This window comes from Rutilus rutilus (genome assembly GCF_951802725.1).
Source record: "Rutilus rutilus genome assembly, chromosome: 21".
NCBI classification, from domain to species: domain Eukaryota; kingdom Metazoa; phylum Chordata; class Actinopteri; order Cypriniformes; family Leuciscidae; genus Rutilus; species Rutilus rutilus.
The window spans coordinates 13284044-13428222 of record NC_140226.1 but is presented as its reverse complement, the minus strand read 5'-3'; the positions used below and the strand labels follow the sequence as shown (position 1 = coordinate 13428222).

At 38.7% G+C, this 144179-nt stretch overlaps 2 protein-coding genes across 2 annotated transcripts; one reads left to right on the top strand and one right to left on the bottom strand.

Annotated features, from left to right (window-relative positions):
- Positions 1-26092: 26092 nt before the first annotated feature.
- Positions 26093-90514, bottom strand: lrfn5a (leucine rich repeat and fibronectin type III domain containing 5a). The gene is made up of 3 exons (XM_084394131.1): positions 89746-90514; positions 36106-37513; positions 26093-27553 (listed from the first exon to the last, which is right to left on the bottom strand). The coding sequence occupies exons 2-3, from the start codon at positions 37491-37493 to the stop codon at positions 26578-26580; spliced, it is 2364 nt and encodes a 787-aa protein (XP_084250257.1). The 5' UTR covers positions 37494-37513; positions 89746-90514; the 3' UTR covers positions 26093-26577.
- A 35768-nt stretch (positions 90515-126282) lies between these two features.
- On the top strand, positions 126283-127836 carry LOC311281326 (protein FAM200B-like; the record flags this gene model as incomplete). The annotated part of the gene is made up of 1 exon (XM_084394169.1): positions 126283-127836. The coding sequence occupies one exon, from the start codon at positions 126283-126285 to the stop codon at positions 127834-127836; it is 1554 nt and encodes a 517-aa protein (XP_084250295.1).
- Positions 127837-144179: the final 16343 nt, after the last annotated feature.

The following is a 144179-nucleotide window of genomic DNA, read 5'->3' as shown; positions in this document are numbered from 1 at the left end:
TGAGAAGATTCAATTGGCAGCTAAGAGGCCTTTGACGGAAGTCATTGATTGATTGACTGTAGCCTTTCCTGGCCTTGCGATCACATATCTGACCATGGTTGTGGTACTATGGCTTTAAGTGAGCAGAAATACGACACTGTTGGAAACACGACTCTTCAATGGCACAACACGGACAAACTGAACACAATACCTCTGCGTCTAACATGGCCCAGATTACAGCAGGATCTTTAGAGATTAAATCATGTCTGCTAAAGGGCTGTGAGCGGAATGCACTAGATAAATCACAGAGAATATGATCGTGCAAAGGCACACTCAAGGACAGTGGCCACTTTATTCTGTGCATATCATTTTGTTTTAATGGTAGGCAGAAAAGTGTTTAAACTGTTTGCGTTTTAATTGCGTCTGTGTTGGAAGGGAAGATGAGCTGGAATGAATATTAGAGTGGTCTATTTTACAGCCCGCTCCTCGGGGGATATCCTCAGCCCAGCGTTATTTGTCACGCTCCGTATGGGAGTTAGGGACTTTAAAATATGGAGCCAACTTAATATGGGAGGGTTTATCCGTCGGCTGAAATGTAATCATAGCTGCGCATGTCGCATCATGTAATTCACAGGTGCAAGCAGTATCATCCCAAACCTCAACAAACAAACAACTTTGTAATATTGATCATTAAAAAAATTCTATACAACTATTATAATGCTGCTACCTGTGCATTAAATGGTTTTATTACTTTCCAGCCAAGAATCGAGTATTCAGACAGACCATGGTATATTATAAACAACTGTTTAAAAAAAAAAAAGAAGAAAAAAAAGGTAAAGAATAATATATATTAGGCTATGTATTCATAAACATTAAGATGAAGTGAAATTTATGATCAGACATTGGAGACTTCAAAGATACATTTGTTTACATGTGGGCCACGGTGAAAGCATGATTAGACTGAGTGCAAATGTGCAAACTTTATGCATTAAACATACAGTGCCTTTCTTAAAAAGCTTTTAAAGCATTTCCAGATTATGCTGTGTAAAGAGCAATTACGTAACACTTACCATTAGAGACACCATACTGATATACAAACTGCAATATGAATACTGCAAGGAGATTATTGCAAAAGTCATTTTAATGGAACCCATAATTTCATTCAAATACAATACAGCTTCTTCTAATTCATTGTTATATGTGCCCAGTTATGAATAATGACCTTGAAAGCAGACAAAGATGATAGTGTAGCAAACCTAAGTGCAGTTAATTTACAGTGAAAAAAACCCAATAAACTATAAGCAAGAACTTGGCGTTAATCAGACCTTGCACATAGAACAGCAACTTACTTCAATACAGGAAAACTAGACAAGGCAAACATGAAGGCTTAACTCCATGATTCAGGTGAACACATGACTATGACAACCAATAAGAACACGACACATGAAACACATGACCAGATCACATGAGGGGAAATGGGAATCACATGACATGAATGAACCAAAATAGTATACAAATAATATAAATTAAATTCTATAAAGAGTTAAGATAATGGACTATATAGCATAATTATTTACTGTCATTATTATAGATATCATAATTTTTTCAAAGTTGTAATATTTTGATGCTTTAATTAGTGAGACAGTCAAAAGGAGTTTTCTACTTTTTTCAGCAGTTGTACATCTAATGTTTGAGAAAATAAAGGTCATTATTCATACAGTGGGTACGGAAAGTATTCAGACCCCCTTAAATTTTTCACTCTTTGTTATATTGCAGCCATTTGCTAAAATCATTTAAGTTATTTTTTTTTTCCTCATTATTGTACACACAGCAATATTGTGTCAATACATATTGACAGAAAAACACAGAATTGTTGACATTTTTGCACATTTATTAAAAAAGAAAAACTGAAATATCACATGGTCCTAAGTATTCAGACCCTTTGCTCAGTATTTAGTAGAAGCACCCTTTTGATCTAATACAGCCATGAGTCTTTTTGGGAAAGATGCAACAAGTTTTTCACACCTGGATTTGGGTATCCTCTGCCATTCCTCCTTGCAGATCCTCTCCAGTTCTGTCAGGTTGGATGGTAAACATTGGTGGACAGTCATTTTCAGGTCTCTCCAGAGATGCTCAATTGGGTTTAAGTCAGGGCTCTGGCTGGGCCATTCAAGAACAGTCACGGAGTTGTTGTGAAGCCACTCCTTCGTTATTTTAGCTGTGTGCTTAGGGTCATTGTCTTGTTGGAAGGTGAACCTTCGGCCCAGTCTGAGGTCCAGAGCACTCTGGAGAAGGTTTTCGTCCAGGAAATCCCTGTACTTGGCCGCATTCATCTTTCCCTCGATTGCAACCAGTCGTCCTGTCCCTGCAGCTGAAAAACACCCCCACAGCATGATGCTGTCACCACCATGCTTCACTGTTGAGACTGTATTGGACAGGTGATGAGCAGTGCCTGGTTTTCTCCACACATACCGCTTAATATTAAGGCCAAAAAGTTCTATCTTGGTCTCATCAGACCAGAGAATCTTATTTATCACCATCTTGGAGTCCTTCAGGTGTGCTTTCATGTGTCTTGCACTGAGGAGAGGCTTCCGTCGGGCCACTCTGCCATAAAGCCCCGACTGGTGGATGGCTGCAGTGATGGTTGACTTACTACAACTTTCTCCCATCTCCCGACTGCATCTCTGGAGCTCAGCCACAGTGATCTTTGGGTTCTTCTTTACCTCTCTCACCAAGGCTCTTCTCCCCCGATAGCTCAGTTTGGCCGGACGGCCAGCTCTAGGAAGGGTTCTGGTCGTCCCAAACGTCTTCCATTTAAGGATTATGGAGGCCACTGTGCTCTTAGGAACCTTAAGTGCAGCAGAATTTTTTTGTAACCTTGGCCAGATCTGTGCCTTGCCACAATTCTGTCTCTGAGCTCTTCAGGCAGTTCCTTTGACCTCATGATTCTCATTTGCTCTGACATGCACTGTGAGCTGTAAGGTCTTATATAGACAGGTGTGTGGCTTTCCTAATCAAGTCCAATCAGTATAATCAAACACAGCTGGACTCAAATGAAGGTGTAGAACCATCTCAAGGATGATCAGAAGAAATGGACAGCACCTGAGTTAAATATATGAGTGTCACAGCAAAGGGTCTGAATACTTAGGACCATGTGATATTTCAGTTTTTCTTTTTTAATAAATGTGCAAAAATGTCAACAATTCTGTGTTTTTCTGTCAATATGGGGTGCTGTGTGTACAATAATGAGGAAAAATTTTTACTTAAATGATTTTAGCAAATGGCTGCAATATAACAAAGAGTGAAAAATGTAAGGCGGTCTGAATACTTTCCGTACCCACTGTAACTGGGCACATATGTAACAGTGAATTGAAAGAGGCTGTATTCTATTTGAATGGCCAGTTGGTGATTATTTGCTTACATTTGAGAGAATCTGTGACTCAAACTCAAACTTATCAATTATAAAATGTGATGTCTTGTTGATTGACAATGTATATACAGAAATATGCTTTTTTCTTTTTAATGTTAAATTCTGAATGATTGGTGTTCATTTGTCATGTTGTTGAGATGTGTTGCTTGGTTGCCACAAACAGCCTACAGTCTGGATAAAGAACTATATTGCTTGGCAAATGAAATGTTTATTCGTTTATTTACTAGAAGCTGGTAATATGCCTGTCACGGTATAGAGAGAAGCAGACTGGTGAGTTATACAAAAACAGAACAGAGGCACGGAGTGGAACAGCAGAGATGACTGGTGAGTATTGATGTAGAAGAATTGGTACTGGATGCAGAACTTAGCTGGCTGCTAATCTTGGTTTCTTGTTTGTAGAAGAGGACCGTGGATATAGCGGGCAGATGGCTGGAGACAGATGATGGAAGACAAGATGTGGGTGATCGGTGATGAAGTACAAGGAGGTATCTTCGAGGTTAGTAGCACAGGCAAGTAGTTGAGTAGAGTCTGTGTATTCACGTAAAGACGAGATCAGACAAAGAAGTGAAGGGGAAGTGTCTCTTTATAGTGAGCGTGGTTGATGATGTGCAGGTGCGGTGAATTAGAACTCCAGGGAGAGTGAACGAGTGGGCGGAGCATGCTGATCTGGTGACTCTGTGACAGTACCCCCTCCTCCACAGGCGGCTCCTGGCGGCTGGATGGGACGACGAAGACGAGGTCTACCTCGACCTTTGGGAGCTGGTCGATCTGGGTGTTCTGAGTGATATTGTGTGAGGAGTGTAGGGTCAAGGATATCATGACGTGTGACCCAGGAGCGTTCCTCGGTACCGCAATCCAGTCGATGAGGTATTCCAGTCTGGGGCCCCGTTGTCATGAGTCCAGGATAGCTCGAACCCGGTAGATAGACTCCTCTTCGGTGATGTTGGGAGGAGGAAGTACTTCGTCGTCACCAGATTCTGTGGGAGGAGAGAATACAGGTTCAGAGTGAGGTTTGAGAAGTGATACGTGGAAGGATGGTGAAATTCTGTAGTGTGGTGGAAGGTTTAGCCTGTAGGTGACTTCGTTGAGCTGCCTCTGCACTGTGAATGGACCTATGTACCGGGGACTCAGCTTACGGAAGGGCAGGCGGAGACGGATGTCCCGCGTCAAGAGCCATACTTTCTGGCCTGGTTGGTAGCGAGGGGTAGGTGTTCTACGGTTATCCACCTGTCTCTTGTGTCTCCACACTGCCTGTTGGAGATGCACATGAGCTGAGTCCCATACCCTCTCGCTCTGCTCGAACCAGTGGTTGACAGCTGGAACCTCTGAGGACTCACCCGACCAGGGGAATAGAGGAGGCTGGTACCCCAGGATGCATTGGAACGGGGTGAGCCTTGTGGTGGATTGACGAAGGGAGTTTTGGGCATACTCGGCCCACAGGAGGAATTGGCTCCAGCTGTCCTGGTTCTGGTGGCAGTAGGACCTCAGGTATCTCCCAATCTCCTGGATCTTCCGCTCAGTCTGACCATTAGTTTGAGGATGGTAACCGGAGGAGAGGCTTACGGATACTCCGAGGAGTTTGAAGAATGCTTGCCAGACTCTTGAGATGAATTGGGGACCTCTGTCCGATACGATGTCTTCGGGGATGCCGAAGTGACGGAAGACATTCTAGAAATAATGCCTCGGTCGCTTTGAAGGCTGTTGGCAATCCTTTTAGGGGAATCAGCTTGCAGGCCTTTGAGAAGCGATCCACGATGACGAAGACACAAGTGTGGTTGTTTGAAGCTGGTAGATCTGTCATGAAGTCAATACCCAGATGCGACCATGGCCGACGAGGAATGGGAAGAGGGACCAGTTTACCTTCTGGGAGTCTTCGAGGAGTGTTGGTAACGGCACAGACAGAGCAACCCTTGACGTACCGGGAGATATCCTGAGGCATGGTGGGCCACCAGTAGCGTTGACGTAGGAGCGAGAGGGTACGTCGGCTACCTGGGTGTCCAGAGCATGGAGAGTCCAGAATGGGTGGAACGTAGAGGAGCCCTTCTGGACCTCCCGGCGGAGCAGGGTTGGAGCGATTGGCTTGGTAGATTTGTTCATCGATGGCCCATCTTATGGGGCTGACGATCATGGCTGGAGGGAGAATGGGTTCAGGAGTAGAGTCATCAGGAACAGGTTGGTGAAGACGTGATAAGGCATCTGCCTTACAGTTTGTATCCCCAGGTCGATACGAGACGTTGAAGCTGAACCTGGTAAAGAATAAAGCCCACCGGACTTGGCGTGGGTTCAATCTTTTAGCTTCTCATAGGTATTCAAGGTTACGATGGTATGTGATTACTTCAAACTTGTGATGCGCTCCCTCCAGCCAATGTCTCCACTCTTCAAGAGCCAGCTTGATGGCGAGCAACTCTCGATTATTTTAATGTTGTAGTTCTGCTCCGCCGGAGAAAGCTTCTTAGAGTAGAAGGCACATGGATGGAGTCTAGGAGGATCACCCTGCCGCTGGGAGAGGACCGCTCCAACCCCGGTGGATGAGGCATCCACTTCGACGATGAACGGAAGATCTGGGTTAGGGTGGACCAGGATCGGAGCAGTTTGGAAGGCTTGTTTGAGCTGTTGGAAGGATTCAGATGCTGCAGGGGTTAAGGACAGAGACTTGGGCTGGCCTTTTAGAGCAGAGGTCAGAGGAGAACTGAGGAGGCTGTAGTTGTGGATGAATCGTCGGTAGAAGTTGGCAAACCCGAGAAAATTCTTCATTTTCATTCGAGTTCATTTATGGTAGTGGGTTGTGACCAGTTCTGGATGGTATCCACTTTCCTCTGGTCCATCTGGATGCCATGTTGGTCGATGATGTACCCTAGGAAGTGGACGGAGGTTGTGTGGAACTCGCATTTCTCAAGCTTGAGGTAGAGGTGATGATGGCAGAGCTTTTCAAGGACCTGCGTCACGTGGAGGTGATGTTCGGCCCGGTTCCGGGAGTAGATGAGGATGTCATCTATGTAAACCATGACGGATCTGTGAAGGAACTCCCGGAACACCTCATTCATATACCCTTGGAACACTGCAGGTGAGTTGGACAGGCCGTACGGCATGACTCGGTATTCATAGTGACCTGAAGGGGTAACGAAGGCAATCTTCCACTCGTCTCCACGGCGTATATGGATGAGATTGTATGCGCTCCGCAGGTCCAGCTTAGAGAAAAAATGTGAGCTCCCCTTAGCTGTTCCAGAGCTGCAGGGACCAGAGGAAGTGGATAGCTGAACTTGACGGTTTGGGAGTTGAGGTGACGGTAGTCGATGCATGGCCTCAAGCCTCCGTCCTTTTTGGAAACAAAAAAGAAGCTTGAAGCGGCAGGGGACGTAGAAGGACGAATTAATTGTTGTTGGAGTGCCTCCTGGATGTACCCCTCCATGGCCTTCTGTTCCGGGATGGACAGGGGATACACTCTGCCCTTGGTAGTAGGTCGATTGCACAGTCCCATGGCCGATGTGGTGGAAGTTGGGTTGCCAACCGCTTACTGAAGACATCCTGGAACGCCCGGTATTCTGGAGGGATCTCTATCTTGTGATCTACCTCCGGACTCCGGAGTTGATGGAAAGTATAGAACATTCAGGAGTCATGGAAGAGAGAGAACGAGACTTTGAGGGTTTCTGGACGGATGAGAGACAGGATTGGAAGCAGGCGTCACTCCATTGCAGGATTTCTCCGGTGTTCCAGTTGATGCGAGGTTGGTGTTGTGACATCCACGGGCGTCCCAGGATAAGATCAGCGGTGGATCCTTCCAGCACCATGAACATGATTTCTTCAGTATGCAGGCATCCGATGCGGAGCGTCAGAGTGGGATAGAAGTGTCGGATTCGACCCCGGACCAGCGGTTTTCCATGGATGGTGTGGATTGTCAAATCCTGAGAGCAGCGTTTCTTGTGAACGTTCAGCTTTTGGAGAAGTTGGGTGGAGATGAAGTTCCCCATGGAACCTGAGTCGATGAGGGCTTGTGCTGAGACACAAACGTGGGGGGTTAGGATATGCACCGTAGTACGGGACAGAGAATTTATTTGAGGTGGGAGTTTAATAGTACTCACCACCGGGCGTGGTGGTCGAACGGGACAGGCTGTGATGATGTGACCTTCTCTCCCACAGTACAAGCACAGTTGGTTCAGAATTCTTCGTTGATGCTCCGCATGGGTTAGATGATAGGAGTCCACTTGCATGGGTTCAGGTGCTGGAAGGGCGACTGATGGTGCCGAGGGCGGAGGATATGCAGCAAAATTTGGAAGAGAGAAGGCGGTAAGACGTTGAGAAACTCGGATGGTCCTTTGGATGAAGTTTTCAATTCCCATGCTGTCGTCATACATGACCATTAGCTGACGGATATCTGCGTTGAGTCCTTGACGGAAGGCAGTGAGAAATGCAATTTCATTCCAGCCGCTAACGGCCGCAAGAGTGCGAAACTGGAGAGCGTAAGTGCTGACAGAATTTTTGGCTTGATGAAGGTTGAATAACTGGTCATGAACTGATAAATCTGATGCGGTTTGACCAAAAACTTCCTTGAAGTGGCTGAGGAAGTCTGACAGTGAGGAGACGACTAGAGCGTTGGATTGCCACAGTGACTGAGCCCACTGTAGCATGCCTCCGGATAACAGTGAGATGACAAAGGCCACTGTGGCACGATCGTTGGTGAACTGGTGAGACTGCATCTCAAAATATAGAGAACACTGTAGCAGGAATCCGCTGCAGTCCTCCGCCTCACCGGTGAATGTCGCAGGTCGGGCCATGGGACTAACAGAGGCAGCGGATGAAGTAGTGTGAGAAGAGTGTAGGAGTGACTGGCGTGCAGCATGAACGACATCAGCGGGAATGGAAAGTGGGTTATCCGATGTAGATGGTTGCAGGGATAAACGGACTGCATGAACCAGATCTGCAAACGGATCGGCCGGGCGATTCGTTGCAGTCTCCGTGGGACTCTGCATGTGGTCTGGTCTTCTGTCACGGTATAGAGAGGCAGACTGGTGAGTTATACAAAAACAGGGTTTTATTGAACAGAGGCACGGAGTGGAACAGTAGAGATGACTGGTGAGTACTGATGTAGAAGAGGGCCGTTGGATATAGCGGGCAGATGGCTGGAGACAGAAGACAGATGACGGAAGACAGGATGCGGGTGATCGGCGATGAAGTACAAGGAGGTATCTTCGAGGTAAGTAGCACAGGTAAGTAGTTGAGTAGAGTCTGTGTATTCACGTAAAGACGAGACCAGACAAAGAAGTGAAGGGGAAGTGTCTCTTTATAGTGAGCATGGTTGATGATGTGCAGGTGCGGTGAATTAGAACTCCAGGGAGAGTGAATGAGTGGGCGGAGCGTGCTGATCTGGTGACTCCGTGACAATGCCATACCTGAGCAGAGATACCAGTGTGTGGTGACCTTCACCTATGTCCTGCTTTTAAGCATTACATATTTTAGGCCATTATGATAAAAAAAGGAGGGGTGATATTATAAAGAATATCTTGAACGTGGGATAAATGACACTAAGATCCACCAGGAAAGCAGCAGAAGTGTTACTGATACTATACTGCAGACTATCATGTAAATGACAAATTGCTAATAATTTGCATAAACAACCTGTGCTGCGGAGCAAGAAGCTGCTTATACGACAACTAAACTGCAGTCACCTATAATTAGGCAATGGCAGCTCCCTTTTTGTGTCACTTAGTTTTTTTGTTTTTTTTTACAGCTAATAAAATAATAATTGGGCATTGTATAATGAGTGTGTTGTGAAGTGAGTCTGTTAGTAGGTGTATGAGAGTGGATGTGCAGGGCTTTTGGCTTCCTCTGTTAAAATCTGATTATTTAAATAAAAACAACACGGGATCGTTAGAATGAAGACTGGAGATTATATTCAGATTTTAATTGACTCAAATGAGCTGTGTGACAAAGAATTTCAGGGCTCATTGATGTGTAGACTGTTTTCACTGTGTGCAATGATCACAACAAACTGTTTTTTACAGTTTAAAATGTATTCAAATACAGTTCACTCTGGTGTCCAGTGAATTTTTTTGTAAAACACTAGAGGCACAAGTCCATTTTTGTCATGTGATCTTTTAGATATGATAGAACTATTATCCAACTCAACATTAACCTAAAGGGCCTTTCACACTGAGCTTGATTAATGCCGAGTTCACATTGCACAAATTTCAGAGGACTGCTGTATATGTGCCAATCACTGACCATTGACCTCCCACACACACACACACACACACACACACCACTCACTTACTCTGGCCATGTGCTTAAGTTACCGACAATGATAATTAGACATTCAGAATATCTACTTGCCAATAAAACAATAGCAATAAAACTGTTATAAACCCCACCAAAAAAGCTGCTGTTTGCATTCATCATAAAACACTTCTGCATAGGGCAGAATGACAAATTCTGAGTGATGATCATTGCTACATTAGTGTTGTTAATAAATCATCTACATACTGACTGTATTTTCAGACTGAATGTGATGGATTATGCCTCAAGACACAAACAAGATTATATATCACAGATCAATGTTATTATATAAAAAAAACAATTCATTAAAGCCTGTGTACTGTACATTGAGCCAACAAGGTGCAACTTACAAGAAAAGAAACTTAGCAATGCTATGAGCAATATTTGCTTCGCAATAGTGCTTATTTTTAAAGTTTTAATATGCACACTGACATATTCCCCGAGACTCCTCTTGGAAGCATTAATCACAGAGGTGCTCTGTAAAATGTCATTGCAGTACTGAGAAGCAACGCTGGATATCAATGAGATGTTTCATCTAAAGGCCAACCATTACAGTATACAAGTTCCTTTAACGTTTCTATTGTTAGAGATGCTTTGGAAGATGCAGAGGCCTGCTGAGGCACCAAAGATACTCTACCGACTCAAGGGTCACTAACCACATTTAGTCTAGCAGGAGATATAATCTCCTGTAATATAGAGCATTTATATTCATAAGCTCCATTAATACTAATATATGCAAACTCAGGTTGATATTTTTAGAGCAAGACCCTACAATTCAAACCCGGGTTATTGCAGTGGCGAAAGACACCTGCCAGCATGGCATAATAAGGAAGAGTTTCAATAATTAATGGTGAAAGGTAAAATATACTCACCCTTCACTGATGTGCCATATTAATGAGTGATGAGCTCCTTTCTTGCCTGTCCTTTCCTGTAGGACAATGATATACACATCAATTCATAAACTGGCCTTAATAGCATAATTTTGATAAATATTGCCTTTTAATTCTGTTTTACAGGTATCTCTCGTTTTCATGCATTCATTTAAGATTTTTGAAACAGCTTGGATAAAGATAATTGCAATTCATTTCAGCTCTTTGCCATGTATTTTTTCGCCATCTCAAAAAAAGAAAGAAGGTGCAGACCATCATTAGTTAATAAATGTCGGTTTTGAATTTTTGATCGAGGTGATATTATACATTATATTGGTTATCACATGAATAATTCATCATGCCCTATTAAGATTATATATAGATGTACATACTGTACATGTTTTACAGTAAAACACAAGAAATTAAATAAAGCTGGTCATTAATTAGAAGTCTAAAACGAGAAGTTTTAAAGAAAAATGTCAGAGGATTTCGATATAAGAGAAGAGGAGCTATGAGTTCACCCTTCCGCCGCAACTCGACTCTCTCTAGAAATCATATACGTCCATTGCCAGAAGTCAGTGATTATAGTTTAGAAAATTTTAATATGGATAGTTTTCTTACAAAAACCCATCGATTTGCTTCAGAGGGCATTTATTAACCCACTGGAGTCGTATGGATTACTTTTATGATTGAACATCTTGACATAATGAACACAATGACACACACTTGAAGAGAGTAATTAATCAAATTAACAACCATGAGGACAAACTAACTAAGGGGCTGCTTACACAACACCGTTTTCAACTAAAAACGTAAATCTTTTTAATGCGTTTTGGCCGTTCATTTACACGACAACAGCGTTTTGGGTGCCTGAAACCTGAACGTTTAAAAAAAAAACGAAAATCTCTGAAGACGATGATGTCACGCACATGCATATTATACGTTCAATCTATAGTGTTTCATCGCCATCTAATGACCTGGCACCAGAATACAGCATTTTTAATCTTTTTTGCAGATCCGTGTGAATGGGGATCGTTTTGACAATGGTGTACGTGGAAAACTCGAAGGAGAAACTTCTCAGTTTTAAGCATATCATTGTCGTGTAAACATACCCTAAGGTGAAAACACAAACAGAGTCGATGTGGTGAGAACTGAAATAAACATAACCAGCTAACCCTGACACACATTCCATTTAGATGACAAACTTATGTTTACAACTTGGGGTGACATGATTTCTTATGCCGTATTGCTGTGCATTCCAGCACCACAGATACTTGAAAATGTGTAGGCCTACTGGTTATCAAATTTCTCTGTTTATTTCACTCACCAATACCGTGTGGTGTTATTTTCTGTGTGCAATTTTGAAGAATATTTATGCTCTTTTTCCATAGTACAACAGTTTATAGATCACATTTGTGAAGCTCCAAAAAAGGCCAAACCACCAGAAAAGCACCAATATGACTTAGGCTATCACAGGTGTTTTTATTACACCTCAAATTCTGAGGTCAACATATAGGCTAGCTATTGTCAGCTTTTAATCTACTGTATCTCACCATTTCCATCATGTCCATCAATTAATTAATAGGCAGCATATAAACGTGTTCCATAGGGAAGATTGAAGGTTGTCTAGCATTTCACCATTTTTATGACATCGTTTTTTTTTTATAAAAAAAGTCTAGGTTGAATTTGTATCCTGAAAAGAATCTATCATTTAAATTGAAAGCTTTGGATGGTAAGAGCAGAGCATTACAATTCACTGCACGTTTATTCTGTATTCTAGGATAGCTATTAAATGAATTGTCGGATTCTTCATTTTCGCTCCTCTCGAAAAGTGAATGGGCCCTCATTGTTGAGTTTTGTTTGGTGTCAGAACAGAAACCATCAAATATTAGCTTGCCAACACTTCGCTTCAGGTGCTTTTATCACAAGCAGTAGCATTTAATGAGAGAGGAAAATTTGTTTCAATGGTGTGGCAAACATGAGTGATTTAATTTCAGATACTACACAGCTGGGATACTGCTGTAATCCACACCAAATGCAAACATGGCCATGGAGCTCTGCGGTTTTCCTAAATGGTGTTCCGTTAGGGTCCCTATGCTATGTTCGCTGCTCTTTATATGGTATCTGTAGAAGTTCACTTCACTTGACAAAATTTGTTCAACTGGTCACCAAACACAGACTTTGAGTAATGCAGAGTAGGAGGGATGTTTGTGTATTTTTTTAAATAAAATTATGTTTACATTAATATAATTATTTATATTTAAATGATTTGGCCAAATGTAAATTATTTAAATTTATTATACTTAAACCCATGAATTAAAAGTGCAGTAAGAGATTTCTGAGAAACACTGTTGATACTTGAAATCGACATCCAAACAAACACACCCCTCGATTTCTCCGACCCCAAAATAGCAAACACTCTATGCAACAGACAGCTCGCGCAAGTTGTGATTCCAAAACAGCACCATACAACAAAATATCTTGGTTCAGTGAAACAGCAAAAACCAATGTTACTCATGTAGTGAGCAGGAACAGGAACGTCAGCATCCGCCTTCAGGCCTTCCCGCTCTTTAACGTCTCTCCAGCGATGGAAAGCTTTTCCAATATTAACGCGGGTCCAAGCTTTTTGTCTGATTGTAAACCTTCTTCATCCGTTATATATTCCTCTGCTCTGACCTTTTTGTCTTTGGTAATGTTTCAGCCACCTCTCTGCCGCATTGCTCACCCCCTTTCTCCGTGCCCATCATGAGTGAATACACCCCCTATTGCTAATTGGCTACAACTGTGTTTTGGTGCTCCGTGGATCGGTCCGATCCACTTAGTTTTTTCTTCAGCCAGCCATTTACACAGCCAGGACTGTGTACACCGGACGCAACAGTTGCGCCGCGGCATACAGTATCTAGACAGCACTGATTATAATGGGTTCAATCTGCTTTTGTCGCATCGGTGTTACCCCTAATTTCCACCAACTGCAGAACGGCTGCGGATCCGCTCCGGGACGGCGGCGGAGTCAATAGGTTTCCATTAAAGTCAATGTGTGTATTTTCACTGATCCGCAGCCCTCCGGAGCAGATACGCAGAGCTTCTATTTTTGCCGGATGCCGGAGAGCTCCGCAGCAATTCAGCAATTATATCGCGCGATCATACGTGAATTCGCGAGATCTCGTGGGTCCTCGTGCCTTCAGCTGTTAGTCATGGCCGCAGCCGTTCCGCAACAAATCCGGACCTGGTGGGTATTGAAGGACAGCGGAGCACGGAGCCGACACGCAGCGGAGCCGATCCGCAGCCGTTCCGCAGTTGGTGGAAATCCGGGGTTATGCTAACCAAGGCTGTATTTATTTGATAAAAAAATGCAGAACAAACAGTCATATTGTGAATTACAATACCATTTTACAAAACAATGTTTTTCTATTCTATAATATTTTAAAAAGTAATTTATTCCTATGCTGAATTTTCAGCAGCCATTGCAATCTTCAGAGTCACATGATCCTTCTGGAATTATTCTAAAATGCTGATTTGCTGCATGAAACAATTCTTATCAGAGTTATATTTTTGTGGAAACCATAAGTGTTAGGATACATATGTTTACATCTCCTTTTCTGTCTATCTAATAATTTCTTGTACACCCTGTATAGTCACACGCTCGTAAGACATGTGCTAGTTATTATCCATAAGGAGCAACGTTGCATATGGTATAATTATGAATGGAGTTGTTTGTCTCTCTATGGACACTTTCAGCAAAGCTGACAGTCTCCTTTCTTTTCTATATGGACTTGTTAATCTATTTGTTGGTTTCAGCCTGCAATATAAACTATGGCACGCGCACTATAATGCGCAATATAATACTAGGCTGCATGTTTATTTCAGCCAAACGTTGTGTTTAAATGGTGTTCAACTAATGGGCGAATTTCACTGTCTATATCTTCTGTGAAGCGTAAAATGCCACAATGAGCACATTTGGGTGAGATTTGGGTGCATGTGCTACAACTAAAACACCCATGTAGTGATATTCTCATTTAATTGGATGCTTATACGAAATAGGCAAATGCCCAACTACAGAGTAAAATAAAAAAAACAATGTTTGTGAATCAAAACCAGCCTTTATGCTTTTATTTCAACATTTCCACTTATTTACAGCCTATTAAAGCAACTGACCGTTCGCAAAGATCCGCCTCCTTTAGTTACTGTTGCTGTGTCATATGTCCGACCAGCCACGCCGCTCTAACGCCACACCATGTTCTCACTATGTGTTCTCACGCAGTGAAAATGACATTGCGGAGCAGAGAGAACACAACGTGCTGACAGACAGGAGTGGACAGACCAGGTTACTTTTTATTAGTCTCACCTTTCAAATGTGGTCATTTTTTAAAGAAATTACCATTTTGTGGCTCTTTAATGTGTTTGACAGATCGCTGTAGAGCCTCAGTTAAAGCTGCTCGTGAACCGATAATCTCTTCCTTCTAGTTAAAGGCAGGGAAGGCAGATTTTTTTCCCAAATTTGTTTAAACTGTCTTTATATACCAATACATAATTCAAATGTAAGTACTCTGAAAAAGAGAGTATAAAAATCGAGTGTCTGTAGTCCTCTCAGGGCTGCAATAAACACAGCTACTTATTCCATTCACTCCCACCCCCTCCCTTCTTGGCTCCTTCCAAAGCCACGCCCCCAAAACACATGAACGCGCGATGCCAGCGGCCAAGTGGAGAGGAGCGCAGTGCATGTAGTGACATCATGTCAGAATCACATGTAATGAAATACCTAACTTTATCATTATGAATATAAACAACTAACATGGCTGACTCACTATCAAGCTAGCATATCGAAACTGGTAAAGTTTAAAATATATTGAGTTTGATTCGGTAACGAGCTAGTAACATAAGGCAAAGCTAAAAACAGGTTGCATTGATACACGTTTTCCCATTACCATCAGTTACACTTTGATGAAGGTGAATTTCGTGTAAGATTCAAAACATATACGGTGTTTTGCATGTTAGAGCTTCCACGATGAAAGCACTGTTGGCCGATATTGACTCTCGTCTGACTTCTTGCTTTATCCAAAGACTTTTTGGTCATAGCCTTTTCGAATACTGTCTTCCTTTTTTTGCCTTGTTTGCCTTCGCTGACTGTATATGCAGGTACTGGGAATTTTGACTGCTCTTTCTCTGCCATAATTCGTGCCTCTTCGCCTCCTCGAGTCAAACGGGTGCGCGCATGTGGGCAGCTCCTGTAGCAGCAGGGGTGGTAGCCATGGTAGCGAGGGAGAGTGACAGTCGCCCAGCCAATCATTTCATTCATTCCGAATGGAAATAAGTAGCTGTGTTTATTGCAGCCCTGAGAGGACTACAGACACTCGATTTTTATACTCTCCTTTTCAGAGTACTTACATTTTAATTATGTATTGTATAAAGACAGTTGAAACAAATTTGGGAAAAAGTTTTTTAGAAAAAAACCTACCTACCCTGCCTTTAATTTATAGCATCAAATAAACATGAATGAACACAGAAGGAATGTTGTTTTAACCGCGGAAAGACGTCAATACACACCGTTTCAAAGTTCAAGTTCAAATCCTCCAACGTTAATCGACTAAACTCTAACTCTTACACTAACTCTCCTGACTGCTCTGTCGGACAAAAATGGCGGATGGCGGATTATGATTGGTCAGATCGCCTGTCAATCACTTTTGATGGCAAAAAGTCACATTTAGGTTGGTTTTAAAGCAGGAAGAATGGACTATTATATTCTGTACAATGGACCTCTGGGCTTCCTTTGAAAGCCATTTCACTGGCTGAAACAGCATAGAGCTTCGAAAGCTTAAGAGAAAGAGTCATTTGCATAATGCACACCTGCAGATCTTTTTTAATGTGTTTCAAAGTGCTTACTACCCCAAAAAACTCAACTTTAAATGAAAAGGGGCTTTCCAGATAACTTTACATGAAAGTTTTTTTCTCAAAGCTATGTGATTGCACCCAATTATTTATTAATAAGGCTCTTTCACAGCAACGCTCTAACTGTGAATGGGAGTTTTGGGTTCCTGTCACATCACATGATGATGGTGTTCACTACACAGACACTCCACTCTCCTTGAAGTTCTGAGAAACACAGAATAAATGATTTTCAGGCCACTCTGAAAAGGATTGTATCTCAAAGAGTGTGAGAGAAAGAGACAGATCTATCATAATGAGATGTCCCTCCATACAGCCGATTAAAGGCAACAATAGCATTCTTACTCATTCTTACTTTTTCTTTCTTTTTAAAAGCTCTTTCAGAAATATGATGGATACTTGCTAGTAGAAGCTTAATGAAATAAGCCAATTCAATTTATTTTTACGTCACTGAATCATGTTATTGCTTAGCGAGTTACGTGTTATTTGTCCAGTGTGATCTTGCTTCTTGCCATGCTTCTTGATTAGTGATGAAGTCCAATTCATTTACGTGAATTGTTAATTTGTTCAAAGTACTGGATCAAATTAAAGATTCATTCTTTTGTCATCACTATATTACACCAACACATGGTGTGGCATATTTTGCTAAGTTGTTTTTTTTATTAATATGTTTATTGTTTACTGTTTTATCGGAACCTTCATCGATGTTTATGGACAGCACTATGGACTGTAAAAAACTCTTTATCTGTTTTATCGGAACCTTCATCACTGTTTCTAGACAGCACAGACACCATATGAACAATGGATTGTTACCTTCGACCCTGTCAAATCTCCATTTGCCTCCATCACCACCCTGCTCAGCCAGTCCTCCAGCTCCACCTCTGCTGGAGGTTTGCAGCGCTTCACCATCTGTAATGCCAAGCAGTCACGTTGAGCCTCAGGTCCTTCAACCACCATCAGCGCCTGAGCGGATAGTTCCAGTGGCTCCGCCTCCGGCCTCAGATCATCTCGGCTGCGCCTTGACTCCTCCCACCTTCGACTCCACCAGACACCCTTGGCCTTTCGACTCAACCGGATTCCCTCGTCCCACCGGCTCCCTCTTGGTCAGTCATCACACCACCTCCGCCACGGACTTGTGGATCTTCCACTACGCTCTGTTCCTCCACCCCTGCGGCTGCAGCGGGCTCCTCCTTCCCTTCGTGTATGCCTCGGTCCTCCATCACACCGGCATCGCCTCAGTCCTCGGGCAGTCTGGCTACACCTCAGACGCTCGTAGCCGTGGCATCGCCTTGGCCACCTGCGCCCTGGGATCCATCGGCTTCGCCTCCGTCGGTCGTCTCCCAGTTGAAGTCAGCCATCATTCCAACTTGGCTCCTCCCTCCCTCGACTCCGCTGTGGGCTGTCGTCTCTGGGCTCTAGGTTTGTGCCATCATTGTAGCCTATCTATGCCTTTCAAGCTTTGGCACACAAATTAGAGATGCTAAAATGTGCATATTAATCAAAGACTCTGCATTGGAAACCCAACTTTACAACTTTTTGTAAAGTCAAATTTTTGTCCAGACAAATTATATATGATAAACAATCAATAGGCTGAAATGCGATGTAATTTTTTTTTGTCAAAATGTATTATTTGAAAGTTAAAGTTGTTTAAATCATTATTTTTAATAGTCATTTTACAGTTTAGGATGTCACCATAGAGATTGTTGTTGTTTCAAAGAACGTTGCTACCTAAACAACAGTATTATATTTTAATATCAGAGTTTTCCAAAACGATTTCAACTGCTTTTTCTGCGTTTTGGAGTTTGCTGGTATGACTGTATGCATTTGCATGCTTTTTCTTTTTCTTTTGGCAGGACTTTTCAAAATAATCATTCTTGAAAACCAGCATCATGGTGTCATGACACAGCAGGCGATATAAAGAGAATAGTCATCAGGAAATGTCTGTCCACCCAAGTCATCCTTTTTAAAGTGAGACTGTAACAGAAGAGCTATGGAAAGGGCATAAAAAAAGTGTTGATCTTTCTTATAACATTGCACTGATTTGTTATTTTCGCACAAGTCAACCAAACCTTGTTTTTGCAGTGGTGGGTATTAATTCAAAGTATCGAAGCGAGGTTGAACCCTTGAGCAGATTAAAGAGGTGGAATGGCCTGCCAGAGAGTTGTCTGTCCTCTCTGAGCTGCTTGCGCTTGGGACGGATTGTGCTGAGACTAACCCAAAGTCCTGCCCAAACCTCAAGCCTCAGCACTTAATCTCCACAATTGGAAACACAGCTGGCAGTGTTCAGGTCCTCATCCGGTCCAGCACATCATTGGGCTTGATCTCTTGTGATATAAAATGATACAGTCATGCTCAAAACTTTACATATACCTTGCAGAATCTGCAAAATGTTAATTTTAACAAAATAAGAGAGATCATACAAAATGCATGTTTTTTTTTTTTTTTTTGTACTGTCCTGAATAAGATATTTTACATAAATATAGTCCACAAAAAAAAAAAAAAAAAAAAAAAAAAAAATCAAAAGTTTATGTACCCTTGATTCTTAATACTGTGTGTTGTTTCCTGGATGATCCACGACTGTTTTTTTGTTTTGTTTTTTGTGATGGTTGTTCTTGAGTCCCTTGTTTGTCCTGAGCAGCTAAACTGCCCAATGTTCTTCAGAAAAATCCTTCACATCCTGCAAATTCTTCAGTTGTCCAGCATCTTTTGCATATTTGAAACCTTTCTAGCAGTGACTGTATGGTTTTGAGCATCTTTTCACACTGAGGACGATTGAGGGACTCAAACACAACTATTGAAAAAGGTTCAAACATTCACTGATGCTCCAGAAGTATTAAGAGCTGTGGGGTGAAAACTTTTGCACAGGATGAAGATGTCCTTTTTTTTTCTTATTTTGTTTAAATATCTTTTTTTATTATTATTATTATTTAGTACTGCCCTTCGGAAGCAACCGAAGATACGGGAAGACAAATTAAGTACAATTTACCTTGATCTTCAAAAAGTTTTCACCCCCCGGCTCTTAATGCATCGTTTCCTTCTGCAACCTTTTTTTTTTTATCTTTTTTTTTTATGAGTTTGATTTCTGGTGAGCACACACAAAAAAACAACAAAAAAACAAAGCATCTGCCAAATGTGTGTAAATGCTGCTGGCTAAATAATCTCAGAAAATACTACATTATGCTTTTATTGATTTTCTGCAGAGGGCCTGGGTTTTCATTTGGCTGACTTGACTAACATATGTAAGTACAAAGGAACATCTTTCTTAAGAGTAATGGTCTTGAACTGATCTCTGTATTTTAATAGATTTAGCATCTTTTGCTTTTCTCTTGAGATGGCATGTTCCTAAAAGACGTAGCGTGTCCACGATGGCCTGTTCCTCTTCATCAAAGTTCACAGATAACCCTGACCCTCAATAAATGCATCTCTCCCCCGTTGAGTGTCAATTGTCTGACTAGAAAAAGGCAGGTGGATTGTGATCGATAGCAGAAGTGGGAAATCAGCGCTGCCTGGCTGCGTGTTTGAGCTGCATCTGGGGAAGTTGCAGTGACATTGATGGAGAGCATTTGCTTTTTTAGCCACTCTAATGACTTGCATTGCTTTTCTTCGGCTCTAGCTGGTGGTTCATATCTGGCGCTGAGGTAATGTGGAGAAATCTTCTGCAAGCGAGCTTTGATCCACTGTGAGGGTTGAAAGAGAGCTTGACATTCATTCATGTTGTATGTGAGGGCAGGGATGAATCCCTTTCAGTCATGGCCTCTTTGTCTTTCTACAGCAGTTCAGAACATTCATGCCAATACAATATTTTATTCTGGGTGAGCAAACTGCTGTGAAATGAACAAAGAAATTTGATCTACTGTATGTCTAATACTTTTATTTTATTTAGTTTGAGTTATTTTTATTGTTTTATTTTATTTTGTTTTATTATTGTATTCTATTTTTTATTTAATTTAATTTTTTTAAAACCTACATAACCAGCTACAACATGAAACTGACCAGGGATAATGCTGTCCTAACTGTCCATCTGTGACATTCATATATATATTTTTTAATAATATATTATATATTTTTTTAAATATATATATATTTTTTATTATTTAATTTTATTAATTGCTGAAGTTTAAAAACTTGACTTCATCCCAACCAGGAACAACATAAAATCTAACCATCTTTGAAAGTGATTGCATACATAATAATTTGCTTGTTTATATTTCTACACTGTCACTGACAGAAAATCCGCATTGCTTGAGGCTAAATCTGTCTCTTCAGTATCTTTACTGGGAACATCCTTGTAACTTGATTGATCACTTCGTGGAAAGGCATCTTAAAGTCATGTTAAGATAACAAGTTCTCAGTGGTGCTCAGTGGTGGATTCTAATCTGCACACTATTAATCGCAAATTTAGTTCCCATATAGATAACAGACTCCTATAGTAGTCATAAATTAATAACAGGAACAGAACAGCTGCAGCACTATACGGCCTTTACGGCCTCAGCTGTATGTGTGTCAGGAGATTTAGCATCCAGATTCCTCACCACTATTGTTAATGCCAATCACTGAGCGTCAGGTTTATGTCAGGATTACTGACGATGTCATTCAAGATTGACAGTAATCCAGATGCACTGAAACGCTTCCCTTCTGTGAGACGTGCACATGCATTGTGTATAAAGGGCAACGGCATGCTGATATAGTCCGCTCACCATTGATATGATGCACATGTGATAATGTCACGTGCAGGAATATTAGTTTGCTGCATCTAAAAACCATTTCAAGCTGGAGTGGCTCTATGGCTCGTGGCTCTTCAAGTGAAAGACCTCTGCTCCCTACACCTCAATAAAACTGACATCTCACTAATATTACAACATAAAAATACAGGGATATCAATATCATTGTTCTCATTTATCCAAATCCATTACCATTAGGGCTTACCATTTCTTTCATTTCAGCATTAGTTTTACCGTTAGTCCAGGGCCACAGCAAGGACATTTTTACAAGCGCTTTTGCCATTTTCTGAGTCACCAGACCCTTTGTAAGGAATCGTAACCTTTCATATGAACATATAGGTTTCATTTGAACACTGACATTGGAATGTTTTAAGGGGTCTTCCTGCAAACACGTCATCTATGCCTTTCAGATTTTTGAAATGCTGAATTTATCATGGAAAGATGTTTGGAAAGATTTTGAAAAGCTACATTTAAAACATTTACCCAAAGATGTAAATTATCATCATTGACCGCATTCTTTTTTTATGAACATTTTTTATTTATTTTTTAGAAAGTTCTCACTCCAAGCTGAACTCAAAATTTTGGCCAATCTATAGGCTATAAATGGCCTATATAATGCAGAAATAGATTTCACATCTGGAAGAGAGGCATACACACGTTTTTTTTTTTTTGTGTGTGCATACGTTTGTCTTCTCTGAATCACACATATACGCACATTTGAGAAATGATCTTAGATCAAATCAACGGTTTCTATGCAACATTTTATAAATGAGACCCCAGAAACATAATTAAGCAAGCAAAGTCACATTTGATGTTGATGCACTGAGAACAGAAACTTTGCCTCTGCCTTGATTTGACAATTCTAATATTTCCCTTTACTTTTTGAACTCACAAACTTTTTGGCCACGACTGCATTCCTGCGTTGAGTTACTGACAGCGCAACACCTTAGATGTCTCGCAGACTTAACGTGGATCCTGTGTGTTCACGCTGAAGGCCTCTTTGAAGCACAGAGCTCTCACGGCTTTGATCCTTCCTTTATATTTGCATCCCTCATTCCTTCCATGCAAGAGAGACTATTGTGGAGAAGAATGTGGTTAAATTACACTCTCCTTAAAGTGCAAATCAATGCTAATTGAGAGGAATCAGACCGCCTACTTGCGTCTTTTCTCATTAGTCTCCCCAGTTCTCTGGACATGACACACCAGGCAGAAACTAAACTACTTTCCTGAAGTGTGCAAGTGGGAGCTTTTAGAACTCTCAGCCAAGGCTTTGGGGGAAATCATCAAATAGCAGCTTCTGGGGTTCAGCTACACTAACTGAATGATGGCTAAATGGAAAACATTTGTGCTTTGTCAAAAAAAAAAAAAAAACTTTGATTTCCAAAAATAAGTTTGTATTTAATCAGAGATTAAGATCTATTGTTCAGACATGTAAATATCCTTGGTAGATTTGATAAGTTGCACTGGGAGTTTGGTTTGGGCTTTACAAAAAATCATTAATACATCTTTTACCCAATAATTTAAGTCAGAAAAATGTCTTTTTAACACAAATTCTGCTGTGTTTGTTTCCAGTGCATATGCATAAGTGAAAAAAAAAAGGAAAAACACCTTATTTGAAAGATTGTGTTTTTGTGATTTTTTTTTCTTTTAAAGTTAGAAATGCATTCATCCAAATCTAATAGAAATGGCATTAAGAACACTAAATCGGCTCAGAAATTAATTTATTAAGAATATTAATATTTATTTTGCTTGATATTACAATTAAAAGATTTTGTCATTTTATTTTTTGCCACTTTGGCTGACCTTCACACATCTTTATTCTGTATGGGCGAATCTCATGAAAACAGGTCACATTTCACCCCAAAATCATTTAAAGAGAACCTTTTTGTGTCTTCGTTGTCACGAAAAGGATGTCAATGCAACTTGTAATGTTGCTAAAACACAAAAGACAAATGCATGAAGGGAAAATATGTACCTTACAATACCCATATTAATGTGTGTATGTACACTTGCGTGCATACATTTCATTATTCTCCTGTGCACAGTTGTACAAAGCTCAGAGATAATATATATATGTGGGTTTTAAGCCAACAGGCACGTGGGTGCATATTGAACGTATTTCTTTTAAACAGAGGTTCCAGATGGCAGGCAAGCGGTTTTCATCTTCTGTCCAGCAATATAGGACAGATAGATTTAGATGATTTCAATGTCACGCATTTGTCAATAATTTATCATAAGCCAAATCTATCTCTTGTCCCTCCCTGGATAAATTAAAAGTTAATAAAAGGATGCTACATTATTTAAGAAACAAAGAAAACTGGCATCTTCCTCGACATGTAATTAAACAATTATTTCAGCTTGGCATGAAATATATGTGCCTTCATGCATATATCTGCCTATTTGTCATTTTCTTGTTTTAGGTATATTAGAAGGCAGAGGGAGATGGAAAGGGCTGATTTCTTTAGGTTTTGATCCAGTGACTATCTAATTTGAGTGAATTTTTCACCACCAGCTAGCAGAGATTATTGGGTGTTAGTGTAGTTGTGATAAAAATAAATTGCAGTCAAGGTTGGCTCATGTCAGATATACTGTGTAAAATGCATCTGGCACAAACCTTGACAGAATCTCCAACCTAACGTCAGTGATTGAACCAAAATACATATTTTTGTTATTATGTTGTCGAGAGTATATATTTTGACGTGGGCTGAAAGGCTATGTGATGTGCTCTGTTTACTTCTTTTATTTATTTATTTTCTGCTTCTTGCTTTTCAAAAATGTGTTTTATTCTGATGTCAAATTTATACAAAAAGGGATCAGGTTTTACTAGCATGAATCTTCTTTATGAAAAAAATATATATATTTATGCCACACTTTGCACAAACAGAGTATACGGAAGCTTAGAATCATAATAACAATATATTATGTATTAGTTCAAACAATTTAACTACATTGTATATCTCAACCATTTAATCTTGTTAATTTAATATATTCTATTTATAGTTTATTGCTAAAAATAATACAAATCTTTAATTTACAAACAGAAAATGATATCTTGTGGTGTCCCACATGGCTCGATTCTGGGCCCATTATGTATTTTTCTTATTTAATTTGCTGCTTTGTAAGAGAATGTATGCAAGGGTTTAGCCATAGCAGAGGAAAACTGAGTAAGATAAATGATTGAAAAGAAAGGTTACGACAAAACCAACGCAACGACATCATTAACCTATGTGTGTGCAAACTGCGCTAAAGCCTGCCACTCACAAATCAGACAATTTAACCACAGTGGTCGCTGCTGTAAATGATGACTATCCCCGGTCACATCCATTGTCGTCTTTGACAGACAGAGCTGAAGAAAGAAGGCTTTCACTTGACAGTGTAATTAACTGACATGCCATTTGTCATTGGTATGCAGATGATGTGCTACTCTACTTTTCTTTTTTCACTTGCATTTATGTGCATACAGTATATAGCGATTTATAAACAATTTGCAATGTATAAGAGTATGTAAATTATGTTTTTATATCCCAAAAGTGTATCATTATTATGAGTAGTTGAAAAGGTCATGTATTTACATTTTATTCCATTTTAAAATTTCTCATTGTACCAAGGTTTAGTAGACATCTCTGTAAATAACGATTACGCTTTAATTTCCCACTAAAGAGTTGCAGTTCTCTGTGTGTGTTCACCCTTCCTCTCCCCTCTAATGAGCTGACACATTCCGATTAAAGACTTGTGACAGAAAAATTGGAGTGAGGGTTGTTAAAATGTCAGTGCCTTCGGCTAAATCTTTATGGTAGATTCACATGGGTACTTTGACTTGTGAGTCTCTCTATGAGACAATAAAGCTGAAGAGGGACGTAAGGCCTTTGAATCCCGCCAACCGGAAACCATATGTGGTCAAAGAGATCCTCCTAAAGCTACTTACCATTAAGAGGGCTTAAAGGGGTCATTTTTATGCGAGCTTCTGCCACTCTGAGTCACCTGACCCTTTGCGAGGAACTGTAACCATTCACATGTTGGTGTAGGTTTCGTTTGAACATTGATGGGGACATTTTTAAAGGGTCTTACTGCAAACAAATCTACCAGGACATATGCCTATCATATTTTTCTATAACAGCTCAGGAAGTCTTGAATCAGATACAGCTGTCAGTCCACTTTGGCAATCCTCAGCTTAAGAGGATTGCCTGTGAAAAGACTGTTAACTTGTGAAAAAGAGTCCCTATACACATTTATAATGTTATGTCATATATATATATATATATATATATAAGTATGACAAATTGCACTGGACATAACAGAAAATACTTTTTTACATTTAACATGCACATTTTAATACAACTCTTTAAAAAAACAAACATATATTTTTAGATAATAAGTGTACTTTTACAGTAAAATATTGAAATGATTATGATTGTCCCGGAATATGATGTTTATCTTTTATTTAAATAATGTTTTATGTCACTGTATATTTCTTTAGTTAATGTTTATTGAATTATTTTACTTTGTTGATTTGTGGTTCATGGAAAGGCCAATTTTATGAACTGGTTTACCATTTGTCAAAGCATTTTAAAGATTTTTGTAGTTCAAGTAGATTATATATTAATAATGAATATGGCTATGAAATGTACAAATATACAGCTCCTACGATGCCATCCCATAAAACCTAAAACATATCTATTTTTTGTGTATTACATGAATTGAATCAGTATCATGAACATTTGTTTTGCGTTCAGAACGACACAAACGGAATGGTTTAATTTTTTTATTTTATTTTACACAACATAAGAACACAGCTGATGTTGTCTTTCTGTACATGGATTTTTTTTGTGCCTTCAAACAAAGGCAAAATGTCACTGAAAAGAAAAGGCTTTGATTTCTTAAAAAATATCAATTTAATAACAGGTCCCAGTATCAAGTCCTTATATCGTTTTTTTTTTTTTTTTTCTTATAAGAGTTTCTCTATAATATGCAGGAAATGTCATTTCCTTGAATAGAAAGGCTTTTTTGTGAAATCTCTTATGTTTCCTTCTATCTGTGTAACTGACACAAAGCTTGTATCCAGTAGGAGCCCTCTGGTAAGAGGACACAGGAAGGCACCGATGCTTTCCTCTTACCGTGAAGCTCACCGTGTTCAGTGAAGATGGAGGCGTGTCTCTCTTGGGTAATGGATCCGGCTATGAGCGGCTAGCACCTCCCTCAAAGCAAATATCCACAGTAATCCATGGGTTTCCAGAAAACATTAATAAAAAGACGGCAGAAAATATGATTTGCAGATGGAAACTAAAGAAATGGTGCAAAACGTGCACATTCATACGATCACACACATTTATATACTATGAGAGCCTATACACACACACACACACACACACACACGCGTACACAAATGAGATGCAGGCACTCCATCTATTCTCCAGCAGTCGTACATTCACACGGTGCTCTCTAAAATCCACTCTGAACTGGAAAACGCAGTTTTCTCGCTGTCTAGATTCGAGTTTGCCATTTGGACTAGCATCCCGTTTACAGACATACTCCGCTTGCAAAACACGTTCCCCAGCTTCTGAGAGCCAATGTAGCAGTGGTGTTTCGACAGGTTCTCGTTCAAAGAGTACCTGCGTTTAGCCCGCACTCCTTCAACGGGCAGTGTCATATACTTGGACGAAGTCGGACGAGCCCTCCTTAAAATCGGAGTGTCATTAAAGCGGGATGGGGGCGGAGGGGTTGGGACCGTTTGCTGAAGGGCAGTGGAGTTGTTTCGGTTGGTGTTTTGCGTCTCTGCGTTGGGTAGCGCCTCCACTTTGGGCTCGGCGGCGCCGGCCGCGGGGACGGGCTTTGGCGCTGGTTTGCGCTTTGGCTTTAGTGACCCTGAAGAGCCGGGTGTTGTCCAGCTTTGGCAAGTGGAGGTGGAGCAGTCTGGAATGGAGGTCTCTGAGGTTTGGGTTTGGGAATCTGGAGGTGGAGGAAGAGGCGCGGCGGAGCTCTTTTGGCATCCCTCGCCTGCCTCCATGCTCAATGCACCTTGTTTGGACGCAGACGGCGTGACGGTACAGCCCTGGGACTGCGCCCCGTTGGTTTGAGAGTGCACGTCGGTGACCGAGGTCCCCTTGGCGGAGTTGCCGCTGTTGCACACTTTGTAGCGGATCATGAGGATGATGATGAAGACGAGGACGGAGGCCACGATTAGGCCCCCGATGATGATGATCATTGTGCCACCCAAGAACTGGGACTGCATGAAGTGGCAGCGTAGATATTCAGACTCGGTGGTGAACTGCACGCAGCCTACAACCCGCGTGGCCGTCAGAGAGGTCATGCCGTCGTCATAAATTGCAAGGACGCACAGGTCATACTGCGTCCCGGCAGCCAGGTTATTCACCAGGAAGTTTTTGCTCGTTGGGGGAATCATTCTGTTGGGTGAAGAAAAGAAGAGTGTTGGAATAAAACATTATAGGTTTCATTCATCAATCATTTATTAAACTGCTTTACACCTTCTGAACAACCTCAAGAGTGGTATCAGTTCATGCAAAATTTTAATTTACATAATTTTTCAGCGCAGCAGTAGCCCTGAGAGAGTAATCTCATATATGGATAAGGAAAAAAGAAAGTTTTATGTACTATGACTTTTTCAACATTTTTACATCATTTGGCTTTTTTGCAGCAGAACTTCTTATTTTGCAGACCTGCATAGACAAATGCTTATTCAACTGATAAAAAGTTTCATAAAAACAGCATGCATTTATACTTTCTTTTTATCGATCATGGCATTTTATTGCTTGTCCATTACCCATAATTACATTCTGTATGTTGAGTCCCTTTTGTTGTAATATTATACGCATTCACTATCATTCAAAGTGTGAGGTCAGATTTTTTTTTTAAGTCCACAGACTACAATTTTTTAATAAAAAAATACCGTAAAAAACAGTAATATTGTGAAACATTGTTACAACATTTGAAATAGAAATCCTTTTTTAACATTTTAAATGCATTTACTGTCACTTTTGATCAATTTAAAGGGGTCATGAATTGAGAAATAAAATTTTCCTTCATACTATTTCAGAACAGTTTCAGAACTGAAAACTTCCTTGTTAGTCCAAAAACAGCTTTTACTGAAACCAAGCCCAGAGAACAACTCGGTTTGGAATGTGCCTATATGAAAGGTGAAAGATTACGCCTACTTCTACATCATTACCACAGTAGCCCCGCCCACTGATTGGCACGTGACAAGTAATAGGTAAATAACATGTGTGACGCTAACACTGGATGCATAACCTTCCTTCTGACGCTGGATTTGCACAATCAGTATTTTTTTACTGTGTCACTATTGCTTTGTTACAGATTGTTTGATTTGTACTGATTATGTGTGCATGTCTAACCAACATCGCAGTGACCAGTGATTTTTGATATGTAATGATTAATGTACAGTCAGATGTTCTTTTTCTCAAAATTGGTTATTGCCGTTTGTGTCAGTTAATCAAACCAGTGACTAAAAGGTCAACTTTACATTGTTTTGCTTAATAAGATGGAAATAATCTGTTATTTAAATAGTAATTAAAATTCCTCTCACCAAAAACTCCCGTTATAATCAATAAATATCTTATTTACATCGTGTTTGCACTGTTAGTTATGATGAAAGTATTCGTTAGAGTGCAGAAATCAAGTTACAATGACAAGATCACTGCATTCATGCGCTCAACATCGGCTACAATGCTCATCACCTTTCATGTCACGATCTAAATATAATGCTATAATCAAAATTTTTCATGATTAGTTAACCTTGAGAGCTGTAATAGTAAAAACGTGCTAAAATAATTTTTTGAGAGAGTTCCACATGTAATACTTATTTCATATGCAAAGATGTTAGCCGAACACAGCAGTGGGCGTTTACACTGAAGTCTCACAGCAGACACGCCCCTTTAAACAGAGCATTAAAAACAGATTAGGAAAAATGCCTTTTATTTCTAAATTATGACAATTGTTGATGTAAAAATCATACTAACATTATAAGTGCACCCAGGAAACATAATGCATGCTTGCTGAATTTATCTATAGTATGAATTTTTTTTTAAATAAAAAAATAAAAACCCTGAAAGGCTGATCAGGATCCCGATGCAATGCAAAATCCTCTAAATGGGTTACATTTTCTAAAAAAATATTGTCTGAAATAAAATAAAATAAAATAAAATAAAATAAAATAAAATAAAATAAAATAATGAATCACATAATAAAAATATTACAATTGAAGCAATACGTAATTTGAAAAAAAAATATATATATATATGGCATTACTTCAAGGGGTCAATTGTTATGATTCTTTTCATGTCCATGATTTTTTTTTTTTTTTTTTTTTTTTGTTCTGAATCAAAACCCACATGAATATACAATTTTCATAAGCTGAAAAGAACAGCACGATAGAGAAGTGGATTTCACATCGGAGGGCTCTGCACAGGAACACACTAGTCTAAGCTATTGATAAATATGGAAATGCTCAAGTTGCATTTTCATTTGTGCAGCAGATTTAAGCAAGACACATGTGGAGAACCTATTATACTATTCTGAGAATGTTACAATAAACACGTAAAGCAAACTGTGATATCAGGACTTTATCTCTTATCTGTCCCGTGTTTACTCTGCTGCAGACATGTTTAATCACATAATCTAGAGAGCATAAGTCTGAAGCAACGGTAAATCTGCTTCGGTGCTGTATCTACAGGAAGTCCTGCTGTACTTGCAGGAGCCTGGGGTCTGCTATCACTCTCTGAACCGTTCACTTCAGACCTGAACAATGGCATCTCTTATCATCCTTCCCCACACGCCCCACCTGTCTCCTCTGCAGCCTGGCAAACATTCAGCTCATTCAGCCCGCTGAAAGAAGCGCTCTGTGATTTCCCATGCAAACCGACTGGATTTGGAGCACAAAGGTTCTCAGTAGAAGCGGCCTCGCGCCCCAGCCGGTCAGAGCGTTTCAGTATGCTGGGTGAGAGCGTGCGCCGTCATACATACAAATGAATTTTAATTGCAGGGTTGTTCTAAGTAACTCAGTGTGTGTTTAATGGTGTCAAGAAACTAGCTGCTAGGGTCATGTTTCACAAAATAGCTAAAAATATTTGCATCGTTCTACAGTACCATTGAGTACTAGTTTTATGCAGTGACACTGGAATATATCCTCCCATTTGTAGATGCTTTATTGTTAAATGTAACATCTAATTAGCACACTGCCTAGACTCTGTTAGTGTCACTAAATCTGGGTAGCATACGTTTTCTCTTTGTGGAGGAGTTTCTTGATACTAGCAGGCAGTTGGCGCTGTTAATGTGAAGACGTTTGCATTCCTTGGCAATGAAAAAAAAAAAAAAGCGATTTAAGTGAAAGTATGGATACTATGTCAAAATTATACCAGTTAAAAGTCAAAGTATTCAGCTAAATGCATAGGCTACTTTGGGTGAAAGATTTGCCTTCGATTAGGGTTATAACAAGAACTATTTTAGATAAACTCCTCTCTCAAGGATGAATGACCATAGTGGCCAATCACATTTCACACAGAATTTTTTTTTTTTTTTTTAGGTTAAAGTTGAATAAAATTCAAGGACATGAGACTTGCTAGCTCAGTAAGACAGACAAAAATATAGCTTTTTTTTTTTTAACAGGATATATATGTCATGATGAATGGTAAAATATGTACTTTGAAGGTCTAAATAAAATTACAAGGAATAAAAAGTGTTATTTTCTTCTCTACTTAAATGTAATTGAGTATTTAGTTTCAACAGCACTTGAGTACAGTAAAAATTCCCCAAAATATTTAAGCACAATTACTCAAGAATCTTACACTTCTGAACAATGAATACAGACTAAATAATAATAATAATATATATATATATATATATATATATTAGGGATGGGACTTTTTCTCGACAAAACGACCGACATTCGACACATGCTCCACTCGACAAAAAAAATAGAGTGTCGACATGTCGAGGGGGCGGGGCTTGTGGGATTTCCAAATTGCATTTTTTTTTTTTTTGCCTTTTAATTTATTACATTTCCTCGGTTACTTTAACCTCGGTTCCCTGAAGGTTTGCGTTGCAAACGCTATGAGAAAACTCCTTTTCTCGAGAAAAGAACGACCATGGTGTGTAAACAGAAGCAGCAGCGGAAATGGGCGGCGACAGCTTCTTACAGTTGCGGGAGCTTTTTCCTCAGCGCCGTCAACAGAAAGAGCGTTAACTGTAGGTACGTACACACCGCCGCCGACTTGAGCTGCAAAGAAGCTCTGGCCGCCCTGTCAAGGACGCTTGTCAAAAAGTACGGGGAAGCTTGACCGCTCTGAATGGTGAGTGCGCGCGCGCGCGGCCGGGACTCGCTCTCTCTCTCTCTGCTCGTGCGTGCGCGCTTAAAATTTCATATTTTGTTATGAACATTCACCCGCCAGTGTGGCGGATAGCCTTTTGAGATTTACTCGCCAAACAGAAAATCTACCCGCATTTGGCGCTTGGCGGGTGTTAATTTCGGACCCTGATGTAGAATATTTTCCACCCTCCACATTGCTGCTGCTCTTTAAAAAAGAAAAAGAAAAAAAAAAGGCCGACAATCCGACAAAAAGTCGACACATGGGCCTCGACAGTCGATTTCCCAAATCCCGTGTCGTTCCCATCCCTAATATATATATATATATATATATATATATATATATATATATATATATATATATATATATATATATATAATGCTTTTCTTTCTTTCTTACAAATATGGGTGGTGAAAGTTAACTATTTATTTCCTTAACACATATTCCTGGTGTTAGTGTGCATGATTCATCGTCATTGCACCTTATTCCAAAGAAAAAAACTATTAATCTTTTATATAAATATTTCACCTCTGAAATGACGTTCATTTTCGACAGACATCACAAACCACCAGAATACTTAATGCCTGCATTGCAAGATCCAATCAATTTCTTATTGAATATTCTGTATAACTCAGAAATACATTGAATGATAGATTGAATGATGAATGACATTTTATGTTGACTTGAAGCGTAGGAGTGATAGTCGGAAGGTTTCAGAATGGCAAGAATCAAGATAGCAGACATCATCATTGTGAGCAGACACTTAACCCCAGGTTTGACAGGGGATTGTCTGTGTTATAAGTTCATGGCCAGATCTCTAGTAAAAAGAAAAATAGGTTGAAATGTATCTGTTGTCTTTCTGTGGGCTTCATTCTCCTCGTTTGTGAAAAAGAGCTTCCCACACAATGTGCTCTGTACACAAATGACGAGGTAATGGCTTTGCTTCTGCAGTGTGTCTCACTGAACAGTGAACGCTCATGGCCAGTGTGTGTTATTGTAATTAGCCGACTGTGGCTCATTTACAGCAGCCCATTGAGATAAAGTAAGCCAAAAATGAATCTCTTTTTGATTCCCCCAAGCGAGTCTGCAAAGAACGTAATTACGAGAACGTATTAATGAGTACAGCATACGTGAAAGGAAATACTGTTCGAGATAGCGCTAAAACAGATTGGCTAACACACACAATGGTTTCTGAATATTATCAGTCATAAATTACAATGATTATTCAGTTTTACACTTTAATATGCTCTAGGTAGACACGCTTGCTAATCCTAATCAAAGAGGTCCATAGATTGTATTCTGTGACCAGTCTCCCAAGTGCCCACAACCTCTTTAAACCATAAAAAGAAGGGAAGTCGTGGCCTAATGGTTAGAGATTCAGACTGGAAACCAAAAGGTTGCAGGTTTGATTCTCAATACCAGCAGGAATGGACTTAGCACTAACCTGGATGGGTTAAATGCAGAGGACAAATTACAACAGCAGTATAACCTTCTGATGATTGTTTCTTAAATCTCTGGGAGGTCTAAATGTGATTTACAAAACGCTTATTCGTATCTTTATAGGACAGTACCCACTTTATTTGGACCAACTTGCTCCTCAGAATCACAACCTGCATGTATGATTGATTATTGATGTATATTTAGTGATTTTTTCTGTGTTTTAAATTGTGCAGGCGCTATTACTGTCTTACTGAAATAGTTCTGCCAATCAGCTGTGGGCCACTATTACCTAAAACTGTCAGTTAATGCAGCTTGTCTATTGTTGTTACTTCTATGAGTAATGATACAGGATTTACAAACTTTAAAATTACATCAGTCATTTACATTAGTGCTCAGCTAACATATGCGCTGTTATTGATACAGTTAATGGTAAAGTTAACATGCACACTACAATAAATTATAAATATACACATTGGTTTGTTGATGGACATAGTCTTGTTAATGCGGAATTACAATTGCAACATCTCATTATCTACCTCAAACTGAGTAGCTTATCACTGAGAAACATCTTGCTAAAGTCGTCCTTGCGATGGAAGTTCGGGTTGAATAACTAGTTCTTCAAATGTTTCATAATCGGACTCGAGCTCGGATTGATATTGATATTGATAAAATCAATGCCATCGTTACTGTCTTTACAGTGTTTACAATAGCTGAGTTTTAGGAAGCCTCCGGAGTTGAAATTCAGTTATGGTAATGGCCATTTGACATGCGCTGTAACAATAGGGTTGCCAACCGTTCCGTATAATACGGAATCGTTCCGTATTTGACACATAAAAGTCTTGTTCCGTATTGAACTGATACGGAACGCACTTTGTTCCGTATTTTTGAGAATCAATTCAGTGCAGTAGCGGTAGATAGGCTACTAATTTCTCCCCCGGATTGTCTATGATCAGCGTAGCGTTTTTAACATCTTGGAACATCATCAGAGAATGCCCTTTTAATTGGTCGTTTCAGTCATTGTGAGTCACGTATCGTAGCAACGATGACGACAAGTGACAACAGCGGGAAATGTAAAAATGACTTCCTCCGAGCAGCCGGCGAAAAAGAAAAGAGCACAAAAATATAGAATTGAATGGGAAAATGACTACCCGTGGCTGGAATGCGTGAGGGACAATGAATACACCGGGCCGAGCGATGTCACGGTTCCTTGTCCGTCAGACGTCTCCAGCTGATATGGTAGGCTATGCAATTTTAAAACTCAAATTAGTTCATAAGAAAGTGATTATATTAAAAGAGATAGTACAGGTTTAGCCTAACATTGTAAAGAAATCAAAAAAGTACACATGGAAAAAATAGCTGCACAATGTGCTTAGTCTGGAGGTTTAATTATTTCTGTGAGATTTTCCATGTGCATACAGGTGTTGTATTGCTTGAATGCAGTATTTGAGTGCAATATTTTAGATTTTCTTTATTAGCTTTTTTATTTATGTTTTTATATTATTGTTTTGCACTGGAAAGAAAGTTAACTATAATGGAAGTATAATTATATAAATATATTTGCACTACACCTCCTTAAAATGTTGTCTAATTAAATTAAAAATATATTTTTTTGCACTGGAAAGAACATTCTAGAAGTCTTATTCTATTGAATAAGTTTGCACAAGGCTACAGAAATTTTGAATGTTAGATGTTGTATTTGTTTAAGTTAAAAATAAAATGTATTATAAACTAAACAAATCCATGGTTCATTGTTGGCAAAATGATCATGATAGGCTTTATATTTCACATCTAACTTATGTGGTTCAGTCTTGTATATTGATTAGGCCTACTTTGCTATTCTATAGGCCTATAAGTTGTATTATAATATGCTACAATGTATTAAATATATTTATCTAAATATATCAATTAGTTTCCACAATATTCACCAGAAGTCATCATTTCAGGAGTTATTTTTTTTTTAATTATTCCTTGGGGGGCGTGTCCGGGGGCGTGTCACGGGGGCGTGTCCCCCCGTTCCTTATTTTCATTTCAGAGAGTTGGCAACCCTATGTAACAACCAATCACAACAGAGAGAGTGAACTCAACTCAGAGAGACTGAATCATCGGACAGTCGTTTGAGAATCATTGAAAAATGTTGTGATGTTTTTTTATTTTTTACCTTTGATGCATGTAAACCTGTTGTAGGAGACCTCCAAAACAAAATCTTCAAAATAGCATAATAGGGGCACTTAAACCATTTAAAAGGACAAAGTTTAAAATAAAGTAATAGAAACTAAAGGCTAGGGTACACTATGACAGATCACAACCACAAAAGACAAAAACACGGCACAGTCTAACAGCCAGCAAACAAAAACAAATCACACACATACACCAGTATTTTAAGAGAAAATTAGAGAAATGGATTTCTGTTCTAGCATTTCACGTGAACAAAAAGCATCGATCCATCCATCCATTAGAACAACACAAACTGGTGATGGATTTTTGTGCTAATGTACTGAATATTAGATTCCTTTTCACAACTGGCCTCTTTAACACATTGCTGCTGTCTCAAAGGGCCAAAGTCATTTTGTTCCTCTCCTTGCTGGCTTATTGTTGTGTCTAATGTCCAGTGTAGCCTATATTAAATTGGCTTCCTAAATTTCAACCTACAAACTCATTATTTCAAATCACATTCTAATGTATCTGGCTAATTTCCAAATGTTTGTGCTTTATTATTCACATGATAAAAATGATGATGTCCAAAATTTTACACATTTAGAGAAATACTGAAGGTATTTTCATGTTTACTTCTCATTGCTATTCTATTATCTACTAAAGTGCAAATCTGAAATGATGGCATTCAAGAAGGTGGTCCATAAGTTTGAATAGTTGAGGCCATTTTGTTTATAGATCTAAAACAATGCAAAACTAAATTCACTGTGTAGTAAGCACAATTCTAATTCAACTTCAGTTTTACTTCTTGGTTGTTTCACAATGGAAATACGTTGTCTTAGTTAATCTAATTGTCCCTATTGGCTTTTTTCTAAAAGATGATGGTTGTGGAGTTTCAGTCTGTGAAGTCAAACAAGCAAAAACAATGACTAACAATTACTGTTTGAAATCCACTTCAAGAAATGGATAAACATTTAATGTGGATTCACCCAACAAGCAAAAATGACAGAATGAAAAGTATTTCTCACCTGTAAACAAGAGAGTCATCATAGGTTCCATTATACTGAATCTGAAACATGCGTATTCCAGGTATATTCCTCTGGAAGTTAAATTTGATGAGTGCAGTAGATGAGGTGGCTTCTGCCATAACCACCCTCTTATCTGGATTGGTCTTGGCGTCGCCGGTGTGGTTGCTGCCGTTTGCTCCCGCCCTTGTTGAAGTGGAGATGTCAGAAGAGCCTGGGTCAGGCTCCTGGATGTTATTGGTGCTGTTGCTAATATGCGGAAGCTTGATGATAACCAGCTCCACGGTCTGGTGGGCCTCCCCAGCAGGATTCGAGGAAATGCACGTGAAAGAGCCCGTGTCCTTTACTGTGCTTATCAGGATGTCCAGCGTGCCGTTGTTGTAAACCAGCGTGCGTGACGTGTTTGAGACTAACTTCCCATCGGGAGATATCCAGTGGATGGCAGGTTCGGGATCTCCCCTGGCTTTGCACTTCAATGCTACCCGCTGGCCCTCCAGGACCCTCATCTCGTGAGAGTGGCGGGTGATGAGGGGCGGCTCGCAGAGGAACTCCTCCTCCGGGATGGACCAGAAATAGCGTCCAGAGAGATGCAAGGGTGTTGCGCAGGTCTCCAAGTCGTCCTCGCGATTGAGCCGCCTAAGCCACAGCAGCTCGCAGTTGCAGTGTAAAGGATTTCCTCCAAAGCTCAGAGCAAAAGAGAAGGAATTGAGAATGCCGGATGTGGCCAGAACCTGCGCCCGCTGGAAAAGCGGGTCTGGTGGAAGCTTCTGGAGCTTGTTGGAGGTCACGTCCAAGCGATTGAGCTTCTGTAGGAGGGAGAACGTCCCCTCAGGAATGTATTCGATCATGTTGTGGTCCAGACTAAGTGTGTGTAGGCTGATCATCTTTTGAATGGCCTCCCAGGGGATGGTCTCCAGGTTGTTGTAGGATAAGTCCAGTTCTTCGAGGGCTAGTAGGTCATTAAAGGCTCCCATGTGGATGAGGGTCAGTTGGTTGTTGTTCAGAATCAGGTGATGAAGCTTAGACATGCCACTGAAGGTCTCGTTCGTTATCCGCGTCAAGCGGTTGTGGTCTAAATGCAAGGCTCGTAGGTTCTCCAGGTCTGAGAACGCATGTGGAGTGATGTAGCTTATTGTATTCCTTGACAAAGTAAGATCCACCAGCTTGGTCATGTTGGCCAAGTCTTTCCGTTTTACGCTTGTGACAAAGTTATCAGCTAGCCGGAGCTCCACGGTATGCCTGTCGATGTTGGGCGGAACAAAGAGTAGCCCTTTTTTGGCACAGAGTGTTGCGAGGTTGGGGGATAGAACTTGACAGACGCAGCGCTTCGGACAGATCTGGGCCTTCACTGCCATTCCGATAACCAACAAGCAGACAAGCAGTTTTTCCATTGTAAATCAGGTTTTTACACCTAGGGGAAAAAGAGAAAAAAAGAGAAAGGGTGTGAATAATATGCTACTGTGCCTTTGAACTACAATTTCAAGCAAAGCAGGCCTTTATTCACTTGGAGCATAATTGCATTTGTAGATGTTTATCAAACACCAGTGCTTAGCGCAGTCATAATGCATGAGATAACAGCAGGCCATTGGTTATCCTGCAGTTATTTCAGGAAGTGTGATAAATAGTTCATCTTGCACAAACAAAACCCCATGTCAGATGTAAGAAACCAGCAGTTTTGTAACACAGTATTAACATTCCCAACCTCAAAATCAGTGTTGCCAGATCAAAAAAAAAAAGTAACCTGCTCTGATAAAAAAATCCAAAATAAGGGAAAATATACACATAATATAAAATAAGCAAGCCTAAATATACATTCTTGATATTCAGACAGTGTAGCTAGCATTTTTAGTTGGATTTAAAAGCAACTAGGCCTAAACATTTTCAAGTATAAAGAACCATTCATACTGTGTGATATTAGAAAGGCTAATATGTGGTTACCAAAAATGTAATTATGGGCTTATATGTGTAACCGCACTGGGTAGTACATTAACATTAGGTCAAATGATCTACAGGGAATTTTAATAATCAATCATGAATATGATTAATATATTGCATATTACAGTTACATTAAATTGATCGATTGTATACAAATAATCAATTATAATTCCTCATTCATATATCAATTGTCTTATTTCAGATCGAGTGTATGAGATAATTAACCCTTAATGGAAATTAATGTAATTATCAAACAGTTGTTTGTCCAGCAAACGCCGTAAGATTAACCTATCAACTTCTTAATAAAGTTATCACTTATTATAATTTCAGGAAAAATTGTTTCTGGCCGTGAAACTATTCTCCTGTACTTAGAAAATTTAGGTTACTGAAAAGTAACAAATCGTAAAGCTTGTAGCTAGGATCAACAAATCATTGACTTTGTAATATGAGCATTTTAGACAGAAGCAATCAGGAATATATATTGGATTTTAATAATTGAACTAATAATACATCGAACTACAATTCACACAGAGTAAATACATGTATTTACAACAGAAAACAAACAGACGAAACATTACCAAACGAAACGAATTAAAAGAGGATGAGAGAGGAAGAGAAAATGAGAGAAAGAGTGAGAAAGGATGAGCGAGCGAAAGGGAAAGCAAAATGTGCGATCAGAGATCGCAGTATGGCAAAAATCACAGACCAAAGTAACCTAGGAGAGACAACAAGAAATCACATCAATCAAATCAAAATCAAAACTTGCGTATGGTTCTCTTTGTATTTGCTGAGGAAAATTAGACGCGTGTGTCGTTCTTTTTAGAGCTGGGCGTGTTCCATCGTGTCTTTGGGGGAAGATTTAAAGGTTCACTGAACGTGAAGTTACCAACGAAACAATTCAGAGTTCATCTCCCTCGTGGAGGGAGAGGCGAATATGAAAATAAAACTTAGTAAAGAAAAGAAAAACGGAGATGAGCTCCCGAAGGAGCCATGGAACCGGAAGTTCTCTCAGACGGAGTGCTCGTGCGTGCGTCCTTAAGGAAGAGGAGCTGAGCCGCGGGAATTTCAACAGAGTTCTTTTCTTTGAGTTGAAGTTACCGGCTGCGTTCGCTTCACGGAACGTAGGGAGAGTCCGAAGACGAAAATAAAGAAAAGACTTAAAGAAAAATAAAAGAGAAACGGAGAAAAGCTCCCGAAGGAGCCATGGATCTTGAAAACCTCTCACAGGAAAAAGTGCTCACCGAGAAACTTCGGTGTCAGTCTCTTATGGAGAAGATGGGTTCACGCCTACTCTGCGTACGCGGACCAATCATCTTAGTGGATCTCAGGCGGGAAGATTTTTTCTTTGTCTTGTCCATAGACTGTAATCTATAAAGGAACACTTTATGTGTTGTATCCTAGGACACAAACACAAACTATTCTTGAACAAATGCACATGCAAGTCTTTTATTTAGAAAACTACTGTATATGTATATTTGCTTGCAGCTTTCAGCTCTCAGATATAAAGTGCAGTATTTTGAACAGCAGGTGTGGAGATTTGATTAGTAGTCAATTTTTATTGTGATATGGCAGCTAATTGCTAGCTAGTCCAAATACATGACTGTAAATAAGCCCCAAAACAATAAAACACAGCCACCAGCCCATATTTATGAGCGACTTTATGAAAAAAAATAGCTAATAGCTAATAATAAGTGCTCATGGCAACACTGCTGAAAATAGATCGATGTAGTCTCTAAAGGAGTGTGGGTTTATTTCAGGCAAAACACATGGCTAATAAACGTCATGCACACTACAGGAACTATTTCAACACTTCAGTTTATTAGCTACATTAATTCATTCTAAACCAATATGTTATTTTCATCTTTGATTTCAAGCGTTTTAACAATATCTTCCTGTCTTACTTTTTCACACTTCTCTCAAAGGTGTGACTCATTCTTTCCAACTGTAGTGTCCTTCACTCTCCATTAGAATTGTGTGGGTGTGCAGAAGAGCTGTTTCATAATGACCGTGTGTGAGATCAGGGAACACTTTTGCAAGACCCTGACCCAGTGGGGGCAACTGTATTATATTTAATTATATAATTACGCTAAGTTGAGTATGTAATGACACAATACGGGGTCTAACAACTATGCACTCATAGAGAGTACTGCATTAAAAACAGCTATCATCAAATGGCTACAGCAGCTGACATCAGACTATGAAATTATGAGGACACTGTCTGAGCATTAGACCTGAAATTACCCGAAAAAGCATGATTGCAGACTGATTATGTCATCTTGTTGATGATAATGCTCTCTCAGATATGACAAGTTGTTATCATTTATTTACCCTTATGTCATTTCAAACCTGATATTGTCCTCTGCAGAACTCAACTGAAGGAGGTTAATTGTTACGATGCGGTTGAGACAAGGAGGAAGCAGGATCCAAATGCAGCACACTTTATTCAATAGACTCCAGACTTTACAACACAGATTAGGGAACAGACCAACCAACATCAGCACTAAACAAAACCAAGAACTCACAATGACTGAACTAAACCACAGGGCTTAAATACAAGGGCAAACAAGCTAAACAAGATAACAAGGGGGCGTGGTTAATCTGAAACACCTGGGGAGAGACTAATAGACATAACAGGGAACTGCTGAACATGAAAAGATGGGAACACAGACTGACATCACAACATTAATAGAATATTCACGCTGCTGGTTTCCATACAATGAATGTAAATAGTGATGAGGGGCTGGTAAACTCCAAACATGACAAAACAACAACAGTTCTCTTTCATTATATGGGGGAAAAGCACAGTGTCAACAAGTTTTTAGTATTATTTATACACTATTATAGTATTTATGTTGAATTAGCTTTTATTTTTTTATATTCAGTTGTCATTTTCATTTAAAGTTATAGTGATTTATATACACTGTGAAGAGTTCAGATGCAAAAGCCTCTAAGTGCCATCTGAAATTTTCTTCTAGAATGATCATTTTTATCAAGCTTGTATAAGTTTAGTAAATTCACTTAAATGGCAATGAAAATGACCTATTAATTGTCATTAAAGTGAAATTACTGAACTTAAATATACAAGCTTGATAAAAATGATCATTCTAGAAGAAAATTTTAGATGGCACTTAGAGGCTTTTGCATCTGAACTCTTCATATAAAATCTTTAACTTGTTTTTATTTCAGTTTCAGCAATTTTATTACTTCAACTTATTTTATTTCAGTTAGTTACCAAGGAAACATTTCTTATTTTTAAGTTGAAGTTTTCATCAATTGTAAACTTATATTTTATATGTTCATCAAATTTATATTTAATTTATTTCTGTCAGCTTCAGTTGCAACAAAGATGAGAAGAGAAAAGAAAAAAAAAAAAGAAAAAAAAAAACCTTACAGATCTATTTGCAGCAGACTTTTATTACACTGGACCTCAAAACAAAATACTAGGAATACTCAGACTAGAAAACCATGAGCAGACGGACCAAATGAAAGCGACGAGAACAGACAAATGAACTGAACAAAACACAGGGCTTAAATAACAAAGCAAACTAATCAACAAAACAAACGACAGGTGCAAATCATAATCACTTCAATGAAAACCCATAGAAACAAAAAACCCAGGACACAGAATTACAACTCACAAAAAACATTATCACCCATAATAATTTCAGCTTTATTTAAATTAATGAAAATTATTTATATAGTTAACAATAACAACACTGGTGTCAACAACCTGCATCTTTTTTTGTTTTTCACGCAAGAAAGACAATCATACTGATATGAAACAACATTAGAGTGAGTACATTTTATTTATGGGTATTTCTTTGAGTGAAAATGATGACGGAAAGATGACTTTTGAACATGTCTGGACAAGATAAAATACTCCCTCTTACGTGAATGACTCATCTGGTCATCTGGTTGTCGCCCAGTCACACAGCAAATGCAAAGATCATGTTCTTTCCAACACTGCAAATCTTCACTAATGTTTTTCATTCCAAACTGTGGACGGACGGAGCAGCGAGATTTGAGTGAGCGAGAGATAAAGGGAGGGAAGTAGGAAAGAGCAAGAGAGATACAGAGAAATGTGATGCTGTAATGGAGACTGATGTGTTATGCATATGAACAATAGGGAATAGTATGTGGAGTGTATGATTCATGCCAGTGGATCTGATTCACGAGCACTGGCTCTTCACCAGTGCAGTAAAGCAAAACAGGCAGATGTGCAGTATGTTTTGCCTCAAGATTAACTGAACAATGTTCCCAAGCCACACGGATACACAAAGGCCTATCGGCAGGGCGGTCCTTAGGGCGGTGCCACTGACCGAGTGGGTCCTGCTTCCTTCTAACTCGCACTGGGCCCCACCCCATGATTGGGACAGCTTATACAAATCTATCAGTGTACAAAAACTAATTGTATATATTTTTACTTCTGTATGAGTAGGACACAATCCCATTCTTGTCATACTGTCTAAAAAGTTGAAGTAGGGTATAGTTTGGGAGGGGCTTGCACAGACAATTCCCCGTAATTGTAACAACAATTATCAAAGCAGCTGTTACCTTCAGTATAGGTGACAATTCTGACAGCTTTTCCTGCATTACCAGTAAGAGTGACAATCTTAGCACGGATGTTGATTAAACCTGTTAAGTTGCAACTAATAGCTGTGCTATATCCGTAAATACACCGCAGACAAGCTAAATGTGTTCATTTTAAGGCTGTCAGAAGATTTTTTATTTATTTTTTTAAATCACGATTAATTGCACACTTATCGTGAAATTAAGCATACACTATTTATCTTGTTTAACGTTCATTTTGTCATCATTTGCTATATCCAGCAAAGTAAACCATTAGATTGAAGGGTGATTCTCACAAAACTGTAAAATGTAAAATGATCTGATTGCAACCAGGGTTACAGGTGCTTGTGCCATTGTAGATGCTCTCGACTTCGAAGATCATCTAACTGTGTGATGTAAATTACCTTAATGACACAATTTTGTGTGCTTCAGTAATTTATTTGCGTTAAATTATTTTAACCCATTAAGGATTTTGAATTAATCGCATGCGTTAACACATTGATGTTGGCAGCCCAAGTTAATTTATGTTTCTAAGGTTTCAAGCTTCCAACGTCCTGAAATCTTCTCTTTCATCACCCTTCTTTTTCATTATTTATTATTATTTATCATGTATGCCTGCAGATCCTAGAATTAGCACATTCACATTTCCCAATTCTGTTACAAACTAAGATAGGACCAAACCAACGAACAATAGGCCTAATTAATCTGCATTTCATGCTTCATTAAGGGCCTCTAAGTGATACAAATAAATAAATATTTTTGACAGAACACACTTTGTTCCCTTTCAGTCAGTCACTACGAGTTACGTCAGTGACTGACGAAATGAGGGTTTCGCTAAAGAGCCCCATCACCTTCGAGTATTAAAAAACGGGCCAATAGTATGAAAATACCATGGGTCTGCGGAATTTGCATTGCAAACTCCGCCCCACCACGTGGGTATAAAAGCAGCCGCGAGTGCAATCTCACATTATGTTTCTGCTTCGGAGCCTATGTGTTCATGTGCTTCTCTTTGCCTTCTTCAAGAGCAACAAGCGTCTCTCTCTTCAATCAGTGTTGGTGTGACGGCGCGTTTCAGCGGGTTCGCGGTCTGTGCAGTGACTTTGCATGCGGCTGGTGTTCTCACCTGGGCGCTTCAGCACTGCTAAGAGGGATTTCTTTTCAAAAAGAGCTGCACAGGCACGTCTTTTTCAAGATTGTACCCAAGAAGAGCGGTGGGTTACGACCAATCCTGGACCTGTGCGTCTTGAACCGAATCCTGCACAGGCTTCCATTCAAGATGTTGACAGCCAAATGCATTTTCGAATACGTTCGTCGGTCGGATTGGTTTGCAACTGGGTCGACCTGAAGGACGCATACTTTCATGTCTCCATTGTTCCTCGACACAGACCATTTCTATGGTTTGCTTTCGAGGGGCAGGCATATCAGTTTGCGGTACTCCCATTCGGGTTAGCCCTGTCTCCTCACGTCTTCACAAAGGTCGTAGAGGCAGCCCTTGTGCCACTCTCAAGAGCAGGTTTGCGAACACAGGGACCTGGTGCTCCAGCACCTCGCCTGTCTGGGCCTTCAGGTCAACTGGGGAAAGAGCAAACTCTCCCCCATGCAGAGGATCTCTTTTCTCGGTATGGGAATCGACTCGGTCGCCATGTACGCACAGCTTACAAGCGAGCGCACGCAGTCATTGCTAAATTGCCTGAGTCGATTTGAGGGCAAGAGTGCGGTCCCACTGAAGTTATTTCAGAGGCTCCTGGGGCATATAGCATCGGCAGCGACAGTCACGACGCTCGGACTGCTTCATATGAGACTGCTTCAGCACTGGCTTTGCGATTGAGTCCCGAGATGGGCATGGCAACAGGACATGCCCCAGGTACCAGTCACTCGGGCTTGCCGTCAGACCTTCACCCCGTGGTCGAACCTCTCCTTTCTACAGGCCGGAGTGCCTTTAGAACGAGTGTCCAGGCATGTTGTTGTGTCAACAGATGCCTCAGCCATGGGTTGGGGTGCCATGTGCAATGGACATGCTGCCGTGGGCTCCTGGACAGGACCCCAGCGCCTTTGGCATGTCAATTGCCTCGAGCTGCTGGCCGTACGTTTAGCTCTGCACTGTTTTCGGACGTTGCTGAAGGGCAAGCACATACTGGTCCAATAGTGCACAGCTGGCCGCGGGGCCTCTGCAAGTATGCGTTTCCACCAGTGAGCCTTCTTGCACAGGTCCTGTGTAAGATCAGGGAGGATGAGGAGCAGATCCTTTTGATTGCACCTCATTGGCCCACCTGGACTTGGTTCTCCGAAATGGTGCTCCTCGCGACAGCCCCTCCCTGGCCATTGCCTCTGAGGAATGACCTCCTTTCTCAGAGCCCTTTGGCACCCGTGTCCCGTCCCACACGTGCAGGTTCCAGAGATCGGGACGCGGGTGCCAAAGGGCTCTGAGGTAAAAGTTTGAGTACCCTACCACCTCAGGTGGTGGCTACCATCACTTCAGCTAGAGCCTGGTCCACGAGACACGCCTATGCTCTGAAGTGGAACCTCTTTATCACCTGGTGTTCTTCTCTCTGAGATGATCCCAGAAAATGCCCTATCAGGTCTGTGCTCTCCTTCCTCCAAGAAGGGTTGGAATGAAGGCTGTCTCCTTCCACCCTTAAGGTTTACGTGGCTGCGATCTCTGTGCACCACAACCTTGTGGAGTCTAAGACGGTAGGACACCATGACCTGGGCGTCAGGTTCCTTAGAGGTACTTTAGAGATAAATCCTCCCCACCCCCCACATATGCCCTCTTGAGACCTCGCAGTGGTTCTATCTGCACTGCAGAGAGCTCCCTTCGAGCCATTGCACTCAGTTGAGCTTAAGTATCTCTCTTTGAGGATGGCGCTCCTGGTTGCTTTGACCTCCATCAAGAGGGTAAGGGACCTGCAGGCATTTTCCGTTGACAAAGCGTGCCTGGAATTCGGGCCGGCTAACTCTCACGTCATCTTGAAACCCTGGCCTGGATATGTGCCCAAGGTTCCCACCACTCCCTTCAGGGATCAGGTGGTGAACCTGCAAGCGCTGCCCTTTGATGCGCCCTTCGTGCTTACGTAGACAGAACACGGTATTTCAAGACCTCAGACCAGCTCTTTGTCTGTTTCGGTGGGAAGCTGAAGGTAAAGACTCTCTCCAAGCAGAGGTTGTCTCACTGGATATTGGACGCCATTGTCTTGGCTTACCAAGCGCAGGGCCTGCAATCCCCCTAGGCGTGAAGGCACACTCCACTCGGAGCGTTGCTTCCTCCTTGTGTTAGCCTGGCCCTTCGCTCATGCTACCCTCACGACAGGGAGCTGTGGCTTGCGCAGGACACTGGAAGACAGCCGCAGTGGGGAGATTAGATTGGGACCCCCATTTCGTCAGTCACTGACGTAACTCGTAGTGACTGACTGAAAGGGAACGTCTCGGCTATGTATGTAACCCTCGTTCCCTGAAGGAGGGAATGAATACGTTACGTCCGCATGCCACTACCGCTGTACCGCTGAAGCGGCCGGGGGACACAGTCTCGGCTCCTCAGCAGGTACCATAATGCCAGATTGCACTCGCGGCTACTTTTATACCCACAATGTTATAGTTCACGATGCAAATTCCGCAGACCCATGGTATTTTCAAACCATTGGCTCGTTTTCAAATACTCAAAGGTGATAGGGCTCTCTAGCGAAACCCCCATTTATTCAGTCACTGACGTAACTTTCTCTCCTTCAGTGAACGAGGGTTACATACGTAACCGAGACGTTTTTATTCCCATCCAGTTTTAATACATGACGGTTCTATACAGAGCTGTATAAGTTGTCGGACTGGGAATTATGCGTTTCTTTACCAACACTATCAATGGCTAAATTAATGAGCAGGGTATTCCTGCAATATTGGAGGCTGCAGTTTCAGGTCTGCAGTGCTAGAACCACATTTCTTGTTTTATTTTTATTTTTTATTTTCAATCCTGTATTTTGGAGGATTTTGTATTTTGGATGATCCTGTATTTTGGATGATTTATATTTTGAAACTGTTATCAGGCTTAGCATCTGGCTATAATAGTAATGCTACCATACAACTGCTGCAGTTTACACTATATTGCACATACTGCACAGTGTGCACATTTTCTGTATGCATAGAATACCCAGATGACCCATTACATCCCACAATGCACCAGTGTAATGGATGACTCAGTGGTAATATCAAATGTAATGCATCTGTTTCTTGACTCAAATCAGACTGCCGAATGCTAAGACTTCTTTACACCAAAATAAAAATGCAAATTCACTTTATTATTTATAAGATGAATATAACATGAAAGATAGAGCTAACAACGTGGAATTCTACTGTTTGAAACTTTTTTTATGGACTAACATCTAATATTTCACTTACTATTTAAAAACAAATAGTATTCAGTGTACATTAAGTGGAATTTAAGTAGTATGGTAATATTCCAATCTAAACATAGCCAATGTTCCAGATGTATCAGTCATTATTTGAAGACTTGTTTGGCTAAATAAAGCATGCAAAGGCAACCACAGCACATAAGCTTCAATCTAAAGATGACATCAGCAAGATCATCGAAAATTAACAGCAAACTACTGACCCAAATACTAGAATTATAAAAAAAATAATAAATAAAATCACTGATTCTATTAAAACCCTATCTAGTCAAATTAAACCATACCAAACAAAAGACCTCTTTGTATTAAAGTATTCTAAATGACAAGTGACCCTACTGAATATCAAGTAGATGATGTATGCGCAGCAGACTCTCATGAAAAGCCCAATGATAGCTAGTGTAATGAGGAAGCTTTAGAGGGCTGTCAGTCACTTTGACAGGAAGCAATTGCCATGTACTTCACTGTGAAGAGCAGCCCCAAGACAAACACTCGCTAATCAAGCATGTCTGAGCGAGTATGGATGTTTCACCCACCACAGTCCTTAATGAAGTGAGGTGTTCGGTTAAACAATAGCTCAGTCCTGAGATGGGAAACTTCATAAACAATGTTTCAAGAACAAAAGAAGAAAAAAAAGACAAGATAATTGCTGCATGTTAAATAGCTTTTTTTTTTTCTGTGGGGCAAACTGTATAATATTACAGCACAGTACTGTTTATTGCACATTATGCACATGAAATCTGATATTATTCTGATATACGATATACGTTTATATTCACCAGTGTTGCACAATTAAGCAAGACCAGCATATTTTCATTCAGCGACAAAGATGCGGATCGTTATTCTTGTATGCAGCCATTTCCGATTTATTAGCTGACCGAAAACAAAATCTTACATAAATTTGGGATGTTTGGAATAAAAAAAAAACGTTTTAGGTCCTTTTTTTGTTTACACATGCATCTGTATTTGTGTGTGTAGCAACTGATTGTTGACCTGTGAGTGACAGAGAGAATGAGAAAGACATGATTATCATGCATCATTCACATGGTAAAAACATAAAAACTTCTCTATAATTCACATTGGCCATATTTTACACACAATGCACACATGAATTTTTAAGCATGTTTTCCTCACTGAAAATATCATAAATATTTAAGATGTGTCAACACAGCAGAGATGCGAAGCAGGATACAGACATAAAGAGAGAAAAAGAGAAAGATTCAAAACTCATTCTGTGAAACTCACAAGATTTACATTTGTTGTTATGAGAGGGGTCATGTTTTGGCTAGTTATCTTTGACAGTTAACCCTATTGGTTATACGTCACATAACTTTTTTTTCTCAAATTAAGGAGTTCTATAATGTCTGCATTAGTACAAAGTACATTAGACCTCCTTGGTTAAATCCAAAGTTACAGTATTAGTACAGATGGGCTAATAAATGACAATATACAATATATTTGCAAAAATACAGTAAAATTGTCTTTTCTTAATTTGATTATTTTCATAAAATAAGAAAATGCAAAATGCCAAAATAAAGGTTGATTGATTGATTTTGAGCCAAAAAGGTCAATCTGTGGCGCACAGGTCTTCCGTACACTCTCCTACGGAAGCGTATTGCATTCACTTGAGGAAAAAAAATCTACTCTGTTTTTCTGAATTAATGACTTAATTATCTCAGAATTACGAGATAATTTTCATGAAAAAAAATTTTTTGCTCTGTTTTTCTGAATTAATGACTTAATTATCTCAGAATTCTGAGATAATTTTTTCTTGAAATAAAAATATTTGCTCTGTTTTTCTGAATTAATGACTTAATTATCTGAGAATTCTGAGATAATTAAGTCATTAATTCAGAAAAACAGAGCATTTTTTTAAATGAAAAATGATCTCATAATTCTGAGATAATTAAGTCGTTAATTCAGAAAAACAGAACAAAATATTTTTTTATGAAAAATTATCTCAGAATTCTGAGATAATTAAGTCATTAATTCAGAAAAACAGAGCAAATATTTTTATTTCAAGAAAAAATTATCTCAGAATTCTGAGATAATTAAGTCATTAATTCAGAAAAACAGAGCAAAAAAAAAAAATTTCATGAAAATTATCTCGTAATTCTGAGATAATTAAGTCATTAATTCAGAAAAACAGAGTAGATTTTTTTTTCCTCAAGTGAATGCAATACGCTTCCGTACTCTCCCACTTTCACTTATGTATGAATTAAATGATATAACCTCTCATATCTCTGATCTCTTTATGATAAATTCCAGCTATATTTACAGGCTTTAAGTTTGCACAGGAAGATAATCTTAAAAATTATCAAAGCTAAACAGATTCATTTGGACAGTTACTGTATTTCCAAAACCACTAAGCAAAATGTGGCACAATGTGAAATCCCATTTCTGGCCCATTTGCACTGCGAACAGTGATGCACTGCAGATGTCAGACTAAAGATGTTTTTGAAGAAAAATGTGGAGACTTTTGCTCCAACAGCTGGGAGGGAGGCTGACTTGTTCTGGAGGATGTAGATCCACACTTCAACAGGAAGAGAAATGGAGCTGCTTTTTTTCCCTCGTGCTAAGTGATGGCAGCAGCATTTTTCAGGCTGCTTATTCAAGATTAATCAGTACCTAATGGCAAAAACAGAGTGCTAAAATCTCCATAAAAGAGAGAGGGGTACAGACTGAGAGAGATGGATTGAAATACAGAAAGGGGAAAAAAGAAACATCAACACATCCACAGTAGCTGCCTGGAGCAATGACCAGCCTCAGCATCACTCCCACTGACACACACGCACAGGAACACAATAAGACAGAATCCATACTAAACATCTCTCCTTACTGGATTCTCTCCATCCTTTTCTATCATTTCCTTCTGTCTAGCATTTTCCCCTCAGCTCATATATTGCCTGCCCCAACTTTCTGCTTCATCCCCCACAGGAAAACAAAAAACACAAATGAGATCATTTGAATATCTCAGCTATTTCTTCTAGACATAAAATAAAGGCTTTTGCTGACAGAACTTTTACATTAAGACTCTATAGTTTGGAGAGATTACTAGATTCAGAATATATCTCAATAATTCAATAGGAAAGAGAAATTATAAATGTGTTTTTTTTTTTTTAAAGGGATGGTTGAATATTATATAATTCAAAAATGAATATTCTGTCATCATTTTATTTTTGCAAACCCGTATGAATTTCTTTGTATGAGATATTTTGAAGAATATGGGTAACCAAAAAGTTGATGGGCCCCATTTTTTTTTTTCATACTATGGAAGTCAGCATCAACTGTTTGGTTACCCATTTTCTTCTAAATATCTTCTTCTGTGTTCAGCAGACAAAATAAACTCATACAAGTTTGGAACAACTTGAGAGTGAGTAAATGATGACAGAATTTTCATTTTTGTGTGAACTATCTCTTTAATATCTGAATTGTTTCTTCTAGATGACAATAAGATTAGGCCTACATGAAGAATGTAATCTCCTTGTCAAGACTCCACAAGAGTTTTGGAAAAGATATCTACGATCCCACTCAAATCACAAACTTTTTTAATATATAAATTGTACAATTCATTTATAATCTGTTTGTTATAATATTTGTAATCTGGAATTAACTATATAGCTATAAAAAAGCTTAATATTAAACAACAATTTAGTATTCTGCTTCTCAGATATTTAAAGACCCCAGTAATCTAACGTGGAAAAAAGGATCTTTCTCATTTTTAAGCATGTTTTCCTCACTGAAAATATCATAAATATTTAAGATGTGTCAACACAGCAGAGATGTGTTCACAAAAGAGAAAGATTCAAAACTCATTCTGTGAAACTCACAAGATTTACATTTGTTGTTATGAGGGGGGGTCATGTTTTGGCTAGTTATCTTTGACAGTTAACCCTATTAGCTTTCTAATTTCATAAATTGTGCTCATATTTACGCGAAAGTTAGGGATTTAAATATGAATTTAAACATATCTCATTAAATAATTTGAGTTACAATATCCAAATAAATTATATTTGTCTTCTAGTTTTTATTCCTTCTAAGAATTATATAAGAAACATCTGAAAAAAAGTTGATACTTTAATGAACTCTACAACTGGGAACTTGATTATGTCTGAGTTACAAAAGAGCATCCTCTAAGTAACACAATTTGCCTTTGAGTGATTTAACATTTTTTTCCTTTGTATCTCTTCTGTTCCCTACCATTGTACGAAAAGATGTCAAAATAAAGCAATATTTTACACCTCTTCCTGCTCTGCCAACTTTACCCAATTTTCTGGAGTTACGCTTTAGAAAACCAGAGTGCAGCAATCAGAGTAAATCTGTGCTCTGGAAAGATAACCAATTGTTCAGCCCTGATCAAACCTGAGTAGGGAAGAAACCGTGTGACTGTGTGTGCGTGTCGGAGACAGGAACAACAGCTCGACAGAAAGAGAGCTGGGTCACTTAATTGGATGAGAAAATGAATTCGGCGTTGCATACGATGGGATGAATTTTAATAAAGCACATGAAGCTTGTGACACAGGACAGATCCTATCAGGGGAATCTCATTTCTCTTTTGGTCTCTGAGTCTGAGCATAAGCAGATGCATCTATGCCCACTGACCCTCTTAATGCCACTCTAGCTGGTTATTATATGTAGGTGTCAATACCATCAAACAGGAAGACCAAGAATGGTTTAGTCTGTCTGAAGCCTCAACAAAAATGCAAACAATTTTTTACATTTTCTGAAGTGTTACCATACTTAAGGTGTACTGTTAGTACCAAAAATACTTTAACTGCTATAAAACCACCACAGCAACATAACAACACTAATGTTCCATGACAAAATGCTACAAAAACAGCTCAACAATGACTCACAGATGAGAAATTCTGTTCCTAATTTTACATTACTATGAAATAATAATCTAGTTAATTAACCAACCTTTATAGTTGCTAAGCAGCACACAGTAACCACTTGGCTCATTACTAGAATTCAACTGATGTGCAGTCACAGGTGTGCATACACATATCAGCTAATGAAAAAAGCTTTAAAAATGACTTATACAGTGCAGTTTTAGAACCAGAACTAAAATTAAGTGGTTCCCTATCAGTCGCGCACGTTACGTCGAAGTGACAACGTAATTGGAATCACTTCAGGGAGCCCTATCATCTTCGAGTGTCTACAGAACGAGCCAACGAACATTGGCGTGCGTGAATCGCGTCACGCGCCCCGCCCCGCGGGTATAAACAGGAAGCGGGCGCACGCACTCGTTGTCTTTCATTTCGGAGCCAAGAGGTTATTTGACTTCACGAGTGATGTCTCCTCTAGGTAAAAAAAAAAAAAAAAAGATTGTGCTCAGATCTGCCAATATGTCAGAGTTTACAATCTAAAGTCAATAAGAATAAGAAATAAAATGAATGTCAGAAATAAGAAAAGAAAAGTCATTGAGACCTCATATTTCTCATCACATTTTCCTATTTCCTACTGTTTGTCGATAATTATCTGTTTGTGTCTCCTAGGAAATCTTAGAAGAGACAAAGTTAACATCTAAATTAAACATAACAGAGATCCTTAAAATCTCCTATGCCTTGACAGAGCGACCTCTGTGCAATTACATTCTATTCTCAGGTGATTTAAATTGGAAAGTACACCTAACCACTTAGAAGCATACAAGAATTGAGCCAATGCTGTATGCCAACAAGCAACCTGAGACTCATCATGACATGACGACAAGGGTGTGCATGTGCACGCTAGCATATGTTAATAAGGTCTCTGTGTGGGATCATGTGTCTGATGACTGAAGCTCAGCGGGACCTGTTCTGTTCTGTCTGGCTGTCAGTGTTTGACCCAGCACACACACAAACTCACACACGTTGCGTGCCGAGCCTTTTTCTGGTGACTCTCACAGCCCCCCCATAGCCTGCCTCTCATAGCTCATTAGAAGATCCTTCACCTCCCGCTGGTCTTCCGCCCACCTTGGCCACTGATCACAACCATAGGAGAAAGCCATCGGCTCAAGCTGGGAGAGGGGAGAGAAGACGGGCGGGTGTGTGGACGGAGAGAAAGGCCTCCAGATACTTATGCTGGACTGCCACCACGACCCCACCGCTTTTGAAGCAGAAGACCCAGAACTCTTTGATCTGTAACAGAGCATCTGTAGCACCTCCGCTGGGAAATGAGTGCAGAAAAGATTGGTAACCAGAGGGTTATAGGTTGAAATCCCTCTTCACCTTATTATGGTGACACTAGTCTCTGCCACACTGACCGCCCACAGACCACCTGATGCATATTGTACAAATAAATGGCAAAATTTCAAGCTAATTTCTGATTGGCTGGCTTAGGCTATAACTTCTGTGAATATGGGCAAATCTTTTAAAGCTTAGGAACAAGTTCGACTCTTGAGTACGAAAGTTGGCAATTCCTTGATAACGTCACCCATCTTGCCTTGGCTACTCTGGTTATCCTCACTGTATATTAACAATAAAACGAAACGTGATATAAAACACCACCCTTTTTACAAACTCAAACAAATTAATAGCCACCAAAATGTGGTTCGCGCAAAATGTGCACATGTATATTCATAACAAAACAAAATATAAAACATATCCCTGCCTCTTTTCGTTTTCTTTTTAAAAATATGAAACATTAATATGTGGTAATATGTGCATATACACTCTGATTATCTTCGCTGGATGTATATTTATAATAAAATGAAATAAGACATAAAGCAAACCCTGTATCTTTTTGTTCAATTACAGTTTAAATGAACAATTATCTATCTGTAATGTGCCTAATGTAAGAGCATGTTTTTGTGTCACTGTGCTACTTGAGAACATTTATATGAATAAAATGGGTTTTTGCACTTAAATAACATGTCCTTAAGAGGCACTGTTTAATGAATTCAACCTGAGGTTTAAGAAGTATAATGCTTCAAAATGGGGCATTTATTCAAAATGTTATTTTTAAGGAGCAAGCGCTTCTTTTATCACACCATTCATTTAAAAAAAAAATTAATGAGACGATATTTGCAGACAATAACATTATCTCTTTCAACCAACACTGAACAAAGAGAGTGAAATTACATAAACACTTCACTACATTAATGATAATCGTTTAGTGTTATTGTGATACATTTACAGACAAAATGGCCATAATAAGTTAACTGGATCTCCAGCACTCATACGCAGTGCAATCGGATATATGGCAGCCCTCACCATCATCAAAGGCAAAATAGCAATGGTAGATGAGATGAAAAGCATTTGTGATGTGTGCTTTCGAACATATGCCCAAGGCTGAATACTTTTCTCTGCCATTCAGTGTTAATAAAGGGTGAGGCCTTCATTCTTTCCACCTGATCTGACCGCTAGATCCATGGCACCAGGGCTTAACAGTGTGGATATCTCTCTTTCCCAGAACTCAAAGTAATTGATCCAGATTTAGGGTTTATATATTATATTTTTTTTTATAGACAAGCATGTTCTTCTGCTCTAGTCCAAGTCTGTTTAATGGTATAATGCACAATGGCTTAAATTTTCATATCAGTACTGATTGTGTCACATCAGTGATTTTATATAAGCGTTTCTGCTAATGTTATATAAATGACTAATACATCAAGAGCGTTCGCAGAAATTGCTATTGAAAATGCGTTGTGCCATCATAACCTCTGCTAAATCTTTCCAGCAGATGTATTTCAAATCCATTATAGATACAATAATCTGCTAACAAGTAAGAACCAAACGAGGCACGCTGCCAATGAACCGAGATGCTTTTAATGTTAAAAGTCATAATTGTCAGGGATATATTAAAGGTCTTTATCAAAACTAATTTGTCTTAGAATTGTAGACCCCATATGATTCATTCATCAAAAATAATTAAATGTCACAACGATACATAACGAATCACACTTCTAGGTCTTTCTACATCCACACAAACTTTGTGCTGTGTATGGGGTGGGCGTGCTTGTTTGGTGTTTCACTTGAATGTACTTGCCGCTAAAGTGTCTCTAAGTATGTAAAGTGGAGCAAGCATCTTATCTCTGAGCTGAGAGCTGGCGTTCACAGCTGGGAAAGCTAGGCTTTATGAAGATCAATAGTCCTCTCCCTTTCTCGCTCTCTCTCTTTGGCTTTTCTCTGTCTCAAAGTGAAGGAAAAGAAAACACACTCAGTGAGGTGATTACCTCATGCATGAAGTTCACATCACCCTTTCAGCCAAGCAAAGGTTTATGGGATTACAAGAAAAAAGCCATGGAAAACAGGAGGATGAGTACAGGATAACTGTCTGTGCACCTCAAAGGAGAGGTTAAAGATGAAGCAATCGTCTTATGTCAGCAGTGGCATTTTGAGCTAATGCCGTTATGAGTGTTGTCCCTGCAAATATTTGTAAATATTATAACTTGGTCCAATCCATTATAGAATATGTTAAATCTACCAAGCCTTTGCAAAAGCTTAAGATCCAGGATATACATGCTTAAAGCGGTTTGTTTGAAGAGGGATATCAAAGTCACTGTTCCACTGGAGTAATGGTGAACAGGTGAAAAGGTAGCTCTCGCTATGTGATATTACAAAAAAGTACCAATATGGTCTAGTAGCTCAGACACGACATGCCTACGTACTGCCCACAGATGCTGTAAGATGCAAAGTGCACACTCTTTATCTTTAGGTCATGTTCCAAGAACATTTAAACTGGCAGTTATAAAACCTCTCATTAAGAAACCACAATTAGATCATAATAACCTAGCAAATTATAGACCCATTTCAAATCTTCCATTTATGTCTAAAATATTAGAAAAAGTGGTGTCCGCTCAATTGTGTTCTTTCTTGCAAGAAAATGATATCTATGAGAAGTTTCAGTCTGGTTTCAGGCCGCACCATAGCACTGAAACTGCGCTCGTTAAAATCACAAATGATTTACTTTTAGCTTCTGACCAAGGCTGTATCTCAATATTAGTTTTACTTGATCTTAGTGCTGCGTTCGATACTATAGATCACACAATACTCTTAGATCGACTACAAAATTATACTGGTGTTCAAGGACAAGCATTAAGCTGGTTTAGATCATACTTATCTGACCGCTACCATTTTGTCTATTTAAATGGAGAAAAATCGATCATAACTCCAGTAAACTATGGAGTGCCGCAGGGATCTGTGTTAGGCCCTCTATTATTCTCAGTATATATGATGCCACTTGGAAATATTATAAGGAAACATGGAATTAGTTTCCATTGTTATGCTGATGACACTCAAATATATATTTCATCACGGCCAGATGAAAACGATAAATTATCCAAATTGACAGAGTGTGTTAAAGATATAAAAGATTGGATGACGCGTAATTTTCTTTTATTAAATCCAGACAAAACAGAGGTACTACTTATCGGTTCAAAAAACCACCCACAAAACCTCTCGCAATACAACTTTAATATAGTAGGATGTCCTGTTACTTCATCCTCTACAGTAAAAGACCTGGGTGTTATACTCGATTGCAACCTGTCTTTCAAAAATCATATTTCATATGTTACAAAAACCGCCTTTTTCCACCTTAGAAACATTGCTAAGCTACGTAATATGCTATCAGTTTCTGATGCAGAAAAGTTAGTTCATGCATTCATGACCTCGAGACTAGATTACTGTAATGCTTTATTAGCCGGTTGTCCTGCATCCTCAATTAACAAGCTACAGTTAGTCCAAAATGCCGCCGCTAGAGTTCTTACTAGATCAAGAAAATATGATCATATAACACCGATTTTATCATCACTGCATTGGTTACCTATAAAGTTCCGTATTAATTACAAGGTATTGCTACTGACTTATAAAGCCCTAAACGGCTTAGCTCCAGTCTATTTAACGGATCTTCTATCGCCCTATAATCCATCGCGCTCTTTAAGATCACTAAATTCAAGGCTTTTGGTCATACCTAGGATATCCAGAACCACCAAAGGAGGGAGAGCATTTTCACATTTAGCTCCAAAACTCTGGAATAGCCTTCCTGATACTGTTCGTTGCTCAGACTCGCTCTCCCAGTTTAAAACTAGATTAAAGTCGCATCTCTTCAGCCAGGCATTCATATAATATTTTTAATCTTACAGTTCAAATTACAATCCGGCCTCTAGTTAATAAACGCCAGAGGAGAACTGGCCCCCGACTGAGCCTGGGTTCTCCCAAGGTTTTTTTTTCTCCATTGGGTCACCTGATGGAGTTTTAGGACACTATTAGGTCACTTGATGGAGTTTTTCGGTTCCTTGCCACTGTTGCCTTTGGCTTGCTCAGTTGGGGATATTCTGGGGATATCTAATTTGATTTTATCAATAAATTCCACTAGAAACAAACCTTGTTGTATTATTTTAATTTAATACTGTGAAGCTGCTTTGATACAATCTGTATTGTGAAAAGCGCTATACAAATATACTTGACTTGACTTGACTTGACTTGCACACAAAAAAAGCAAATGGTTACGAAAAAATCAATTGGCTGGCAGTTACACAACTTTGAAACCAATACATATGTGCAAAACTGTATATTTTGATTGATAGAAGTTAGGGCTGTGTAAAAAATATTGATTTCTCGATTTTAATCGATTCTCATTTTTACGAACCGATATCGATTCTTAAATCCCAAGAATCGATTAGTCATCCTGTTTTCAGTTGATGAATGAATGTAACATTGTAGCGCGCATCCCATCCAATAAATCGCAATAATCTTTGTGCTTTATTACTATTGATATGAAACAAAGTCTCAGATTTCAAATTACGTCCGTTTTCTAACAAAATTGAAAAACTTAAATACCGTTTTGGTGCTGTGGCGTGAGATCGCTCTGGCGCAGCTCAGCTCAAGAGTAGCAGCAGCGCGGAGCGCACGTGATCTTCTCTTCCGCCTTAATAATACCAGTTACAGCACGAAATAAACATGAATGAGCACCTGAAAGTGTGTTAAAAGATAGAGTACAACTTATCAAAATCCGTATCATGTCACATGGAATCGCTCAATCAGTGTTTCAACCGTGGAAAGACGTCAGTAAAACAGCTTGTAAACAATGTCATGTAACGTCACATTTACCTCAGAAAAATCATATCCAGTGACCATAAACTCGTTAGTCAGCTAGAAAAATGTACTCTAGAGAGGAGCATTTTGCTAAATATATGCACCATATTACATATTCATTATGATTTTTAATGTTCTTCAATATGTAATGCATTTTTATGCAGTTTTTTATGACAGCCACCATTTAAATGTTTATATTTCATATAACTTTATTATTATAAAAATAAATAAAAGTGTAATTTAAGTGTTTGTATACAAATCAGTTATTTTTTACCTTCAGTATTATAGTAGGCTAATGAAGCCTAGAATGCTACAACTGACTCCCATAGTTTACAGCATTAGTTAAGAGATTTGTTTTCCTTGAGAAAATTTGCCATGTATTGTACCTGATATCCAAAATAATCAATATTGAATCTAATCAAATCGGAATCGAATCGAATTGCCAGCTTGTGAATCGAAATCGAATCGAATTGTGGAATATGTGTCAATACCCAGCCCTAATAGAAGTGTCTGTCAAATGATAAATGTAAGTGACTTGGCTGCTACACTTTTTGTCTGGTATTCTAGTAAAAAAAAAAATCAACTTGATTTACATCAACCCTCATTGCGAGTAAATCACTTGCACATGTGATTAAATATAATAATGTCTATCGTTAGCCACTGGTATAAATTGCTAGTCGATAATATTAACCACTAATAAATTGTTCATTTCACTTGCCGATGATTGAATTAGAAGCTAAGAGTAAGTTTAGCACAGATATATCACAGATATATTCTCACTGCATTTTGTGTCCTATGACTGCTTTGCATAACAATCTAAGATATATATATTTTTAACATAAGATATTAAGTCTCGTTTTCAGATTTCTTAATGTCTCAATTAATAATTCGATTTACTGGAAACCAAGTTAAAAATACAATATATATTTTGCATTGTATAATAGACTGATGTACCTTTATTTGAAGGTATCTATTACACTGAAAAAAATGATTCATTGACTAGTTGAATTTACTAAAATAAATTATGTTAATTGGATCCACATAATTCATTTTAGCTACATTTAAAGAAATGCATTACGTTGAACTAAGTTCAACTTGATGCATTTGTTTAAATGTAGCTAAAATCAATTGCGTGGAACCACTTACGATAATTATTTTTAGTAAATTCAATGATTTCAGTAAATTCATTGAATTTTCTAAATGTTTTTATCGTAAGTGGTTCCACGCAATTGATTTTAGCTACATTTAACATAATTTTTTTTTGTAAATTCAACTAAGTCAATAAATCATTTTTTTCAGTGTATTAACGGCATCATTGATTTTAGATTTACTCATCCCCAAATGTCAAAGCAAACTGTGGTTGATCATTTTACAGCAATCAGCTGTGTATACATGGGTGGATATTGACCCAAATAAGCTACATTGTGGAGCAGACTTCATGGCAGAAGTCAAAAGTCTTGTTTTGGCTAGACCAGGGATGGGCAACTTCAGTCCTAGAGGGACTTTGTCCTGCAGAGCTTATCTCCAAACCCCAATCAAACACACATGAACAAGATAACCAAGGTCTTTAGGAAAAGATCTTCAACTAGAAATCTACAGGCAGGTGAGATTTTATCCGGGTTGGAGCTAAACTCTCCAGGACCGCAGTTGCCCCTTCAATGGGCTGGATTAAGCAGCTCTGGACTCTAACTGATTCTCCTGACCTCCACCCCTGGAAATGTGAATAAGGAAGAACCTAATCATAATCCAAACCCAAATCCAGACCTAAAAGAACTCCGTCAAGGTGTGCCAGACCTCAGAGAACAAACAGCCTTATATAAACACACCACATGGTAATGAGCTCAACCAAACACTCAATGCGGAGCAACAATAAAATAAATAAATTATTCAAATCCAAACAGCAAACACAACTGAAAGTGGTAGTTGTTGTGATCTCATGTTTCTTTGAGTATAAATAAATTACATTGCTGTGCATGCAACAATGCATCAATCCGCAAAAACAGGTTCATGTACATGCAATAATATACAGCCATGTCACACAGAATTGATCTGGTTTCACAGTAAGGCACAGATGAGGACAACTAAACGTTATTAGATTAACATTTGACCCATGGTGGAATTTTTTGTTGTTTTTTTTTTTAGATCCCTAAATCCTCTTGTCTCACGAATAAGCATTTAGTCACATGGTACAGGGGGTCACATGGTTCCTCAAAGGGTATGAGGACAGCTTAACCCTAAATGTCTCTGTAGAGTTGATCATTACCATCTGTGTGAGAGTTGGTGTGGTTTGATGCACGCCCTTCGGCTATCCACAGAGACATTAAAACCTGCAACAGATGGACACGCCACAGCTCTATCAAACAGAGGACAAGTACACACAAAAACTCCCGGTTCGGAGAAATGAGCGTAAATAAGCGCATAATTCGGCACGCAATGTATGACAACACCAACATCTTTCTGCGAGCTCATTACTTTTTGATACGCCTGGGTGACTTGTCCTGCAATTGAAAATCACAGAACACTACAAAGCATTATATTGTGCTATACTCTGAGCAATGCTCATTTGTGTTTACGACAGTATAAAAAGGCTCTCAAGCAGGCTCTATGACCGTCTCAAAAGACATCTTTAGATGTCTTCTTGTTTTCTCTGAAGAGGCTAGAACAGAACGTGGGGGAGAAGATCAACAAATATCTCATGGGGCATGACTGGCACCAGCGTGTGTTTTTTTCAGGGCCTGTTCCATCCTATCCTTCTCTCCAGCAGGGCTCTGATCTCATTTGCCTCTCGGTATTGATTTTGCATTTAAGGATTAATGCCGAGTCTAATGGACAATCAGTCGGAATAGCACCCCACCTCCCTCTCAGTCTTCTCGGCATCATGAGGAAGGGACCATCGAGATCTATAATCAATTTGTTTTGCAGCAGTGCTTGCTGTTGTTTTTGGCAAATCATTGGCTTGTCTTTATCACTTAAGAGCTGAAGTTCCAAGATGCTCTTCAAGCACATCATTTTCATCTGAATTACATTTTAGTAGTTTTGTTGTGCTTTTGTCATTTTTATCCGATTTTATAGTTTTACAAATGTAAGTGCTTCAACTTAATGTCAACTCATTTTTATGTTTTTTTTTTTTTTTTTTTAAGCTTAAAGGGATAGGTCACTTTGAAATTAAATTTTTGTATGTTTTAGCTTACCTCAAGGGCATCCAAGATGTAGGTGTCTTTTTTTCCGCAGTAGTTTCAATTTTGATATTTTTAGGTCAAACCGTTCTTGTCTGTCAGTCATATAATGCAGGTCTATGGTCACTGTCTCAAAGAGCATGCACAGAGTCCAAATTAAAACAATTCCCCGTCGTCCAAATTAAACAATTCCCCATCGTAAGTACACATTGATGGCCTAAGACACGAAACGAGCGGTTTGTGTGAGAAAACGAACAGTATTTATATCGTTTTTACCTCTTATACACAGCCACGTCCAAGTGATCTGATCTGACGTGTACACAGACTGGTGCATAGATATATACACTAGAAGTCGCCTTGTCTACGGCAGTTCATTGGAACGAATGTCTTTAAGGCGACATCTAGTGTATATATCTATGCACCAGTCTGCGTACACGTCACACACCAGGATGCGTGCGCGCCCTCAGATCACTTGGACGTGGCTGTGTATAAGAGGTAAAAACGATATAAATACTGTTCGGTTTCTCACACAAACCGCTCGTTTCGTGTCGTAGGCCATCAATGTGTACTTACGATGGGGAATTGTTTAATTTGGACGACGGGGAATTGTTTTAATTTGGACTCTGTGCATGCTCTTTGAGACAGTGACCATAGACCTGCATTAAATGACTGACAGACAAGAACGGTTTGACCTAAAAATATCAAAATTGAAACTACTGTGGAAAAAAAGACACCTACATCTTGGATGCCCTTGAGGTAAGCTAAAACATACCAAAATTTAATTTCAAAGTGAACCATCCCTTTAAGTCTAATATGTATATTTTATTTGATTTAAATGACCAAAAACGGAATTTTTTTAATAGTTTAACAATAACAGCACTGGTTCTGTCATCTCTAAAACAAATTTACTTTCTACCACATAACGCAAAATGAGATCTTACAAAGAATGCCTGAGTGTCACGGTTTCCCTGGTTTTCCCTGGCCCTGTCACGTACTACACTTCCCAGCATCCCCCTGGATCCACACCTGCACTCACTTCCCTCATCACCGCAGCTGAACCCCATCTCCTCATTACCTCATCACCAGCCTTTATATTCAGCTCCCTCACATGCACTCACTGCTGAGTATTAATGTGACTTGATGTTATGTTCTGAGTCTAGTTTGGTTATCTGTCGCTAGTGTCAAAGGTCATCGGTGAGTGATTCCATGTTTCCTCACTCGGGGTGATCCCAGTGTCGTTGAGAGTTTTCCGTCAGCACAAACGGGGTGGATCCCCGTATCGACGGAGTATCAAGAGTTCGTGTGGTTAAACACTGGTTCCAAAGGTCATCGGCGAGAGATTCTATGATTCCAGTGTCTACGGTGATCTAGTGTCTACCGAGTCTGCATCTATGTTCCATGCATCTGTGAGTCTTCATTCAAGTTCAGTGTATCTACGAGTCTACATCTAAGTCTCAAGAATCTACGGAGACTGAGACTATCATCTACGAAGACTATTATCTACGGAGACTGTCATCTATGGAATCCATTATCTCCTGAGTTCGAGTATTCAAAGACATTTCCTGAGTTCGAGTATTCAAAGACACTATCTGAGTTCCAGTATTCAAAGATGCCTCCTGAGTTCAAGTATTCCAAGAGACTCTAAGTTCATTGCCTTTTGAGTTTGACCTTCAGTTGCCTCCAGGGATTCTTCGGGTTGCACACGTGTATAAATAAAGTTTGAGTTTAAATTGTATTCTGGTCTCCTGTCCTGGTATAGCGTGACACTGAGCTTCTGTATTCCATATGACAAAGTAAAAAGCCCCAAAATCACTTTATTAAAAGTAGTCAATATGATAAGTGCACTATTTTATGTGCGGAGAACAGATACATGTTAAGTTGTTGTGTAACAAATTAACAATATGTTTCCATTTGTTACTACATTAGATAACATGAATTAACATTGAAAAATACTTCTAAAGCATTTCTTAATCTTAGTTAATTTCAACATTTACTAACACATTATTAAAATCAAACATTGTATGTGTTAATATTATTTAATGGAACTTAGCTAACATGAACTATATTCTAAAAAAAAATATTTTTTTTTACCAATGGTAAAAAAGGTTAATAAATACCGTAACACGTTTAGATCATTATTTGGGATGTTCCGTTCAGGATTTCTGCAGCCGATACTGATTACCAGTTTGTTTTGTAATCACGATCCTGATCATTCAAGTTTATATAAGTAATAATTCAGCTCTCTGTTGAATGTCAGTGTTTTTTTGTTTTTTTATCAGACAAGTAAAACCAGATGTTATTTACAGCAATGCTATAGATTGTTTTTATATTTAGAATCAAATAAATAAGCACAACAAATATTAATTTTACAATCAACATTTGAATAGGCCTTTAAAAACAGGGTTTATGCAAAACACTATCCATATTAGGATACTCTGGCTTATTAAAGAACCTACAAGACTTAATGTCAAACTGAACATAATTACAACCCCATAAGGTGTAATTAAACATTGTCCAATATGTGACTGAGGACAAAATAAAATAGAAACACTACAACTCCTAAATAACCAAAATGAGTAGTCTGATACAAAAATGATCAGGAATATTATTCAACAAGTGCTAAGTATTTGTGTCCTTCCTTCCTACGTCCTACTTAAGTAGGTAAGGCAGGATTCTCTATAAATTCTAGCTTTTCTTCATTTGGGGGGTATTCTACTCTACAGAGACATTTAAGATATTCTATTCCTCTTTTCTTCCAAAACAAATGCGGCTGTACTGAAGAGTCGCTCACCATCAGCACTTCAAGAACTAGAAATAGAAATGCAACATAAATTGCATAAAGTAATTAAATGTACAAAAACAGTGCATTATCTTCACAAAAATGATTTAGTTAAAAGCAATGAGAGACCATTTGATTAACATTAATGGCAAAGATGACAGCAGCTTTATTAGCCTGCTTCCACTTTAACTGAATGCACCAATACTCGCAAAGATGGCCATTTAGATACACAAGTGTGTATATTTGACTGTTCAATCCCAGTAAGCGAAGTACTCGCGCGCTGTATGAGCCGCAGCTTTATGTGCGTGTGTTCCAGGTGTGTGCGCTGACTGCGCTCAGAACCAATCTCTCAAACAGCGCGCCCACATATCAAATGAGCACTGTTTCACTGCTTCAAATCGCTTACATCAGAAGGCATAAAAACGCATTGCTTCTTGAGACCGCGTAAAAACTCCACACCCGCGATGAGATGAATGCGGCGCTAAAGTCTGATGTCATCAATTTGCAATCGGTTGGTGAGATCGGCCTATTTTAGTGACACCTGATACCGATCTGCGGCCGATCAATCGGAGCATCCCTAATCATTATAATGTTAAAGCGTTAACTAATGGGACATTATTGTAAACTGTTGTTGTTCATTCATACTTGTTTGTTTTATTTGTTGGCTTTTTTTCCATTTATTAAAAATGGAAAGTTCTCCACTTGCACAGATTTGGTCATTTACTCATACAAAGTTATTGTATTTCTGTCAGGACCACTATCGTCAAATACGATTGACAATTAGCATACAGCTAGGATTGGCGGTATAGTTCTGTTCTGGGCAAGAGCAGCAATAACCCCCATAGGGTAAAAAGAACAGAACCAACATGAATGTATTGCAGATATCATTAATTAATTTTAATGTAACATAATTAGAGAATTTTAGTCTGATTCAGGTGGAATCAGAATGCCAAATCCTGACTGAGGAGAGGAGCTGGGGATGGAAATTTGCTCATGAGTAAACACAATAGTTGTTGATAATTCTGTGGAGCTTATATATGTATACTAGGGCTGCACGATATTGGAAAAAAAATTACATTGCGATATTTTTCCCCCAACGATATATATCGCGATATTGCGAGCCATCAATCCAGGCTAAAGTCAATAATTACCATTCCATGTTATTAATAATTTCACTAATAAGCAAGCTTCATTACAAGTAACAAAAAGGCCACTTAATATTTTATTCCAGAAACATATTTCTCTCAGAATTCGGTGAACGTTCTACACAGGACCTAACGTTCTTCGGGTTCTAGGACCTGAAAAATTATGTTTTCTGTGCTGATTCAGTGACGCGTTCATGTAAACGCCACCTAGACCCAGCAAAAGTAATGATTCATAATATGTAAAATATTACAATGAGACATTTTAATTGTTTATTAATAAACAAGTGTTTTCTGTAAAGATTAAGTTGACAATATACTGACTCGCGATCTTCGCAGCAGTGATCGGGAGAAATGCACTTTTCATACAGATTAAATAGCTATATATATATTTTTTAATGGTTCTGTTTAAAAGTAGAGATTTCTGTAGATAATAGATAGGCCTATATTTCTCTTTTTTTTTCTTTTTTTTTTAGGTGTGTGAGGCGAGTAGGCTACCTTTTACGCTGAGTTTCGGTTCATGGATGATAGCTTAATCTCCGGTTCAGGCGCTGGCTGCTATATTTAATTATTATTAATCATTATTAAATCCAGGAAATTGGATAATGAAATACTGATTAAAATTAAGATACAATTAATACAAAACGAAATTCGTTTTAAAGAAAGGCTTTGTGCTTTCTGTTTGAGGTCTCTGTGAAAGTTTTAAAGCAGTCTTTTAGTGCCGCTTTCATAACGGTCGCGTCCGTAATGTCACGTAGCATTGTTTTTTCCTCATAAATGCGAACACGAAAAATAAACGAATGTTTAAAAAAGACAACCATCCACAACTTTATAACACTCCAGCAATGATTTTGACTTTTTTTGCGGCGGATCCTCTTTGTCGCGCATTTTTGAATGTTGGCTGTGAGCGCGGTGAGCTGCGGCACAGCGAACCAATCACTGTGCAGGCACGCAGAACGCGTATGTCACCCCAGCAAAAAGCCATACAACAAACTCGTGTTTACTGTGTGCTACCGTTCTCTAGTATCGTACTACTAACGTTACCCTTCACATCACATGTTCCGGCGATGTGACTATCGCTCATTCGCACATCGCGATGTCGATGTTAAAACAGAATATCGTTCAGCCCTAATGTATACAGTGATGGACGTCATATTCCTATAGGTAGACGTGGATCAGCTGATGCGAGTTGACTAACGTGACCTGCCAGAACTGACGCTACGTTTAATTGTAGGTCTTCCAGGAATTTAGCACAAAAGTTGAGACTACCTTCACAATACTTTTTGTCCTTTTATCTTGACAAAGTAAACCACCATTCACTTTCCTTGTACAAAAATAGAAGCTTGCGGTAATTCTGCCTAAGACCTCTTTTAGGCTTTGTTCAGACTGCAGGCAAATTGGATTTTTCAGACAGACTGTCCGCACTATTAATTGCAAGTGATCAAATACGATTTATGTGTCTAGACATAACCAACGCATCTGCATGGATTGCTTTGGTAATGATGCAGACGTACCCATGTATGTGACAAGGCTTTCAAAACAGATGCAGGAAAATTAGAGGTGCATAATTTCGCTCTCTTAATAAGTTGCCCTGTCGAGTCACGGTTCAGAACTCCTCTATCGCACAAGAAAAACTAAGACTCATATATATTGCTATGTTCCATGCTGTAGTCACGGCCAAAATCTATGGAAACTCCGTTTGAATACAGTATGAATATTCCTGCATTTTCATCACCTGTTTTAATGTTAATGTTAAGAGTGACGCAAAAGAGAATTTGAAATCTGATTTGAGCAGCCAGTGTCTCCAGACTGAGACTAATCTGTAAAAATCTGACTGGAATCGCATTTCAAACCACCTCCAAATGTGGTTTGAATTAAATTTGAAAAAATCAGATCCCATATGTTTTTTTCTTTTTTTGCTGTCCAGACTTTCAAAACCCCATCTGGATATGCAAGATATTGGATTTTTGGTGGTAGTCTGAATATAGCCTTAATGTTTCTATCATGAAGTAATGTAAATACAATGGAGTGGGAAAGACATCAGGGTAAGAAAATAATGACAAAATGCTAATTTTTGCGAATATATTCCTGGGCGAACTATTCCAGATGGGATCTAATAAATGTTTAGCTCAGTTCTCACTAAAAAGAAAGTGTTATAAAAGGAATTAGGGAGCAGCATAAAAATGATCCACTCTGCACTTTAAAGCTGATGATTTTGTCGATGCAGCTTTGCACTTGTCATTTGTGCATTGTGGGTTTTTTGATCTCTCTCTCTCTCTCTCTCTCTCTCTCTCTCTCTCTCTCTCTCTCTCTCTCTCTCTCTCTCTCTCTCTCTCTCTCTCTCACACTCACACTCAGGTCTGGTTGAGCCGGCTGCCTCAGCTCATCTGGGTTCTCCAGCACCTGTGTCGGCTGCACCTGGGGTCTCTGCAGATGGACTTTCCCTCCCCCCTCTCCCCGGTGGGGTCTCATCCTTGCCACTCTCCAACTTGAATCTAAATCGCACTGCCCGTGGCTATGTCTGGCTTTTGCGTCTCAAACATTCCCCACCGATTCCCCTCTAGTTCCTCATCAGCAAAGTTTGGCTGCGAGGCACGAGGTTGAGGCCTTTTCTGATCAATGCTGCGCGGATTGAGTGCGCTATTTCACTTTCAACCTGCCTGTGGCATTCACACATACATGTACTAACACACACACACCACCAACTGCCGGTGGTGCAGCTCAGGTCGTGCTCCCTCCCGCGATCCAAACCAAATGATGCATGTCCCATTATTCAGCGAAGTAGGTCACAGTTTATATACCACTGGCTCACACAAAAAAGAACAAGTTGCCCATATCTGGGACATGAAGAGAGACAAAAATCTGTTTGTTTAAGATTTCAAGCTTAGATCACTTACGTTTGTTCTCTCAGAAGATTGAGAGGTCTAGCCAGGACAGGTTTCTGTGATGTCGCTCTCAATTATGTCACAAAGTCTGTCTCAGTGGTCCTGTTGTGACAACCCACCAGCCACTGTCCTACACACACTGACTAAGGAGGCATTCAGATCACTTGTAAGGCCCATTAGAGCCACTTGTCAAAAGCAAATTCAGTGGCTGAGTGTTCACCACCGATGTTTTGTCCGATCTGAAAGCTCTAATAGATGCAGAGAGAATCTCTGCTTACAAATACAACTGGCAAGCTTTCTTGAAAGGAAGGGTAGAACAAAACTGCATTAGTCCACAACAACAATGAGAATTTGTGTTGACTCTCCACCTGCTTTATTCTGCTCTTCACTGTCATCTGGATTAGGGGTTTTCAAACTTTTTGATGCCAAGGACACCCTTTCTAATATATATATATACTGTATATATAACCAAGATATGACCAAAATCTTCTATCATGACATGTGTAATTTTATTTCAAGATAATGATATCTTTCACAATATAGTTATTTTAGCTTTGAATAAAGTTTTTTTGATATCAACATTTTTGAGACCATTGAAATTTCATAATTGTTATCACCATTTTCAATATGATTAAAAAACTAATACTAGCCTAAAAAAACCTCTCAGGCTTACTGAAGACAGATAAACTGATAAAGAAAGAGAAAAGAAAACAAACTACAATAGAACAAAGACACAAATGAAATAGACCTACCTGAAAAACTTGCACTAGAACTAGAAATACTACATACAATGTATAATCACATGTATTAAAAACAATGCAGTCTTTACTGTGTTAATTAAATGTACATTCATTCTAATTTAAAGTTATAAAAGTTATTCAGTCAAGAGCAGTAAGACATTTTATCTCTTTTTTATTGTTGTTTGATTAGCATTTATAATGACAGCAGGTAGCGTAAATTTGGATGCTGTCACTTTAAGACCGACTTCACGGATCTAATATACTTGTGCATTTTCTCTCTTAACTGTTTATGTTGTTCACTTAATACATAATTGACTCTGTTTAGTGTTTTCTTGCAAATTCATGGTCACTTTGATACATAGGTATGTGTGTTTAACCGTTCAAGCCCAATTAGGTGGCAAAAAGCATTCAGTTCAGCTATCACGCGCTCCATGAGCAGCGGCTTCATGTCGCACGTCCCTCAGAGAGTGCTCAGCTCTCAGAGAGCGTGTGGATATACTGAAATGAGTTGTCTTTCGCTGCTTACTGTGCTTCAATGGTTTAAAATAACCAGTTTGTCTCTACGGGTTGACAAATTTCTACCGGTTAATCGTGTCTACCGTTATATCGCCTACTATATATATATATATATGCAGCTTTACATTTTTATAGTAACAGACCCATTATATAATGCATAAAATTCATTGCACATGATATGCATATATAAACACACACACACACTCATATTATGTATTCTTTATTCTTACTCCTACAAAAAATAAGTCGATTTAAATATAAAAAAAATTCACAATTAATCTTATGACATCCAACAAGTCTTTAGAAGGCAGAATTAAAAATGTTTTGTTGTTTTTGTTTCTAAATCGGCTATTAACCCTTTCACACGTACAATCACACCGGTGTGATCAGTCTAGGCTGGTCCCTGGATCGTACGATCACACCGGTGTGATTAGAACGGTCAGTGCATCACGTGATCAACTGCTAAATTCAAATGTGCTTTCGAGCGTTGGCTGGTGCTGAGTCAGAGACAGGCGCGCTCAGAGCTGTCATATATCACAACTTTTCAGTGTTTTCAACCACATAATGTTTATTTTAGGTTTCAGATGTATAAATTCACATAAGTACTAAAAAAACAATACATTTAGAGTTTGTAAAATACACAATGATGTCTATATGGAAGAGGCAATAATAATCCTTTCCATTATAATTAGACACGTTTTATTCATATCAGATACATATTGTGTAAGTAACTTTAAAGTTTACTCAACTCTTCTCCCAGTTCACCGGCCACCGGTTCATGTATTTCGGGGGAAGTGGATGAATTCATGTGTTGTAAATCCAACAGATCCGATTCTCTGAACTGTGGCACAAACTAACGCGATCGTTATAAAGATGTTTAAACAACAAAACACTTCCACTTGCATATATTTGACAATCGGAATATCAGATATTTCATGCCATAGCTAACAAATTTGTGAATATTTTGAATAAAAAAGGAAACGCATGACATAAAAGCAGATCATCACTCATTCAGCGCTGTTGTTGCTGCGGTGTGTCAAGTGACAAGCAATGGCGCATCACCATGGAAACCATAAAGTGACACGTTCTAAATAACGGTCGCCTTGAAAAACTCACGCTGGGGGGTCAGCCAGAATATTTTAAACCTCCAACTAGTTTTTGAAAACAGAATGAAACAGTAATAATGCAAATATGTCCATTTTTCTTTTCTAAAATGTTCCACCAACACTCTACCACCTCCTTGCAAACCCCTGGTCTGGATGCATCCAGTGAAGAGTTAGAACACTGTAGTGAAAACACAGTATATGATTACATGCGAATGAAGATTTGTTACATTCATGTGTTGCTTCAATGAATACTAATCCTAGCATCTCAAAACCCATCTCAAATGGTGACCACAGGGGGGAAAAAACAACACAGTATTGATCTTACGTAGAGCATTCATCCAAGCACTGTTCTCAACCTTTCTATGGTCATATTTTTTACTCTGAATAGGCCACTCTGCTATGAAGTGCTGCCTGTGATAAATATTGAAACTTTTATTGTATTAAAATAGCCCCTGGTCTGAGATGATGATGTACGATCCACATTCAGCTCGCTTACGATCCCTGAATATGTATGAAAAGTCATAAAATTTAATGATGCTTTACCTTTCCCAAACGCAGTACACACTGGGATGTCTGTCCGAGGAAATACAACAATCTGCCCTTTGTAAATCCTATAAAACATGGATTAAACTATGCATGCTTATTACACGTGGACAGTATTGGTGCTGTATTTCATGCAGAATTGGCTCACGTGGGTTTCAGCCACTCAGTGTGGAAATGCTGACAATGTGGAAACCATTAGACAGGGAACAAATCACAGAGGTGTGTTATCAAGAAGACAAAATAACCACCCCTTAAGGGGCTTCCTCCTTTCGTTTTGTGCATTGTGGCTCCTGATTATCACAGTCTTTGTGTTTTCTGTGTAATAGCTGACGGCTCACAGAAACATTTCAGTAATTATATGTATTTGTGTAGGTGTGTGTGTGTTGTGTGGGTGTCCCATGTGAAGAAAAGCTCTGTCACTATGGTAAGTCGTGCATAACAGTCAGACGGAGCTAAAAGCATTCGCTCCCACTGTGATGTTTTCCATCAGAATATGCCACAAGCGCTATAGTTTCGAATCATCACGCATATATGCACACACATGCGGGACAAGGAGGGTTTCAGAGGGCACAGCACAAAGAAAACCCTTAATCATCAATACGTTGCAGCATCCTAATGATTTGCTACCTCTGAAGGTCAAGGCAACAAGCAGCAAATTAGGGGTGATCGAGCCAAGAAAGCACAATATGGAGAGTGAATGGAGATGAATGCACTCTAGGTTTATCCAATAAATGCAGGGGATAATTATGGGGTCATTAGGATTTAATGATACTGATGATTGTGTCCGTACTCGTGCGGCACAAAACACCTGGGGCAAGGAGAGATGACATGGTGTATCTCTAACCTACAAACACTTTTGGGGACAAGATTGCTATATAAAAAAGGTTCTGTTGTACAGCGATAAAAACTGACTTTATATTAACATGTTTGTTTGTTCTGCTTGTTGTTACTTAGAACTTTTTGTTAACAAATGTTTTTTTTATTCAAGTTGTATTCTATTTAGGATATAGGCATTTCAATCCCAGTATCTAAATATTCTTAAGATTTAAATGTTCTTTGTTATTTGAAAGCATGTTATATGCGTATGCTGTTATATTACCATTATATAATCAGTGAAAAATAGTCTTAAAAAATGACAATAATATCATTTATCGCAATTATTACTGGGACAATATATCGCAGAACAAAAAGTAATTATTGTGACAGAACTAAATATGATAAATGTGACATTTATTTTAAAGAAAAAGTACACCTTTCAGTCAGAATTTTTACAAAAGATAGCTTGTTAGATATTTAAATATAAAACAATGAAGATGTTCAAAATATAGACAAAACGTATTTGGACACTTTAAAATGTAATCAAATAATATTGAATAATTGAATAACAAAATGTCACCCTGGCATATAAAAAAATAAAAAGTGCTATTTGTTTAAAGAAAAGTAGTATACTTTTCAATCTGAATTAAAAAAATAATAATAATTTGAAGATAAAACGAAAAATGTAGAGTTCAAAAGCATTTAATCCATGTAACGGACATATTTAAGGATGACATATACAGTAGGTGTCCAAATAGTTGTGGACATTTAAGAACAACACAAGTCTATATATATAAACAGGCATGTGTGATTGTAACATGTGTTTTACTGAAATGTCTGAAGTGGGCAGACATTCCAAGATTTTCAAGACAGTTACCACAGTAACCAAGGCAGTAGCCATGAAGAGCAAAGCCTTGAGTGGATTTCAATTAAACTTAACACTGCTAATGCACAGATGAAAGTTGTTTTTGCCCCTGCTTGACAGCATCATTCTCACCTTGATTTTATTCTCAAAAGATTGTATTCTCACACTGCAGTCTACTATCGTTATCTCTATATTAACTAAATTAGCTATAAAACCAAGTGGCGACTCTGAATGTAAAATGTCTGGAGCTGAAGACAAAGAAAAAGTTGTATAAGGTTACGAAGCAATACAAGAACTGTTATAAAGCAATCAAGAAATAAGTTAATCAGCTGAGCAATGTGGAAATCATTAAAGATAAAGTGGATCAAAGAGAGACAATGAAAATGCAGAGGGAGTAAAATTATAAGAGAGCGGGAAAGCCAGAGAGAAGACGAGAAAATAACCTGGAGCCTTAAAACAATGCATACATTATGGCACACCTCCAACGGGAAGCGTGACATCAAAGCTATGCTAATGCTCATAAACAGCTCGGAGTGATGCAACCGCCACATGCGATCTCTGTCACATACCACCAGAAAACATAGCAATCAAAAATAAACACGTTAGTACCTGGCTGCCACACTGCACATGTCATATGTGCTTAGCTAAACATTTGGAAATGTCTTGACATCTAAATATATATATTTTTTTTTTCTCATGCAGAAACCAAGCAAATGAAATGTTTTTTCTGCTCTGGGGGGAGAGAGAAGTAAACCTCAACACACATTTGCCACTCACAACTCTACACCTCAATGGTTTCTAGTATGATTTGTGCATAATAAACTGCAGATCTTCATGCGTGAAAGTAATTACGATGATTTGAATTCCTTTCACTTCTTTTTAATTGTTATTTCACAGTTACTGGACCAAGATTAATCACTAAGTCTCAGCTTCAGGACTGTCTACATTGCGTCTAATGCATATTGCACACACACACACAAAATGGCAAGATGTGTAAACAATAGCAATATCTGATCTAATAGCTGGCTTTATGCAATTTAGGTACCAGGTCGATAAAAGAACATTTTAAAAAGCAATACTTATTACTTCTGAGTTCTAACCACAAAGTTAAACTTTTCGACAATTGTACAACCATTTGTGGTGTCATTATTTGAACGAGACACTTTTTTGCTTCTAAATGTCACATAAAAATAAACAGTGACTTAAAGGGGCTATATGAAGAGTTCAGATGCAAAAGCCTCTAAATGCCATCTAAAATTTCCTTCTAAAATGAGCATTTTTATCAAGCTTGCATGTTTATGTTCAATTATTTCACTTTAATGGCAATGAAAATGACCTATTAATTGTCATTAAAGTGAAATTACTGAACTTAAATATACGAGCTTGGTAAAAATGCTCATTTTAGAAGGAAATTTTAGATGGCACTTAGAGGCTTTTGCATCTGAACTCTTCATATATAGAATTCAAGAGACTGAACATAATTCAAGGCCCTGATATACTAACGGCGAAGTTCTTGTTCGTTCTTCGCTTAAATAAAAATTATTTGGAAACACCTTTGCAGCGATATACTGTTAACGAACATCCAGACGCCATCCACCCTGCTGAGAGCGGCATTTAGATGAATATGTAAATATGCGCTTTTTTCTCAATAACAAAATAAACACACAACAATAATGACAACAGTGAGATCGTAGAGATCTTATCGTAGTGATGTGGATGTGTTTGCACCAGCTCAAAAATTCATCGGCATCATGTCGACTGATGAGGTAATTAAAATTACACTGTTATGATGGTTTGATTATGAAGTGTATCTGAGACTATAGTTTGAATTAATTATTTGCATGACACATGTACATTACAGTACAGAATGGCTCTTTCGGCATTATCCTGAACATTGTATAAACATTCATTTCATATTTCACAGAAGAGAGGCTCACGGAAGCTCGCGTAAACATTTATTAGATATTCATAGATTTGTTTTTCTGATATAGATGTGTATTTGCTGAATGTTGACGGTAAATGAGTATTATAGCCTATTATTGCCTTTCTGTTACTCATTATATAAAAGCAAACGCTATACTTTTTCCCATACGTTCACTTTCTTTGTTTAACAGTTATCTCTAGCACAGTATTAGATATGACTGTTAAAAGAGACGGTAAACTGTGAAACGGATAATGTGAGCGCCGTTTTGTGAAGTCAGAGTATGTTGTACATGTGTGCTGAGCAGAGATCTGGGATGAGCTATATTTTGCTTAGAGGTATGTGTGCAATGCAACGTTCACTGAGCAGAGATGGTCCACTAATGATGATACTTCAGTTGGCATGTTCTTTACAAGGAAAGGAATGTTTCAACTGATGCAAATGTACCACTAATGAATACACAGAGGATAGTTTCTTAATATGGAAAGTGGATTGTACCATGTGTAAGCACAAGGTATACGTTCCATTTTTAAACATAAGCAACATGTTTTTCTACCTTACAAGGAAGTTGTAAGCCCTAGAGTGGTGTATATAAGCTCAATCCTTACAGTACTACACCAGAGAAACATAAAGGCATGATGGGGTGAGAGGATAGAGAAATGGGGAACAGAGAAATCTAGAATGAAGACCTCCTCACCTATAGCCTTATTCTGCTATGCCTGTTTCTCTCTGTCTGACACATGTATACAAATAATAAATAAGAGATCTCTTGACAAAGTAACTGGTGTAGCTTCCGTGATTCAACAATAGTCTAAATAAATAAATAAATAATAGTAAGAGTAATATGTCGCACTTAATTTTGTTAATAATATTGTTATTTATGCATGAGTGAATATAGTGGCAGTGTAGAAAGTGTTGGTTTTAATAGAAGAGATGTAGTTTTGTCTCCTGCCACTCGCTTGCTAGGTCAATTAGATTTAATGGCAGATACATCACCAGTCTTTGCTTCACAACCTCCTAGTTTACAAATTAAGCACTGCTTGTTAGCATGTGATAGTTATTTTATCCTCGAACAGAACTTGTCTAACCTCTCATGGTGCTTTGACAGACATTTTAGGATCTCTAAATCCTCCCAGGTGCTCATTGTTCTCGGTGGCATCTCTAGAGACGGTGAGCGGCACCTCTGGAGTGACAGACGGCCTTTGCTCAGCTCATGAGTCTGCCTGCGCTGGGACATAAACTCACGGTGACAGCCTCCATTCAGGCCTCCCAGGTGTCTCCTCTAAAACAGCTATTCAACCTTTCAGCTCCTTAATGAGAATCAACAAAGCATCAAAGCCTTTCTAAACTCCTGTTTCCTGTCTTTCACTAAATGGATCTCTCTTTTTGCAGCACAGGCAGAAAGAATGTCAAACAATGGAAACTATACACTTATTTTGATTGTATTTGTAGTTGACATGATATTTCAAGTGTCCTGCAGTATGTCATGCAAAACTTTACCTAAATAGTGTTTTAAACAACGCATTATTAGACACAATGTTGTTATTTTCACACAGCTGCGGTATACGGGTTGAAAGCTAGGTGGCACTATGAGGTATTTTTGTTTAGCCTACACTACAACAAAAAGCAGCTTAATTTTAAACCTTGATTTTTTTTTTTTACAAAACAAAATATTTCACCAAAACTTAATCATTTATCATGTTGGTTTAAGTTTCTTGTACCAAAAATAAATTTTTATATCTAATTTATTAATTATGACACTTAAGGGCTGTTTACATGACACTGTTTTCCTACTACGGAAAACTTTTTGTGCGTTTTGGCCGTTCATTTACATGACTACTGCGTTTTGGAGACCTGAATACACAAACTTTTGAAAACGGGCTTCAAAGTGCAAGGGCTTCAAACGACACCGTCTCGGTGTAAACTACAAAAGAGTGCATTTGTGAAAACGGTAACATCATGCGCATTCATATTATGCGTTCAGTCTATAGACGTGTAGTGACATCGCCAACAACTGGCCTAGCGTGCATAATACAGCGTTTTTAGTAGGGATGTACTTGGACGTGTGACTATGATTGGGTTATTTGAGACACTCATATTCCATATTAATAATCCAGCAGTTATTTTTACTCATCTTATTTTTTCAACAGTTATGTTTATTCTTTGAAAAAACAGGGATGTCTAGAATCACTTGATAAAGTAGATGAAAAATACAGTTAACTGCATGATGTGCAACACCATTCTACCATATGCATAATATTATAATGAGAACACTATAGAATTCACCGTTGTGAATTTTGTGTTTCAGCGAATTGCTACTGGAAGTGCGCATCCCAATGGGAGCAACACTTTCTGGCTAGCAGGTAACTTAGTTCTAGTTTAGTTACATTTGTGTCCTTTTCTGCAGATACAAGTTGTAATGTTATGTTTATGTTGTGTATCTAGGACACTGATTCTCAAAGTGTGGTACGGCTCCCTCTAGTGGTACGCAGAGGAATCACTTAATTTCGGACGTACGATCACACCGGTGTGATTAGAACGGTCAGTGCATCACGTGATCAACTGCTAAATTCAAATGTGCTGGCGCCAAGCGGCAACCTCCCTGTCTCTCTCTTGAAACCAACACGGAGGTGAATTAAACTGCACTTCATCGACTGGCCGCTTGAGGCTGGATGCAAAAGTGAGTCAAATTTGTATAAATCTGTTAAAATGCTCAACTTTACAGCAGAATAAAATATGTTTACAGCCTGGTGCAAAAAGTGGTTTTGGTCTATATAGCTAATTTTGCCCTTCATGACAACTGTGAGGGGGGTGAACTCATCCGTTTAAATCATATTAAGCCTAAAGTAGGGTGACCATACATCCTCTTTTTCCCGGACATGTCCTTTTTTTTGGACCTAAAAACTGCATCCAGCCGGGATTTCTAAATCGCACAAAATGTCCGGGATTCAGCTTTTGCTTTCAGCAGTCACCATTCATTATGTTTACATGCACACCTTTTGTTTCAATCGGACTGAATTCATTCAGATTGATGAATCTGAATGTACTGTTTACATGAACGATAAACAAGTGATCGGGTTGATGTGCGTTATTGCATTGCTTTAGGTCCCGCCTTCTCGCACGGCACCATTGGTCGGTCAGTCATGTACGTAATGCAAACATTGGTCAAACTGCATCTCGATCATTACCCTCAGCACCACGGCAACAGCCAAGAGACACACAGCAGTGCTTGCTTGTCAACAGTGGCACATGGCTCCTGATGATTTACAGAGAAAATTCCTGTGTTTTCGTCTCGGTCGGGATCCGTGTGAAGCAGAATGCATGACCTGCAAAGCTGGCACGAACGTGTCATGAAGGTGCTAGCGACCTCGAAGCCCACATAAGGAAAGTATACAAGAGAACATTTGGAGGACTGAAATGATTTTCTTACTGAAATAGTGGGGTTTCTTATGGCAACAGATTTTTTTTTTTTTTTTTTTTACCAATGGTCATGAAAAGAAACAGTGTCATGTAAAAGGTGTTACAAGCTAAACTATTTTTTTATGTGTCATTATTCTATTGTTGCGGGCCAAAAGTTGAATGGAATGGATGTATTTCTCTATGTATTAAAGGTCAATATAGTTGCAAGGTTGTGAATGCATTTATCAAGCATTTGTTGCTGCATTCAACCCCCTCATTTTTTTACAGTCTATGGCTGGCGCTGAGCCAGAGATGGACGCGCTCAGCGCTTGTCATATATCACAACTATTCAGTGTTTTTAACCACATAGTGTTTATTTTAGGTTTCAGACATTTAAATTCACATAAATACTAAAAAAAACAATACATTTAGAGTTTGTAAAATACACACTGATATCTATGGAAGCGGCAATAATAATCCTTTCCATTATAATTAGACAACACGTTTTATTCATACCAGATACACATTGTGTAAGTAACTTTAAATTTTACACTACTCTACTCCCAGGTCTGTGGCCACTTACTTTCAAGTGTTTCAGGAGAAGTGGATGAATTCACGTGTTGTAAATCCAACAGATCCAATTCTCTAAACTGCGGCACAAACTAACATGGCGGCGCCCATCGCGCATATAGCTCAACTAACGCAATCATTATAAAGGCATTTAAACAACAAAAAACCATCCACTTGCACATATTTGACAATCTGAATATCAGATATGTATATAGCTATATGCTATAGCTAACAAATTTGTGAATATTTGGAATAAAAAAGGAAATGAAAGCAGATCATCAGTCATTCAGCGCTATTGTGGCTGCGGTGTATCACGTGACAATCAATGACACGTCACCATGGAAACAAAGTGATACGTTCTAAATAACGATCGTCTTGAAAAACTCACGCTTGGGGGTCAGCCAGAATATTTTAAACTTACGTGTGAAAAGGTTAAATATAAATCAATGTATAAATGAAACTGCTTCGCTTTTGAGCTGTGCATAGATGCAGTTGAATAGTTAGACCTACTACACTACTGGTTAATATTGGTCATTATGGTGGTACTTGGAGAGCCACATATTTTCTGAGGTGGTACTTTGAGAAAGTTTGAGAATCACTGATCTAGGATTTCTGATTAATCTCATATAGGATGTGTCATATAGAACGGGTTTCAGTTTACAGGTGTTTATTCCCTCTTCAGATTCACCTCATGCAGCTATTCCCTTTAGATGTTTTTTTTTTTTTAGAACATTGATGCGTTATTAATACTCAAGCAACGTTTTTCTAGTCATATTTTCATATTTTGATACACATATTTTCATGCCATATTTTTATTTGTCAACATTGATTTTCGTAACAGTGTTTTCATTTAAAAAAATTCATTATCGCCATTCCGGACACGACCCGCCCAGAGTACTTGTTTTTGAGACCTATCAGTACTTGAAATGAGAAATTGACAAACATGCCCATCTCGAATTTTGTTTTCTGTAAGTGGAAAGGGAATACTTATATTCTTATATTTAAACATTTATATTCTGTCATCATTTACTCGCCCTTGTGCTCCAAACCAGAATGGTTATCTTCTGTGGAATGCAAAAGGATACATTTCTTGAATGAATGGGAAGTTTGAAACAATTTATCTTTATGAGATGAACAGGAATTTCAGGTCTTCGCTGAAAGTCGTAGCATTCGCTAAAAATTCTATCATTTCATTCCTAGTTATGATTCTCTCTGATTTTATCACCCATTACATCACCAAAAAAACTTTGTTTTGAAAATGCATTTTCCTCTCAAGAGATGGAACATGACCTGACTTTAATTACATCCAGTTATAAATGAAAAAAGTTTTACCTTGCAGTAATTAACATTCAGCTAGTTTGACAGAGAAAATAACTAATCAAATTTGTTATTCATCTCACCTCAGAGGATTATTTTCTTGTAAAGGATCCTTTAAAATCACCAAGGCTGAAATACTCTGCAATTGTACATATAAAATTTTAGTAGCGCTGAAGTTCAACTAAATATATACTTAAGTATTCCTGATTGTGCTAAAGTGGAACTATTGCAAGTATACTTAAGGTACACTTTAAATATCTTGCATTTAAAGACTGATATTATATAGAGATCATACGATCCTTATTAATAATGATATTAAAACACATTTTAGGATTAATATTAAGAAATGTGCATTGTGCAATAAATAAATGCTCCAAATAAAGTTTAATTATATTTTTTTTATCAGCAAGTCTTAAGCGATGTCAATAAATATGTTAATGGCTTTGAAGTATGTATGAAATAAATGTATTTTAACTAGATTTTGGTATAGTTTTTTTTTTTTTTTTTTTTTTAAATAGGTTATCCCCAGACATTTAGCGGAACATGTAATTTGGAATATGTGGAATATGTAATTTAGTTGTTATCTCATATGACATGAGATAACCCTGAGTTACTTGCGCTTCCCAGCATGTACTTTTTGTATTCTTTTAGATAAGTAAATGAAAAACAACTGATCCCCATAGGTCACAAGCAGCCCCTAAAAACACAGACCAGAAATAGTTTGTGGTGTGTGATAAATCACAGGCTAATGAGAGAGCGGTGTGGTGGTGCATTTGTATTCCGCCCAGCTGTTGGCAGACTTATATCTGCTTTGAGCCTCTCATGGCCGTAGTGAGAGGGAGAGAGACTGCATTAAGCCATTATAGTCTGACATTCACCCTGAATACAGATGTGCATACATCCATTTTAGTCCATCATTTAGTGTCAATATGCGCAGGAGACAGAGGCCAGAGGAGGTAATCATATATGCAATAAACGCACCTACCGAATCTCTATCTTCATCAGCTGGGCCAAGTGAAGTGCAATTAGGGTATCTTGGCGTAGGACACATCGCCTAGCAACACTTTATAGTTTGTGCTTGTGTACGCCTGTAGATAAGCAGCCATTTTCATTACCAGAAAATGGTGCAAGAATACAGAAAGAGCTTTAATGCACTCTTTACCACTTAAGTGAGTATATCAGGCATTCCGGGTGATACCGTCTCGTTTTAAAGTAGCAGCAGACCTCTTTTATGACTATATCTGCTTACTTTAGTAAGATCCACTTACTGCAAGCCAAACCTGGCCAGCCATGTTTGCAGCAGGGGAGCTGTATCAGATGCCACTCTCTGTATCAGACAGTGTTACAGTGCTTTACTCACTCAGATCAGCTCAACAAAGTCACTCCTCTGCACTTTACCTTACACTCTAAAAAGGTTTCAAAAGTTTCCTTCAGTGATCAGTACTAAAATATATTTATTTTTTTTAAATGTGAAGAACATTTTAATAATCTAAGGGTACGTTTACATGACAGTGATATGCTTAAAACGGAGATGTTTTTCCTCTGAGTTTTCCGCGCACAGATGACACCATTGTCAAAACGACCCGTATTCACATGGATCTCTAAAAAACGTGTATTCTGCTGCCAGGCCATTAGATGGCGATGAAACACTATAGACTGAACACGTAATACGCAAGTGCATGACATCATCATCTTCAGAGATTTGCGTTTTTTGTTGTTTACACAGAGACCATTTTCAAAAACTTGCACTATTGGGAGAAGTACCTGCTTTTTGGCATGTTCGCACCACAGGAACTGTGAACGATTTCAGTTACAGGAAGCTAGGAACGCCTCCACGAACTTGGAAAACAACAAAAGATGGACCTGACGCCGAAGTCCAGGCACTTCTCAACCTTTATGCTAAGGAGGAAATCCAACGTGAATTTGAAGGGATCAAGCAAAACATGATTATGTATTTCTGCTCAGCTAGCGACATTGGGCGTCAACCACACGGCAAACTCTATACTTTTTTTGTATACCATTTACTTTCTTTGTATAACAGTTCTTTGTATTAGATAGGACTGTTAAACAGAACGTAATCTACTGATCAGGAGAATGGGAGCGTTGTGTGTTCACACGCTGGTGTTCTCAGCGCTGTCGAAATAAATGTCTGCCGTGTCATCAAAATATAAGTCCCGCACAACAACCAGAGCGGTAGGACGTAAGTCTCCCCTGATAGAGAACCTTTTGTGCAACAGAAAGGTTCTTCATGAAAGGGTAACTCTCGCCAAAATGCAACCTAGGGTCTTTTTGTTAATCTACCCGAGGCGAACTTTCGTTTAAAAGCATAATTAGAAAGTACTTTTAAGTTTGACCGTATTTCCGGTTTAGGTCAAATTGCCTTTTGAATGAGAGTGCTTGGGGCACTTCTATGATAGCATTAAAAAATCGCTAATTTTAAAACACTAATGGTGCGTTCACACCAAACGCGAATAGTGCGTCAGGCGCGAGTGATTTCAATGTTAAGTCAATGCAAAGACACGTTATGCGCGTAAAAAATTCCTGCTGCGCGAATGGGGCGTAGAGCGCGGCGCGGTAGACGCGAATACGCCTCATTCGCGCGTCAAGTTCGCGCGAATTGAGCGTCTAGCGCGTTAAGCGCAAATGATTTTATTAGTGCTATTTGTGCATTCACGCGTTTGACGCGAATTCGCGTCTGCCGCCCGAGTTGAAAAATCTGAACTTCTGCGTCAATTCGCGCCGCGTTAACCAATCAGGAGCCTGCTTGCTGCCACGTGGTGAAGTGACAGTTTATAATGTTATTTTATGTGTGGCCTCAATAAATTATTTTGTAATATGACTAAAATGCACAACAAAGCAAATCTTTCACATAAAAACTCGATTTCAATATATGAGAGATACTCATTTTGTATTGAATGCTATTTATTCCATATCTATTCTAGATTATATGAAACATTAATCTAATGTAAAGACAACAAACACAATTTAGTGTATAAAAACAAAAACAAAATAATCACTGGACAGGTTTCACTTTTGGAGGCTGGCTCCATTTATTATCAAAACAAAAATAAATTACAGATTAGGTGGGTGCGGGCGAGGGTGAACCTCGCGCCGGGCTGAACAGCGCGGGCTCGTCAGGCAGCGACCACTCGAGGCCGAGGCCTTATACGGCCTACGCTGTCCTCGTCAGCGTCCTCACTGTTAGGTCCACCAAACCTAGCTCCTGGAGCAAATTGTGAAACTCCTGAAACCCTCCGGAGGGTCTGGTGGACCCGAGTACAGCGACGATGTCCCCTACGCAGCTGTTTCTGCTCTCCAGAGCATATACGAGCGGTCACTCTCTCGATTAATGCTAATGCTCGATAAACATCTAAAAAAGATTGCCGCAAACGGGTTTCGAAACTTTCGCCTCCGACGCGCGTGATGCGCGTAAATTTCGCTTCAAACTTTTGTTTTTACGCGCGTCAATTTTACTCTTGACGCGCGAATTAACACAAAGTGGTCAAGCGTATAACTAGACGCGGCAGGCGCGAATTTGACGCGCTATTCGCGTCCGGTGTGAACGCACAGTTAGAAGGCTCAACACAACATGAAACTTTGCTCGAAGTATCACCAGGGGCTCTACACATGAGCTCGAGCATTGAGAACATTGTTTGTGTACACAGAGTTTACTAAAAAGAAGGATTTTGAACAACTCACTGTAGCTGTGTCCGCCGGCATTTTGACAGTCAAAAATAGTCGATCTCCAATTGTGAATGAACTGACTCTGAATTTTTTTATTGCTTCTAATATGAGCCTTTTACAAATACAAGGTCAATATTGATTTTCACTAACGACAAAACAACAAATTATCTGTGAATTTATAAGGAACTAAGCTTTAGGAGCTTTCCATCTTTACTCTCCTCCCTGTTACGTTGCATTCGGAGATTGACTATTATTTGTATTTTTTTTTTTTCTTAGTGTGAAGAACAAAGGTTCCATGGATGTTAAAGGTTCTTATTGTAATGCCAATAAATAACCTTTATAAATTTAGTTTTAGTGTATGCAGAACATAGAAAGTAAACACCTTGGATGTGACAGTAGAGCTAATGCTGCTAGTCATGTGAACTTACACACGTGTGATTAATTGTGACACCTGGATAAGATTAAGGTCATCCATGCTGTTAATGGCTCTTCCTCTATGTCTGTAATCTGAACACATCAGAAAAGACCAGGGGGTGTGTCTCAATCAACTCCTTAGCTTGTGAATCAGTATATTGTATTCAAGAATTTGGGCACTGGTAAGGACAGTAAAGGACGCTGGCTCACTACTCAGTACAACATAACTACTGGTATTTATGAACAACTAGCAGAGCATTTCTTTCTGACATTACTTGCAATGTTATTAAAGTATATTATGATAAATACTTTGCTTGTTACATATACGTGCAACATTTCATCTAATTATAATTGTTCGCTAGAGTATGTTCATTACCCGTCTGGCGATGTATGTTCATGCTTAAATATAATAAAATAATTATTTGTATTTTTAAAAACATCTATCACATGCCATTCTGTGTAGTGAGTTGGCTCACTTGATTTAAATTTTGTGCTTCTGAACTTCCGTTAAGGGAGCATAGTGAGCATTGATGCTCCCTCGTTTTCATGATGCACTGTGGGAGTTTTTTAGGGAGCGAACGATGCCCTGGAAGGATTCTGCGATTGAGACAGCCCTTAAAATGGCCGACTCCCTGATCAGTGCCCTGAATACTGAACTAGGGAGCTGAATGAGATGCACCCCAGGTCTAATGCTCAAATGCACTCACAAAAATAAAACACTTTCTCCTTTCCTTTCTTTCAGAACACAACACACATATTTATCCCATTTTCACCTTGTGAATACAAGACTAATATTTGATTAGATTAGACATGAGACTGGCATTGCAGAAAATCCCTATAACAGAGATCATAGAAAACAAATATTCCAAGCCAGTTCTGTTCGGATGATGAGGCTTAAATAAGTGCAGTGTGGATGCATGGGCTACTTTAAAGAGATAGGCCTAGCTTTGGTTAGCTAAGAACTATTAATCTTGTTATGGATGACACAGGCTTTGCTCCATACAGAGGAAAGCAGAAGGTAGCGGCGATATGCTAATGCAGTTGACAGCTAATGCACGCTGATGATTTATTTCTAGATCAGAGAGGCCTGATGAATCTTCAGTCACCAAAGGCTTTCATTGGCACTACAACAACAAACAACTGCACAAACACTGCATATCAACACTTCTATAATCTTTTGACTCCATTAGTGCTTTGGATCACAAAGCTCATTTTATGGTCTACTCCACTACATTTATTGGAACTCAGTGTTAATTCAGTAAACATGCGGGTGAAAATCGTGAAATCTGTCATGAATTTGCACAAAAAGTATATTTCACCCCTATATAAAACAAAAACAATACTAACTTTATTTTGCATTAAAGATTTTTTATGACCATTTGCATTGACATGATATGATACATCAACTAAACCCAAGCACCATACTCATCATTAATGTAATGTAGTGTTGTCAAAAATATACATTTTTCAATATGTATCGATACTGAAACATCGGAAACAATTCCCATACTCATTTCCCACAGTATCAAATCGACCGATACCTGCTGCACTTTCTCACACTCTTCTCTCCGACAGCGAGTTGACACACAACCGGCTCCTCTTACTCACTCGGCATCATTCTACTCATCCTCGCAAGTTTCGTGCTCACCCAGAATGCATGCACATAAAGCTGTCTCTCAAACAGCTTGAGAGTCGTGAGTATCAAATTGGCTTATGGCGCTTAAATGGTCAAATACACACATAATTATGTCAAAATGCCCGTCTTGGCAAGTATTCACGTAAACTGTTTTTTTTCCCGTGGTATCAAAAATGGTATCGAATATCTATATTTTTCAAGGTATCGTATCGAAGTTAGACATTCCAGTTTTGTGACAACACTAATGTAATGTGAAAAAAATAATAAGTTATAGTATTTTTGTAATGAATTTAATTCATTGTGGTTTAAATAAAATGATTTAAAACTAAATTTAAACATTATTTTTAGAATGATGCTTTGTATTTTTTGTTACAGTAAAGAAATTTGAAGAAAAATATGCTAACTGTTAATAAAAATGTCACAGTGCAATACATCTTAAAGAGATAGTTTTAATTTTAGTTTTTAAAAATGTTAATTCTGTCATAATAGCATCATATAGTTACAAACCTGTATGGCTATCTTTTGTGGAATAGATATTTTGAGAAATGTCTCAATGTTTTTTTGTTTACATACAATGGAAGTCAATGCCCAGCATTCTTCAAAATGCAGAAGAAAGTCATTTGTAAAATGATAAGTACATGATGACAACATTTTTCATTTCAGTTTATCTATCTATCGTTCTATGACCTAGTTTCTAGTAAATTAATTCATATTAAATATATAACCAAAAGGAAAAAAAAAGAAAAAACATTGGGACATCTTGAACATCATTAAAATAATGCTTTGATAAAGTCCATATGTCTCATTTGAGCTGCAGCACTTACAAATGGTAGGGAATCCACTAGAGTATTGATAATGCTATTATGCTATTATTAGATTAGATAATTCATTTTTTTGTCACTTCCTCTTCCTTCTGGTGATTTATTTCCTGTTTTTACACTTGAAGGCTTCTAATTCATGATCATTTTTCTCTGTTCAAGTCTCAGTAGACCACATCTACCACTGTCCAGTACAAGACACACATTCACACACACACACACACCATTTCCTCTGAACACAGAAGAAATTCTCCACTCTCCAACACATACACATAACTAATGGCATTATAGCCTCATTGGCCTTTGTACACAGACTCTATTTCTATTCACAGCTGTCACTTTTCTCTTGCTTAAAGCAGCAGGGTGGCAAGATCAAAACAAGGCACCAGTGCCTCAGTGACAGCTCATTATCACAGACAAACACCCCCTAAAGTGACTCCCACTCGAACCTCTGCCATTTTACTTCACCGCCTCTCCCGTCACTCTGACAACAAGCACACTCTCCCCATCTCCGAACGCCAGCACTCCCGAATCCGACATTCAGAACGCTTAGTGCTGATCATGACCTCACTGTGGCTATGTTGTGATTTTATGCTGCTTCAAAATCTGGCTGTTTTGACTGGAATTGTTTCAGTTTACTTCTCTCGCCAAACATTTCCTGAATGCCTGCCCAAAAGCTTTTTACATCCCAGTGACTCTGCCCTCTGCGACTCAAAAATAGCTTCCAGAAGATTCAGGTGGTTCCTCACAGCATCTGCAGAAACACTGCAGGGTTGTTTTAACCTGTGAAGACCTGCAATAAAAAAAATAAAAAATAAAAAACCGAGGTGTAGGGGAAATATTGGCATACATCTTGAGCGGCATGTCTCAAAAGTTAGATATGAGGTCACGTGCACTAAAGGTTGGGATTTGACCTCATATCCAGTGTCTAATCTTTACTGACATGTTTACATTCATCTAGTTGAGTCACAGATCTATTGTGTTTAATTCATCTGTCTTTTCTGACTGAATTCAGAGACAGGTCAGGCAACAGATGGCCACCCAATCCTGAAAATACTCTATACCAGTCAGAGCAGATATACTATACAAATATCCCACAAAAAACAACATGGATGATTGACTGAGAGATATGATTTAATCTTTTAGTCCATGACATCAAACAAAGCCATACAAACTAAAAGAATAAACATAGGATTAACCTTTACTCAACCATACACATACATATACATAGCTTTCAGATTCCTCTCATCTCTATATTTGAAGCAAAAAAAAAAAAAAAAAAACCTGCACAGGAACAAACCAGCAACATGGCTGCTTCTCCAGACAGCTGTAAACAGAGGCATATTAGGTTTCACCATCTCAGCACAGCTAACATGTCTCCTAATTCCTCACGTGCAAAGTCACATCTCAAAGCCTATCTCAAACAATCAGCTTACATGCATATGACTATAAATCAACTAAAACTTGCCAGGTCTGCTATGATTGCGACCTGCTAGTTGCATAATTTCAAGGAAAGCTCAGTTTTACTCTGCACTGCAAAATAACTCAATGAGTGTGATAATCTTAGAGCATTAACAATTTTTTTTTTTCCCTTTCCAATTCCTTACTCAAACAATCACGCAAGCTGTGGGAATCATTGCGCTCTTGCTGGCTTCTTGGCTCCATCTCATCATATCATGGGTCTAAGCTCAGCAAGAGTAATTAAACAAGTCTGAAGGACTTTCTGGCATTCTGGCACCACATTCAACAACACAGCGCAGGAGATTTAGGAGCTGTCCATGGTTCTGGAAAACGTGCTAATTTCAACGTTACGCAATGAATGGAAATCAATGCTATATAGTAAATGTTATAATAGCTGGTTACTGTCAACCACAAGGCCAACATGCAAGCAGCTCCATAAAACAATAACACATTAAATATGCAGTTTGTTACTGTACTGTAATATGAATATGCTAATATAAAGTATATAACCCTCTTTCCTCATATACAGTCTTGTCAGCATGACATAACCATAGTTTCCCACACCCCTATCCAGGAAGACAGTGCGCTCAGCCCTCAGAGCTGCTGTGTGAGCCATAAATTGAATTATAGCACCACCAGCCAGTGGAAGAGGTGCTGCAGTTCAGTTACCCATCTACTCTATGTGAAAAAATATACAGCAGCTTCATATCAAACAACGTATCTCGTATATTGGCATTTTGTGAACTTAGGAACAACAATATAGATTAGCAATTGCATTTATTTTCAAGTAATTCAAGACAAAATGACACATTTATGTCAAGGTAACTGATGGAATTTTACTTATATAGTAATAGTATAGTAATATTACTTATATAGATAGATTGCATATTACTCTGCATTTAGATCTAAAATATTGTTTAGAACATAAATTATATATAATTGAAACTTTATATAAAGTATTTAAATAATAGTAAAAAAAAAAAAGAAAAAAAAAGAAGAGTTTCACAAATGAAGCATGTGAGGATAATTGTTTTCTTGTGAGAACATTATTTTTTTGTTTAGGATAATCAAAAAGATGCATACAACTCAAACATCTGAATATATCCAAATACCACTGCGAAATGCTCCTTCATTTCATCTCTCTTACAGCACTTCATATTACCTCTCATATATATATATATATATATATATATATATATATGCTAAAAGATGGAACTAGGAAGACAACTCCAATCTATAAATTCACATATTTTACAATATTTTGCAAAAATTACAATGTTTTATAAACACACTTTTTTTTTTTTTTTTTTTTTTTTTACCACTTTTAAGCCAAGTTAACATGACTGGATGCACCTTTTGTATCATCGACAGAATATGTGCCAATGTTGAAGAACATTACTTCATTGCTTCTGATAGTCAATATTTCACTAAATAAATAAATAAATAAATAATAAAATAAAATAAAAATGACAGAGAATGTCACTCTTAATGTCATCACTACTTAGAATAGAGCAGATTACGGATGTGGGTGCATATAAAATAATTGATTTTGATCTAGTCTTTCAACATAACCCCCTCCACCGCCCAACACACGCACGCACGCACACACACACACACACACACACATAGCTACACAAACCCATCCATCCCATTATCTGAACTATACAAGCACTCAGACCAAATCATGGCTATATCTTTAATGCATGAACCAGATACATTATGCTATAACAAACCATCTCAATGTAGCTATTTCTCATTTTTGAGAGCAAAATTAAATATTGTACCTGAAGATATATATTGACCTTGTCTAAAACCCAAAGCCCGATCTGCCAAAGACATCTAGACACTCTGAAAAGAGATTCGGACTCTCGGCACCAATTCTTTAAGGTCGAGAAGGGACAGTTCAATGTGACAAACCATTCAATATTCAGACTGAAAAGTTTACCTAGCAGAAGGAACACCAGTCCTGCTTGAAGCACCGAGGGTCAGAGGAACCGAATCTTCTCACTTGTCATATTTTCCCATGTTGTGCTCCACTGGATTCACACTAAATTCAAAGGTGCGCGTGATATGAAGGCATCCAACACCCCAAAGCCCATATCCAAAACCACTAAAATCCAATGGGATATATTTTTCTTTTGAAGTAATGGATTGATATCCCCAAATAACGTACTGAGGGACAGTCAAATTCCTGCGCAACGTGCCCAACGCCCCTCAAGGAAGCTAAGTACTTGTTTTCCCCTCAGAAGCGCGGAAGCTCGTGCCATTCTCCTCCCGCCCGTCGACGCACCTCGCTCGAGCGCGAGCTTTCGTCCGCATTAAACCCGGGAAGTCAACTCAAATCTCAGCAGGGAGACCTTCACACCACCGCACCTTTACAAGTACTTCCCCCCCAGCTTAATCCACACAGTCACTGACCGACTGCCTTTCGCGCCAGCCCTCCATCCAAAAGGTATCAAAAGTGTCTTCTCCTCAGGCTGCGTACGCTCTCCACACGCGACTGAAGATGGATTAATAACTGTAAATTTCTCCGATAAGTCGATATAACACACATAGGATGCTAAAAAAATTAAAGAGAGGTCTAATTAATTGCACATGAAGCGGGAAGACGGAGCAAATTCCTCATAATAACGGTCGAGCTGTTTAAACAAACTAGTTTTGCACCAGCCACTGCCTGGGATCATCCGTATAACGGCTGTTCTCTCTACCCTGCTGTTTGGATTGGGAGAGAGAACGCAGGACGTCATCGCGGATTGGCTCAGACTGACGCTCGCAATACTTGATACGTGTGTCACTCTGCGCCCCTCAGTGAGAAGTGCTGTTGATTTAGGGTTCGAAGATGACAGAAAAGGTAAAGAAGACCATGTGGCAAGCTGTTTTATCGTTTATTCATTAGAACAAAGTAGTATAAATTTCGTTCTTACTTAAAGTTTGTTTTTAACTACTGTAGTAAGTCACGGTTGACTATCTGCTGCCTCAAAGCTAGCAGTCATCAGTTGGAAACAGGAGCCTAAACCCCTGTGTGGCAGCGGCAGCAGCAGCAGCGCAAGATTTTGGGAGAATGATCAAGCAGACTAGAGACAGTGTAGTACCAAAACATTCTCGAGTTTATTAATGGGTAAGTGCACCCAAAAATTAAAATGATCTGCAATTATGTATATTTACTCACCCTCAAGCCATCCTAGATATGCCTTTTTTCTTTTAGCCAAACCCAATCTGAGTTATATTAAAACATATCCTGGCTCTTCCAAGCTTTATAATGGGAGTGAATATTAACTGAGATTTTGAAGCCCCCAAAAAAGTGCATCCATCCATCATAAAAGTAATCCATATACGGTCTAGGGGGTTAATAAAGGCCTTCTGAAGCAAAGTAATGCATTTTTGTAAGAAAAATATCCATAACTATATATTATATAGAATATTATATAGAATAATTATAATTTATAAACTGCAATCACTAGCTTCCGTTAACGTCCGTCCGCACGTTCACGAGAAAGTCAAGTTCCGGCATAATATGTAGGATGTAGGAGTATAAGCTTAGGTGAGAGTAGACTCCTCTTGCAGTTTAAACAAATAGGGCTTGCTTCAGAAGGCCTTTACTAACCCCCTGGAGCCGTACGGATTACTTTTCTGATGGGTGGATGAAGTTACTATTCAATCCCATTATAAAGCTTCGAAGAGCCAGGATATTTGTTTTAATATAACTCTGATTGTGTTTGGCTGAAAGAAGAAAGTCATATACAGATGTCAAAAGTGAAGCCCAAGAAATAAGAAAATATTAACAATCATTCAGAAGTTATGACTTGGACGTATTCATTTAAATTTCAAAAGCAACTTTTCTTTAGATACTATTAGGCAGGGTGCGAATTGGATCCCCCTGAAGGATGTCAAAACAAGATGTAGGAATTTTGAAAATAGCAAACTGTTTGTTGCTGAAATATCCACAAGTTCAACTCCAACAATTAAATAAGAGCACACTATTTACCTGATACATGAGATGCATGTGAAATTTGTGTTTATTACTTTAGCAACAGTAAGCTCCCTGCACGTTATTTTTCAGAATTGTTTGAATTCATTTTTAATATCAAAACAAAGTGATTAAGAAATCTAACAGTGAAAAAATTTGACACTAGTGTGTTTTCCAATTGTAATTGTAATCTCACTAGTTAAAATAGCTTTTTATTTGACATTTGTTATGATTAATCAGAAAGGCTACTACTTTTCCCCATGTACGTACTATACATATTAGAATAATTGCAATAACTGGATAATAAGGTACTAACCCTGAACCTACCCCTAAAACTAACCTTAACTCATGTAGTTACCTTATACTTCCCAGTACATTCTTAGGTAAGTACACTAATATACGTAAGTGCAAGTACTGTAGAATAATGTGCAACCAAAAAGTGCAACCTTAAGTTATTGGGATAGTGACTAATAGAATGTAAAGCTAGAATACATTCTAGTAAGAGTTGGGACAGTTACTTAAAGTGCCCAAAGAACAACTACTAGTAAAACTGGAATGCATACTTAAAAAAAGTTCATCATCATCATCATCTTCCGCTTATCCGGGGCCAGGTCACAGGGGCAGCAGTCTAAGCAAAGATGCCCAGTCTTCCCTCCCCAGACACTTCCTCCAGCTCTTCCGGGGGGACACCGAGGCATTCCTAGGCAAGCCGGGAGACATATCCCTCCAGCGTGTCCTAGATTTTTCCCGGGGTCTCCTCCCGGTGAGACGCGCCCGGAACACCTTCCCGGGAAGGCGATGTGGAGGAGCAGCAGCTCTACTCTGAGCTCCTCCCGAGTGACGAGCTCCTCACCCTATCTCTAAGGGATCGCCCAGCCACCCTGCGGGGAAAGGGCTCATTTCGGCCACCTATATCTGGGATCTTGTCCTTTCGGTCATGATCCACAGCTCATGACCATAGGTGAGAGTAGGAACGTAGATTGACTGGTAAATCGAGAGCTTCGCCTTGCAGCTCAGCTCCTTCTTCACCACGACAGACCGGTACATTGACCACATTACTGCAGAGGCTGCACCGATCCGTCTGTCAATCTCCCGTTCCATCCTTCTCTCACTCGTGAACAAGACCCCAAGATACTTGAACTCATCCACTTGAGGCAGGAACTCTCCACCAACCTGAAGTGTGCAAGCCACCCTTTTCCGACTGAGAACCATGGCCAACTCGGATTTGGAGGTGCTGATTCTCATCCCAGCCGCTTCACACTCTGCCGCAAACAGTCCCAGTGCATGCTGAAGGTCCTGGTCTGATGGGGCCAGCACGACAACATCATCCGCAAAAACCAGATATGCTGTCACATATTGACATTATTTTGAAGAAAATATGAAATTATAGTGTTGTAACTATTAGGATAGACCAGTAGCAAAGGAACAAGTAGCCTAAACGAATGAGAAAGTTACCTTCTGTTTTCTAATTAAATAGTACTATAAAAGGAACAAATGCTAATACAGCTTGCCATAAATGCACATGATACTGTCTGTGTCTAACTTCCGTTCCACGTAAAACCCTCAGCCCCTGTCCACGGAAATCCAGCAGATGGTCGGGATTAAGAACGAGCCTTACGTGGTCCGAGTGCTGGAATTGTTCATGCAGTGAATGCAGTGACATCAGTGAATGGAGCAACAGTTGATTAAGCCATAAAGGTTTGAGTTGCTGCTGCTGTAATACCGCTTCCACACTCATGTTGTGTGGAACAGGAGATCGATTACTTACGATCATACTAATAAAAGCGTCAACGCTGCATTTATCTCTGCGTCAAGAGTTTGCTCACTACATATAGCTTGACATTTCAGCTGTCAATATCGATGCAACTCTTGTGTTCTATGCTGTAATTTAAAACACTCACAAAGATGTCTATTAACAGTTTCCATAAGGGCACATTTGTGTATACAACCCTAACTGCTGCTACAAACATAAATACTTTCCACAAACCACTTAAGGTTGTTGAATTGTGATTCAGCACCATGGACAGTGATTTCAGCAATTTTGCTGTTTTTTGTTAATATCTTTAAGACCACACACACATACACACAGACATACACACACACGCTGGGTTTTCATGTTTTATGGGGTCATTCCATGGACATAATTATTTTTATAATGTCCAAACTGTATATTATACCCCCTAACTAACCCTAAAAAACATTACTTAGTATGATTTATAAGGTGTTTTTCGCAAAAAAAAAAAAAAAAATCCTCACAAGGACAATAATTTTGGATATTGCCATCTTAGTGGGGACATAATGTAGGGTATACCTTAACCACACACACACACACACACACACACACTCACACACAAAGTTGTTTGTATATCTTTACGTTGAATTTCCATAGACGTAATGATTTACTGTATGCTGTATAAACTGCATATAATATCCCCCTATAACCCCAAACCTACCCTCACAGAAAACTTTATACATTTTCAAAAAAACATCCCTTGGTATTATTTATGAGCTGTTTTCCTTATGCCAAACAATATCAAAATTCTCACATTTGACTATCTTTGTGGTGACATTTGGTCCTCTCAATGTAGGTTAAACAAGAACACACACACATACCTTTCTAGATCAATATTATTTCCAGTATAATAAATCAGTTTTTGAGTCCTGGTATACCAAGTGTTAGACACTGATGTAACTAATTCAGGTTTGCCCCCTTTCACCCTCAAAGAGTTGTCTGCAGTTGTGTTTGAACTTTTCCTTTGACGCCACAGTTAAAAGTAATCTCACACTGAGGTCCTTGTGGAATGGTCGGTGAATCGTAAATGATTCACAGTAAATTATGTGTTCATTAAAACCATTTGTACATGCTTGAAAAATGTTTGACAGGTATTTGACTTTTACACTCGGTTGATTGTCTGGGCAATTCACTATTCTTTTTGTCGTCAGCACGCTCCATAAAGACACGACCGGTTGTTTCACTGCACTCAGTATAACTACATGCGAGTAGAACATAGCATTAAAATGGTTTTATGTGCTGGATCAATTTATTTCGAAGCACAGCATGCATGCAAGAGGTCTGTTAAGATGGGGGAGCTGTTGCACTGAACACTATATTGCTATGGATTATTCAGTCCAGGACTTCCTGCAGAGTCATTTATTTGCAAGGCAAAACATGTTACAGTATATGCTTTCTCTAAAGGGTGAATTACAAAATGGCCATGAAATCTCCTTATTTGTACTATTTTATTACCTCTCATTTTGGGTGTTCTCCTTCCAAAGTAAACACTTCCACTCAGCATTAAACAGCCCATCAGTATCTGCCCTGCAAAATAAAAAGCCCCCCTGCTGATCATCTCATAATCAAGCTCTTGTTTAGCTGAATTAGCACTTACTTTAATTCACTCTGAAAAGCCATAATGATGATTTTGGTTTGCCAATGCCATGTTTACAGAATTTATAATCCTGAAATTATAAGAAAAGAGCAAGTTAAACTTAATTTCAAATCATTTTAAACATGACATTAAATATATATGAATTTCTATACAGATATGGACTAATGTTTTAGCTTTAATAACACTCAAGAAGGCTACTGACTGATTAAAATGGTTACTATGCTGTCAATTACTAACACCTTTGCAATGAATATTCTCATTTAATTATCAGCTCTCTAGAGAGGACAAATATACTATCTATCAGGTGTCTTCTGATGGAAATCTGTCAGTTGTCAGGACCCAACCAACAGTAATTGACGTAACATACAAATTAGACAGCAGATAGTCCTAGTGGGCAGAAAAAGGTTGTGGAACGCTGCCTTTACTAGAAGGGAAATAATTTGTAACTGTTTTGATTCCCCTTGAGATCATGTCTCCTTTTTAATGACTAATATGTTAATTAAAAACTTTTTTTCTACCCCCTTCAAACAAAAACAGATGTGAGATATCCCCTACGCAATACCCATGTGCTTGTGCTCACACACGCGTGACCTGCGCTCTATTGTGCCATACCCTGTCACATCATCAGAGGGAATGAAACACCTTTGGTGTAGCTCCTAAGGGACACTTTCATGCTGCTGATTTGAGATTCTGTTCTCCTGAGACCGCCTCTCTTGTAATCATGCTATGAGTCTGCACAGTACAATCTTCTGTTTTTAGAAAGACAGAGAGAGGATGCTAATGACTCTGATGGAGTGTAACTAGCTGTAATTTTATGCAGATATGAATAGAACAGAAAGGTACACAGTCTGAGATGAGATTTCTTTATGTGTTACGGATGCTCGTCCTGTAGATATATTGCTCTATGATTTAAAGGTTTCCTGTGTCATTTTCTTTTTCAACCTCATGTTATTTCAAACATTGAAGTGGGGGGTGGGCAGACAGCAATTATGGAAGCTATGGAAGGGTGAGGGCATTGCTGGGTATGAAATGTCAATGGTATCACTGTAGCTTCAGCCGCAGGGCTAAGAAGGGTTTTATGTCATAAGTACAGACACATTGGCCGTGTGTATGTGTGTGTTCAAGTTCAGCGTGTGTGACAGGTCATGTGCTTTCTGATTGAGGGTGCTATTTGTTCACTGTGACACAGAACCCATTTTGTTCTATTTCCTCCATGTGCAGGAAAATTCCTCCAAGCCTCAGCCCACCTGCAGGTTACCTTTCCCTTCACGCAGCCTGCAGAGAGCAACCAGGCAGAAATCTCCCTGAGTCACATCATCTCCCCCTCAACCCTCCGGCACAGCCACTGTCCAAGACAAGCAGAAAAAAAAGAAAAAAAACATTACAGGTAAAACGAGTAAGAACCTGAGGATTGATTTTTTTGGCAGCGGTCTCATTTATACTTGGCCCTTAATCTTGTTGATTGTATACTGTAGACCACAACATCTTCAGTACTGCCTAATAGTAGCCACAAATGATAAAGTATGGCAGGTATTTGCATACTGATGAGTAAGCAAATATGACACATGCATGCACATTTGAGCGATATTACTAATTGGAAAAGGAGCAGACCATAAAGTGATTTTGTTAAAGTAGTCTATTACACATTCTTTCACTTCAAGAATGAACAGCAAATAAAAGGAAAATTGTCCCCACACCAGGTATCAATCCTGTCAGCTAAGAACAATAAGCTGAGGCTACAATTGGCACAGGCTCACCAAAATTCGACAATAGAAGATTGGAAAAATGTTGCCTGGTCTAAAGAGTCTTGATTTCTGCTGCAACATTCAGATGGTAGGGTCAGAATTTGGCATAAACAACATGAAAGCATAGATCCATCATGCCTTGTATCAATAGATCAGGCTGCTGCTGGTGGTGTAAGGGTGTCAGTGATATTTTCTTGGAACATTTTGTGCCCCTTGGTACCAACTGAAAATCATTTAAATGTCATAGTATACCTGAGTATAATAATTGTTGCTGACCATGTCCACCCCTTGATGGCCACAGTGTACCCATCTTCTGATAGCTACTTCCAGCAGGATAATGCCCCATGTCACAAAGCTGAAATCATCTCAAACTAGTTTCTTGAAGTAGGCAATGAGTTCTCTTTGCTCAAATGGCCTCCACAGTCACCAGATCTCAATCCAATAGAACACCTTTTTAGTTGTGGTGGAACGGGAGATTCACATCATGGATATGTAGCTGACAAATATGCAGTAACTGCGTGATGTTATCATGTCAATATGGACCAAAATCTCTGAGTAATGTTTCCAGCACCTTGCTGAATCTAAGCCATGAATAATTATAGCATTTCTGAAGGCAAAAGGGTGTCCAACCCGGTAATAGCAAGGTGTACCTAATAATAGCGAATTTATCGACAAATATAACTCACTGAACAAACTGTACTTCTATCCCTCACAGCTTCTTTTGTGTTCACATTGACCAAGGTCCATGTTTGCAGGGTTGATGCAAACATGCTACATGAAAGACGTAAGGGGAACGGCCCACACGAATCATAACACTCAATATAGCTTTAAGAATGGAAGTACAACATTAAAGGCCCCAAAATATTCTCAACAAAGTTATTTTCACTCTTCACTTAGGGGTAAAAAAGTTGGATGTTTGAATGGTTGTATGTTCAACGTATCAAGCAATGTAACGTTTATTTATATAGTACTACATACTTTACTAGCGTACTGACCTCGGCAAATTGAACAGAAGAAAAGAACTGGAGAAGATTTCTACGCCAAAAAAGGTGATCCCTCAGAGCACACCTACCTATAACGTATCGTCACGGACCAATGGGAGTTTAAAGGTGTTTACCAGCTGGAGTGAGCACAAACAAACTTTGTCAAAAACAATCAAAATTACGTCTCACCAGTTCATTCAGGGCCTTGAAGTTAAAACAGCCAATCCCTTTTTTTATAAAGTGTGTTTGTTCTAGAACTTACATGCACATTAACAGGAACAGCACAATCTTGTCAAACAATTTGGGAGATCAGAAGCTGCCCAGGGTTGTGTAGTGGATTTTTCCCTAAACTTGACTATCTAGCGTCTGCAAATCGACACTTAATAAATAAAATATGTCGCGTCTACTGATCAACACCTGTCTACAAATCGACACTTAATAACCTTTATACTCTAGCTCTTTGCGTCTTCTGTCGACAACTGGCCGAGTCTCTTACCCTAACTTACTTGCTTCCCTAAATTGACCTGCTGCGCAGCAGAAATTAACAGACAGACATCAGCAAATGTCCTCTAAATGCTTTAATAAGTCTTCAAGCAGTTCTCAGAGAAACTCTCCCTAGAAGAATCAAGGCCGGAGGATCTCAGACAAATTCCATTGAGACAATCCCACAGTACACAAGAATACAACAGTTTTTATAGTATAGAGGTATGGCATAAATGTCAGGCTGCATTACATAATTTCCCCACTATTTGATTGGTTCTTCCTATGCAAACCCCTCCGTTACTAGGTAAAGCAAACTTTGTTTTAATGATGACTTCATTTGTTAATCACAAGATTCTAACAGACTGTCTAGTTTCATTTCCCAAACTATGTTATATATACACACACACACACGCACACACTCAGTCACAAGTTTTCCATTGGTTTCGTACAGTACATCCTGTTCAAATTTTAGATGTTAAATAAGGTTAGATGTTAGAAACATGGTTAGTTTAATATACAGCTTAAAATTTCTACGACAGTTGTTACTAAGATGTTTGTCGAGCGATAAGCGCTGTATTTCCATAAGCAACCATCAGAACTATGTGTTGCATTTCTTCACACACTTCTCAGGACTGCTTGTGGCAGAAGGTCTTATCATTTTGTCTGGTTAGCAGGGGGCAGCTGATATTACCATGCAGATGAGTGCTGGCAGCAATCTGTTTGCCCTCAGTCAAAGCGGAGTCTCAACACCTGCTTGAGATTCCTGCTTCTCCTCCCTATCTGCTGTTCACCGTGTGTCATGTCTGGGGTTGTTCACCGCCCCTTTATAATTGGATCTTGCTCTGTAACTTTCTCCCCCTGCAACCATTATTTTGTAGGAGCTTTGTAAAAAAATGTAAAAGAATTTACTGCTTGGAAAGTACAAGAGAAAAATGAGATGTTCTTTCTCACTCTGTATTTCTCGGGTCTTCCCTTGCGGGGTATACTGGAGGGATTTGTGGAAAGAGAGCAAGCTCAGTAGTTCTTAAGAAATAAAGAGACAGACATCTGGTTGTGGTAGAATGATTCCCGTGGGGTTTTAAGGATCATGTACTTACATAGTGTCTCTACTGTCTGGACAGGTTCTTCTGGGACTATATTTATGTTGTTTGAGGTATAGGTGGACATTAGTCTCAGCCTCAGACAGGCACGACAACCATACGATACATGCTGCTCACAAAACTGGCAATCGATTTCTCAATTTAGTAAGCTCTAATCTGATTGGTTGACTTTACACAATTTGAGGGAACAGCACAGTGCTTTTTTATCAGTCTGTTTGGAAACAAAACACATTCACAAGCCCTCCGATTGATACAATGATATTTAAATTGAAGGCCAGGAAGTTGAATCAGAATTTTAATCACAGGAAGAGAACTTTGCTGAATTGTAATTCAAGAAAATCAGTCTGGGAAATTAAGTGTTTCCCCATCCTAATCTACAAAAGGTATTTTATTAAAGATGTATATATATAATATCAAATAAATAACATTTTCTAGTTAAAAAAATACAGAATTGGCAGGAAGTATAATACGAAGTTGAACTGGATTGTCAAGAAGGGAAATTAACTCAGTTTCTAATTACTTTAAATTGACTGAACTATAATTCAAAGAAATTTAACACATGTAATGAATTCTGGGAAAGGAAGTGTTCTTCCATCCTGGTGTAAAAGTAAAAAAAAAATGTTTTAACTATGGCAAAATATAAGCTAAATACACATTTCTATGGCATTTCAAACAAGTTTTATCACGCCAGCATTTACATTTTGTCTAGACAAACTTTACTTTTTAACAATTACAGTTGAATTTATATGAACTTCAATTCAATTCCTTACATTCAAACTGCAATGGGAATTTCCATTTTCTACCTCAATTCAAATCTAATTCAAATTCCGAACTGAATTTGAATTTAAAGGGCATTTTCAATTCAATTCTGAATCTATTTCAGATAATCGCACCCTAAACACCACTTACAAAAAGAACAAACTGAGAGTATGTGTGGCAAGCAGGACGAGGCCGTGAGAATGCAGCGCATGATGTCACCATTTTCACAAATTCATGTTTTTGTTGTTTACATGGAGACAGTAAAGGTACCATTTTCAAAACCTTGTACTTTGAAACCCGTTGTCAAAAGCTTGTGTTTTCAAGCCCCCAGAACACTGTTACTGTGTAAATGAACGGCCAAAATGCATATGTCACAATAACGAGTCCCAATAACAAGCATAAAAAGTTTTCTGTATTTAGTAGAAAATAGTTTTGTGTAAAAATACCCTCAGGCAGTCACTTGGTATCTTCCTGTGTACTGTATGTACAGTATATATAAGCTGCATTGCAGACTAGACCTTATTCTAGATGAACATGAGTTTCAACACATAATGACATTTTCAAAAGTCCCAGATTTCATTCTAAAGAGAGTACAGTTGCACAGAATTTTACAGCCCCATAGTGCGTGTCTGATTGACCATAACTGATGCTGACACAGTTTTGTAGAAACTTCCAATTCCCTTTAGCGTCACCGTCCTGCAAAAGCTTATTAAGAACTAAATCTTATATTGGATTCGAACCACAGAATGCATGTATAGGCATTTGGTTAAGAAACGTAAGCCTCGGTTCTAAAACCATCCATATAACAAAGGCAATGAGCGTGTCTACTGAGGCCGCTGGATAAGTCAGGCAGCAATCTATTGATGCACAGCATTGCAGGAGAGGATGCATCTGTGGTGGTTTTTAAGGTCACGACTGCATCTTTCTGCTGTTCTGTTTATATGAATAAACAAAAACAATATATCAACCTGTCACATTCACTATAAAAAGCCACACCGGTTTTATTGCAGTTTCAAGAGCCCCAGCCAATGCCCCAGTTCATCCAACAAAAAAGAATAATTACTTTGACTGGCGCACCATGCATGTTTCAAACACAGTGCTGATGGTTAGTAGGTTTGGCTTGGTTACTACTATGCAAAAAATTTACAGTCATGTACATGAAATAGCTGGTAAATGGCAAACGCCAGGATCATTTCAAGTAGTTGAAATTGCACATTTCTGACTTTTTGAAAATTACTGCTGCATGCTAGACTCAGAACTTTGAATTATTCCACATCCAATTGAAAAGAAACAACAAAACTTCACTTTAATTGCCAGTATATAAAAAAAAACAAAAAAAAACACCAACTTCAGTGAGAAGTGTAATTTGATGTCAGTCAAGTTGGATGTCCGCCATTCCATTGATTATATAAGTAGAAGAATTCCAAGTTTCGAATAGTCTGGAACATGGCAAATGTCAAACCGCATACCTTCCATGCCAGCTAAGATTATACTATACTAGCGAATAGCTTTCTCCAGGTATTATATAGACCTTAGTGGTTAGTAATCCTTCTGCGATGGATAATGGAGGATAATGTTTCTAAGAGCTTATGGAGCAGATCTTGCAGCTACACTCTGGAAATAGGAACAGAAAAGAGAACATTTAGTTTCCTCAGTGAAAAATGACATTATGGCATTGAATTGGGGTCTGAGAAGAGTAGCTCAAAGTGTGGCCTTTCTCCCCTTTGCTAAACATCTAACCCCCCTTTGTGAAGAATGGAGTCAAGGATTAAATTGTGAAGGTAACCTTCCTGAATCTCCATGAGGCGGATCTGATGAGGGATTGAGGCTTGGTGCCGTATGAGGTCTGGAGTGGGGAATAAAGCATTAGTAGGGGGCGTAATAGTAAAGAGGTTTTGTGATGCAACGATATCATGGATAAGCTAGCACAGCAGGTCAGTTCAGCTTTGTAGCAGCGTTTAGATACCAAACACAGGGAAATCATGAGCATTAAAGCACACTGGCAATGACTCATTCAAAGGTAGCAGCAGTATTTCAGGGCAGTGTCATCCTGATTTGTAGGTATTTGCACATAATGTACATACACACACCGAAAGGCACTAAAATGTACAATATGGGCACATTAAAAGTAAACCCTATGTACAACTGTTGAGATGTACAAATGTTTATTAATCTGAATCTGGTCAGATCTGGAACCTTCACCATTGAAAATAACATGAAAAAATCCAGGACTCTCATGGCAATAAAATAGATAAACTGTCTGAGAAGGGCAAAATAATGGCAAATTTATTTGATACAAATGTGATTATTAAAATCAAAGACATTTTCACTCTTTGTTTTTGAATTCAGTTATCAAAGCTGAATTAATAAACTAATTTATTAAAAAGACAATAAAATCATCGATCCATCCATCCAGCTGTCTACATGTATCTAGTACACCAATGCAATTGGTGTCTATCCAGTTGTGATTTTTTTTTTTTTTTTTATGTGTGCTAGAGCCACACTTTATGTGCGAATACCTATGAATATTAATGAGATCATGTTGATTATTTAAATGGCTGAGCCAACATATAGCAGAAGGAGACCATCTGATAATTCGGCGCAGTGGAAAAGGGGTTCATGTGATGGGCACATTCATTATTAGGCCAAGGCTAGTAAAGAATGTGTGTGATGGGGCCTTGACATGCCCAATCTGTCAGGCATGGCTTAGCCTGCCTCTTTGACACTTGCCTAAAGTGTTTACAGAACAGATCCGTTTGCTATTCTCCTTGGAATAAATGCCTGATTAATCCAGTGATCAGCTCCAGATTCCAGCACAACGCCAGTAAATAAACACACGCACAAGCTCAGACACGCACAAACTTATCCTCAAACGCAAATAGGACCAAACCGCCAACTATTAGCTTTCACCTTAGAAAAAGCATATCTTCTAATGAGTTCAGTCAACAGCTTTCTTTCTTTTTTTCCCCTGTTGATTTTCTTTTTTCCTGTTTTTGCAAACATCCTCCCATGGTTCATAAACCAGACATTTATACCAGTTTCATCTCCATGTGAAAATAAGGAGTAAAGAACTCTATTTATGCACGTTATTCTCTTTATCCCTCTATGGCATGACTTTTTATTTTGGGGAGGAAACATTTTTACCCCATTTTTTGGGAGCTTGGGGATCCCTGATAATATATCCATCATAAAATGTGTTCCCCCCTCCACCCCTGAACAAAATATTGGTTTGTTGCCTCATGGCAACAATGTGCTACAAGGGTACTAAAACACCAAGGGTTTTCATTATAAGTGGAATAAGGAAAACAAGTAATATATTCATTAGAACACGTTTTATTTTGACAAACATCAATAACAAATGGTTCCAACCAATAAAAAACAAAAAAACAAAAAAACAATGAACAATCAAATAAACAAACTACTATTAATTACAACACCTCATGTATAAATGTTTCTTACATTTCATATAAACATATTAACCAGCAAGTGTGTGTGTGTATGTGAATATGTGGTTTATTGGTTATTGTTTGAATCAGTGCTTCTCTTTTTGACAAAGCATATTCTGATTTCCTATTATGTGTGAAACCTCAGAAAGCAGTTGCTGATGGATGTAAAACAGAGGCGAACATCACATTTCCGGCACTTGGCTTTTGGTGTACCTGTGCACCCTGGTACCTTGCATATCCCCTTCTTTTCAGCCATAATCATCCAGTGGACTGTGGCATCCAAGTACACATCAGGGACTGGAATTGGAGCAGCGGGTCCCTTTCTCCTCTTTTCCTCATGCAATTGTGGAAGAGGGGCGACCTTTCTTGCGCTCCAGGCTCTTTCTACTTTTGCATAGGGCTTCAGCAATGTAGGATTTGAAGGTATACAGCTTCATGTGTTCATTCTTTCTCATACCAGTACCTTCACAATCTCTTCGGTAGAGCAGCCATGTGGTCACGATGATCACATTCAGAAAGTGGAACACCAGCCGGTGGTACCACTTCTTTGATCTGATTTTGTTCCGATACAGTGCAAGCAGCGAGTCAAGCAGATCCACCCCACCCATATTCTTCTTGTATTCTTTCACCACAGCAGGGCAGGGGACTTTGGTGATCATCTTTTGCTTGCGATCCCACCTGTCAGCCTCTGTGACTGGGTGGGCTCCAGTGTAATCACTGAGAAGGGTCACTGAGCGATTATCGTACCACTTTACAGCATGCAAGGTGGTTTCTCCAACCATGGCCATCTTCTGTCCCGCTCTTTTCAGCTCAGCATCACACATCAAGTTGACGCCTGGTAGTCTGTTGCCATGAACAGTACCAGTGCAGTGAATTCCTTGTTGAGCCAGTATAAGCACAAGAGGGACACTCATAAACCAGTTGTCGAAGAAAAGCTTGTAGTTCTTTTGCTTGGGTATAGGCTAGGCCAGGCGGAGGACAACATTGCCACTTGCTCCCACATCTGCTAGCTCAGGGGGTTGTACAACTCTCCCTGTGTAGATTTCCAAGTTGTACGGGACACCATCAGAGCCAGCCAAGACGGGAATCTTGTAGCACCATTTCTTTGGTTTTGATGCTTCAATCTGTTTCTTCCCTTGAATGGGACCATCTGCTCATCAACAGCCAGCTTCTCACTCATTGGGATTGATGTCAGTTTTGAGGTTAAATGAGTAACCAGTGTTTGGATCATTATTATCCTCCTGTCTCTTTTCATTGTCATTGAAGTGCAGGTGTTTTTTGATGGCCTCCCATCTATTCAGTGTCATGGTGTCATCTACTTGGGACACTCTGCAGGCTTTGTTCCAAAACATGCGGGTGCCTGGTAAACCAAACAATGACATGTACACCACAATCCCCAGGAACTGCTCCAATTATTTAATGGTGAGGTAAAGCAACTTGTTTGCATCACATTGTATCGCATATAGATTTGACTGCTCTACAATAACTTCCAGAACGTCTTCAGAGAAAAAATGCTTGAAGTACTGGAGGGGGGACATGCTATCATCAGATGTTGGAAGCAGGTCCTGCCATTCTGGGTAAGCATTGAAGTGTGCATTGTGGGGTGTTCTCCACCCGAGTAAGCGTGGAACATCATCCTCTTCTACATCTTCATCTTCATCCTCAGACTCCGTCTCATTGTCAACAGACAGGCATTCTCCTAAAAAAGACAACAGGAAGCGTGTGTCATATATCCTTCATCATACAATGACATGCATGCAAACAAACACGCACACATTACACACATGCACGCACACACATGTTACTTTGCTTACTGACCCCTGACCTCCAAACTGCCTCTCAGGGATCCTGTCTTCCTGACTCTCCTCAACCTCACTGTCCTCATTGTCACTTTCCTCAAGCTCACTGTCCTCACTGTCAGAAGGAATGACCCTAACTGCTCGATCATGTTCCTTCCGTCCGTAAAATGTTCTTGTGTCCATTTCCTGTATCAGTAGATAGTAAAAACATTGACTATTGGTACATTCAAGTTATGTCAGACATATTGTATTTATGAGTTGAATGCTCATGAACTCCCGAATTGTTTTCAATCATGAAAAATTTATTTCTTACTGCTGACAGTTCAGCTGTTCGTCAATCAATCAATCAATCAATCAATCAATAAATTAATCCATCCATTATTCAGTCTATCCATTCATCCATCTGTTACAAATTAAGTAAAATCTCTACTCAAAGAGGATGAAACCATCCATAACAATTAACAGGGATCAGATCAACAAGATCCCTGGGGCCTATACCATGAAGCCAGTTTAGATGGCTAGCCAGGTGTGTTTCAGTTTAGTTTGTGCCAACCCTGGGTTTTAGGTACCATGAAAGTGGTTCGGCTTTTAGCAGTGTTCATCGCCATAGTAACACTATGCTCCATGGCTAACCTGGTCCGGGGCAGGTTATGTTCCAGGTAAGAGGCTGCAAATCGAACTTGGACCAATCATCTGTGAGTAAAGTGACATGTCTGATGCGATAAAGTCACTTCACATGTTTCTACTCTAAATTAAAGGTCACTACACAGCAAATGATTTTTAAGGACAAAATCGTCTGGCTTTTAGTAACACTTATTTAGAACAATAATTTTGTATGATTTAGATATTATGTAATTTTTATACCGTTAATCGATCGCACGTACAATTTTAGTTTATCAATTATTATTACGCACAGTTTAAATGAAAAAAATATATAAAGGTAATATAAATACGCTTTAGAATCAATAGATAAAGCTATAAAATTACTACATGTGAGCTTAAAGGTTCAATTCTCTCTATACCTTTATCACCTGTATTAACTAACTTCACAACTTTTACTTGCACTGATATAGCAAGACTTTTTCTTTTAGTTGTCCTCTTTCATAGACAGCTATTTTCTTCTTGCTGTGTAAATTTGTTTTACAATCACTATGTCCATCAAGGAAGCCATGAAAGCAGGAAGCTGTAGATCCATGGTTCTAAAGGCTTAAGTACAGCGGCAATCACTCCCGTCACTAATCAGGTCACTTGTTAGCTCCACCTGTGACTCATTACAGTTAGAGTACAGTTAGACTCATTACAGAGAGTAAACAAGAGAGAGAGAGAAAGAAACACCAGGAAACCTAGACCACAAATATCTTCCCCACCAACACAAAGTAAATACATTCACACGTAACACATCCATCCAACTTTGCCTTTCTAGTTCATCCATCTAATTTATAGAATGAAAAAGTTCATAATCCATTTCAAGGTGTAAAAGTAACACAATTTTGGGTGCATATCAATAAGAACAATGTAGACGACCTCTTAGTTCCCACCTTTCTGAATGCATGTGAAATTTCATTCAAAGTTGAGGGAACATGACCACTGTACAAAATGAGCAGGAATCAGAGCGTGTAGCAGGTTATCTCGGGATGACACAGTCTGGCACCCATAGAATGGCAGAGCTCTCACCACCAGTGCTCACTCGCTCACCTCTGGAGGAAAACAAAAGACCTCCTGCTAATGAGCAGCACAGGTGACAGGAGAGATAGAAAGCGAGTCAGAAATAGAGACGGACTGCGTATGAGTACTGTCACGTATGTGTGAATGAGAGAGCGGGCAGGAAGCGCACACACACAGCCACCTGCCACTCGATGCTGCGGTTGAAGCCGTAATGAAGCATACAAGCTGTCATGCTCTTGTAGCCTGATAAACACACTGACTGAACAGCAGTGACAGTCCCATCCCTTCCGTGATCCCTCTCACCCTAGGACATTCACAGCCACGACACCACAGCGATTGTTTGCTAGGAAAGAAAATGTTGTCGTTATTTATTCACCCTAATGTCGTTCGGAACCCGTCTGCTGTTATCAAAATGAGTACTTCTGAAGAATCCTAATGCAGCTTGTGAACATACAATGGCATACAATAAAACCATTCATTATGAGAGCATTAGATCAGGTAAATCATAGACAAAACTATAAGTTTTCTGACATTATTATTATAATCATTACACTGCTCTGTGATGTTTACACTCATATTTCTCTCATTGTACCAGCTGTATAGTATCACTTATCTGGATTGTTTCCAGCAGGAGGGCCAGCTGTGCTTACATCTCTGTGCTTTTTGAGTTTCAGAAGGTTATGATTATGTGTAGCTACAGTATGTGCATGTGAGTATTGCTCCGACACAATGTGTTTTTTGGCAGAGTGAGGTGAGAAACAGCTGTCTTCTCACCTGCTGAGAGACTCTGGCACTCATAAACTTGTGAAACCTAGCAGATAAGAATAAAACCTAATACATGCCCTTGTGTGATGGTAAAACACACGACAGGGGAGCACAGACAGGATATCAGCAGTTTTTCTTTATCCTACAGACATAAATAACCGTCCCTGTGACCAAGCACTTCAGGGAGTCGCGGATCTGATTTCCACCAGCATTCTACAACAAATCTCTACGTTGTAATATTATAGAAATATATATACAGTATAGGTCCACTTATAATATTAGGCAATGTTTCTTGCACTTGCAAGTCATAATTGAGTTTTACACAACCATTATTTCCCCCGCCCCCCTCTCTTTCTTTAAATAAATTAATACTTTTATTTAACAAGGATGCATTAAATTGATGGAAAGTGACAGTAAAGACATTCACATTGGTACAAAAACAAAATACATTTCAAATAAATGCTGTTCTTTTGAACTTTCTATTCATCAAATAATCCTGAGAAAAATATCACGGTTTTCGCAAAAATATTAAGTAGCACACACTGTTTTCAACATGATAATAATAAGAAATATTTCTTGAGTACCAAAACAGAGAAAGTTCAGCTTTGTCATCACAGGAATAAATGACATTTAATTACATCATTTTAAAGTGTAATACTAATTAAATATAGTACCATTTCATTGTATGTTTGATCAAAATAAATGCTGTCTTGGTAAGCATAATAAACCTCCTTTTTTTTTTTATTCTTTTTTTTTTATCTTACCTTATGACTGGCTTGCATTTATGCATATAGAATGAGTAACAAGGCCTCTGTCAAATTTCTAAATACTAAATAGGTGTTTATATGTCAATGTGGGATGTCATATATTAATATTTTGATGTTTTGATGTCCGTCAAGGTTTTAATTTTTTGGGACATAATACAAATCTCAAAAAAAAAAAAAAAAGATAAACAGATAACTAAAAATAATTGATATACTTAAATATATTAAATATAATATTATGTAATATCATAAAATAATATAGCAATATTAAATATCCGACCAGTCATGACATCACATTATAAATGACCCCTTTTTTGCCGCTTAGGTTCCCATTTCCAATCTTGATGGATTACATACAGGACTTTTCGTTGTAAATATCTAAATCTACATTCTTGATTGAACTCTTTCATTTCAAAATAACAAGTGAAATCATGTTTTGCATGACATATGTCCATGTGTATTTATACTGTGTATATTGTTCTTGCATTTGGCTGAATACTATACAATGTACTTAAGAATTACATGCAATGCTCCGGATGTAAAATATGGATGGTACCATCTGAAATAGTATTTAAGATCACAATGATTGCTTTTGGAGTTTTTTTTTTTTTCTGTCCAAGCTTAAGACGACATGCCCTAAACACTGCACGCCGGCTGTACGATTATGGGATTGTGTAATATGGCATCCCATGGGGATTAAAGGAAATTTAAGATATGGCCGAACAACCAGAGAGCAGAGGAAGCTCGAGTGCTCGTGTCAGACGGAGAGGGGAATTTTACAGCCCACTTTGGAAGATTGTAAATCGCAAAACGGGAGAGCAGGGAAGCAGTGTTCACCGTTTCACATTTCCCACAAGGCGTAATCTCCCTCGTTCTCCATTCCAGGTGCTGACGAATGACCCTGGCAAGTGCAGAGGCAGAGAGTGTCCTGTTTTCCTGCACACTGGATAACTTCACCTAAAACTGGGTGCTGTGGCCAGGCCATTTAGCTGCCAAAACACGGATTAGCTCTCTCAGCCGTTCAAGTGAATGGGCAAGTGCAATCTAGACATCAGGACACCTCAAGGTGTACGGTCAGGTCTCAGTGAGTGAACAAGCATGAGTCAGAAGAAATATACATGTGCAATTCAATGTCTGCAATTACAGAAAAGGAGATTCAGTCATTATAGGTGTTCAGTCAATCAGAGATATGAATCAGCAATGCCTAATGCCGTGTCTGCTCACCTAATGGATCATTACTGACAATTTTATGTGACTGCATGTGAAAACTGCCTCTACATATTACCATAAACCTATGACCTTTAGTATTTGTAAACAGAGTTTGAAATTGGCCTATAATGCAAAACAGGATTTACTGAGAGCGGATAAAGATATTTAATCTTCAAAGACAACATGAAGAGCATTCATATTGCTTTAACCTTTACGTATAATGTGATGAGTGAAATAGAAAATTATAAGCTTTTTTTTTGGGGGGGGGGGGGGGGGGGGGGGTTGTTGGAATGGATTGGCTGGGATTGTATTGTGAAAAGTAGGTTAGAAGTGTATTGCTTGATATTGTTTTTCCACACACGCAAGGCGTGTTTATGTCAGTAAAAATATAATAAAAATGGTTCTAGAGGTAGACATAAAAAAAAAAAGATTAAACGGTCACATGACTTTATATCTCACAATGGTGAACTGATTTGAATGGTTACGTAACAGGATTACATATTGTTGCTTGGCTTATATAAAATAACTTCTTTCTATTTTAAATATGTTTAAAAAAATTATTCATGTGATGGCAAAGCTGAATTTTCATCAGCCACTGATATTCCTAATTATTATTATATTATCAGGACATAAGACAGTTGTGCTTACATATACATACATATATATATATATATATATAGATAGATAGATAGATAGATAGATAGATAGATAGATACTGTAGATACACAGACTATATACTGTATATAAGGGTTATAGTGCTAAGAGTTGCACAGCATGTATATTCTGATGTTGCATTAGTCTTCAGCTTTCAATTTGAGCACTTCAACACTGTGAATTTCTTCGATAATGCGCAGTTAAATTTTGCTTATTGCATTTTTTTTTCATTGCAATTGTTTATTGTAATTAAAATTAATCGCATTGTCGCGAGAAAAACAACTTCACAAACAGTTTACAGACTTATTTATGTTCTGTAAAAAAGGTCATACATTAATGATAGGGCATAGGCAATCTTATAATGCATTGTCACGAGCTCTGTTACAATAAAAAAAAGAGGAAAAAAGAAAGAAAGAAAAGAATCCAGATGTGCAAAATTTGGTGAAAGAAATGTCCATTATAATTTCCATTATCATTCCATGTCCATTATAATCTCATATTTCGAGGACATTCTACAATTATGTTGTAGATATGTAGAACATTCCAAGTTGGTCACTAATGACTTTAATAGTGCTAATAACAGGACAAATCAACAGTCTATTCTAGCTTTGGCAGGTTGTCTTCCAGGAGACTGAAAACATTTATTTAAAGGTGACAGGGTTGAGGTGACAGGATTTTCAGGGATAGCTGTGATAAACAGCTTTCTTAGACTTGAAGAGAATCTGCCAATCACAAAGGGATTTTAAGGCTCATGATACAAACAAGTGTTCTTTATGTACTGCAGCTCGGTTTGATTTTCTCATCCTATCCATTGACCTTAGCAGCTCTCTGCACCCTCACATATGACCTCCAAGACTTCGTTTGACAGGAGTTGTTGATTTGTGACTTTCTGGATGCTATAAAAGCAATAAAGCATGAAAGACAGTGATTTACCTCTGTTAAGCTGTGTTGTAGGCACTATATAATGCGGATTTCCCCCCCGTAACCATGGAAAAAGCATTGCAGCAGATGGCTTATTGCTTTTACAGAATCCAGAATGGCAAAAATCAACATGATATGACTGACATTAATGTTCAAAAATAAAACTTAAAGGGGTCATAGACTGAGAATTCAAATGTTCCTTGATCCTTTGACAGTTAAGAGTTCATAAAAGCCAGTGACTAAACAATCAACTTCACGTCGTTTCTCTTAATAGGATGAAAATAATCTTATTTAAACTGATTAAATTATATAAAGAAAGCAATCAAAGAACGCTCCCTTTCCAATTGCCCAAGCTGTCAATCAAACAGTGCAAGTTTATCTGGACACTTTCCAAAACTCGTTGAAATCAGTCATCACAAAATCATGACGCTGTTACAATGCACAGTACAACGAAGCTCTTACTGCATTTACATTGTGTTTGCATTGTTATTTGGTGAAAGCCAGAGGTGTAAAGTCCAGGTTCAGAAAGTAAAAGTCCTCCTCAGTAGCTATTGTTCCAATTACCTGGATTTGCTAATTAGTACCGTTTTTTTTTCAGCCAGGAGATAAAACTAATTAGTGAAATCAGCTGGCTGAGTTAATGGGTGGAATATATGGCAGGACTTTTACTTTCTGACCCTTGGACTTTACACCTCTGGTCTGTCATCTGCTCAATGCTCATCACTGCAACCTTTCATGTGATGGGAATAGATCATTATGATCAATACTTTTCACGATTCCTTAATCTCGATAGCTGTAATAGTAAAAACGTAGTAAAAGGTTTAGAGAGTTCCACATGTAATACTAGCTACTTCATATGCAAACATGTCAGCCAATCACAGCAGTGGATATTTACACTGAAGTCTCACAGCAGACACGCCCCTTAAAACAGAGCGTTCAAATCAGATGCTAAAATCAGGCTTGGAAAAATGCCTTTTATTTATCAATTATGAACATTTTTTATGTTAAAATCATACTAACATTATAAGGGCACCCCAGGAAACATTATAAAATATTAAAATAATCCAGCATGACCCCTTTAATGAATGGCAATAAGCACAATAAACAACACTGGGTTAATAACAACCACATTTGGGTTGTTTTCAATCCAAGGGCTGGGTAAATATAGGACATAACACATGTTGGGTTAATTTTACCCAGCAAATTGGGTTGTTTATTTAACCCAGCATAATGGGTTGATTTAACCCAACATAGTTGATTCATTTTTACTATAATACTGGCTTTTTTTTTTAGATCTAGGTAACACAAGAAAACAACCCAAACACTGGGTTGTTACGTTTGACCCAGGAGCTGGGTAACACAAGATTTTTTAGAGTGAAGTCTTTAAAGCTACACTGTGTGATATTTTCCTCCATCTAGCGGTGAAATTGTATATGACTACCCAGTGAATATTAGTTTATTTTCCTTTCAATTCCGATTAACATGGCTTCCAGTTCGACTTAGCAAAAATTGCGCCTTTAAAACTATTCATCACCTGTGATCCGTCGCAGCACATATTTATGTTACAAGGTAAACAATACTTTTCACCATTGACGCGAGGAAAAGTAACGCAAGTTATACAGTACTAGAGGTCGTTCTGGCGTTATGCACAACCATACTATGGTTAGACAAGCAACTATAAAACTTTGAATTTACACAAATAGGCTGAATTACCTGTCGAGAAGAAAGCAGGCAACTTCGGCGTCCGTTTTAAAATCTTTGCTCCTCATGAGCTCTTTCCATCTGGGAAAAGTTACTCCAATATTGACTTTGGTCTTGCTGATTTGCCTGTCGCGTTGACGTTTTAATTCTCTCTTTCGCTTCCTTGGCGACTCTGCTACATGTCCTCGAAAATAGGAGTTATCCTCCATCTTCAGCAATCTTTCAAATCTGTCGGCAGTCGCGAGTAATTTCCCCCTCGCATTCGTCACGGTCATGGTGTCACTGTGTGAAAACCGCGAAAGGCGAAGCTTGAATTTCCAGGTATGTCCCTCTTTGGCGAATGTATTTTCAAGATGGAGGTGCAACATGGCTTCCGCCATTCGAGCGACTCGCTCGTATGTATTATAAATGGCAGATTTTACGCTTACGAGAATACTTTATTAGTTGGTGGAAGTAATTACACATGAATGAGCACATATACTTTTGATAGAACAAAGTGTTTTTTGCTAAGAATCAACTTAAAAAGTTACACAGTGTAGCTTTAAGTCATCATGAAATTAAAATTTACTCTTTTCTGTCTCTTGAATACCCTTTTGGGTAATGGTCTTGGTTATGGGGTCAAAATCACCACAAAGATGCTTACTTGACCCCATGAGTAAAATAAAACCCGATCATACTACAATCATACTAAATAATTGTTATTTGAAAATGTAAAAATGCAGAACGTTTTCTGTGATGGGTATAGGTTTAGTGTTAGTGTTAGTGTAAGGGGATATAATAAACAGTTTGTACAGTATGATAATCATTATGTTTATGGAGAGTCCCCACAAAGATAGCCAAACAGTGTGTGTGTGTGTGTGTGTGTGTGTGTGTGTGTGTGTGTGTGTGTGTGTGTGTGTTGTCTAAAAGGATACAGCTCATTGGTTGTTTGAGGGTTTCCAGTAAATATGCTAGCTCTGTGTTCAGCTGTGGCCACAGGCTGCTCTTCTCTGCAGCATCTGTTCCTGTCACATACTGTAATCTTCCATGCAACGCTGACCTTACCCCATCCACACCAAACACTGGCCAGAGATGATCCGCAGTCCAGAGGGAATCTCGTGGCCAGCGCATGGACAGTGGAAGCCCACCATAGCTAGATAGCTAGATCCATAGCTCTCCTTCCCCTGAGGTCTCCTGGAAAACATAGCAACAGAGATGTATCACAGTTTCCACAAAAATAGTACGCTGCTCAACTGTTTTCAACATTGATAATAATAAGAAATGTTTCTTGAGCATCATTAGAATGATTTCTGAAGGATCATGTGACACTGAAGACTTAAGTAATGATGCTGAAAATTCAGCTTTGCCATCACAGGAATAAATTACATTTATTAAGTGAGCATAAAGACTTGTAAGCCCAACTCAATCGGCCCAATGGAGGCATCCGGTCAGCGGATGAAGGTTTTTGCACGTTACTGTCTTTCCTCGTGGCAAAGTAATTTGATTAAATGAAATACATTTTCTCATATGTAGGGGAGAGCGGGGCACAAAGTAACGCTTTTTGACTTTCTCAGTTTGTGTAAATCTGCTTTTTTTTTTTTTTTTTTTTTTTTTTTTTACATGTCTAGTACAATTATGTGGTTTTATTAAAACGACATATACACGGCGCGCGCCAGGAGCGGTTCACAGCCGAGGAGACCGACGTTCTCGTCAGGGCCGTAAAACACAGAGAAGTTACATTGTGGAAAGGAGAAACCCACCCAAATTAGCTTCGGTTAAACAGGCGTATAATAATTTGGGTAAATGTGTAAGCTAGATTTATGCCTATTTTTTCACATCTTCATGGACACAACAATGATTTCCCTCATGTGTTAATATTTTTCCTTGTAATAATGTATGGTTTTCTAAAAAATGAGAACTGCTGCGTCTGTGTGTAGATGAGATAAGTAAAGTGTATGTGTGTTGTGCACACGCTACATTGATTATGGCCAAGCATGCGCCATTAAAATAGCATATGAATAACATGCTAGGAAATGCATGGAAAAACATGCGGGATTTATCAGTGGCGGAATTGTTTTCTAAACCCGCAAAATAGCACCAGGGAACGTTTGCGCCGGAACACTCTTTGCGCTGAACCGCCCCCGGGAGCGCAAGTTCATTTCCTAATTTACCGACGTGAGTCTGTGGAGGGAAAAGTCTGCTGTGCGTGGGTGCAAAATAGGAATGATACATGCGTCGGTGTACAAAGTCAATTGCGCTGGGTGCAAGATAGGGCCCTCAGTCTTTATTCACCTTTTTCTCATGTTTTCTCAATAGAAATAATAAAAGTATAGAATATAATAGCATATTTCTAACAGGGGCACATTGTAATGCAGTGTGACAACATGCCCCACCTGCACAACTGGGATTTAAACCTGGCTAGTGTCGTCTGCTAGTTAGCAAAGCATTAAAGAACTATCTCAACTGTTAAATAACATATTGGAGATTAAAATAATATCAGATTTGTCTAATTTTAAATAAACACAAAAAATTTAGATTAACTTACTTTAACTTAAGTAAGAAATTTACTTTTGCATGGTTTAATAAATGTCTATGGATATCTTCCACAAAAAAAAAACTAGTATTTACTAGTTGATATGGCAACTAGTAAATACACCAAGTTTCGTCATGCTAGCATGTGTGGAAGTATTTAAAACAAGTGTGTTACAACTAGCCCCGCGTTACGTTGTGCCCCGCGCTCCCAATATTAACTCGTTATTTCATCTGACTCCATAAATGAAAAGGTTTTAATGATATCTGTGCATCATTAAATGTGAGCGAATGTTTGACTCTTCTTTTTAACTCTTTACTGAAAATAATGTCAGAGTCCGTTAGAATAAAATCAAATGTTTACAATTTGTTATGTCACGTAAATGTATCATGCCAATTTCATAATCAGTTCAAAGATAATCAATACAATAACATCCATATGCTCAGAGATAAAGAGTAAAAGATATAGGCTAAACCCGACATTTAGAAAAATACATAATGCTGAAGTCCTTGAGGTCCTTCAACATTATGGGCTGATCTTACAGAATCGCCCTGAGCCTCTTGTTGCATTTCATTATATAGACAGAAACGTCCTGGTTGCGTATGCAACCCACCATTACCTGAAGGAGGGAACGGAGGACGTAGTCGACGTCGACTGAATGGGATCACGCTAGGGAGCCAATTGTCTTCGAGCGTGCAAGCTAGGGTGACCACCTGCTAATAAGCCCAAGGGGGGACAATGGGTATGTTTCTGAGGGACAATGTGGGACACTGCCTGGCGCGGCGGTGCCCCACTGACAGACTCACTGATAGTGGTTTACCCATTTCTAGCACATACCACCTTGCATAGTATTAATAATGCCCTATTCTCCTAAACGTGTAATTTTTTATGTATGCTCATGAATAGGCCAACCAATGTGTGTTTTTTTTTCTAAATAAAGACTCATAATATTTTGAACATTCAATGAATTGACAGATGTACTTCCACTTAAGATTTACTATTTAATTTTATTTATTTTTCATTACAATTTATTTACTTTAAATAAATTTATAAATTATAATATAAATGTATAGGATTAACAGGAATTGTAGTTGCTCAACACTACAGGAACAATTAAAAAAAAGTATTTAAAAAAAAAATACGCTTGACCTCGTATTCCCCTCCCTCCATGTCCGATTGAGAAGGACGTTTTGCAAAGGTCACAAAAAGCCCTCTCGGTATCCCCCTCAACACCTTTCAGCCACAAATATTCATTTCCCCATTCTTGTTTCTTGTACTCACACCTTCTCTTTTTAATTGATGATGGCGTTGCCTCTCAGACAGTCTCTTTCTCGAATTTTTCGAATTGGAAAGCGCGCATCTAAAAGTTCCTTCCTTCCCAGTGTGTCTGGTATGCGCGTGCGTGCGCTGTCATGACAACAACGAAAAAGTTGACAACAACCTAGTCAGCAGTTCAACTGAGGGGTTTGTGTGGCAACAATAGCGTGCTGAAATGTCAAGTAATGTTCGTTTGTCTGCTTGGGGCTCGAGTATATAGAGCGACCAACTTTTTTTTGAGCAAGCATAGATTATGCGTGACACGGTCTCAATTTGCGTGACGCGTGAATTGGGCTTCAAACGCTGTGCGCGCACGCGCTACGCGGGACGGGTGGTCACCCTAGTGCAAGCACAAGCAAATAAAATTTCGCGGAGCGGGTATAAATATGGAAGTGGATGCACGCACTAGTTGCTTTACGCTGAGGAGCCGTGAGAACTCGGTCAGCGGTGGTCCAGCTATAGTGGCAAAGGGACTATGTCCTCCGTTCCCTCCTTCAGGGAACGGTGGGTTGCATACGCAACCAGGACGTTCCCTTTCAGTCAAGAACGTCAGACGTAGTCGACGTCGACTGAATGGGATCTTAGGCCCTGGAAACCGCCACTAAAGCTGCCACCTTCCAGTGCCTGGTTAAAAAGCCTCAATTCCCCCCGCAATACTGAGGCGGCGAAGGTGAGGTTTAGGCCAGAAAAGTCAACTGCTGTTCCTACAGGACCACTGGGAAAGCGTACCTTTGACAAGGAACAAGCCCGGGGAAACAAAGGTCTGCTTATGGGCTGAGGGTTTGGCGACAGGCCAGTGGAGTGTGTTGCTCTGCCACGGCCACCTTAGGGACTCGGTCATGGAGCTAGTGCTGAAGCGGTCTCATATGGAGGAAGCCGTGCGGCTGCATCTGCCATATACCCCAGGAGCCTCTGAAAGTTTCAGTGGGACCCTTTCTCACTTCTACATAGCACTGAGCTGACACACCTCACTTGAGAGATGTGCTAGACCGAAACCACCTCCAGACTAGAAAAGAGAAACTCAGAATTGGGGCGAGATTACTCTTTCACAGTTGACCTGAGGACCCAACTGGCTATGGAGCACTCGAAGGGTAGGACCATGTACTGATACTTCGCACCTTCAAACGCAAGAACACAGTAAGCCTGTGGAGCGGAAGGATAGAGATCTGAAGTACACGTCTTTCAGGTCGAACGTTGCAGACCAAGCTTGGGGACGGGGCATTGAAAATGCAACTCTGTGTTTACAAGTGAACGGAGGCTTTTGAAAAAGGGGCCGTATTAGTTGACACAGAACCAAGATGGTCGTAGCCCACCAGTGCAGTTCTCCGCCGCATCGCCGAGCAGCCCAACCTGGGAAATTGGGGAGACCAGGAACCGAACCTTGTCCGCATCCGCCATACGACCAGGCTGAGCCAACGATGGCGCTCCTGGACCACTAACGTGAACATTGCCAGACCGATCACGCACGCCACGACAGTCGTGCCCTGGAGGGCGAGGTCGGATGCAGTGCGGAGCTCACCTATGAGCGTACGGTCTGGACTACCCTCGTGCATGTCCATGAGTGTCCTGGCCTGATAGACCTGAAGCAGCGCCATGGCATGCAAAGAGGAGGCGGCTTGCCCACAGGGCTTTGTAAGCTCTGCACGTCGGAACGGGCGAGAACTCACAGGCCTTAGGGGGAGACGAGGGGCCGCATCCAAAAAGCAGCGGCCTCCGGACACAGGTGCACCTGTGTCGCGCCAGACCGCTCCATTGGAGGGACAGCCTCGCAACCCTTCACTGCTCCTCTGTCAAGGGTAGTGAGGGTGGAAAAGCTTATCCAGGCAGTTTCTGGCAGAGAAAGGTGCCGTCTACAACCTGGTAAGCTCTCCATGCATTTCGGAAGGAAAGGCACTGGGACGGCGAGCTGAGAACCACAGCTCAGCTCCGAAGCAAAAAGCAACTAGTTCGTGCATCCACTTCCATATTTATACCCGCTTCGCGGGGCGGAGTGTGTGATGCAAATCATGCACGCAAAATTTAATTTGCTCGTGCTCGTACGCTCGAAGACAATTGGCTCCCTAGCGTGATCCCATTCAGTCGACGTCGACTACGTCTGACGTTCTCGACTGAAAGGGAACTTCTTTTCACATGGAAACATTTGCTAACAATCAGAATTTGCATTCATAGTTTACCTTTCAAAAGCGCACCCTCCTTTGTGTGACAGTCACACTAAAACATTTCAAATGATACCAAACATGTGTAATACTGTATGATAATTATTCACATTAAACCATATAGATTTTTGGGTGAATTTCAGGTGATCTCAGCATGATAGAAAGAGGGAACAGGGGTCTTCTCAGGGAGTGGTCGTTCCTCAAGTAGGGTCTTACACATGCATGTTTAAAAAACCTTACCAACACCAAACCTTTGAAATATGCTGTATATGAAGCATCTATAAAGCCTAGGCACCTGCAAATTTCAGCAATTAAATAATTTACTTCACTTCATTTGAGAATTTTGTTTGGAACTTAATGGATGTAAAAGTCCATTAAAAAGATCAAAATATCCATAACAAATTAGTCTGGCAAAAACCACTGTTGAATCATTGAAGATGAAAACAAAACACTCAATAATTAAATAATATAAAAAAATGGACAGTTCTAAAACCGTAAAATCTCTTTTTGTGATCCATGAAAAAGCATGGATAGCATATGGGTTCAGATTGACATGAAGATGAGTAAAAAAAAAACAGCATTTTCATTTAACCCCTTAATGCCCAAAAATGTTATTGTGTATATTATTGAAGTATTTCAAAAACAAAAGACTGTAGTTCCAGAGGTTTTCTGCAGGTACACAACATATATTGTAATGAATAAATCAACTGTTACAAAGCCCTTGAAAAAAATAACAGACTAGTTTTTCCAAGATGATACATGAAAATCACAATGTTTGGTCTAGATTGTGAATGCAGTGGTACGTATTTTATTTCCATGAATACATGTAAAAATATAGATGCATACAAGGTATGGTTAAACAACAAAAACAAAAACCTAGAACAAAGTCAGCATGAGGCTTTGTATAACAAGCATGCTACCTTCAATCCCAACCTCCAGGAGCTTCAAAATGATCAAATCCACATAAAATTATGAGAGAGTGAGAGTGAGAATAAACAGAGAGTGAAATGTCTGTTGCTCATGTCAGACAGTGTGCTCGTCTATTTCAGAAGAAAGCTATCTGTAATGACTTCTGACAGTCAACACAGCCTTTTTTTTTTGTCTACAACTAGCAGTCTAGGTTACATGGAAAAGTCAGTCTTAAGTTGTTGTTGTTTTGCTTTTATCCTTCTTTTATATTTTGCACTCTATATAGTGTAAATAGTCATCTCCATACAGTATCGTATGACAATAGATTATTATATGCTTTTATACTAAAGATAATGACAAGCTCAAATTAAAAGGAAATTGTCTCACTGGAAAAACTTTTTTTTTTTTTTTTTTACTTCTGTCATCATCATTTACTGGCCCTCATGAAATTTCAAAGCTGTAGTTTCTGACTTTCTTTTGTGGAACACAAAAGAAAATATTTTGCAAATGCCACAAGGATAATTGTCCACTGGATCTTAAGTAGGGATGTCCCGATCCGATCACATGATCGGAAATCGGGCCCGATCACGTGTTTTCAGACTCGATCGGAATCGGACGTTACCTCCCGATCAGGACTCGGATATATATGTATATATATTCTCATTATTTTTTAACACATCTATAGTTATGCGGTGGCACAGAGTTACGCCGGTTTCACATTGCACGCGCAGGAGCAGTGGGTATGGTGAGCAGGACACGCGCGTTTTGCTTTCACACTGGCAGTGTTTGTCACGCGCGGCTGAACCGCGGGTTGTGTAGGCTACAGACAGAGTACTCTATAATGGATAAGTTGGCATTGCTTTTTTTCGTTTTCAAATACATTTAAGAGAAAAGACTTGTCAAGAAGCTTATTTTATTAATAATTTCATTTATATAACTTTTGGTTCATCTTTGTTTTTATTGTTATGGCAACAAGTTTGTTTTTGGACATTTTTTTTTTTTTTTTTACATTGCTGTTGGTCATTTGATTGACTGTTTAAAACACAATAGATATCATCAATGCACTTTTTTGGATAAAACTGCAGTGTATTTTGGCCATGATCAATGTATTGTCACTTTAATTCAGCAAAAGCGGCGCAGCAAAATTAGACTCGGCGCCGAAACGATCGCGGCACTCCTGCTCTGCTCTGCTATTCACCTTATTCCGCCCCACCCACTTTTACTTCTGTCCAGTACTTCCGTTGTAAACCAACTTCCGGTTTAGCGGACCCTCATTCAATTTCGAGGAGAACTGCAGAGAAGTCTCACTGATAAAATGTCACATAAGATAAGCTAATTTGTGCCAAATGTGCTATGTACGTGTGTACCAACAGCCCAGCAATACACTGTTTCTCGGGGTAATTTTTAAACGACTTTTAGGTGTTTATATGACCCGTCTGCCTGTCTGATCGCAGCCCGGCCGATGTGTAGTGTTTAGCCTACATTAGCCACAAACATCTAATGTTGTAATGGTCTCACTACAGGACACATACACATGCTATACCTTGTTTGAAAGCTATGGTCCTCTAGAATTAAGTCGCTGGATTTAGTTTACAGCCATTACTTGTGTTAGAGATCAAACCATAAGAAATTGCAGCTAGCAGTTAGCTAAGCTAACGTTACCCTCTTGTTCATCTAGTTGAGGCTCTACTTTCTTTCTACACCAGTTCGTGGCTATTTTTTTCTCATCTGTTGGCTATACACTGCAAATGTATCTGGTGATTAAGCAAACAAACTGTGGTGTAATAATGTTTCAAACTTTACATGTAGTAGTGTTTGTGCACATCTTCATAACTAAGTAATAGCTATTAGAAAGACACAGCTATTAAATAATTTGATTGTGGCATTGTTTCAAAAGCTTCAAGTGAAATGTACTTTAGTACGTTGCAGCAGTTGTTAATAACCATAGGCCAACGCATTTGGCTATAATATTATAGTCTATCTACTTACAGTATATCAAGACAGATAACAGATTGGACCAGGGCAAACAAAGCGCTAAGTAGCTAAACCAGGAAGTGAGATTACGCGGATGGCGCCACCCAGTGCTACTTCCGGAATAAGGTGAATACGCACTGCCGCGCCGCCTCTGCGTGCGGTAAAGACTAGTTTAATCGGTTAACCAGGCACGTGCACACATAGACATCAAAGGGGGCTTGAGCACCTGCCCTTTTTATTACTGGAGAGAAAGTGCCCTTTTTTCTGGGGTGCTTTTTTTCTATTTTTGATTTCTATTCCTGTTTGCGCACAGCTTCCCTGTCAAACAAATATATTTATTGAAGAATAGTATATCTAAATATCAGGTCCGTCCAAGTGATCTGAGGGCGCGCACGCATCCTGGTGTGTGACGTGTACGCAGACTGGTGCATAGATATATACACTAGATTTCGCCTTGTCTACGGCAGGTCATTGGAACGAATGTCTTTAAGGCGAAATCTAGTGTATATTTCTATGCACCAGTCTGCGTACACGTCACACACCAGGATGCGCGCGCGCCCTCAGATCACTTGGACGTGGTCTTTGTATAAGAGCTAAAAAAACTATATAAATACTGTTCGTTTTCTCACACAAACCGCTCGTTTCGTGTCTTAGGCCATCAATGTGTACTTACGATGGGGAATTGTTTAATTTGGACGATGTGCATCCTCTTTGAGACCGTGACCACAGACCTGCATTATATGACTGACAGACAAGAACGGTTTGACCTAAAAATATCAAAATTGAAACTACTGCGGAAAAAAAGACACCTACATCTTGGATGCCCTTGAGGTAAGCTAAAACATACCAACATTTTATTTCAAAGTGAACTATCCGTTTAACTAGTTGACGCCTAATTTGCATACAGAACGTCCCCAGTTAATGACTTAGGCTACATCAAGAGTCTTTTCCCCTGAAATTTAGAAATCTAAATTGGTGAATTTAGAAGAAATCTACAGATGCAAACAGATGGAGGATACACTCTAAAAAATGTAGTAAATCTGAGTAACTGCATCTGGTACATTAATACATAAAACTGAGTAGAAATAAGTTAACATTAAACAATAAAAATAACAATATTTATAAATTAACGTTTTATTTATGAGTAATTTAACTTTTTTTTATTTCCTCTAAACCTTTATAAAATAGTATTCCATACAACCACATAAATGACATTGGCTTTTATTGAATTTTTACTCAATTATTTTGGTAAGTTTAATTCAAACAATCAAGTAAGATTTTCAGAGATTTTATTAAGTTAATAAAGTTCAATATTTCTGTAATATTTACTAAGCCACAGAATATTTTTTAGAGTGTAGTAGGTTTAAAACAAACTCCATCTAAATGTGGATTTTTAAGGTTTTATTTGATGATGATGATACAGTCCTCCCTCAAATGTGAAACTAAGTCCATGTCAGTCACCATCAGTTATTGTGTATGTGTGTGTACATGCATAAACATCTACAGGGACATGGCCCCAGAAGGTTGCCGCTGTAAGGGAGGAAGGAGAGACAACCAGGGAATGGAAGTAACAGATTTTATTTTGAAGTAGAAGACCTTTTTTTTGTAATAATTTTATTAAATTGCTGTATTTTTGTATTTTGTCAATCATTTTTGCAGTGATTTTTTTCCAGTAAAGTTAACAAAATAGCAGCAACAGCCCTCTTCAGTTTAGAGTGAATATTTGTGTTGATTTTAAAGTGTTATGTATTCTGATAACACCAAAATAATAATAAAAATGATGTATAGTGCCTTGTGCAAAAATAAACAAATTATTAGTAAAACACGCCCCTCTGCTTGATGCAGTTATATACTTGAAACTAGTAGCATCTTTTTAAAATGAAACAATTGCGTGAGTTTGAGGAAGATAAAATTAATTAACTTTTTAAATACATTTTTTTAAAAGGAAGTCAGAGTTGCGTTAATATATATACTTTTTTGTTAAAAAAAAAAAGGAAAAAAAATACGTAATTATGAGAAGTGCCCTTTATTTCATTTGAGCCCCTGCCCCTCAAAATGTCTGTGCACGTCCCTGCTGTTAACATGGGCGGCGAAAAAAATACGCGCTGCACGCTCTGCTAACAGTGCAGTGTGAAACCGGCGTAAGAGTTAGGAGTGCAGTTCCTAAAAGCACATTACTGGCTTTGCAAACACTGTGGCACTTTTATTTTTTATTTGTTTACATGCCTACCGGGTATTTTAAGTTGAGGTGCTATTTGTTTATATATTAGACTTTTTTATATTTACTGTTGCACTTAAGTCCAAAAGTGAAGAATTTATTTATTACTTGATTGTTCAAGCTACCTCACAGAAGTGCTCTGTTTGTTAACAGAGTTGTTGAATGTTAAAATAAGGTGAATTAAATAAAAAATAAGGAACATCCTGGATCTGTTTTTTCGCTCTTCTTTATTCTTTTTTTACGTATTATAGAAGTATCGGATCGGGACTCGGTATCGGCAGATACTCAAAATCAAATGACTCGGACTCGGACTCGAGGGCAAAAAAACCTGATCGGGACATCCCTAATCTTAAGTCCAACACCTTTAGCCATCTTGGTTGGGACAAGGTTTTTAATTTTCACTCCAACAGAACCTCATAAAAATAATGTATATTTATAATACAATGCCAATTGACATAGCCTTTATCACTGTATAGAATACTATAAAATAATATAATTTCAAAATCATTCTGTGATAAGGAGCCACATCAGTCCACAGAAGGAAGTTATTTCAAACTGGTTGCCATTAAGTGTAATTGTTCTTCTTGTATGCAGTGGTGTGATCGATAGATAGATATATAGATGGATGGATGGATGGATGGATGGATGGATGGATGTGCCTTTACATGCACATGAACTTTAATGACATCCAATTCTTAATCTGTAGGGTTTAATATGGAGTTGGCCCACCCTTTGCAGCTATAACAGCTTCAACTCTTCTGCGAAGGCTTTCCACAAGGTTTAGGAGTGTGTTTATGGAATTTTTGACCATTCTTATTGAAGCGCATTTGTGAGGTCAGGCACTGATGTTGGACGAGAAGACCTGGCTCGCATTCTCCGCTCTATTTCATCTCAAAGGTGTTCTGATCGGGTTAAGGTCAGGACTCTGTGCAGGCCAGTCAAGTTCCTACACTGCAAACTCGCTCATCCATGTCTTTATGGACCTTGCTTTGTGCACTGGTGCGCAGTCATGTTGGAACAGGAAGGGGCCATCTCCAAACTGTTCCCACAAAGTTGGGAGCATGAAATTGTCCAAAATGTCTTGGTAATAATTTGTTACATTTATATAATAATTAATAATTAACTACCACTTTGTGGTTGAGTTGCTGTTGTTCCCAAATTGCTTCCACTATAAACCATATAAATACCATAAGCCTGGGACAATAAATTGATGCATCGCAATTCGTGGATCGATTCCAATATTTTCCAAATGCATCGCCATTCTCTCTCGAATCAATTATTAGCTTAGTTTTTAACAGCAGATGGCGCTGTAGGCTAGTTTTTAAACGCACGCTCAAATGCTCACGAAGAAGAGCGATCGTGTGTTCGGCTGAGTCTGAGAATGTACTTGCACCTCAGAATGCTTTTATGACGCAAGATTAATGTAAACAGCTTTATGAATGATTATTTTATAGAAGGTTTAAGTGGTGTGTGTAAGGCATGGAAGCAAGCAGAGTACGGTGTTTCTGAAGTACGCAGTGCCATCTGCTGTTAAAAACTAAGCTTAGAATCGATTCGAGAGAGAATCGCAATGCATTCGGAAAATCTCAGAATCGATCCGGAATAATTTCTCGATGCATCGATTTATTGTCCCTGCCCTATAAATACCACAAACAGTTGACCGTGGAATATTTAGAAGTGAGGAAATTTCACGAATGGACTTATTGCACAGGTGGCAACCTATCATGGTACCATGCTTGAATTCACTGAGCTCCTGAGAGCGACCCATTCTTTCACAAATGTTTGTAGGAGCCTACATTGTAGAACAGTGATTCTCAACTGGTGGGTCGCGACCCAAAAGTGGGTCGCAGACCTGTTTTGGGTGGGTCTCGGTAAGCTGGTCAAAAAAAAAAAAAAAAAAAAAAATTTAATTTGCGTCTCATGTTTGATTGGTCTTTTATTTTAAAAAGGGTTTATTTTGACAGGTATTCGTCAGAGACGTGCGGTAGTTTACTATGGTAACCATCGCCATGGTAACCATCCTGTGTTGTTTTGACATTCAGATTCGAGATGGCGAAGCGCAAATATGACCCAAACTATTTAAAAAATGGATTTTCGTACATTGAGGATAAAAATGGACAGAAACCCCAGTGTGTGCTTTGTAGTGAAGTGCTTGCCAATGAGAGCATGAAACCGTCCAAACTGAAGCGGCATTTAGAAACAAAACATCCCGCATCGAAAGACAAGCCGGTGGAGTTTTTTCAAAGACGTCTCCAAGAGCTGAGGGCATCACAAAAGTGTCTGACAGCGTCTTGCTCCAAACAAGAACAAGCTCTTCGGGCATCTTACCTAGTAGCTCACCGCATTGCAAAAGCCAAGAAACCCCACACAGTAGCCGAAGAGCTCATTTTACCTGCTGCAATGGATATGGTAAGAGAGGTGCTGGATCAGTCAGCGGTGGATAAACTGATAACCATACCACTTTCCAATGATACCATAGCTCGGCGGATTGAAGACATGTCTGGTAACATAAAACAACAGACCACAGCCCGCATCCAGGCAAGCCCTTACTATGCCTTACAGATGGACGAATCGACAGATATCGCTAACCATGCCATTTTATTGGTTTATGTGAGGCATGTGTGGGACGGTGATTTGCAAGAACAATTTCTCTGCAGCAGAGACCTCCCTACCACTACAAAAGCAGAGGACATTTTTAACACCCTGGACTTGTATTTGAGCTCACTGGGCCTCAGTTGGGAATATTGTGTGGGAATCACCACTGATGGAGCTGCCTCTATGACCGGGAAACATTCCGGTGTGGTGAAGCGAATTCTGGAGAGGGCACCTAACGCGACGTGGAACCACTGCTTTTTGCACCGAGAAGCGCTGGCGGCTAAGAATATGGTACCTTTACTTGATGAAGCTTTAACAAATGTCATCAAAGTGGTGAACCACATAAAACGGAGTGCAAAAAGTAGCCGTTGCTTTTCACATCTGTGTAAAGACCTGGGCTCTGAGCACATGCAGGTGCTGTATCACTCAGAAGTCCGCTGGTTGTCGAGGGGCAAGGTGTTGTCACGCTTTTACGAACTTAAAACAGAAATCGCCACATTCCTCTCAGAGACTAACTCCCCGTATGCAGAACTATTTGACAACGAAATGTGGCTCGTACGAGTTGCATATCTTGCTGATATTTTTGAGCACCTCAACACATTAAATGTATCGATGCAAGGGAGAGGACACAATATATTTGAACAGTCAGACAAAATTGCTGCGTTCAAGAAAAAGATCTCACTGTGGCTAAATCATTTATCCAAAGACAGACTGGACATGTTTCCCAACTCTTGCCATGAAGCACAGCAGCTGGACAGTGCGGCCAAAAATAACTTGAAACAAACTTTAAGGGCGCATCTCACTAAACTTCAAGCTCGGTTTGACGACTACTTCCCAGAGAAACAAACAACCATGGACTGGATACGCGACCCCTTCAGTATCAATGTGGAAAACATCACGTTGCCAAGCAACGAAGAGCATCAGCTGGTGGACCTGTCATGTGACCTGACGCTGAAAAAGAGATTTGGTAAGCCTTTCCCACTTTTGGTGCAGCGATGTGATGACTGAGTATCCATCCCTCGCCACTTTAGCAGTCAAAACGATCTTACCATTCAGCACAACCTATTTGTGTGAAAGTGGCTTCTCTACCTTGGTCCAGCTCAAGTCAAAGCAGAGAAACAGGTTGGACACTGAGCATGATCTGAGAGTAGCTCTGTCTACTGTCACCCCAGACTTTGAAACTCTTATCAAGAGTAAAGCACATCCCCAATTGTCTCATTAACTTCCACAAATGACCTGGTTAGGTGAAAACTTTAGAAAATTTTGAGAGATTTTGACATTGATTTTATTCACTTTTGTACATGCAGTTGTCATGGTCCTCCTTAGTTTCTTATTAATTTGCTCATAATGCAGCGAAAATATCTTGTTTAGTGGCCTTGTTTATTTTGAGTGATTTTGACATTAATTTTATTCACTTTTGTACATGCAGTTGTCATGGTCCTCCTTAGTTCCTTATTAATTTGCTCTGAATAGAGTAAAAATATCTTGTTATGTGGCCTTATTTATTTAATTAACTTTTGTACATGCGGTTGTCAGGGTCCAGTTACTTATTAATATGCTCTGAAATGCACGTTGTACGGGATAATATATGTATGTATGTAGGGTTATGTTTTTAATAAGATGGTATATGAGTGTTTTCAAGAGTTATTTTTGAAAAATAAATTTTGTTGGTTGAATTCTAAAAAAGTGGGTCGCGACTTAATGACTATGGGAAAATGTGGGTCCCAGGGTGGGACCAGTTGAGAACCCCTGTTGTAGAATGTCTGCATGCCTAGGTGCTTGATTTTATACAACTGTGGCCATAGAAGTGATTGGAACACCTGAATTCAATGATTTGGAGGGGTGTCCCAATACATTTGGTGATAGATAGATAGGCAGATAGGCTAATGAACAAATCTCAATCAGAGTCACAGCATTAAACTTGCACACAAAATATTTCTATAAAAAGTAGAACAGACACTGAAAACATAGTAAAGAACAAAATATTCGCTCTAAAAACAGACATAAAATGCAGCGCATGGGGACTTGAATTTATAAATCGTTTTTAATCGATTAATTTACATTAACCACTGTATCTTGAAGAAGAAAAAAAACAGTGCATGTGAATTGTAGTTAACCCAGCTTTCCACGGACATCAAAACGGGTGGTGGAAGCTCTGCCAAGACCAGACTCTCTCTCTCTCTATTGGGCATGTGAAAATCAAAATGGCAGGGCTAGTTGGCACTCCAGGGATGCACAGAGGCCACGTGTTGGGCATGTGTGAGAGAGAAGCTGCAATGCAGACATACTCTGTTTGTTTTTAGGATTAATGTCCTGTCTCTGCAGGTCTCATGTTTGCACAGCCAGAGAATGAGTGAGGGAGTGAGCAAGAGAAGGGAGAGAGAGGGCAGGTGGTACAAAGGAAGCTACAGTCCATGTCCCTTCCATGAAATACCCTCTCACATGGGCTCAGTTGAGAGGGAAATCCTCCAGAGCATTCCAGGTGTCAGAGGCAGAAGTCTGACACCAGCCAGGATGATGACAAACTCGAGCTGCATGGCAATGATGCTGATATGAGTATCACACTCTGTCTGGAATGGGAATAGAGAGAACGGAACTGGCTGAGGAGGATGAGTGGATAGACATGCATATGTGATATGGGGTTTGTAGACCTCTAAATATCAAATAATGGGGTCATGAGCTCGCCGGCTATTGAGGTTAGGAGTTAGCGCAGCCTGACTCTCATTTTAACACACATATTAGGACAGAAATTACACAATCTGTGTCAGTTACGTCGGTTTGCTCAATGCTGGAATAAAGATCTGGTGACTTTGATAAATGGGAAAAGCTCTTTCCCATTTCTAGGCAGAGCTGGGTTTACAGTAAAGACTGGTTATGGTTGGTTTGGTTCTAACTGTTCTCCAACTTTGTCTTTCTGTTGAAGGTGGTTGACGGACGAATGTAAGTTAGTCGTCATGAAACGGAAGTTGTGAACGCCTTTTCTTCCCTAATGTGACGTATAAGTGAAACGGCTTCTCGAACATTAAAAAATGTAGGTCGGGACTTGATTTTGCCAATTGGGAATTGATTGGATTGTTGCCATTTTCTATTGCTGCGATCTCATGTGATTACAATTAAAGATTTACAAGGGCACATAAGTTAAGAAAAATAATGATGTGAATCATTTATAATAAATACAGCAATATTATTAATAATATAATAAATATCATATAAATATAATATAATAATGAGAAGGGTCATAGCACTTGCATATTGTTGTCCTACTGTTAGTTTAACTGCTTCTATTGTTCTCATGTGTAAGTCACTTTGGATAACAGTGTCTGATAAATGTAAATGTAAATGTATTACATTAAAATAAGAATAGCCCATTCTGATTTCATGGTGACTTTAAAAGGGGGATTCACTGCTCGCAAGATGGACTTTTAATAAGACTTGGCTGCAGTTGAAACACTTTTTTTAATTTAATTGTTCTACATGTTACATGACTAGAGTAAAAAAAAAAAGAAGTCTGTCTGTGAGTGGGAATAAAAATGCTGAAGTTCAATCTATAGGTTTAATAAAATCCCTGGTGCTATGTCAAAAGTGTGTTAATGTGTGTTTTTGTCAATAAAAGTCCATTGGATGATGCAAAATGACAGATTTTCATCACAGGTAACGTGTACATATTTTATGACAAGCATTCATAAAAATCTTCCACTGAAGAAAGAACGAAAGTCTTATAGAAATGACATTAATTGAGTAGCTAGTTCGTTTTTGGGTGAACTGTTCCTTTAAATGATAAGTTTTCCGATTTTCAGCTTTGTACTGTTTTATTTTATTTGTTATTTTTTTTACTATGTCGGTAGTATACACAGTGTTGGGTAAGTTACTCTAAAAAGTAATCAATTACTAGTAAATAACCTCTTCAACAGTTTAATAGATTACTAAAAACTCTTTCTAAAAAGTAATGCATTACTTATTACTAATTATTTACTCTAATGTCGTTTTAAACCCATATGACTTTCATTTTGTCTTATGTATGAGACAAAACATTATTTTTCTTAATGACTGCTTTTAGAATATAATGAAATTAAAGGAGAAGTGGGCCTGTCAAACAGCACAAAAGCACCATAAAATAGCATAAAAATAGGTGGGCTTTATTCCTCTTCTGAAAGACTTTAAATTTCATCATAATATGTCTTAAGAAGACAGGTGTACCTATAAGGCTTCTTCAGTAGATTAACCAGCAAGATATTCTTCTAATCAACAAACTACAACATCAACTAGACCAGCATAAACCAGCTTGGACCATCATGGAAATTCATTTTCATATTTTCAGCAGGGCATGTCTTAATATAAACCATGCATAATTTGAAAAGTGAGCAGAGACACACGGCTTCCTCATGGAAATGCTGCATTTGTTTTCTCGCCTTCCAATTCCATCTTCAAAACAATGCTGCAGACATTCGTAAAATTAAACCTGAAGGTCCTTACTGCGCCCTCTCAACTCCCATCAGCATCTGCCGGTGACAATACGTGTGAACCACGAGCCATGAAATGAAATAATAAAGACATGTGGCCTTGAAGGCAGGCTTGTTAAGAGCACATTTCACAAATTTGCACTGGTACATTCACAATAATTCGGTCGAAACTCTTCCTATATGCTCGTAACAAATCTTTGATCACATCAAGAGCTACATTATGTATGACAGTGTCTTGCACTTACAGAGCTGGTGTCTTCATTTGCTTAGCCACATATTTATGTTTATTTCAAACATAAGCTACAACATGTCGTCCTCAAATATCACCCGACCAACACAAACAGGAACAAAATCAAGGTCTTTTCTTCCACCGCTTTGAGCTGGCTTCCATAACTGGTTAAAGGCACGCAAACAATCACATTAACGGGTTTGTGTGCTCTGTGCATCTTTAAAAAGGTTAGGCATTAATAATAAATAATTTGGACTTCAGGCTTTATCGGTACACATCGTCCTTGACAAGCGCTTTTGATTGTAATCATTCACCTGCCCTTCACAGAAACCTCCGAAAAATCACCCAGGATATAATAGATATGGTGCTAAAGGGTACTGCTTGCAAATGGATTAAAAGAGGGGAGAAGCAACCATTTAACCTGGAGGATATGGGATATAATCATTATATTTTAAGAGCTTTGTTTTGCTTTACTAAGGTGAAAAGAAAATGCTGGCTGCATAAACTTCAATATCAAACCGAAGCCTTGGTTGCTTGGTTGCGAAAAATTGCACAATGCACAACTTTATGCAAATAAGGTCTTTATGCAAAAAAACGTCTGTCATAAATGTCGATGGTGTTTATATTACATTGTTACAGTACATATTACTATATTTAATTCAGATTTCAAATGCAATTTGAGCAGATTTTGTCCATCTGCACTGTTTTATAAAGGATCATATTATGTCCTTTTGCAAAGTCTTGATGTAGTTTTTTGGGGGTCTGCAAGAATAGGTTTTCATGCTTGAATGTTAAAAAAACTAAATTTTCAAATATTTCACATTATTGCTGCACTTCTCTTCCCAGTCTGTCAGTAACGCTCTGTTTAGTTTCCTGTCTCTATGGCTACGTTCACACTGTCATTCCCAATATGATTATTTGTGTATCTGATTGGAATCTGATCTAAAATGATTGATGTCCAAACTGTGTATCGCAACTGTTCAGATCCGATTTGTGTGTCCATGCCGTTCTTTAGTTTTCCGGAATATCTGCATTGGTTTCTATGGGTGCGTCTCAATCAACTCCCAAGCTTGTGAAACAGTATAGGCTGGTGTGCCGTCTCTGTCCCGGTTTCAAAACATTTCTCTGTTATATTGTCATTTTATGCTCGTCCGGCACTTTGCAACAACAACCTTGTTTCTGCAGTGACTTTCAGCATGTTTCCTACAACGAAATTTGTAAGTTTTACATGACGTGAGAAAGTCACATAAGCCACACGAAATCTGTTACGAGCAGTCAGATAGAAACGGATTTTCATAAATGCTATTTGATTTCAAACCACATATGAAAGTAGCTCGAAACGGATTTGTAAAAAAAAATTCATTTCAATCGGATATGCACAAAAATCGGATTTGGACTAACAGTCTGAACATAGGCCACGAAGCCCCTCCTTCCAAAAAATAAAATTATCTCTGATTGGTCAGCTGGATTAGTGTGTTATGTGATTGGTCAGCCATTTTGTGCGCGTTTCAGAAATGTTACACCTAGACCCGGGGTGGAAAAAACAGCATTTCTTAGACATGGCGACAATACGCTACTACTACAACAACTCGCTCCCTTTTTTTGTGTATGTTTTGAGTCGGAATAATTTAATTGAGGAATATTGTGAAATGTAGGTTCCCAGAAGAAAACGTAAGACTATTTCAGGGGGGTTCAGAAACAGTGCTCACTGAGTTATACCTTTGGAGTGGGCTTTGTGCTTTGTTTAAAACATGACTGCACTGCATCTAACTGTCTTTGAATGCAAGAATGCATTTCTAATATGACTGTGCAAGATATGTCTAAATAATACTCATGAGTCAGATTTATAAGGGTTAGAACGTGTCCCTCCCACTTCAGATACTCCCTAGAATAAAAAATATTGACAGGGATGTAAAGGCATAGGAAAGCTGCAAGCAAGCATAAGCTGTATGTGAACCATGTATCATGGTGAGTTCACATAATGCTCAGTTAGAGCTCAATGTCAGCTTCCATTCATCTTACCTCTCTCCCTGGCCACATCGGCTCCTCTGGGACGGAGTTCATGCTTGATTGATACTTCTTTAAAGAAGATGTCTTAAAGCCTGGTCTGAGGGGCACGCTTTCATTCCAACAAAACCAAATGGACTTGAAGGTGTTGGTATTATGTTTATGGCATTTAATGGATTACAGTACATAACACAATGTAAAAAAAAAATCCCACTAGTGACAAGCCAGAATCCAATTTATTTTCAGTGCTCCTATTGAACGTATCAGAAATACCTTCAGGAATGTCAAACATGTCCTGAGAGTTGCAGTTTTCAGAGGGAGAATGTTATTATTCTGTGATTGTGGTGTGATACTCTCATTCTTGGGAGCTTTTCTTAGTGTGTCTGATTAAATTTGAGATCTCTTAGGATGCGTGACATGACTGTGTCCTCACTTTTCACCTCGCTCTATCTCTTCTCTTTCTACCTCACTCTCTCTCTTTCTCACACTTACTCTGTCCCATGCTGTTTTTGGATAAAGCAGAGGCTGGAATAGCTCATGAAATGCTCTACTTCCCCCTGACACTTTTAGAAATGGCAGTGAAATTTCATAAATATTCATGTTCCACCACTGCTTCATTGTGCTGCACATCTACAGGGGTGATAGAGAGAGAGGTTTTCTATTAGCGGCCTTTCTGCTCAGATAATGTTAGGTTCTAAAGAGAAGCGTTTTGGAAACTGGCTACACTGGCTCCAATCAAGAATGACAGGAAAGAGAAGGAGCAAGGCCGAGAGGAAAGGACAGAAAAAACGTGAGTCACAAAAGCGATCAAGCGGACTCAAATAAATCGCTTGAGACATAACAATGTTCATGCTGACTTCTGCAGAGAGTCCAGCAGTTATAATCTGAAATGATCATGCAGTGCCCTTTATCAGCCAAACTCTTCCATGTAGCGAAGATTTTCGGTTTGATTGAAAATTTGCTTTTAGTCAAAGAGATAAGTCACCCCCAAAAAAATTTCAATTATTTTTCTCATTACTATTTTCATGTTGTTCCAAACCTGACTTTCCAAAAATGACTTTCTTTCTTCTGCAGAGCACACACAAAATAAATATATATATTGAAGAAACAACACTGAAACCCATTTACTTTCATTGCATAGAACATAGTCTTTAGAGCCTGTAATACAGAAACATCCTACTAATCATATCCTATCTGTTTGGTACGGAAGCATATTGCATTCACTTGAGGAAAAATAATCGACTCTGTTTTTCTGAATTAACGAGTTAATTATCTCAGAATTACGAGAACATTTTTCATGAATAAAAAGTTTTTGCTCTATTTTTCTGAATTATTGAGTTAATTATCTCAGAATTATGAGATCAGTTTTCATAAAAAAATATTTTATTCTGTTTTTCTGAATTAACGAGTTAATTATCTCAGAATTACGAGATCATTTTTAATGAATAAAAGTTTTTGCTCTGTTTTTCTGAATTATTGAGTTAATTATCTCAGAATTATGAGATCATTTTCATAAAAAAATATTTTGTTCTGTTTTTCTGAATTAACGAGTTAATTATCTCAGAATTACGAGATCATTTTTAATGAATAAAAGTTTTTGCTCTGTTTTTCTGAATTATTGAGTTAATTATCTCAGAATTATGAGATAATTAAGTCATTAATTCAGAAAAACAGAGCAAATATTTTGTATGAAAAATGATCTCATAATTCTGAGATAATTAACTCAATAATTCAGAAAAACAGAGCAAATACATTTTATTTCAAGAAAAATGTATCTCATAATTTTGAGATAATTAAGTAATTAATTCAGAAAAACAGCAAAAACATTTTATTCATGAAAAATTATCTCGTAATTCTGAGATAATTAACTCGTTAATTCAGAAAAACAGAGTAGATTATTTTTCCTCAAGTGAATGCAATACGCTTCCATTTCACTTTGGAAATACAACTTTTTCAAATCTTAAGTCAATAATTAAGATAGGAAATTTCTGTAATACAGGTCCAGAATGTCTTCTTTTGTGTTCCACAGTGAATTATGAGAGATTTTTTTATTTTATTTTTATTATCCCTTTAAGTGATATTATATTGATAAAAAACACAAAAGACAAAAAAGAGACCAGAACAATATTTAAAGACCATAATATCATAAGCTGACGTCCGAAACTGAATATGTCCCTACCATATTGTATGTGATAAACAGTACAACAAAAGAGTAGTATGTCCAAATTAGGGGTTGAACGACTTCAGATTTTTTGGAAGTTGACATTTACAGTGCTATGCATAAGTTTAGACACCCATGCTAAAGTTGACTAAAAAGAGGAATAAAAAATCATCTTTTGGAAATTGAACTTAATGCCTAAATTTAAAAAAATAGGAAAAATCCAACCTTTAAGGACACCAATTTTCTTTGTGAATGAATAATGTATCGTAAATAAATAAATGTTCTTCCTTAAAATACAGGGTGCATAAGTTTGGACAACCCTATGTTAAATTCCCATAGAGGCAGGCAGATTTTTATTTTTAAGTATTTTTAAAAAAAATTTTTTAGGATACTATGCATCCTGATAAAGTTCCCTTGGCCTTTGGAATTAAAATAGCCCCACATCATCACATAGCCTTCACCATACCTAGAGATTGGCATGGGGTACTCTCCATAAGATCATCTCTCAATGCAAATCAAACTAGCTATTAGGCTAACTGAAATAAAACCATGCCAATCTCTAGGTATGGTGAAGGCTATGTGATGATGTGGGGCTATTTTAATTCCAAAGGCCAAGGGAACTTTATCAGGATGCATAGTATCCTGGATCCATGAAGTAACTGGCCTTTAAAAATAAAAATCTGCCTGCCTCTATGGGAATTTATCATAGGGGTGTCCAAACTTATGCACCCTGTATTTTAAGGAAGAACATTTATTTATTTACGATGCATTATTCATTCACAAAGAAAATTGGTGTCCTTAAAGGTTGGATTTTTCCTAATTTTTTAAATTAAGGTATTAAGTTCAGTTTCCAAAAGATGATTTTTTATTCCTCTTTTTAGTCAACTTTAGTATGGGTGTCTAAACTTATGCATAGCACTGTATGTGATGGAAATCGAATCGACGTCAACTATTTGCTGATGACGTCATTAATGAACAAATAAGCCTGAATATCGAGCTGAGACTCGAACGCGGGTTTTCTTGTGCACATCTATGGCATATAAGACTCAGACAGCGCTGCTCACAAGGCTATTGTTCCTACACAACGGCTTATTTTTAACAGTTCTTTTATCTTTGGGTCATTATATTTCTCACAGATTTCTGCTTGTTTTAAATAAATAAATAAACTATAAAGTAGCTCAGTAAAGATTACATTTAATGCATTAGTGAGAGAGCGAATTTAATTATTTCGAATGTGAGAGAACGAATGTGAATTAATTCTACTTGGACTTCAAAGATTTATTATCCTGTTGCGCCATCTATAGGCCATGATCAGCGACTAGTCGATGTCAAAAAAAAAAAGCGTCATGGTAGAGCATTAAAGTCAAATAGTCTGTGCAACCCCCAGTCCGAATACATTGGGCCACATTTACTAAACAGGGCTGCGTTTCCCAAAAGCATCGTAAGCCTAAATTGATCGTAGAGACCATTGGTGGCAATTGTTCTATGATCAACATAGACTTAAGATGCTTTTAGGAAACGCAGCCCAGGGCAAATTAGCCTGTGAGTGCAAATCAAAAAAGCACAGATTGGAGTGGAAAAGAACTTTCCGTGTGTTTCCGAACACAGACGCAGCCGGATCATAGTGACCAACGCAATCTACCAAGAGCAGCTCAAATTACTGCATAGCAATATGCTAAAAACACCGTAAAAAACACATAACAATGCCCTGGCAATTGGACCTTAACAACCACATACTGCAAAAACGTGCTGGCAACTACCTGACACCCTAGAAACTGCATAGCAACATGTAAAAACACAAACACACCCACAAAACACATTAGAACACCTTAGAACAACTATACAGCCATCACAACCGTCATGGCGGTGACTTTTACATAGACAGCGACACATTTTCTTCAGGAAGTTTAAAATCTAGTTAGGTTTATTACTGATTAAAAAAGTCTGATCATTTAGAAAAGTACATACCTCACCTTAACACTCCCTAATCCTAAACATGAGCAATGGACATAGTTATGCCTGCTTTGGGGAAACACCACTAAATAGTACACACACACAAAAAAAGACTTATTAAATTCTAAAAAGCCATCTTCAATTCCACAGTTTTTATTAACCAAACAATAGAACAATGGGAGAAAATCTGAAGTTATCTTTCCAAAGCTAACCTCACCTGTGGTAAATGATTCAGAATGTACACTAAATTGGGGATATCTTGTCCAGGAATTGTTCTCCAATTTATTGAACATCTATTATGAAAAATAAGTTTGTTTTCAGTCACCATGACATGAAAAAAAAAAAATATATATATATATATACATTGTTCCCTTATTACTGTTTCATGATTCACAAGCATACAAGCATCCATGTGATGGAATACAATGACAAATGTGCAGGATCAGAGAGAGAGAAATTCAGAATGTAAAATAAAGAAAATGTGTTCATAATGCTAAGTACTGCTGTCTGACTCAATGTTTGTTGTATCGACGTCGAGTTGTTGCAAACAAAACACAAAAGCATAACCCAAAATAAACTTAGTTGAACGATCTGGGGTTTTGAAAGCTGGGTAGATGAATTTGAATTGGAAAACTGAATAGAAAATGCTTTTTTTTTTAAAAAGATTTTAGTTAAGGTATCAAACAGGATGCAGTATTATATATTGCAATTTGAATTTGAATGTAAGTAATGTAAATATGAGAAATTAGAATTAAACTGAAAATAAATTAATTGTAAATAAAATGTAACTAGAAAGTAAATGTAACTAGAAAGCAAAGACTGTAGATGGACCGACGGACGGATGGATGGATGGCATACACAGACAAATAGTCAATCAGCAAATTCCTTTTCCTGTCATTCCAGTTGAAAATCCAATTAAAGTTCCTGATTATTAAATTCAATTCATTTCAAATTCAAACTGAAGAATTAAAGTATTTTAGTGCAATTGTCTCTTGGTAGAAGAAAGCCAAATTCATCAGATTTGAACATTTTAACATGTAAATATGTCATTTAAAGTGTTATCAATAAAATGACTGAATCAGAGAGTCATGCAGTTCTGTGGTCATTTGTGGTTGTGAGCCATTGCTCTGATGTAAGAGGAATCTCATTCGTCTCTGCCTGCAGTCTGTCCAGCAGTTCTGGTTCAGTACTGATTTTCTATCGATCTTCTGCCTCTTTCAGAGCTCACAAGACACTACGATAAGTCTCGCTGGACCCCCCAACCATCTTTCTGTTTTTAGGGCCCTGCTTTTTGCCCAGGGGACTGAATGTGTGTTAAATCATTCCTGACCGGTCATTGATATAGAATATGTCAAGATCTCTCCTCTCTATTTCATTTGGGACATTGATTTAAGCCAGGTGAAAATCTGTCTCACTAAATAATTTGTATTGCTCCTCTGTCTTTGGGATATCCTTATTTTCTTTTCATCAGATTAGAGACCTGGCACTGCTCAAAGGACTGTAGGTTACTTGGTGTTGAAGTGTTCCCAGAGATTTCAACGTAATAAGCAGATCTATTATGCAAAAGGCCTAATCACAACGCTTGGTATCAAAACCAGAATCTATGCATGGCTGGGAACAATAGAAAGAAAAAAAAACATTATTTGTTGAAATACTGTTGTCTGTAGCATTTGCAGAAAGGAAAAGGAAATATTCCACAAGATTATCCAAAACTGAATGTCATACAAAGCTAAGTCAGCCCTGAATCTACAACCATCTACATAATGACATCCTGCAGACTTCACAGAGATTATTCCAGACTAACACAGGTTTAAATGAATACTTTTCAGCACAAAATGACAATTATTTTATTATTTACTCACTCTCATTTTATACCAAATGCATATGCTGGTATTTTTTCCCATAGAACAAAACAAAACAAAAAACATTGAAGTATCTTGCCATACGACTGTCAGTGTCAAACCCTAAAAACAACAAAAAAGCACTACAATTAAATCAAAAGTATAGCCTATACAAGTCTTCTGAAGGTCTGCGTGAGAAACAGACTGAATTTAATTAATTAATTTATTCCATAATCAGAAGTGGTCAATAATGGAGATAAAGGGCCGTATTTTAACGATCCAAGCGCATTGTCTAAAACGCATGGCGCAATTGCACTTTCGAATCCACTTTTGCTACTTTAACGACGGGAAAAATGGTAGGTGCATGTGGCGCTTGGTCTAAAAGAGTTGTCCCTATTCTCTTATGGCTCGTTTCCACTGAGTGGTACGGTATGGTAAGGTACGGTACAGTACAGTACGGTACGGTTCGGGTCAGTAAACCATGAATCGGCTTGCGTTTCCACTGCCAACAGTACCCTTACTTGATAGGCGTGGTGTAGCCTATGCCGGAAAGAAGCGATCAACGTCATTTTCGCGTTGACATAAACAACAATGGATGACATACAGCAGATCTTGTTCTTGCTTCTCGACATGTTTGTCACAAGAAGTCAAGCGCCGACATTAGGCGTTTCTCAATACCAAGTACACAAAGTTCGGACTTGCCAAGTCCGTCTCAGGAGAATGACTCCCGAGGACGCGAGTCCGGTAATTCTGCAAATGGAACAGCGTGTTCTTCAAAGCGTCGCTCAGCTGGCTCTGCTACTCCGGTTATCTCTGTATGTATATTTTAGGCAACAATAAAACTAAATATGTTATAAAACACCACTCTGCCTCTTTTCGTTTTCATTTAAAGAAATCTTAAACATTATAGCCACACAAATGTGGTTCAGGCAACGCGTATTGATTATATTCACTGCATGTAACATTAGCCTATTTATAACAAAACGAAATATAAAACACAACCCTGCCTCTTTTCGTTTAAATAAAATATAAAAATTTTAATATAGTCCAGGCAATAAGTGCATTTGTACTAAACAACAGATGTTGCAGTAAACAACATTACAAATGACAAAATGACAAAACTCAACCCAGTCTCTCTTTGTTAAATTTCAGTTTTATCAATATTAGCCATTATAAAAGTATAAGTAAAAGGTACAAGAAGCTATATAATATGAAATAAAGCAAACAATTCAGTCAAACATACAAAGTCAGCGCTCTAGTCTAACCTTACAATGGTAAAGTTAAATAGCCTAAATATTTGAAGTTATGAAACTTCACTTAGCCCTGAGCCAAAACGATTGGCCAGGGAACAAATGATAGGTTCACGAGACCAAATATCGGCGAATTAAGACGAATTATATCTCATGTTTAACCACTACTGAGACGTCAGAGTCAGCGGCAAACGTCAGAACGACTAGCCTAACTACATGAGCGCCGAGCGCCCGGTGATCGCCTGGATCTCACAACCTGGATCAAAATTTCATAAATCTTTATAAATAAACCACAGTTTTGAGCTTTAAACAACTACATTCTCGCCTGAAAAACTTAAAACTACATTTCCTGACACTGTATGTTAAAAAAATGGCGCTTCTTATGTTCTCATTCCCCTTGTAGCACACGCAAGTGACGATACTCTGTCAACCAATCAACATTCTGCAGTGAGTCTAGCTCCACCCTTTAGTACCGTACCACTGTGATAGGTACCCCAACGGAAGGGTACCGAAAAAGTGGTACCGCTCGGTGGAAACGAGCCATTAATGAGTAATGGGTGTGTTTTGGGCGTAACGTGAAATAAACCAACCAGAGTTTCATCTCCCATTCCCTTTAAAAGCCAGTTGCACTCGTGCCTTGGCGGATCGCTATTTATATGACGGAATTTACAAGCAGAAAGACTGAATGCTTCTCCAGAGCGCAAACGGATCTGCTTGTGCTCGAGGTTAAAGAGCACGAGCAGACCATCTACGGGACAAGCTGGATTCCACCATATCTTTATGTACACAATATTAATCTTTTACATTATAATCCTTTTATTTTTAATATTTGGCTAGTTTGTGTGCTGCTGCCAATCCCTTTGTGTGTAATAAGCAGTGTACGCGCGTTGTGGACCCGCCTATAGGCGCACATTAGCCTACTAACGAGCTCTTTAAATAACCAAAAAAAAAGAACAAAAAATAAATAAGTTTTCACACCAGTGCTTGGCCGCATAAATAGGAGCAAATGCAACAACGTGGCGCAGGAACTGAAAATGATAACTGCGTCGGACTGAAACTAGCAAAAAACACTTGCGTCGCGCTTGGCGCTGCATTGCGCTGGGTGTATGATAGGGCCCAAAGTTAATAATATTAATGTGATCTAACATGAGGACCTTATGAAGTCTTCATCTCATGTGAATGTACATCATTTTAAAGAAAATAGCATGTTCAGTACTATTATGACTCAAATATTACTGACTGTATATTTAATATTTGTTAGATTCCCATGCTTTTCTATGACTTTGGTGTAGTTTACATAATTTCCGTGCCACTGTTCACCTCACAAAAGAAGTGAAGGTAATATAACACATTTAAATGATACACTCTGCAATTAAATCAGAAACTGCTCACAGTGAATCCATTATTAGGCCTTCAAGTGGTGCGGATAATGATACCTCAGTCTGGCTAACTCATTACTAACCATTTAAGGCAATAACACAGATCCAGAAAAAAAGAAATGCATTATGATGTGGCTGTCTTGATCAAACACATCATAGCAGTTTAAATGTTGTGCAAACTCTAGTTTAGAGACCTTTTCTAAATGAATATGGGGACATTTTTTATTATTATTATTATTATTATTATTATCATTATTATTATAAATTAATGTAATATTTTTAATGTATATACACTCACCTAAAGGATTATTAGGAACACCTGTTCAATTTCTCATTAATGCAATTATCTAATCAACCAATCACATGGCAGTTGCTTCAATGCATTTAGGGGTGTGGTCCTGGTCAAGACAATCTCCTGAACTCCAAACTGAATGTCAGAATGGGAAAGAAAGGTGATTTAAGCAATTTTGAGCGTGGCATGGTTGTTGGTGCCAGACGGGCCGGTCTGAGTATTTCACAATCTGCTCAGTTACTGGGATTTTCACGCACAACCATTTCTAGGGTTTACAAAGAATGGTGTGAAAAGGGAAAAACATCCAGTATGCGGCAGTCCTGTGGGCGAAAATGCCTTGTTGATGCTAGAGGTCAGAGGAGAATGGGCCGACTGATTCAAGCTGATAGAAGAGCAACTTTGACTGAAATAACCACTCGTTACAACCGAAGTATGCAGCAAAGCATTTGTGAAGCCACAACACGCACAACCTTGAGGCGGATGGGCTACAACAGCAGAAGACCCCACCGGGTACCACTCATCTCCACTACAAATAGGAAAAAGAGGCTACAATTTGCACAAGCTCACCAAAATTGGACAGTTGAAGACTGGAAAAATGTTGCCTGGTCTGATGAGTCTCGATTTCTGTTGAGACATTCAGATGGTAGAGTCAGAATTTTGCGTAAACAGAATGAAAACATGGATCCATCATGCCTTGTTACCACTGTGCAGGCTGGTGGTGGTGGTGTAATGGTGTGGGGGATGTTTTCTTGGCACACTTTAGGCCCCTTAGTGCCAATTGGGCATCGTTTAAATGCCACGGCCTACCTGAGCATTGTTTCTGACCATGTCCATCCCTTTATGACCACCATGTACCCATCCACTGATGGCTACTTCCAGCAGGATAATGCACCATGTCACAAAGCTTGAATCATTTCAAATTGGTTTCTTGAACATGACAATGAGTTCACTGTACTAAAATGGCCCCCACAGTCAGCAGATCTCAACCCAATAGAGCATCTTTGGGATGTGGTGGAACGGGAGCTTCGTGCCCTGGATGTGCATCCCACAAATCTCCATCAACTGCAAAATGCTATCCTATCAATATGGGCCAACATTTCTAAAGAATGCTTTCAGCACCTTGTTGAATCAATGCCACGTAGAATTAAGGCAGTTCTGAAGGCGAAAGGGGGTCAAACACAGTATTAGTATGGTGTTCCTAATAATCCTTTAGGTGAGTGTATACTGTATATACAGTTTTGAAATGACATAAGGGTGTGTAAATAATGAGTAAATAACCTTTTTAACTCTGCTTTGCATCTTTTCTTGTCTTATTTCTCATCTTTACTATTTCAGTATACCTGTCCACACGTGCCATTCTGTCTCACTCTACAAAAAGCTCCTCATTGGACCTAAAAAACACTCATCTGATGTAGTAAAACACCTCAATCTCAGAGGAGCTCGGGGCAATGGGCTGTAGGAAAATGATCATGATACATGTTCCTAGAGAGCATTGCTTTAGAAATAGCACATTCGATAAACGGTAAGAGAGATAGGATGAAGACATCACGGTATTGATGACTGACATTTACAGTAGCTAATGGGGCTTTAGACATCAAGTTAGTTTCAATAGAGGTGATTTTTTTTTATTTGATTAACTATGAATAACATGCAGCTCTTTTCATGCAGAGATAGCTTGTAGTAATACAGTGACTTAAACACTGATCAATGCTATCTCATGACCAATTCGTGCAAATTTGAGTGAGTACGAGGTGGCTAGTTTAGGGGCAGGTCATTCAT

Bases quoted from the DNA above. Each gene is read 5' to 3' on its own strand.
- lrfn5a (XM_084394131.1), bottom strand. From the start codon at position 37,493: ATGGAAAAACTGCTTGTCTGCTTGTTGGTTATCGGAATGGCAGTGAAG. The intron at 27,554-36,105 runs GTGAGAAATACT...TTCACCCAACAG, and splicing joins GATGACTCTCTTGTTTACAG to AATGATTCCCCCAACGAGCA.